General features: G+C 37.6%; 12 protein-coding genes, 1 long non-coding RNA gene and 3 other non-coding genes across 18 annotated transcripts in view; 9 read left to right on the top strand and 7 right to left on the bottom strand.

The window, feature by feature from the left end:
* The first annotated feature begins 8,193 nt into the window (after positions 1 to 8,193).
* LOC105393041 (soluble guanylate cyclase 88E) lies at positions 8,194 to 52,557 on the top strand. Its single transcript, XM_048630630.1, has 17 exons — positions 8,194 to 8,590; positions 40,622 to 40,797; positions 43,064 to 43,345; positions 43,779 to 43,984; positions 44,179 to 44,302; positions 45,293 to 45,434; positions 48,150 to 48,276; positions 48,606 to 48,810; positions 48,918 to 49,064; positions 49,453 to 49,585; positions 49,749 to 49,976; positions 50,066 to 50,347; positions 50,631 to 50,765; positions 50,983 to 51,103; positions 51,395 to 51,476; positions 51,686 to 51,800; positions 52,107 to 52,557. Exons 2-17 carry the CDS (start codon positions 40,630 to 40,632, stop codon positions 52,430 to 52,432), a joined length of 2,823 nt encoding a protein of 940 aa, XP_048486587.1. The 5' UTR covers positions 8,194 to 8,590; positions 40,622 to 40,629; the 3' UTR covers positions 52,433 to 52,557.
* On the top strand, positions 41,093 to 41,166 carry Trnai-aau. The gene has a single exon. It is a non-coding gene; the product is annotated as a tRNA-Ile (tRNA).
* On the bottom strand, positions 41,450 to 41,521 carry Trnaa-cgc. The gene has a single exon. It is a non-coding gene; the product is annotated as a tRNA-Ala (tRNA).
* Trnaa-agc lies at positions 43,401 to 43,473 on the bottom strand. The gene has a single exon. It is a non-coding gene; the product is annotated as a tRNA-Ala (tRNA).
* Positions 52,558 to 53,904: 1,347 nt separating the features above from the next.
* On the bottom strand, positions 53,905 to 63,195 carry LOC105389741 (luciferin sulfotransferase). The gene is made up of 5 exons (XM_038111354.2): positions 62,714 to 63,195; positions 61,608 to 61,684; positions 60,907 to 61,101; positions 55,292 to 55,445; positions 53,905 to 54,403 (listed from the first exon to the last, which is right to left on the bottom strand). The coding sequence occupies exons 1-5, from the start codon at positions 62,919 to 62,921 to the stop codon at positions 54,042 to 54,044; spliced, it is 996 nt and encodes a 331-aa protein (XP_037967282.1). The 5' UTR covers positions 62,922 to 63,195; the 3' UTR covers positions 53,905 to 54,041.
* A 1,623-nt stretch (positions 63,196 to 64,818) lies between these two features.
* LOC105382515 (transmembrane protein 216) lies at positions 64,819 to 65,679 on the top strand. The gene is made up of 2 exons (XM_011552411.3): positions 64,819 to 65,131; positions 65,348 to 65,679. The coding sequence occupies exons 1-2, from the start codon at positions 64,897 to 64,899 to the stop codon at positions 65,539 to 65,541; spliced, it is 429 nt and encodes a 142-aa protein (XP_011550713.1). The 5' UTR covers positions 64,819 to 64,896; the 3' UTR covers positions 65,542 to 65,679.
* A 117-nt stretch (positions 65,680 to 65,796) lies between these two features.
* On the bottom strand, positions 65,797 to 66,756 carry LOC105389744 (28S ribosomal protein S10, mitochondrial). Its single transcript, XM_011560912.3, has 3 exons — positions 66,611 to 66,756; positions 66,273 to 66,526; positions 65,797 to 66,102 (listed from the first exon to the last, which is right to left on the bottom strand). Exons 1-3 carry the CDS (start codon positions 66,623 to 66,625, stop codon positions 65,847 to 65,849), a joined length of 525 nt encoding a protein of 174 aa, XP_011559214.2. The 5' UTR covers positions 66,626 to 66,756; the 3' UTR covers positions 65,797 to 65,846.
* Positions 66,757 to 67,011: 255 nt separating this feature from the next.
* LOC105389745 (gastrula zinc finger protein XlCGF17.1) lies at positions 67,012 to 68,611 on the top strand. The gene is made up of 2 exons (XM_011560913.3): positions 67,012 to 67,127; positions 67,365 to 68,611. Exon 2 carries the CDS (start codon positions 67,381 to 67,383, stop codon positions 68,509 to 68,511), a length of 1,131 nt encoding a protein of 376 aa, XP_011559215.2. The 5' UTR covers positions 67,012 to 67,127; positions 67,365 to 67,380; the 3' UTR covers positions 68,512 to 68,611.
* Positions 68,612 to 68,981: 370 nt separating this feature from the next.
* Positions 68,982 to 70,331, top strand: LOC119690360 (zinc finger protein 728). The gene has a single exon (XM_038111389.2). It carries the CDS (start codon positions 68,982 to 68,984, stop codon positions 70,329 to 70,331), a length of 1,350 nt encoding a protein of 449 aa, XP_037967317.2.
* Positions 70,332 to 70,993: 662 nt separating this feature from the next.
* Positions 70,994 to 72,370, top strand: LOC105389764 (zinc finger protein 37). Its single transcript, XM_011560936.3, has one exon. The coding sequence runs from the start codon at positions 71,076 to 71,078 to the stop codon at positions 72,324 to 72,326; it is 1,251 nt and encodes a 416-aa protein (XP_011559238.3). The 5' UTR covers positions 70,994 to 71,075; the 3' UTR covers positions 72,327 to 72,370.
* On the bottom strand, positions 72,367 to 74,092 carry LOC105389746 (zinc finger protein 26). The gene has a single exon (XM_011560915.3). The coding sequence runs from the start codon at positions 73,880 to 73,882 to the stop codon at positions 72,653 to 72,655; it is 1,230 nt and encodes a 409-aa protein (XP_011559217.1). The 5' UTR covers positions 73,883 to 74,092; the 3' UTR covers positions 72,367 to 72,652.
* Positions 74,093 to 75,140: 1,048 nt separating this feature from the next.
* On the top strand, positions 75,141 to 75,910 carry LOC125490659. Its single transcript, XR_007267811.1, has 3 exons — positions 75,141 to 75,244; positions 75,276 to 75,457; positions 75,509 to 75,910. It is a non-coding gene; the product is annotated as an uncharacterized LOC125490659 (long non-coding RNA).
* A 1,540-nt stretch (positions 75,911 to 77,450) lies between these two features.
* On the top strand, positions 77,451 to 101,974 carry LOC105382545 (equilibrative nucleoside transporter 1). Of its 2 annotated transcripts, XM_048630534.1 has the most exons (11): positions 77,451 to 77,608; positions 78,411 to 78,579; positions 87,392 to 87,502; positions 89,691 to 89,931; positions 90,871 to 91,016; positions 96,110 to 96,342; positions 96,726 to 96,921; positions 97,789 to 97,901; positions 98,259 to 98,321; positions 98,726 to 98,859; positions 99,297 to 101,974. In XM_048630534.1, the coding sequence occupies exons 2-11, from the start codon at positions 78,486 to 78,488 to the stop codon at positions 99,430 to 99,432; spliced, it is 1,467 nt and encodes a 488-aa protein (XP_048486491.1). In that variant the 5' UTR covers positions 77,451 to 77,608; positions 78,411 to 78,485; the 3' UTR covers positions 99,433 to 101,974. The 2 variants fall into 2 exon arrangements, with proteins under 2 accessions (XP_048486491.1, XP_048486492.1); XM_048630535.1 differs by lacking the exons at positions 77,451 to 77,608; positions 78,411 to 78,579 and adding an exon at positions 85,635 to 85,964.
* A 4,175-nt stretch (positions 101,975 to 106,149) lies between these two features.
* LOC105396990 lies at positions 106,150 to 107,750 on the bottom strand. Its single transcript, XM_011568998.3, has 3 exons — positions 107,330 to 107,750; positions 106,851 to 107,042; positions 106,150 to 106,602 (listed from the first exon to the last, which is right to left on the bottom strand). The coding sequence occupies exons 1-3, from the start codon at positions 107,733 to 107,735 to the stop codon at positions 106,316 to 106,318; spliced, it is 885 nt and encodes a 294-aa protein (XP_011567300.2). The 5' UTR covers positions 107,736 to 107,750; the 3' UTR covers positions 106,150 to 106,315.
* A 3,781-nt stretch (positions 107,751 to 111,531) lies between these two features.
* On the bottom strand, positions 111,532 to 112,975 carry LOC105396991. 2 transcript variants are annotated; one of them, XM_011568999.3, is made up of 3 exons: positions 112,695 to 112,975; positions 112,203 to 112,610; positions 111,532 to 111,946 (listed from the first exon to the last, which is right to left on the bottom strand). In XM_011568999.3, the coding sequence occupies exons 1-3, from the start codon at positions 112,908 to 112,910 to the stop codon at positions 111,803 to 111,805; spliced, it is 768 nt and encodes a 255-aa protein (XP_011567301.2). In that variant the 5' UTR covers positions 112,911 to 112,975; the 3' UTR covers positions 111,532 to 111,802. The 2 variants fall into 2 exon arrangements, with proteins under 2 accessions (XP_011567301.2, XP_011567302.2); XM_011569000.3 differs by having other exon boundaries at positions 111,532 to 111,937.
* A 2,397-nt stretch (positions 112,976 to 115,372) lies between these two features.
* LOC125490673 overlaps positions 115,373 to 115,737 on the top strand; it is a 1,087-nt gene continuing 722 nt past the window's right edge. The window contains exon 1 of the mRNA XM_048630606.1: positions 115,373 to 115,737. This exon is cut by the window's right edge and continues 722 nt beyond it. Coding sequence (XP_048486563.1) covers positions 115,617 to 115,737 — 121 coding nt within the window. The 5' untranslated portion in view covers positions 115,373 to 115,616.

Below are 115,737 nucleotides of genomic sequence, written 5' to 3'. Positions count from 1 at the left end.
GGTACTTACATAATATCTGCATACATAGATATACTAGAATATATACTATAGGGTGTTAAAAACTTGATGGTTCAGCTTTATTACATTACATCAAGTATAAAATCTAGAGTTGTGATCATTTTAATTATGGTTAGGTATTTCATAAATAGAGCATATTTATAGTCATCCAGCGTAAACCTTTAATCCTACTAATGGATATCTCATCTCTATAGCTTAGTTTAAACTAGGAATACAGACGGATTCCAAAAATACCTCACATATACCTAGGTAGCCTATAGAAGTCATACAGCTGAATTCACAGTAACAATATAAGGCTTCTTCTCCACTGAAGCGCGGACAAAAGCCGCCAATAGATTTGTCCAAAATCCCTGCTCATGAAATTCTATTGGTGGATTTAGGCATCGCTCGCACTGCAGTCCGCTACTCTTCAGTAGATAGATAGCCTAATCTAGGCTTCACTCTAATCACCTTTGCTCTAATCAGACTCGTACTGTTGTCCTAACGAAGCACGCTCATTTTATACCTAAATATATACCTACTAGAATTGAAACTGTTTCATTTTGGTATTATTTATACCTAAATTATAATATGTTTATGGTCTGATTCAACAGTTCATTCATATTTAAATTTACGAGTCAACATGAGAAAAGCACGCTGCCGCAGGTGGCACCTACATTTGGGTTGGGAGCGCGCTTTTTCAGACGGATAAAATGTAAAATCCTTTACTTGTGCGTACGTACATTCGAAAAAAGAGGTAAGGTCACCCACAGCGCCTAAAAGTTCATATTAAAATCTACTGATGAATAAAATATTGTTTGTAGAGCACATATTTAAAAGGTCTTGTGTATACTGTATCTGACTGAGGTTGTAATGACGTTTCACGAGTGTATCCTATCCTATCACTAGGAAACGGGTGGATCAATTTTCAAAAGAAATGCACCATGCAAGCCCTTCGGTGGTTAAGGACAGAGTTGTTTTATGATGGAATTTTGTTGTGCGGAAGCTCTGTCCTTAACCTCCGAAGGGCATGCAGGAAGCTGACACTATGTATAATCATGTCGATTCTGCGATGGCAAACTCAAAATTTTGAAAATAGAAAATATCATTGAAATCCCACGGCCGAGCTCGCCGCGCCGACAATCCTGCTATACCTACATTGTGTAAAAAAGTGCCTATAGCGGTTCCACATGGCACCTCGAGGCGTGGAGCAGTCGGCATGGGAGTCACGTAGACCACCACTCCGGATCGCGAGATGACGACGTTTAGAGGTCGGGATTTGCATCTACAATCTATGGGGCTTAATTCTACCGGGCACAGTGTGAACTTGAGATCAGAAATGTGTTGGGGCTGATTTAAGTCTGTTTTTTTGTGAGTTCATTGGATTTTGCTTAAACGAAGTTACAGTTATACATACTTGGTTTTCCAGTATGCGTTGAGTGTTTGATTTTATTTATGTAAGCTGTTGACATTTTTCCTTATTAGCTAATTGGCGACCTGCCATTTAGCAAATGGACTAGATAAATTACATTTACCGCGCTTATCATACAAAGCTATTTAATCCGACTGCACCCAAACCAAATCCTACTCTAAGAGCCGAAGAGAATACATCCTGTACTGGACTATTCAGAATCACATACATATTAATTTCCGAGGCTCTTACAGCGCAAGTCCACAGTTTCAGTGGAATCTTTCAGCAGTGTTCAGGCAGTGTATCGGGGACGGGAATAAATTAAATGAAACACAGGCTTTTTGCTCTAAGAGGTTATCGCTGTAAATGTTTCGAGCGAAAAAAAGCTGAACGATGCTACGGGATATTAAATCAGTTGAGGTTTTTTTTGTCGAAACGTGATTTTCTTGCTGCTGTTTCTTGGCTTGTAATTTTTATTTAAATTTATTTGATTTTGAATTTTGAGGATAATTATGATAATTTTAGAGATATTCACAATTTATTATTAGTTATGTATAAGTACAAGTTAAGTAGTTATGGAAGAAGGAAAATGATTTCGGTGTGAATAACACGGAAAAAGAGTAAGTTAAGTAACAACAAATAAGTAATACTTTGAAAGTCGATTATTACTCTCCTAACAGGAGATTGATTCCCTATTCTAAATAGGTAGTAAAAGTACAGTTAAGTATCTAGTATTTTTGCAGATAAGTATACTACACGAATTATTGCAGTTTGAATATGTATGATGTCGAAGATTCTATATTGATTACCTACTAGCTAAGCTGGAGTGAGGCCAAAAGTACAGCCGAAGATAGGCGGAAGTGGCGGACGTTAGTGGAGACCCTCTGCACCTCTGGGGTTCCATAGGACTGCAACAACTAGATAGGTATAATTAAAACTACTTAAGTATTATAGCAAGCTTCCGTAGTTCCTTAGTCGTACACAGAGCTAAATTTGATGAAATGAAAACCATTTTTTGTGTGATTATTTTTCAGCTGCACCCAACCAACCACATAACTACCGACCCTTCTGTGACTGTCTGTACGTAAAATAATAAGTAATATCAGCTCAGCCCCCCAGCAGGTGACCTCAAATGACACAAATTGTACAAAACTGTTTGTACGAGTTTAATTAAGCCAATAGTTATTGTTTTCTATCCAATAATTGTACAACATAACGACTTCCTCAATCAGCCTTTGAGGAGGCATAAAATGGCGGTTTTATAACCGTCTCAGAGGCTATATTGTGACCTACGTACCTCTTCTTGGTGAGTCGGTTACACTCGGTTTTCACTCTGTACTTCATAGAATAAAAATTACGGATTGCAAATGCCCATAAATTAAATTATTTAACATTGCAACAATACCTAGGTATACACCCAAAAGGTATAATAATAGTTTAAAATATCTTATGTAAAAGTCATACCGAAAGACCAAGTATGTACCTATAATTAATTCTAAAAACCACTGCATCGGCTAATCAGCAGCATCGTAAATACGGGTACATAGAACAATTTGTTCTTTGACAGAGAGGGATAAAACAGTTCAATATGGCTCAGTAAGCTTGGAGAGATAGCGCTAGACAGTAACGTCCCCAGGATAATAAGCGTAGACGCAATGGTGATCGAGTATAGGAAAGGCGAAATTGTTGACCAGCTGGGTTGCCTAAAAGCCTCAAAACATCATGAAATAGTGGTATACGAGGACAGAGGCGAAGATCTAAGCTTTCTCAAAGGTCATATACTTGCGAGGGGCATTGACAACTGCCACCAACAAGCCGAATACTTGGTCACCGGATCTGAACGCCTACAGGAGAGGATGACCGCTGGGGCTGTCGCCGCTTCAGAACAACGGAACATGGAAAGGAGGATGCACAATTTAACATCGCAAGGGCGTGTCCAAGGGTTCCTCCAGGCTTTTAAAGCAGCTGCCTCAAGCCTTATAGGAAAACCACAGAGGACACCCGAGAGGCGCCAAATCTCCAGAGAACCTAAAACTGGAAAAAGGCTTGCCCAGAGGAAAATTACTCGAGCGGATATGGGCCAGGTGGTCCCACCGAAGCTGAAAACAGCTACCACCTCAAACGACCATCTAGAGAATGCCGCCATCGAATTTATGGCAATTACAACCGCCACAAAGCAGGTAAATCTCTTGTCCTGCAAAACGATCATGCAGACCTACAGGCAAGAGAACGAAAGCCGGCTAAAAGTTTTACTCGAGGAGGCCGAAGCCTGCATATACGATAACAGTAGTTGCCAAGTCCTCAGAGGCAAAATGACTGGAGCGTATATGGCGGCTTATAGCGAGGAATGCGGATTCGTGCCCTGGGAACGCAACATCCCGAAACTCACTCTCCCACACAACAACCAAATGGTGGTCGTAGCTCAGTGTACCAGGATTATGCTAGAGGACAAAATCCTAGTAAAAGCGGAAACCATTAACGCTACCTGGAATAGCTGGACGATGCCCACCATCGCTTGGGTGAACGGGGTACCTGGATGTGGGAAGACAACCTGGGTGGTAAATAACTTCGATGTGAGCAAAGACACCATTATCACCACGACAACTGAGGCGGCCGTCGATATACGAAACAGGCTAGCGCATAGGATCGGGGACATGGTTAGAACTAGGGTACGTACGATGGCATCAGTCCTAGTAAACGGCTTTAGAGAACATGTCGGATGCCAACGCCTGATAATTGACGAGGCCCTGATGAACCATTTCGGGGCAATCGTAATTGCCGCCCGCCTGTCCCGTGCCAGTGATATTGGTCTAATCGGAGACATCAACCAGCTACCGTACATAGACAGAGAGAACCTATTCGAACTAAGGTACAGTCGCCCAACACTGGTAGCAAACATCACCCAGGAGCTGTTGTGCTCATACAGAAACCCCATGGATGTTGCATACGCCCTAAGAGAAGTATACTCAGGCATATACGCAGCCACAACGCGTATCCAATCCCTGCAGCTGAAAAGGTTTACAGACGCAGCAATTCCAAAATCCCAAACCAACACTCTATTCCTGACGCATACACAGGAAGAAAAAGAGACCCTGACCAGCCAAGGGTTTGGAGAAGGAACGGGATCACGCGTCTTAACCATACACGAAGCACAGGGATTGACGTACGAATCCGTCATTATCATAAAAACAAAAGATAAAATAAAGTTGCACGATAGCATACCTCACGCAGTAGTGGCGCTGTCGAGGCACACCTCCGCCTGCACCTACTATGCGGATGACACCGAGGACGCTATCGGCAACCTCGCTAAAACGGCAATAACAGCACCGAAGAAACGGATCCTCGAGTACAACCTAAAGATGGCAATAAAAAATCGGGACAAAGAGGTCGTTGCCCAGCAATCAAGGCTTTTGGCAACGCAAAATGGAGCGGAATAGGAGAATTTTGATTTTAATTTTATATTGACGGCCAAACCGTATTGCATGTATTTTATAGTTTTGTTATGTATAGTATATAGCATGTATTGTATAGTTTTGATATGTAGGTATTGTATAGTATATCATGAATTAATATTATCTGTATAAGAACTAACCAATAAAATTAAGATAGTTTTAAGAACACCGTCACACATTAACACCAGGCAAAACAACAGCGATGACAAAAGGAGTGTGTGGCCACTGACAGGCGTCTGTTAAGTTCTCTGAAGACAGCTGACACTGGCCCTACCCTTCAAATGTTTGTTGCCATTATAATTGTAAGTGTGACTGTGTGAAACAAAGAAAAAATAAAAAAATAAAAATAAAAATAAAATAAAAAAAACAAGAAATGCACAACTGGGGGTTTTTAGTCGGTTAAAGGCCGACACTACCTGGGTCCCCTTCCCAGGTGTCTGTGTAGATTTTCCTCCAGGAGTGCAAAAAAAAAAAAAAATATTAATAATATATAGGTATATATATATAAAAGATAAAATATATATATTATAAGCTTCCACATTGAGTAGTGAGTAGTTAAAAGATGAAGACAAAAAACAACCAAACTCTCACAATATATTGATCTCTCAAAAAGGCACGGACATAAAGTCTGTGGAGTGATAATAAAATCTTTAAAAAAAAAAAAAAAAAAAAAACAGTTCAATAGCTAAAGCGTCCACTAACTTTTTTATGAATAAGGGGGGTAAATTTTATTTTCGATAAAACGCGGCGTTTCAACCGCCAGTCTGCAGCGCCGCAGTTACCAGCTCGCGTGTCCCGAGTGTCGCATTGTCGAAGTCAATTAGCAATAACACCGGCCGAGGCGCCCAAACTTGGCAACTGTCGTAACGCGGCCTTGACGGGGAAACGATTAATTGTTCTCATATCCAGGGGGGTCACTCTAGTATATGACGGAAAAATAAGTTTCGAGGCGGTGTGGCGCGAGCCACGACTCTATCTCGTTGTGAAGTGTCGCCGCACACGGGCCTCCGGCCACAGCCGCCGCCACGCGAAGCTTTTGTATGGGAACGATTTGAAGCGTGTGGCCGCCACCGGCGTCAACCGTGTGCGGCGAGTCCATATAAAATGTACGAAAATTACAGGAAATATGCCAGTGGCGGCGTTTTGTGGCGGGAGCCCAAACGTGCCCATTGCACGACACTCCTCGATCGTTAGTTTTTCGTCAGTATAGAGTAATCTCCCAGCTATGGTCGCTATAATAGTCTCCGATTATTGATTAGCTTATCTCAGGACCTTATACTGCTTACGTACGTAGGTAATATGGGATAGAGTTGGTTGGCAACGGAAGCAAACAAGATTTGGTTTCGTGTTCTTTATTTATATGTCGTCGTCTTATTATCATAAAAATGTAGTTTCCTTTGTAAGGGTTGTATGGAGTCTTCTTCTTCTAAGCGTTACAAAGAGTTGTGAGATGTTCTCTCATAATTCGGGGAGAAAATTCAGCCACGTACCTACATTACGTCTAGTACAGGTTTGATAGTTCGTCGAAAACTACAAAAGTTTCAGTTTTCTCACATACAAAGTGGCGCTTCTAGCGGAAACTATCATGAAACTTTTGACAGATTATGTATGCAGGTGACAGAAGAAAAGCAAAACTTTTTTCGTTTACATACATTGCAAAACTCGTACTAGAGGCAATGTATGTGGATAAGTACTCGTACCTACAGTTCGGTCCAAAAACACTTGATAGTTCCTGAAGTTGGGTGCGATTGCACTTAATAATTTGTGCTTTGTCAAACTAACCATCACATTGTCGCTTTGTATATCTCTGGCAAAGCTTTAAATTCTGTGACCGCGGTGGTAGGAGGTGTGCGTATACTGGTAAAGAAACGCAATTGATAACCTACACGGAAAAAATACTAGGTTATATTCTGTTGTACCTAGGTAAGTACTTGAAAATACCTAAGTAAGTACATAAGTATGTATGGCGGTAAGTACATTTTTCTAACAGAGATAGAGATTATGTATTTCAAACAAACTGTACGATCTTAAACATGGATTTTATTCGTAAGTACCTAAGTACTTACCTAGTAATTTTATAGTGGCATCCAGTGACTAGCTAATCTAGCCATAACCACTTACAGACATTACAGTGTGGTGGATAGGAAAGAATACGGGCCCTAGAGAGAAACTACCCTTTGTTACCATTTGTTGGCTTTACGTAAATGAGAGCAGAGAGGAATTCCGGGGTAAAAAGTATAGATTTGTTCATGTATAGATTGGGTCACAAGCAATGGAAAAGTTCAAGTGAAAATAACACCAAATTACTTCTAAACGGAAAAGAGTTGCTTAATGAAGCCATCTGAAATATTTAAAAGTACATTTAACACCGCATCGAGTGCACTAACCAAAAACGTAAATATTTTCATTAAATTTTAAATTAAATGTTAAAAAAATTGGGGTCATTTGGTAAGTGGAACGTTTTATTGTTCTTGAGTGTAATAAGAGTACCTTAGATTTAATATTATTACTTAATGTAATAATTTTCATTAGTTTCTGCCCTACAAACTTACCCCCTTATTCATAGAGAAGTTACGTTTTAATTTTAACTAATTAACTGTTTTGTCCCTCTCTGTCAAACAACAAATTGTTCTTTGTCGAAGAGGGACAAAACAGTTTATTAGTTAAAACGTCCTGTAACTTCTCTATGAATATGGGGGTTAGTCTGAAAGAGTACACACATTTTACACAATATAAGTGTGTGATAAACTGAGTCGACATTCTGACTAAATCTTAATGAGAATGCAGAAGGAATGCAGTTAACACGAATTGTGCCGGTAATTTCAATTTAGTTTGCTTTCAGCTCGTTGAACTTAAAGTCACATGAGCAGATGGTATGTTTGAAAGTCAAAGTGAAACGTTTATTCAAATAATCACTTTCGCTTGATATTTACAAACACTTCTTACAATAACAAAAATGTTTGTAATATATCAATATTATTAATTGGAACACGACCAAAAGTAGAGTTAGATGTCCGGCGATTTTCATATGTTTGTAAAAGTTCCGGCAGTAAAAGAGTTTTTACTCGAATATTAAGAGCCAGGTTTATTCGAAACTCGTAAAATCCGCAATATCTTCGAGTCCAGCGACAGTTTGTACTGAGTCGCAAATAAATAAATACCGAGCTGAACAAACAAAACTCTAATATAAAACTTTGGTGAGCCATAAGGTTCATTTTATCTCGGAAAAGCTTCGCGCCTGCGAATCAGTCCTATCCAGTGGGAGAGACCAAAAACAATGCTGTTGCTTCGCGGCGGCGCCACTGTCCACTGTATTTGTTTTCTGTAGAAGAATTCGCAGTATATTTGAAGCAGTTTCCCTTTAAAGCCGTGGTCAATGTCAGCCTGCAGGCGACAGAGCGGACAGTCGAAATGAAACCTCTGTGGAGGAAACTCTTCCACCGATCGCTTCCACTGCCTCAAGAACAGTGCAGCTCGTGCCATTAAAAAAATCGCCGTTACTTTTCCCGCGTTTTGTTTTACTAAACGTCAACAGAGTTTAAAAGTTTATTTTTTTAAGTGATTTTGTTTTTAAATTCTGGATTGTTGTGTGCCAGTGTGTTCAGTACTTATTTGAAATTTATGATTTAATAGTTTTATTAGTTTTTAATTAAAGAAGAGTGACTGCTGTGTGTGTACGAGTGCGGAGTCAGTTTCTTCTACTTATCTATTCACAGCGGAAACATAAAAGGTTAGTACGTTTGTAATAGATTTGTTTATTTATTTTGGGTACGTGCCGTCCGAAGCACGGAAGCGTCCAGAAAAGCACCACTTGAAATTGGTCACCCATCCAGTGGCTGACCGTGTCAGTTGTTGCTTAACCTCAGCGATCAGTTACGATCACTGGGGCCCGCTCGACTACGGACGCTTAAGCCGTGGGTCCCGGTTGCTGCTTCGGCAGCAGTCGTTAAGCCTAGTCAGAGGCCTTCGGGCGGCTTGAAAACATCTGACAGTCGGGTTGCCCACTTACCCGACAACTCTCTTCACAAGCTTGCTTGTGTTGGGGTCCGCCAACCCGCACTTGGCCAGCGTGGTGGACTAGGCCTAAACCCTTCCTTCATTGGAAGGAGACCCGTGCCCCAGCAGTGGGGACGTAATGGGTCGTGATGAGATTTTGGGTACTTTTCTCTAAAAATATAAGTAGGTACTAAGTAATCTAAATAAATGCAGAGAGCTCTATAAAGTAGATACTTTGAAAATATGACACTATTTGGGTATATTATTTAACTCAGGATCTTTTCTAATGTAGCTTAAAAATAATTTGCTATTTAAGTTCAATGTTAGTATTGGTGATTATGGCAACAATACATCTAACATAATCATTATGATTCTTTCAGCCGTTATTATATGTTTTCGCCATATCAGAATATGAAAACTAAAGTAGTAGACATAACTAAGCCCATAGTTTTTAATGTCGTTCCTCAAACTTTGGAAACAACTCAGAAAACATTGTTTAATGGCAATGGGAACGCAAAAGTAACTTCTGGTTTAGTAAAAACTTTTTTATTCACCGAAAGTCCTGAAAGAACATGAAAAACCAATTATGAAGGACGAGAATTAATTTCAACAATTTACAGGTCTCGTTAAGGTAACATTGTTTATCGCGCTTTGCGTTTTTCGTGGATCCACAATTCCATTGCGAGTGATATTTAAAACTGGACTAACCAATTTTAAATTTGGTTCGGCCTTATTTTGGTTTAAACGGGATACGTACTCATAGAAACAGTGATAGTGTTTCTGAAACACTATCACGGCCCTATTTTCTATACTTACCTTGAGAGTTTAGACACAAACTTATTAAGTTATTAGTTATTTTTTATTTGTTTTACAATTAAAGTCATATTTTGTATTAGGCATGTTAAAGTACGTTTTAATACAAATATTTCCTTTAGTATGTATGATCTAGTTACAAGTAAAAACGTTTTCCCTATTTCACTGAGCACCTTATCGAAGATATAATTTAAAAGTTTCTGCAATTTAGTCGTATCACAAGTTTGTTCGTAAATTGAAGCATTCACTCAAGCAGGACCCAGACAGCGATCAGTAATTCGGGAATTTTAGTCAGCCACGAGCCCCACTGCGGAAATCCTGGGAATTTTATTCTTTTGCTTGGTGGATTTTCACGAAACGTAAATGTATTTCGGCTGTCCCATTTCAAAACACAGTAACCGCTAACTTTAAAAAAAAACGGGTTTTTGATTTATACATTATTTTAGGCGATTCCGCACAAAACTGCATTGTCAGAATATCAAAAAACCGCTTAGAAACGAAAATAAAATTTCTAAAAACCTAGTAACTCCACCCTGCGAAATCAAAAATGCCACGAAAACCATTTCAAAACATAGTAAGAGCCACCAACCATTTTAAAACACAGTAAGTGAAAATGACTTACTAGGTTTTAAAATGGTCAATGGCGCTTACTAGGTTTTGAAATGGTCAGCAAAGGACAATTTTCGTCCGTTAATTTTAGTAAGTCACAAATGGCATACATTATTACTAACACTTTTTTCGAACAAAATATCAGACATTTCAGAACCTGTATCTTTGCACCAATGAAACCTAGAGAGTTGAATTAAAAGTAGAACATAAGTAAATTTTGTCTTCTTTATAAAAGCTATAGAGACCTTTCTCGTTAGAACCTTTCTACTAGCCCTATTTTGCATAAACAAAAAAAAAACAAGTTATAAAACTGATTTTTAGATAGAAATTTAGGAAATATTGTCTAATTGAAGGCAGCCATAAATAATTTTCATGTTAGAGCCTTCTGAATATGGCTATTTAATTCATTTACATAAAACAAAAAAACAAACATAAAAATATGCCCGTATTTCAGCTATTACTTATAGTGCCGTCGTGTAAAAGTGCTGCAAAATTGGATTTATAATATGTGAAGGATCCCAAACATATAAAAAATGAAATTATTACGCAATTATTGCAATTTCTGAATAAACATTATAATAAATTATTATCCTTGCCAGAATAATATTTATTTATTATATATTTAATAGTATGTATATATTCAAGTATATAAGTATGTTTTATGTATTTTATATTACCTATTACTAGGTATAGATTAGGTGTTATAATATTATTTTCCTGTAAGTATAAGTTATGTTTGTAATTTTTTTGCACTCTCCCCTTTTTCTTATGTATAATTTCTCTCCTCCGAGGTAGTCTGGAAGAAATTACTCTTAGTAATAAGGCCGCCAATTGTACCATATATGTTGTGTATTTCCTCGTGTAATTTCTGTGTTTGTGTGCAATAAAGAATTATCTATCTATCTATCTATCTATTTCAATATACTTAACTTGTCTTAAATGACACAATAATGGCCCTTACTAGGTTATGAAATGGTCAGTGAGGGCGGTTTTAGGGTGAGAAAACCATATAAAACCTAGTAAGTGTTTCCTTTTGTGCATTACAGCAACAATTTTAGTCATATTTAAATGAAATAGTATTGTATATAAAGCCTAGGTTCTGCCGCTTCTTTTAAGCTTACATTTGTTCAGATATCTATCATAGTTTTACCAGGGCATTGAAATGAAGGTACAAAAAGTTTTTTGGCTCTCCTGAACATTTTGTCTCATGGCTGTTACTGTGTTTTAAAATGGGACAGCCGATTTCAGTCGCCTGTTAAAGGTCCGTCAGTTAGTGCAAAATTAACTTAAAGTAAATAAAAGACTATATATACCAAAATGTTATTTTTTTAAAGTAATTTTAAAAATAATAATTCAGTATGAAACTCTGTCAACCACGTTCGGCTTAAAAAACCCTTTTGAAAACTTTTTGAACTGTCTGTTTTAATTATACAGTTTTGATAAAGTGTTGAATAAGTGGTAAAGATTGCTACACAAATTTTGAGGAATTGTGGCCAAAAAAACACTGAATAGATTATTTAGCTTAATTTATTTAATTTAAATGGAAATTTTCATAGCCAAACAATTAGGTAATTACTTCCTATTTTCTGTACGGAGTTTAGAAATAACTCCGCCCACTTCTAAAACTGGTATACTAATTATTTGAACCCTTAATTTTCTCCTTTGTTATCATATCTTTAAAGTAATTCAAGTAAAAAAAATACTTTAGGAATTGCTGAAAGGGTAAATAAATAAAACTTGCAGCGTCTCTGAATTTCAGCATTCGTTATTTTATTATTCGTTTGACTGAAAAAGCTTTGCGAACGCGTCAAAAAGACGTTATAGTGAGATTGCATTAAAAACGACATATAAACATAAAGGATTTATATTTAATTTACATGCATTGACAATTACCATAGAATAACAAGTACCTACAGTAGTAATAGTAATAGTACTCGTTATTCTATGCTATTACTTAATATTATGTGCATGTGCCTTTTTAGGGTACCGTGCTTCGGAATAACCTTCCATCTGTCTCAAGTTTAGTGCCAATTTCACCATTCTCTGTTAGAGCATAACCAGGGAGTAGTGGTTAACTTTTGACACATCTGTCATGAATTTTATATGGAGATGACGTTTAATTTATAAATCAATCCCTGTCGGTTAGATAACCGAGAATGGTGAAATTGGCACTTAATCTGCTAGGTAGTTGAAACAATTCAAATTGCTGTATAAGTCCCTAATCTATTGCAGCAGTCGGTGACAACGTGGGGAGAACTAATTGAAAGCTGAGACTGATTTACGGCATAATGTACGGCATTACCGAATTTGTGGCTGATCGTGTGATATCAAGCGCGTACGCGTAACCGTATATACTTAATTCAGGAAGCATATTTTGCAAAATATAACATTTGTAAAAAGGTTTTTATACGGAGAAATCTTTAGCGGCGATATGGTTCGCAACCTATCACGTGAGTACAAATGTGCTGCGAAAAGTGGGTGGCTCGCTTGTGAGCCACCTCTGACTATCCCTTCGGGGATTACAGTCGTGAGTGCATATGTATATGTATGTATGTAAATCTTTAGCGAAATTGACCGGGTAACAGCTAGTTTGAAAAAAGTCTTATTTACTCTGCTAGATACTACCTCAAATATTTCAAAATTATTCTTGACTATAAAAAATACGGTGACTTTCACAAAAACAACTGAACAATATTAACGGTTCCTAAATAGTCTAGAACCCTACTCTACAGCTGAAATGAAGATTTCAGGGTCCTAATCACTCTTCCGAAGCCAATTTAAACAAACAAAAAACAGCATAAGTAACAAGCAGTGTAACAAACAATTAATTCTAATAAACACGACACAGGGAATCCCGGGGTTTAGTTATTTAGACTCAGGTCGACGTCTGTTCGTACATTCACTACTACAGGGTGTTGCAAAAAGGGTATACTAAACCGAAACCTACATATGCAACATGGTATATATAAGCCCGAAACTAGCTTATATATACCATGTTGCATATGTAGGTTTCGCCTTAGTATACCCTTTTTGCAACACCCTGTAGAAATCCTATTCTATAGGTGTACTGCGGTGACAATGCGATAGTGAATATTTTATGAAGTAAAGTACACACAAGTACGTACCTACATAATACAATTTTCCCTACACCAGTGGTATTTCGGAATAAGGTACCGAAGCCTTAAATAAATTAATTGGGCTTTAACGAAACAACAATAGTAAAGAAGAGCTTATAACTTTTGCAGTGCTGATCAGAGTACATAAGCATTATAAAATATTGAAGAACAAAACATATTTTTTGGGTATTTACAAACTTAAAACATAGGTAGTACCGGTTTATATCAGTGAGAAATCAGCCACCGTTAGTATTTACTTAAATCATAGGTATTTCATTGAAACTAAATATAAATCGTTTTTAAGTCATCGAATAACGTGTATTGGCAATGTATTAAAGTCTTTAAGCTTCACTATGTCGGGTACGTTGACCCTGTTGAAACCCTCTTGGCTCGGAAGGTCACTCCTGCTTACGGAAAGCTTTCGGAGCAAGACCCTGTGCCGTTGCATTAAACTTACTGAATGAATCTCTCGTTTTTTAATCAACTTCAAAATAGGAGGAGGTTCTTAATGCCTCTGTAGGTATCTTTTTTATGTATGTTCACTGAAACCATTGCCAGTTATGGAATGACTTTAAATAATTATTTTTGGTTCCATTAAAATTTCAAATTACGTTCTACCTACACCAAGGGTACAAAAAGAGGTAATCAATTTGTCAATCTAGAATAACCCTACAGTATATGTGCGTTAACGAAGGTCGATGCGGCGCCAAAATGAGTACAGCAACTTCTTTCTATGTTCAACCCACACGATATCAAAATAAATCTAATAAGCCTTAGTTGAGTTGGGCGTGGGAGGCCCCTTGGGACCCGACAAGAGGCAATCTCAAGTCTTTTGTACTAGGATTCGTTTGTGAGGGCTGACTGAGGGTAAATATAAAGTGTTTGATGAGAAAAGGACAGTCACCACTTAAATATAGTGCTAACCCAGCTACGGGTTATACTGGATGTCCCAGGTTAAAGTGCACACCCAAATATTATATTGAGACGCTACTGACAGTAATTATCAGAATAATTGCCTAGATAACTATGTAGCTATGGTCAGAAGAGACCTCAAATTATATTTATAAACTATATACCTTTATCTTACCTACTCTCTTTTGTTTTCAAAGATATGGATGTAAATGGAATTGAGTACTTATTCAAATATTATCGGAAACCGCTTACCGAAGTGCGGCAAACAGATGGAATCCACTCGAAAGAAAAACAAACATTATATTCATGTCACCAAATAACTAGAACACGAATTCAAACAATCATTATTTTTCGTTCATGTAAAAATTCGCCATAAGTTAGATAGATAGATTTACTCCTGACGAAGTCACTGATAAGAACTCGAATTTTATGCGCGAGGTCGTGGGTTCGAATCCTGCCATGTGACCAATGAATTCTTTAGAATTGTATGTCCAATTTATACCAGGTGCTCGGTGCTCTTACGGTGAAGGAAAACATCGTGAAGAAACCTGCACATCTAGACGTGGACCAACTTAGTGGGAAATGATCCAAGCTGAGGAAAGCAGAAGACCTTACTAGGATAAACACAAAGTACCATTCGATAGAGCCAGGCGCAGATACTAACACACCTACAGAGAATATAATATAATAGACCAAAACCTGCCACTTATCTTAACTAAATAGTTAAATAGTACATATTTAATCTAACATGCGCCCCACTGTGTTAAAATTGGTGGCTTGGTAAAAGCCTTTGTAGAATATATTGTAATGGATATTCCATTACATTAAAAGGTGTACCTACATGTTCAGTAATAAAATAATGTTCATTTACGTCATCTACATTATCTTCACTGTTTCGGAAACGCTGTCCAGCATTTGATGCCATTATAGGGTTTCGTACCTCAAAGGTAAAAACAGATCCCTTATATAAGATCACTTTGTTGTCCATGTGTCTGTGTCTAAACGCGTGCGGGTATTAAGTTAAAAAAACATATATTTAAGCACGGTCCCGTGATATTGTAAAATAAACAAACGTTCTATTGTTAGGAAATATAAATCAATTTATTATTATTTAATGCGTTATTGTACAAAGTAAATTGGTACAAAGGCGACATTAAGTTCGTAGTTTTTGCAACCATTTATGGCGGCAAAAACTACCAGTTTCAATTAATAAGGAACTGACTGGGCCAGTAGGTAGGTGTCATTATCAGTTGTTCCGAGTAATTAACTACGCTGGAGCTTGATAGAACCGGAAATTTGCTGAAACGTATTATGTTTTCTATTAACATTGAACACAGTTTTTTTCTGGGAACTTTGAAACACAGATATTTGTTCTCGGGTCTTGGATGTGCCCGTAAAATGGCAATAGGCCCACCCCCTATTACATGAGGACTAATATAACACTGGCGAAAAGTGGGTGCAGCAATGCACCTCTGCCTACCCCGCAAGGGAGTGCATTAGCACAAGGTGTGAGTGTTTATATTATTTTATTTTTATATATATTTTGATATAAGTTAATTTAATTTTAGGAAAGGAGAATGGCCATTTCTCTATGGCGCCATGACCCAGAGCGGCCATTGATGAAACATACACTGATGTGTAGTCCGTGACTACAGCATATACTGGTATTAATTTTATTATTATGAGACATGGGAGAACGAAGATATAGGTGCTGAAAGATCAAGTCTTTCTATTGTACTAGATGTTACCCTCGAGCTAAAAATTGATTTTAAAAGTGTTTCCGTGGGAATTCCTGGCTAAAAAGTATTTTATGTTACTTCGGGATAACGGGAACTTGAATAGAATGAAATAATTTTTGAAATTGGTCTCTTTATAAAAATAGGTTTCTGAGTGTGAAATGTGCAAAAATAATTATGATATTATTTGCATAAATAAAATCATGTAATACATTTTGTGATGCGCTATGAATTGGGAATCCCTTGATTTAGATTATAAAACTTATTTGTGCGTGTACCATTCAGCAAAATCTTATTTAACGAAAAAAATATATTTAATTAATTTACTTTTGAACCCTAATATCTCAAGAACCCCATGGTTTAGATTTTTTAAAATATTTTTCCCTGATAATAGACATTTTTATCAATAACTTAAAATAGGTTTGGTGAGTGGCTGCTAACTTATGCAAAGCGGGTCAGGTTTCGCCATTCTTCTTTGTGATTTGTAAACCTTCATACTGGAATAAAGTTCCATAAATTTACATGTTGTAGGCTACATGTAATTGCTACGCAGTGCTACGGCGTAGCACAATGCAACCGTGCGAGAGCTACGAGAGCTACGCCACCCGTAGTTCTGACTAATCTAGTTAGCTTTTCCATTCATTAGAGACTCGCATGTCTATAGCTTCTCCACTACACTTCTGTTGTATGCACGTACGTTGGTACATTCACATACATATGCATGAACAATGTACCTACATACAATGGTAATACGTTCGCGAGCAATGAAAAAGTTCTACCTACAAAAAGCCTACACCAAATCTTTTTAATTTAAGAACACAGTATTAACGCTTTTATTTTATAATATTCTGGTGCGCTGTATTTATGTTTCTGCAATATTGCAGACGGCGTTTAAGAGTAATTTGGCGCTATTCCACTGGAACTTTTTCATTGCTTGCGAGTACAAGTACTACCATTGTAGTATGTAGGTATTTGTTTATGCGTTCAAATATATGTGAAATGTGCGAACGTAGGTATTAATTTAAAATATAAGTAATACCTATTAATAAAAAGCTATAATTTACTACCAAATAGACAAAATACTTTCAAAATAAGTAACGTGTTGACACGTAGCAAACGTGATTAAGTATGAATATGTGATTTTTCGCTGGAATCTTTGTGCGAAAATCCTATATGCAAATTGCATTTCAGTCCCGCGAGTGTGTCAGTCTGTCAGACCACATTTTCTCTGTTAGTACTCGTAATACACTGACGGGCAAAGAAATAGTTCCACTTAGAAAATGCAGACACCAAATAGTCGCAATTTTGACATTTGATCGGAAATTGAAACAAATTTGTACGTTTTCCAGTTGCTAATATTCTGATGCACCGTTAAATGTACTTAAATATTGCAAAAGGGGTCATTTAGTTAGTGAATTTCTCAATTGAACTTTTTCATTGCCCGTGAGTGTATTACGTTAGTTTATTGTGGATTTTTAAATTATAATGGTACCTTTCGTGGGATAAGAATATTTGTTATAATATAAATAATGAAGTCATTATTAGGGTTCCGTTGAGGAATGGAATGGAAAAAAGCGGAACCCCTTTCAGCCTGTATGTTACTGTCCATTTTTTCCAAAACTATATCAACTACTCGTAAAAAATAAAATTTCATAAGTATTAACAACCAATTAATAAGTTCCAATGACATAGCATTAAATTACTCCTAAACGGAAAAGGCTAGCCTTATGACCCATTAGCATTCTTGAAGTACATTTAACAACGCATCAGAATATCACCAACTAAAACATAGAAAATGTGTTCAAATTTAAAATTCAGCGAATAAAAAAATGTGGCCATTTGGTGCCGGCATTTAGTGGGTGGCGCTTTTTCATTACTGGTGAGTGTAGCTACTTAAGAAGCTGTACCTTTCATAAAGTTATTACAGTTCTTTCGGTGCACTATCTAGATGTACTATGAGCAGGTAGAGTGGGATCCTTTGACCGCCTCCGTCCAGCTTAACACGTTCACGGACAATCCGTCGAGAGCCGTAATTAAATGTCCTTGGAATATGACTACACGCCTGTGGCCGTCCAACTTCTATTGGTTAAAACGGACGATCCGTTAACAGCCGTTTCATTTCCATAGTCTTAACAGGAAATACATGGTTTAATGTCGTATTGTGCTAATTCATTAGTTTCTAGGTGTCATAACAAACAAGTTGTGGGGGGTTCTTTAGCCCACACATAAGTGAACTTTATAGTGACATACCGCCTGTAGCCGTAACCGTTACAAATACAAATAACCTTCCAAAATTTTGGTGTCACGGCGCGCGCGTCGCGGAATTATTGTGTAAAACGTGTGGTGGGCTGGTAATTTTGTGGCAAATTACGAGGTAAATAAATGATAAATCGATAAAAAAATATACTGATTTGCATATATGATACCTAACTATTCGATTTAAAAACTATAATTACTTAAATAGAGCATAGAAAAGCGAGTATAAAACTGTAATGAGGAACGAGAATAAATGTGTTTTTGTCGATGTACCTCTTTGTATACTCTTAGTACATCACCTTTATTTTGTTTTAAATGGCATGCAAAAATTATAAGCCGAGGTCTGGCAAGCGTTCAAACATTTTTGAAGAGGATTCGGACCTAGAAAATAACTGCCGGCAACGCCTGTAGCCGTAGATGTCACTATACGCATTGTTCGATATGCATGATGTGGCGAACCGCTTATAGACGATACCGTCTATGGCCGTAACTGTCACATTACGTAAATAAAATATAGTGAAATATGACACTACGTTTCAAGGCGTAACGATAAAATGTATGGGATTTTTAGGTGTCATATCAAAATATTTCCCAATCTTCAATTGTCCGTGAACGTGTTAATAACTTTGCAGCCAAGACTACTTAGAGTTGAGTTATAACTTCATTCACATTTTAGAGGAAGATTCAAGTTAATGTTTTAAGTGCTTTATGACATCGTATTCTTATAGCCATACACAAATATTTAACTAAGTACACTTGGTAATTTTGAAAGTTTATTAAGCAAACAATTTTTTTTATTAAAAAAATCAACAAAACACGGAGGCTTTGTATACAGACGTTTGAGTTCTTTATTGGTAAGGGTTTAATCATTATGAAACAACGTCCTTCAGGGTTTCAGCTAAACGTAATCAATCATGCCGACACTGAGACACTCTCTAAATATTACCATGAACCCTTGTCTCAAACAAAAGACGACCGATAACATCGCGTCAATCTCCCCGGTTGAATGTTCACTGCTGCCTTTGTTAGCTTTATCTGTTTCAAGTGTCAAACAAAGCCGGTATTGGAAGACAATGATGATCTTATCAGGTCGTTTTTTTAAACTCATTTTGTGTCGTTTTTTAGAAGTCGTAATTATTCAGTGTCAGTATCGGTGTTTCGCTTCGACAAAGATTGATATGAAGTCGTTTTTTCATGCATTTTTTTCTGCAAATTGCAACAGATTTTATGATGGATTGGGCTTTTCTCTTGGTAAAAGCTGAAACTTCGTATCGATCCTCATCCAATATTGTTAATTTTGAATGTCAGTACTACCTAAGTACTTAGTGCATTGGTATTTATGGAATGCTGAATAAATGAATCTTAACTCATAACTTTACACAGATCGAAATGTTTAAGGTTAATAATTGAATACGATCAATTGTATATTTTCTATCATACTGATCATGGGTAACTTCTAACAGATACTGGGTAAATCTAGGCCACTGGGAAATTTATAGAACTACTACCTCGTCAATGCGAATTGCGAAGCCTGATAAGTCAAGACAATTAACTGAAAATACAGAGGGTGTTGCAAAAATGGTGTAGGAAGCCGAAAGGTGCTATGGTCTCCACGCTTTAGCAGGGTGAATAGAATGGACAGGAGCTCTGTCGCGAAATCAAAACGAAGTAATATATACGAAGTAATTAATGTCACATTCAATTCCATTTGAATCCGAAACTGGTGGTCAAAACAAGTCCGCGATGGCTTTTAAGAGACGTTTTCAAAAATTACGGCTGAAGACACATGTTCTTAAACATACTTTATGCTTCCAAGTGGCAAGAGGCACTTCTCAGTAATGCAAACCTAAATTGAATTACGTGATGGGGGTTACATATATCTGCGGCGCAGACTGTACATTTATACTCGGGATATCTGGCTATTTATAATACGAACCGTCCTTTTTTGACGGGCGTCAAATATAAATAATCTCGGAACTTCGTTTAATTAATATTCTGCTGAAACTCACTTATCAACTTTATTTAATTTGAATTCTGGACGCAGGATTTTCCTGACATTGGCATCCAGAAATTCCTGAATTTAATACAGCGTTCCAGGGGATATGTACTCACTCAATATCATCGTTATACTCACATGACATAGCTATCTCATGAGTTACATATTACAAGTTACATACAGACAGACACAGTTACTTTCGCATTTATAATATTAGTTAGTATGGAATGTAGCGCTCTGTACAGTGCAGGTAGGTACCACGGGCATTTCATCTTGGAATCCTAATTCCCTCGACAGTACTGGAGCCTCAGTTAGAATCTCCGTTAGCATATCGATTTGCTATCATTTTCCGAAGGGCGATGGGGAACGGTCTATGAATATCATGTGTGTAATGGAAACCATCCCAAGGGCGAATTCAATTCGCTAATTTGATTATAGCCTAAAGCTTTTGAGTTTAGTATATAAAATAAACAGGTATAGAGGCAATGTACTGGGCATTCTTCCAGGTATTGGGAATACGCTTGTAACGTAACACACTTACGAGTTTTGATATTATTTTTAATTCTGTAAATTAAAGCTTTGGGTCACCTAAACCAACTTCCGAAATAATTATGGCAAGAAATGGCAACAGGAATACCAGTGTTAATGTATTTCCAGCGTTTAAAAGGCTATAATTTCATTGTGATAACAGATAAATCCCTTACACCAGTCCTTACACACCCCATGCACGACAATGGCGTTTATTTCCTTCACTATAAGAGTTGATCGCCGATTGCGATTGTTTCAACCGCGGGGTCAAGTTATAATGTCTGTAAACATACCGTTCTGGCCTTCGTCAAGATTTGGGTCAGAAATAACTGGGAACCCTTTTCTTGCAGTCGTAATACTTCCGCGTTGTTGAGCAGAATAATAAATTAAATAAGTAATTTCGCGAGCACACACGGTATTCACGGTTCACAATATTGACTTTCTTTCTCGTTGGAATTTCGGTTCGTTTCGTTTGTTTATCTACTTAGTGTATAAGAAAAAAATACGTCAAGTTCGTGAACATTTGAATGTGTAGGGTGCAGTTTTATTAGTGAATTTTGTCCGCAGACAGTTCAATGTACCCGATATACTCTTTTATGGGACCAACTCTGAGAAGGAAAACAGCTGTAACACACATTTAGAATCATTAGGTAATCGGGGTTAAAAAACCTTACACACTACTTACTATTTACCATTTACTACCTTATCATGATTATCTGTGATTTCCTTGGCCAAAACTGACTATACTTATAATATATGAAGACAATATCGACGGTGGAAAGGCAGAATGTTTGAAGCGCCATGACTTAAAATGTTCACCAGAGCGATTTAAAGTTTGAAATTTTCGAAAAAAAATCATATCTCTGTAATTATTCTAGCTATGGCTTTGAAAATTAAAATACGTAAAATTGAAATAGTTTTCTATGTAATTCTGTATATAAAATGAATGTACATATTCTATTTACTGTAATAAGGGACATAAGACATAGGCATCTGAAATCTCAGTCAGGTAAAATTGGCTTAAACGACATTAACATTTTAATAAAATACAAGTAAAAACAATTTAAAGACCAAGGAGATTTAACCATCACACCAGCATAGTGTTTTATAATAATTTATGTTACTTTAAACATTCCGTAAGAATGAATTAACCGCCAAAATAAGGCAATTTATATCTAAGATGAATGACTTAAAGAATAAATGAACTTATAACTAGACCTCAGAACTCGAGAACGGTTGAACCGATTTTGGTCTAGAAACATTTGTGGAAGTCCAGGGAAGGTATAAAAGGTAAGAAGGGTCAGCTAGATTGAAAACAAAAATTTCATAATATCTGGTGGCACGGCAGTGCCACCACTAAGTCGAGCAAAGAAGCGGCACGGCCGTACCAGATTGAGATCCAAGTGATCAGGTTTACTTATTCATCAGTCTCTATGCCACCATTCTGTCACCGCCTTTGTCCACCTTCCGTCCTGCCTTCGAGCCAAGTGTCCTGCTGACTCCCATTTCAGTTCAGTGACTTGCATACCGACGTCGAAGACTTTTGTCTTTTGGCGAATTACCACGCTGGGAATACGGTCTGTAAGCAAAATGCTTTTAACATGGATCGCTCCATAGTTCTCTGTGCAACTCTGATTCGGTGCACAGTTTCCTTGGTCAGCGTCCATGTATCAGCACCTATGTTAGTGTGGGCAAGACACATTAGCAATTATCAATTCATAAGCAGCGTCGCTCGCTTTAAACTATCTGTCAGATTCATACAAGATACGCTAGATTTGATAAGCAAGCGACGATGCTTTAGGATTGTTAATGGCTAATGTTTAGTGGTGGTAACCCCAAAGGACTATCACAATGTGAGTTAGGTCTCACCCGACAGCCGGACCGAGAACTAAATCGACCGACGATTAGTCGAAAATGAAAACTGAAACTTCTGGATGTTAGGAATAAGAGGGTTGCTGATGTCAATAGTGATCACCACTAAGTCGATGGAAAAATCTGCTTGAAGATAGTGGGAGTTTAGGAGCAGGCCACAAGATCTGCCAAAGGTGTCGTATAAATAAGCTGCAGGACCCACAAGTTAGAAGATAACTTAGTATCCAGATCTACAACAAATACCATCTACTAAGTCTGGACGAGGTCTTATTCAAAGATCAAAGGTCGGGCATCAAAGACGTGTTGTTAAAAATTTGCGAAGAAATAATAAGGCACAAGGAACACTTAAAGAATGAATGGTATGTCTAAAGAAACATGGGATATGATCAACTATCAAGGAAGACTTAACGTCGAACTAGACGACCATTCCAAAGAACCACCATTATAAAGAAGCACTTGCGTACGAGTATTTTCTTTGTGAACTTAATATCAAACGTAATTTATAAAAGGACAAACGCTGCTAGGGGTGACTCTATGTCCAGAAATGAGACCACAACCATCGGCTGCCATAGGAAACATGAAGGATCTATACAAAGCATCTTGAAGAACATTGCAACAAAACCCAGGATATCTGCTTGTTACTATGGAAGATTGACTTTCAAGATGGTATGGCCACATTGCCGAAGTTTTTAATGATCCTAACCACCACCTGAGGAGTTGGATGCAGATGCAAATATACCAGGAGCATCTTGTATCTTGATGCATAATCGTAATTATTATGATTAATAAAGTCGGCAGGTTGCTAAGGCTAGTCAGAGGCCTTCGGGCGGCTTGAAAACGTCTGACAGTTGGGTTGCCCACTTACCCGACAACTCTCTCAGCACAAGATTGCTTGTGTTGGGGCCCACCAACCCGCGCTAGGCCAGCGTAGTAGACTAGGCCTAAACCATTCCTTCATTGGAAGGAGACCCGTGCCCCAGCAGTGGGGTCGTGATGATGATTAATGATGACTATATGACTATCCTGCATCTTGACAGAAATTTAAATATCCAACCCTCAAATAAGATGAATTGATACGGACCATACGATCGCTGAAGAGTGGCAAAGTACCAGGGAACGATGGATTTTCTACTGAGGCATAAAAAGCAGGATAGATGCAATATACCAGATATTGCACTCTTCAGCGATGGAGGATGATGAAGTGAAGTTAGAGTAAAAGTTAATTAAATTCATGTCCAACTTTTTCCTATAAGGTTTGCTTTTCGTTAAAATACTTTATTCTGAAAATTATGGGATACAAACAGTAGGTCGTGGTACTCGTGGTCACTCACTTAAAACGTGGTCTTCTATTTCGTATAATTACCTAACAATTATCAAAATCGGTTAAGTTGTTCCAGAGTTTTGCGCTTGGGAACACATTTTCGGTTAGATTTTTATACAGGGTGTTGCAAAATTGGTATACTAAGCCGAAACCTACTACCAATTTTGCAACACCCTGTATAGATAAGAAATCCTGTTTCTGACTAGATTTCGATATAGGTTAATTATTTAAGAATAAGTTTATTTTTGTTATATAATTTTTATTTTGTATAAAAAGTAATGTCATGTTAATACATTAAAAATATTTTACATTAAGAACCATATAGTCATAGAAAAAATATTTTATAAAAAAATAAATGTTTGGTTGGATCCTTTTAGAGAAACGTTAAAATTCCCTACTTACATAGAAAAAGCATTTTAGGAGAAAGGATCCAAGTGCATATGTTTATTAATAACTCAATAAATATTAATTATAGCAACACTATTATTCAGCACCGTAATATAATAGATATTATAATTTAATGTAGTTATCTGGTGATATAATAAAAAATATTTATAGTTTTATACTGGCGAACGAATCTGAGGTTGTACCTACGTAATTACGCTGCGCACGCGGCGCCAACTGTCGCATAGACGCCAGTCCTCTCCGAATGAACGTCCTGGCGGGGTACTGAAGCGACACCTTTCCAACCGGTCCTTATTTATATATTGGCGTTTTCACGCAATATCCTTCTGGATATAATAATAATATAACAGCTTAATCACCATAAACCGCTTCATTGCGATTCTTTTGAATTGTTTTATATCACTTATATCAATTATCTACAAATCGAAAAAAACCGCTTAAGTGCCAATTGTACCATTAAACAGATTTAGGTAAAGTTGTATTAACCGCCAAACGCCGCAAGTAAGACTGACCGGTAAAATGGTTTAAGTGCCAGTGAGGCTTAAATTACAATTACGTAAAATATATTAAGTGCTTTTATGTTATATTTGACAAGAAGGCATTTAGTTTTATATCCATTATGTTTTATTTCGCAATCAGGTAGGTCGCTTAAGTAACTAATGATACAAATTCACATTCATTCAAAATGAATTAAGTCACACTGTTTTACTGTTTTAGTAAGGGTAAAATGTTTCATATAACTTTATTATTGATCATGTATGTTTGAACATACAAATGACTAAAAAAGTGGCTCTTAATACAAGAAGAAAGTATTAAGATTTCCAAAATCACCGATGTCTTAAGCGCCAAAAAAGTGCTCAGATCGAAACGAGACCCGCACCATTCGAAAGAGAAAAATCAGGCGATTCCAACGGTGTATATAACTCATATTCGCCAAAAGTGGCGGATAAAACATTCTGCCTTTCCACCGTCGATATGCACATAGGGGTTGATTTTCAGTCACTATTATATACACATTTAAAAATTCATGGTAACTCGTACTCGACTTAGGTATATGGTATGTGTTTATAATATATATACGACATCGTTATCTCATGAGTTAGGTACATATTATGAGTCGGAGTCGATATTCGGAGATAGTCGGAGGAGATATTCGGAGTCTGTCTGTCTGTTAGTCTTTCACACCAAAAGTACTGAACGGATTTGAATTATGGTATAGACTCTGAGAAAGAACATAGGCTACTTTTTATCGCGGAATTCCCACGGGAAAACTTTTTAAGGCGAAGTGAGGCTCGCGGGAACAGCTAGTACTCAATAAGATTACTTGACTTTAAAAGCTGTGAAAACGCTGACAATAGAAACATTTACCTACTTACATAGTTCTTACTTATTACTTCCATGATTAATAATAATGTTAATCTAAGACTTCCATCTAAACATTACGTGTAGTTTGAAAAAATCATATGATTGTAAAACACCCACACCTACTTACTTAGTTTTTCAAACACTCTATAGGTTATACTTATAAATTTGTGAAAGCAAAGAGCTAAATAAAAATTGCCTTAGTGTCCGTTGAAATGGAAATACTTATGCTAAAGACTAAATTTTATGAAAAGGTATTCAAATTAAAAGGTTTAGAACATTTCAACAAAACTTATAGCTTTGTAGAATATTCATGATTAAACCTTTGAGGGATAAACACAGTTATCGGAAGAATAAGCAACTGTTTAGTTAACCTTCGGATAGTTTCCAGTGAGTGAATTACGTAGGGTGAGACCCCATTGGTGCGTTGCGTCCCATCTTCCCAAAGCGCCAGCTGAAAACCAGCGCTGTGGCCTTATTGTCTATTACTGGTGCCTTTTTGACGCTCTGAAGTACTCTGGACAGAAACCTGTTGTGTTATTGTTTGTTTTTTATAGTATAATTTTCAGTTTTTTTTTGCCGTTGTCAGTGAACTTTATTTATCTTTATCAAACATTATTTATCTTAATCAAACGTCTCAAAAATCTATGACAACGACGACGTTGTGATCACGCAACGCACCAATGGGGCCTCGCGTTTAGTTTTATCATCGATTACGGGATTTATGAGATCAATCCGTCTTTATTGATAGGTACAATCAACAACAAGGTTAAATATAGTAATAATATTAGAATAGGGATGTATGTATTTATTATTGGCACAAGTTCTGAATGTGTTCTTTGACAATGATGTACAAAAGTGTAACCGTAGCGATGACTGTACATTGTACAGTGTAATAGTGTACATTACGACGTAGTACTTATGTACACTATATTGTAATGACACACTCACATAACACACATCACATCTTCTACATATAGGTACAATACACCCTTGTTATGTAAACAGATGTGCAGTTAAAGCCACAGTGCTAAATTGCGAGCGAGCCTTAGGCTGCGTTTCCATTGACGCGGAGCTGGGCGGAGCGGTGCTTAGCGGTGCATGAATTGTCCAATCACTATGCTCGAAATCTCCGCTCTGCTTCAATGGAAACAGCACGAGCGGAGCGGGGCAGAGCTGAACGGATATTCATATAAAATAAGCGGGGTGATGCGGAGCGGAGGACAGCGGGGCGGTGTGGAGCGGAGGACAGGGCGGTGCGTTGCGGAGGGTAGCTAGGTATATTTATATTAGTAATTAGTACTTAGGTCATTATAGTTAATGTGATTACCCTATATGAATTACCCTATATGAAGTTTCGAACATTTATTTTCATCATCACACGTATGGAAATAAGTTGAAAATTCTCCATGCACGGAACGATAATTTATATGTTGTCGAATCCAGAGTCTATGTTTTCACTTCATATCCAAAAAAGTCGCAACAGTCAATGCTACTTCACCTGATTCGTTATCTTCGTCTTCAAGTAAGGAAAGATATAAAAGAATTGCTTTTTTTTTAAAGCGACAACATGACATATGCTCTTTCTGAAAGATGGAGACAAACTGGGCGCAAAATTGCGCAACTCCAAAGTTTGCTCTGCTCCGCTCCGCACCGCTCCGCTCCTCTCCGCTCTGCTTCAGTGGAAACACTCACCACTTTTCACCGCTATTCTCCGCTCATCTCCGCACAGCTCCGCGTCAATGGAAACGCAGCCTTAGGCTCTCATGGCGGCACGGCACCGTTATCGATGTAGCAATAGATAAACGTCACTAGGTATATCGCATATCCCTATACCGGCGTGATAGGTGGAATGCGTACGAGTTGAGGAGTCTATAAAGATGCAGCACTATATTATTTTTACCTCGTCTGGAATAATTTATGAATTATAAAAACATATTAAGGCGCCTTCCTAAACGAAACTTCCATAAACAACCTTAAATTGAGGCAGAACAAACAACAGGAAAGAGCTCCGGAATATCTTAAGATCCTTTTTCATGTTATTGGCTCAATAATCGAATAGCTGCGCGAGTAAATACCCAATGAATTATTAAGAGCGTCTAAAAGGATCTAAATCCTGTAGATACTTTAGCTGCTTATGTAAGAAAATTGTGTTTGATAATGGAAAGTTCACAAAGTCTTTCACTTTGTGAACATTTCATTATTAATAAACAAGTAAACTTTAAACAAAGGTTTTTTCTCACTTTAGATGCAGTTTTTTTTATAAAAGTAAGCAACAGCGGCGAGAGTAAAAATTTAAACTTTGCTACCAACAAAAAGTGATAATGAACGCAGCTTCCAAAACAGGAAAATAATAACACACACAGTATGGCTACTTCACACCGTATCATAAAAACTTATAAACTAACCCCCTTATTCATAAAAAAGTTAGTGGACGCTTTAGTTATTGAACTGTTTTGTCACTCTCTGTCAAAGAACAAATTGTTCTCCGTCAGAGAGTGACAAAACAGTTCAATAACTAAAGCGTCCAGTAACTTTTTTTATGAATAAGGGGGTAAAAGTCCCATGCAGATGTAGCAGAAATATATTTCGACGTCAATTTAATAAATGTGAAAAAATAATAATGAAGGACATCTCTATTGTGTGAAAAATATCCAAACTACAATGCTTTGGGTAAAGTAGCGGTATCTACAACCCTCACAAAAATTATAATTATTTAAATTACTTGTTTTTAACTCAGTTAAATATGAAAATAAAATCATAACCTTCAGCTGTAGGTACAGTGGTGTTGTCGTGCAATTCAGCCAAGAAAACAAAAACAAATTAAAAAAGGCAATGCCACGCGAAATAGAGACAAGAAAATAACAAGCTAACACTTTATGCGGCTCTACTTTATATGACATCAATGGCTTGGGGTAAATTGAATTGGCCTCAGATGGTATCTAAGACGTGGCTCGCACCTCCGCTCGCCATTTTTATTGTTAATCGTGAGTCAAAGCAATTGACAGTTTGAATTCATAACTTTTTCCAACGCAATTAGGAACAGTTTGTTATCTTTGTCTTGTATAATTGGGTTTTTAATTAAAGTTGAGTTTTTATGGCATTACTTATCATTAGTTACGTCTGCTTTTTATTTCGATTGAAGCTTTTAGTTTGTGTTTTTTGGACGTATTTTTTACATAAGTACCTATATAATTACTTAATTAACACTTACGCCTTAAACCTATGTAGGATATGCTATGCTTTATTCTTTACACATGAGTCAACGCGGACTATAATATGTTATCACATCTATTACACATTCTTACAATATAAATTCTATAGCCAAGTATTGTATACCTCCACAAACCAAATAATTTGTGCTCCATTCAAAGCACCAACACGGTCGGTTGCATATCAATAAAGACGACAAAAGAACTCAATTTCTATGGCCGATTTCGAAGAAAAGTAAGTAGTGATGAGCCGTCGCGTCCTTTGGCATCAAAGAGGCGGGACGGTCCACAAATATTGACGATGCCGCGGTATTGAGACGCGATGAGAGATATATGGGCCACGAAATCCATTCAGTGGGAGAACGTGGCTCCAGAATTAGCATGCCACGGAACACCGGCGCCTATTCTGGCCAGCCGGACGGGCGAGCTCTAATCGGTATTAGATTAGTACCATTAGGGTAATAATATTAAATACTACTAGTTGTTTTATTGGGTACCTAAATGAAGCAGCGCAACGCTTCGAAGTTTTAGGAAACTTTGTATTTCTTAGTTTAGGACCTAACCGCAAATCTATCTCGTAGCATTATACGTGTATATTATACGTGTTTAGGTACACATACTTTCATCTCTCATTCATTTGTTTTTCGATAAGTATACCTTTTCCGAGCGATCGCCTTATGTTTAGCAATGGTCTATCCTATTGTTGGCATTTCCCAGTCGCTTTAGAATCGCTTATTTTCAGGAATTTTGAAATTGGATGATAATCCTATGTGGCGAAGATAAAGATAGACGAAGGTGTGTCGAAGGCATATTAGAGTATAGAAATAGAGTAATAATAATTGAGGTTAAAATTATAATTACTATTTTAAAAGGATTAAGACACTGCGCATATTTAGGTACTTAACAACAATATTCATCTAGTGGAGTTATTGTGGCTTATTTACAATATGTAGTATAACACTATCACCCTTAAAGAATTAATAGTATACTCAGACTGCTACAAACACTTGTAATCACATAGCCGTTACTAATGTATTTAATTTAGAAATTTCAAGTTTTCAGTTTTTTACATTGTATTAATGCTAATGACTGGATCCCAGGACTGGAACCCAGCACCCTGTCTATTAAGCTGCTGTTTAACTTTCAGTTTGCAACTCCGAGATCAGCGGCGCTGCTTTGAATAAATGCAAAGTTTTTAAATAAACTCATTTGGAAGCGAAACTTTAAATTGCAAGCGTCTAAGGTTGGTGACAATGATAAAGTGTGGTGGCCATTTAAATTCGCGGCGTCATTCACCGTAACTTACCCTATTAATTCTTTATGACGTTGTTTGTCCAAGGGCTGATTCAATGGTCTGAGGGCCAAAAGTCGGTTTTTCTTAACCGTTGGAGCAGTGAAAATAGACTCTAATTTGTATGTCGCGGAGCTAGTACAGCGCCTGTATTCTTCTTCTTGTCGTGTCGATGGCAACTGTCACACTTCCGCGGCCCAGTGGACCGCCACCAGCGCCTGTATTGTTCGAGGCAACTCTCTCTACTTTAACTAACCACTACTCGAACGGAGCAAAAACTGACACTAGCTCTGCTGATATCACGAGAATTTCTGATGCTGTCTCATACTTATGAATGTTTGTATCAGACAGTGATAGCAACTCTTTTACTTCTCAGACAACAATTATCTGACTAATTTTATGTGTGTACAGTGTGTTGATACTACTTAGTTATTAGGGCTACTTGTACAGTGAACTTTTTAGATGTTTAACGAATAACTTTTATTATGTTACCAACAATTAAAAATTTAAAAGTCATAATTACGAAGATAATTATAACAAGATAATAAAACAATCAAATCAATGTCTGAAGTAGGTATCTGAACGCACAGTAAGTACAGTACCTACCTAGGTATATTTAATTCTGGCGTTGTGCAATACTCATAATACCAACAACGAGCGTATATCTATCGAAGCAAGTAAGTAGCTACAGTGCCTACCGGCAGATAGCAAATAACAAAAGTTCAGTCGTTTGTCAATATCCACGGCTATAACAAAACGACATGTTCCACTGTGCTTTTTAAAAGGTTATTCATTTCGCTTTTCGATTTGACATCCATGTCAATAATATTGCGACTTTATTCCATTCAAAAATTCCTTGATTCCATTATTCATTTTAACTCCAGATGAGGGTACTATACAGGTGGCCCAAAGAGTGAAGTCGAAAGGAAAAATTTTGTATACTTAGGTCAAGAGGTAGCCAAATCACCCCCATGTACTTATGTTCAGCGATTTTTAGTTGTTTAGAAGTTATGCATTGTTTTACAAATTTTCTAAGAAAATTGACCTCAGTGGATTAATTGTTTTGGATAACTTTGACTAGCTCGATCGTAAAATCGATTTACTTACATTACAGCTAGGTAGCTGAAACTTAAGAAGATTTGACATAAGGAATCAAATTTTTACCTTTGGACGTCACTCTTTGGGCCACCCTGTATATTATAATGTTGCATCAACTTTAATATGCGACACCTTAACCCTGCAACCTTTTATGTCGATCTATTTATAAATATAACAAGCCTCCTTACGAAATAAAGAAATCGAACAGTATCTACTTATTAAGTGGTGCTAATTCTATTTTTAAATCAGTTTGTTTGTATATTCAGTGCCTGTCCTCCATATCTCATTCGTATTCAACTCATATCGAAATTAGGGTTCATTTCATTCTAGCTGATCGGTATAGGTATCTACTAAAAGGTTTAATATTAGCTTTAAAATCTTTTAATAATTCTCAGTAAGTAATCATTTTTATGTAACTACTTACCTACATAGATATTTGTAGACAGCGTAACAAATTACTTAATATAAATATGATCTGAAAAATTGATATTCAGTAAGTACCTATTATATTCTGAGAAACGAACCTATAGAACTATCTGAGTCTAATAACAAACATCAAATTAGATATTACTCAATAACTGCTCATCCAGTTAATAAGTAAAATAAAGTAGTTGTACTAGCGTTCCAAAAAGTAATACTTTCCATTCGATATTCTATTCTATTCTATTCTATTCTGGTAGGGGGTGAAGTTCCTGTAAGTGGCTCTCTCGAGTGGAACCTTTGTAAATATCCCTTTGATTTCAGCTCAGCCAGCCTAGCTCCCGAGTAAACTGGAGTAGCAAGCCTGGGTGTTGCCATAGCTGAGGTAGGCGCTCTGTTGGTCCAAGAATAGATAATCTTGTTTCTGTAGTAGGTGGACAAGCTAACAAAATATGTTCAACCGTCTCATCTACTTCCTTACATGTCCTACATAAAGGACTAGTTGAGCTACCTAGGGTATATAAGTGTTTATTCACGCAACAGTGTCCTGTTATGAATCCTACCAATAATGATATATTACTACGGGACAGGTTGAGTAAGTAGCGTGTTCCATTCGATAATATATGCACACAAATTTTAATAAAATTCTTTATCATTTTTAGTAGGTAAGTATATAGTACCTAACGGTGAAAGAAACTATATTTCAGCCATTGAAACTTTTCATGTATCAAAGTCGTATTCAGAAAGAAATTGCCAATCATCGGATGACTGAAATTGACAGTAATCTGACTGGCTACATGTCACTTGTGAGCAATGACAAAAGAATAATGTGAGTGGTTGAATTTTACTGACACAGATCACAGAAATGTACTTACTTTAGAAATACTATAAGTCTGTATTTGTATCCTATTTCGTGGTTGCTAGTGCTAGTGTAACGATGAACATCAAAGTTTACGAACCGGTGGTGTCAGTCAATGAACCGCCCTGGAATATTCCAAAACTAACACTTAGTAGATAGAGTATTCGTTATTAAGTAATCTGTAAGGAAACACAATAATCCTACACTTAGTTTAATACATGTAAGTACCATTAATTCTTGCAACTTGGGAAAGTAATTACTATTAGTGATAATTCCGACGAATAAAAAATATTTACTGAGCTAGGACTTCTGTTTTCAAATCAAGAAAAATAAGAAAATCTAGCTTTAGTAGCAGATAGCCTAATAAATCTTTTATATGAAAATCGTAGGCGTATAATATCCAGAATCCAGAGTGTTCACTCTAGCTTACGAAAAATACATGTAAAAAATGGCAACCATTGGTTAAAAATCAACAAAATACATGTCTGCTTGACAAGTGACTTATGGTTTACGGAACAAAAAACCTGCCCTAAGTTTCAGAGCCCTGCTGCGCTAACCACGACTCTATCTTGTTAAGTGCCAATTTCTCCATAGTCGGTTATCTAACCAACCAGGGATTGGTTCATCAATTAAACGTCATCTCCATATAAAATTCTTTACAGATGTGTAAAAAGTCAACCACTTATACCTGGTTATGCTCTATGTAACCGACTATGGCGAAATTGGAGCTAAAGGTACCTATTGTACACGTACCGATTGTACGACATCGACAGTTCTCTTTCGTTCGTTGTTTTTTCAAACTAGAGTAACCCTCCAGTAACGATGTCCCACGGGGGGGGGGGGGGGGGGGGTGACGATAAATTACTAAACTTCACTTCGATTCCTAAACGATATGCTAAGGCCACCTACTTGTAGAGATTAAACTTTTTAAATGGCATATTAGGCCAAAATATATTTTGACGATCTCATCTGGAAGGAAAATGTACCCAACTTTTGTGAAGATCTAGTTCGCTTATTTAGAAGAAATTAGGTACAAAAGTTAAGTTACAATAAGTTAAGTTACAACACAACCTATGCAATAGCATATTTTTTTCTTCTCATGCCACTCTTATGTAATGGACGGTACTTCACTTTCTGTAATATCATTGTTTTACTCTTATTATCATGACCTCATGTCGGATTTTATTTGCTTTGTGGATTTTATCTAAAGTGCAGAACTGAAATTAGCAGAAAAATCTGACCCCTTTGTACAACACCTAAATGATAGAAAATACGTATACTTTTATACTTACAGCTGATTACGTTTGTATTTTACAGTTCACTATACAGGGTGTTGCAAAAAGGGTATACTAAGACGAAAGGGGGTGACTCAGGGGGTCATTCTGAACAACTTTTGTTCTACGAGTTTTGGATATTCGCAACACCCTCTATTTATTTCGCTGTGTGTAATGAATCATGCGTTACAAAATGTTCTCAAGATTTTATTTCTGGCTTTTTTGGAAACTTATAAATAAAATAGATTTTACAAACTACTAGCTGTTCCCGCGCGCTTCGCTTCGCCTTAAAAAGTTTTCCCGTGGGAATTCCGGGATAAAAGGTAGCCTATGTTCTTTCCCAGGGTCTAGACCGTATGTATACCAAATTTCATTCAAATCCGTTCAGTATTTTTGGCGTGAAAGAGTAACAGACAGACAGACAGACAGACAGACAGACAGACAGACACAGTTACTTTCGCATTTATAATATCAGTTAGGATTAGTTAGGATAGTTAGGATATGAAAGATAAAGTTCCATATTCCTTTATACACATATTTAATACTTACCTTTATCAAAGTCAGTCAATTTCAACATCTTCTGCTTATCTCTTTTTTGTGCGGACTAACAGTAGGCCGATCTTCCCGTCTATAAACTTACTCATGCAGATTGGTAAACGGAGTACTACCTTTGCAGATTTGCCAATTTGCGGTTAGCTACTAGCTAGCTTAGAAATTTGTGCTTAGTAAGATTTGAAGCAAGCGATATGGACAATTTTTTTTCTTGGTGCGCCAAGACGCAAAGATTCGTTCAAGTACAGTAAAACTATAAAGTCCTGAAAACGGTAATGGATTCTAACTAATTGTTACAGACCGTATTTAATCGATGTATTATATTTATTAAAGGATAAATCCCTTAAAAATCCATGTCCAAACGGTATTTTATTTTTAAAATGTAAGTAAATAACTGATAATGATAAAATGTTATATTATAATGTAAACTTTATAGTTGGACTGTAGCGTGGATCGAAGTTCGAACTCTAGTCATTCGTAAATAAAATCATAATGAGATAAAAATAGTTATCCGTCCGAACAATCACAATGAGATGTCGGTACTTATTATCGTTTAATTACACATAAGGAAACGTATAACACAAAACACAATAGACTTAGGTGCTAAAAATAAATACCGATGCCTAAATGGGTTCTGTAGCCATCACTTTTGACTTTCCCAAAATGGATCGAGGACTCTGACGTTCTGAGTCTGACCCTTAGAATAACAATATGCGAATAGGATGGTGTATCACATACAAAAACAAAGAAAAAAAAATGCCCGCATTTTGTTTCCTGTTAAACCGGTTTAAGTTCAACCTAATGACTACCAATCAAAAAGGTCAAAATCCTCTATCCGAACTTATTCAAAATAAGAGCTCAGGTAGAAGTGGGGTGTTATTTATCAAGATGTTTCTTTTGCATTGAAACTTCATCTTGTTCGTATATTGATTAGCTAAGGTCTGACCCGTTGAAGCCGAGTGACTTAGAATGGTTTAGTTACGGTTGTATAATGTTAGCTATTACATGTGATACAATTTATATTATTATAATTACATGGCTATGTTATAGGTTTTTGGGTGTAAGGTGAACATAAGTGGCTAATAATAATAAGTTTATTGTTTGTGGTGGTTTTAAAGTGGGAGCGGAAAATATTAAGTGAGTATTTACTTATAACAAAATTATTAATTTAAAATTACATATTCTCAATATTCATAATTTTAAGGACCATACAAAATCAAGGGATCCGGTGTCCAAGGGTTCTCTCGCCCACTCTCGCAGGCCTTTGTAACCTGAAACTGAAAATTGGTAAACGAGAAAATAAACGTTAGGTAACTACATGTACCTTTTTATTGTAATTTAAGTCCGAGTTTCCATTGTTCATATTAGACATGTTAGAATAGTTTTTATAGAGTCAAGTGTGGCAGGTAAAAATACAAGATTAATTAGAAGAGAATGCTAAGTATTATCATTAAGTTCGCCTGTTTACAAATTTAATTATGTGCAATAAAAAATTTAGGTACAACTCATACACGGTACTTCCAACTGCTATAGTAGTATAATCTTTTTATTTATGTAAAAAAGTAATAAAAGTTTCCTTTTCGGAGATCACAAATGCTGTTCAATTGATTCATCGTTATTATCGTTAATAGGATTAGCAGTTGACGTCAAACCTCCTTATCCAACGCAACGTCGTCGTCGTCGGGAGCCGTGGGCAGGGTGCGAATTGCCTTGTTGCTACAATCTGTTTAATGGACATGGCTTTTTGCACGTAGACCCAGCCATTCAGGCCTTTCGGCAAACTGATGTTAGGGAACCAGTGTACCCATCGCGAACTTGTTTTGACACCCATTTTCGGATTCAAAAGGTATACTTATTGAATTTCACATTCATTTTTAACTAGTTTTGACTTCGTGATAGGAGCCTCTTATCGGATTTAGCTCTAAAAACGTCAGATCCTTAAAAAAATATTATAAGTATATGAAGGTATAATAGTTTTATTTCACTGAAATTAAATTATCTTTGGCTGGCCCCTGCATTCTGTATTCTCGTCAAAATATCCAGGATGATTTATATCGATAACAACAAAACCCTTTATTCCGACAAATTCTCCGAATATTGGCATAAGCACATTAAAATCTGGGCAGCCTTTCCTGGAATTTAACTCGAATCTGAATTATTATTATAGCTGCAAAGGCAGATTCTATTTAGCGTCATTTCAACGAAAATATGCGATAGCAGGTTTATGCGACCCAACATTTTGCCAGTGCGTATTACATCGATAAGACTACACATCGCACAGTACATAAACTGCATTCATTCAAAGGTGAATCTTTGTGTGTTTTTTAATCAAAATATTATTATACAAATAAATTACAGCAAAAATAAATGCTTTCATTGCGAAATTTAAATTTTTTTGCTAGTACCTAAGTAATTCAGTGCTTTGTATGTATTAATAAAAAACCGGCCAAGTGCGAGTCGGGCTCGCGCACAAAGGGTTCCGTAGCAGCAAAATTACAGTTAAATCAACCTATCTCAAAAACTATAAGAGATACTTTGATCAAACCAAAAATCGTTGAAAGAGTTAATTAGCATGCATCACCTCTATTTTTTTTAGAATTTTATACCCCGTAGTTATAAAAATAGAGGGGGGGGGACATACTTTTTACGACTTTGAGAGCTGATATCTCAATCCCGTTCACTTTAAGAAAAATGTTTTTTAGAAAACTTTATATCATTTTAAAAGACCTTTCCATTGATACCACACACGGGTATGTACATCGAAAAAAAAAATTTCATCCCTCAGTTACATGTATGGGGGGCCCCACCCCCAATTCTTTTTTTTACTATTTAGTGTCATATTTTTGTAGCGGTTCATACAACACATATTTCCATCAAATTTCATCACTGTAGTACTTATAGTTTCCGAGTAAATCGGCTGTGACAGACGGACAGACGGACAGACGGACAGACGGACATGACGAAACTATAAGGGTTCCGTTTTTGCCATTTTGGCTACGGAACCCTAAAAAACTAGTTTGTAAATAAATTTAAATAAAAAAGCACCAAGTGCCAAGTACGAAGTACGAATGAATGCAGGCCCCTGGTATCATTTCTCGGTATCGCATCTCAGAAATCGTAGCCTCGGCGCGTATCAGAAAATGAATTCCTTTAAATAAATTGCTCAATGTGGCCTTTTTCGGTAGCCAGTTGACGTTAAAATATACAAAATCTAGGGATGAAAGATATTTTACTCGGAAAGATTTCATTGATTTAGAAATTCGTGGAATCATTGAATTAGTAACATCGGTACTGAAGGTGAATGCCAATCAGTGCGACCTTTCGCTGTCCCGGTTCCGGTAAATAACAAAACGCGCCAATTCAATATTCAGAAAGAAAAACTAAAATTTCATTAAGAAATAATCACAGTAGCTATGATACACGTCAGTAAGATACGTTTTTAAATATAGAGTTATATATACCTCTATCTACCTTGAAATATACCTATCAGCCATTTCATCCTTTTTGTTCGAATATAAATGATCAAATTAACCTCTCAAATAACAAGCATAGAATATAACAAGTACTTACAGTAGTACTCGTTATTCTATGATATACCTATATATATATATATATATATCATATATTCATATATACAAGTATGGTAACAGATTTTATATTTTCAAGATTTCAAAATGGTTAGAACATTCCCGTGGCAACCTGTAAAATAAACTTTGATTAGGTATATAATCAAAGAAAATAAACTGCTGAATTTTCTTTCCTCTATCGCCCTATTTGTTTGGACCATGGCTACAAGGTCTCTCTTTAATATACCTAATATAATAACAGATAAATGGAAGTTTCCTGTCTTTACGTGATATTCCTACAACATTGTATTATGTACTTTGACAATAATATACTTATTTGGAAAATTCCTTCGTGTTAAGTAACAGAATCGATAACTAACTAGGTAGGTATCCATACGAGTAAAGGTAACAGGTTGGAGTCAGTTATTTTATTACAATTATTAGGTTGGCAACATTCCAATTCCTACTCTTTAATCAACTAGAGACAGTATACAATATAATACTGATCACTGATCAGTCGTGTAGTATGTCTTGTGAGTATGTCACTTGGGTTGAGGAGGGAGATACTTAGGTATTTACCTGGACTACCTAGACATTTATTTATTATTTATTTATTTATTAGCACAACAGAAGAAATCTTAAATATATTACACATTTTGACACGAAACCTAAAAGGTTTATTTGTGTCCGTCTGGCGTTTAACATAATGTAGGTAGGGCATGTACCTAATATTTATGATTAATATCGTTTAATACTATGTAGAATGTCCAATTTTACCAGTGTGATTTCCTTTCCCTGGTCAATGTACTTACCAGACATAATATATGATATGATAGGTACTATTATATAGTAGGATAGGACCACTCAAAACACAGTGATTTCATACTAAGGCCTCCTCTGATCCGAACTGTAGTAGGTAAGGCTGAACCTAGGCAGTCTAGGCACTATGCAGCCCTAGTAACATGAACCGGGCCTCTTTAGAAAAACTCCTTTAACATTTTACAAGGTTTCCCTTTTATGCTATAGATCTTTCAAAAAGCTATCGTAGACTTTGGTTACTTTATATTTTCATTCAAAGAGAAACTTTGAAAAGAAATGGTCGTGGTATAAGTACTGTATTGATGGATAGTACCTACCTACTACTGCATCAAGAGGGGGCTGCAATTTCGAAAAATTCAGAAATAACAGCGTTATAGGTAGAGATATACAATGACTTAAAATATAAACAAACATTTTATACTTCACCCTACTTATCAATTTTTCGGTATGTAGGTACCTACCTACTAACCTTCGCAAACTGCCCATACAATACACAGTACTTACTTACGTACTTATAACGTATAATGCCGCACTTCAAATGCATTTTCATTTTAAATGCTACGTAACTTTCATGACGATAAGTGAAAAGTTAGTTACAGATTATCTGCCCCAGCCGGGAATCAAAAGGACCTAAGTCCCACCAGTCAACACAACATTACCCCCTAAAACACTACGCCATCCGATCCAAGAATACCTTCTCAGGTGAAAAGGTCAAGAGAAACAATAAATTATCGCCGCGGGTGTTTCATTAGTTAATTTGGTGCCCATCAAGAAAGTACTTGGAAAAGCTTTTAGCGTATTTAGTGTCAACGTTCGCTACAAGTTACCTAAATACAACTCGACAGCTTAGTGTTAAACTCAAACTTGCTTTTGCCTGCGATAGGATATATATTAAAGGTGGGAAAACCAATAATAAGGGAATCAAATGCAGTGAATGATGGGGTTAAGGCCAGGCCCCATAGATGCGGTGGTTCCATTTATTTTTCAGCACCATGATGTCATAAAAATATATGAAAAACAACTCTCATGAGAATTTTATCAAAGAAATAAGCCTATTAACAACCACCCAGCTAAGCCCTTACGCCGTAAGGCGTGGACCAGTATTGTGAATGTCTACGTTTTACCCATTTTTTTAAAAGTCGATCTTTGCTTTGTTGGCTTTCTTGTGGAAGCGAATGAGCGTGCATAGCTGTGGCAAGATTTGTGTCTCACGATCACGGATGTCTTATGGCAAGGGATTATAATTTTTACTTGAGAGGCCATCGCCACGGCTTCATTTTAAAGCATTACAATTTATGTTATACTAGCTGTTTCCGTGAGCTTTGTTTCGCCTTAAAAAGTTTCTCGTGGGAATACCGCGATAAAATCCGGGGTCCCTCCGGGAAGCCATGAGCAACCTAGGTCGTCTACTGGCTTTCTGGCGTGAGCTTGGGTGGCTTAATAGCATTTCACGCATAATGGCCCACCTTGGAGGCTAAATGCGGAAAATCAGCTCGCCATGATAGATGACCGCGATAAAAAGTAGCCTATGTATTAATCCAGGGTGTCAGCTAAGCCCATACCAAATTTCATTAAAATCGGTTCAGCAGTAACAAACATACACACTTACGAACTTTCGCATTTTAAATATTAGTTGGATTTCTGTAACATTACGGTTGATTGTCCATAAGTAAAAATTATGCCGTCCTGGTGTGCGTAACCATTATGCCGATTGGTACCCACAAAACTGACAGCCCCCTCTTCCACAGGCATCACCATGTACGGCCTGCTCTTGGAGAACATGGCGGAGTACATCCGGCAGACGTACGGCGAGGAGCGCTGGGAGGACATCCGGCGGCAGGCGGGCGTGGAGCAGCCCTCCTTCTCCGTGCACCAGGTCTACCCGGAAAACCTCATCTGTAGATTGGCCAAGAAGGCGCAGGAGGTGAGTGAGAGGTTTGAGGTGGTCATAGATCGGTAGCATTGTGTTAACTAGTCGAAACGTGGTAAATGTGTAAGACACAAATAGGTATTTATATGTTAATAAAAAAATGATTTGAGTACTTACCTACCTACCTACTTATTAGTTTTCACATTAAAATCGTTTAGAAATAAATAAACAAGACACATTTCATGTCCTATCCTAACTCCTAACTAATCATTATTGAATGCTCGCTAGGTCGTTGTTAGATAAGAAATGGTAAAAGTAAATGATTTATAATTTCAACCATGTTCACATCGGCCCATTAGCTCAGTTGGTTAGAGCGTCGTGCTAATAACGCGAAGGTCGCGGGTTCGATCCCCTCATGGGCCACATATCTTTTTGTTTTTTTTTTCGTACTTAGTCGATAAATCATTGAAAAAAGCATACTTTATAATTTTGGATGGGTCGCCTTTTTGTCACTGTTTTGTGTTTAGTTTATAAGTAAAGTTGTTTTTTGTGATTTCCTTATGGAGCAAATAATTTTATTACCACAGATAAATTACCAAAATCAAAAATAACAATTATTTGATTATTATTATTATGTATAAAAATTCAGGATTTAGCATGTAGTAAAAATAGAAAATACAAAAAAAATAAAAACAAAAGAACAATTTGGAGATGCTGGGATTTGAACCCAGGACTTTCAGCATGCGAAGCAGACACTCTACCACTGAGTTACATCCCCGATGAGGATCATAACGAAATAACAGTATAATATATGTTCTCAAACGACCTACAACAATGTTGACCATTCCATTTGGAACGACCGAGGCGACGACGACGACGACGCCGACGCGACGCACAGCACAACCCACCAATGAGGCCACATCCGTAGTCGAATGAAGTTTATTTTTTCCATAGACCTACTACCTCATTTTTTCCGAAACATTCATAAAGCAAGCTTAGTTAGTCCAGTCAAGGAATGAGGTGTAGAGTGCGTGAGCAGGTAACTAAGCGATTCCTTCAGAAACTTGTTCAGGGGGCTTAGGTTGTTAACATACCAAAAGTCCTGACTCCTAGGTGATGAGCGGGGGGAAGGAGGGGGGGATAAAGGTACGAATTTTTGGTTTTTATCTTATATCTCGAAAACGGTGCATCGGAGAGAAATATTTTCAACTAATGAAATGGAGCTCTTAAAATTATCTAAAACTTTTATATCATATATTTTTTTCAAATTCCTAACCGTTTTCGAGCTATTACCCTCGGAAAAAGTTTAAATTTACAAGAAAAATTCATTCATGTCAAAACATTCATAAACATTGCATCATATTGTCTAAACCTATTCATTAACGAATAAAATGAAGAGGAAAGAAGTTGTAGATTTTTTAATTCCCTTTTAGAATATATATGCATATGCTGGTCAATGTCCAACCCGCCTAAAGTTACAGCTATTTTAAACTTGAATTTTGCTAAATTCACTGACATAACTCACCGAGTTAGTAAGCTTAAGTGTAAGTAAAATAGCTGTAACTTTAGGTGGGTTGGACAATCAATGAAGGAATCGCTTAGTTACCTGCTCACGCACTCTACACCTAATTTTGAGTCATTCATTGACTGGACTAAGTGATGAAAATGAAGTGTCGCTAAAGTTCCATGAAATGAAAATTTGTTATACAAATCACATAGTTAACCAACCAAGGTTGTAAAGACTAGTACCTACTTACTTACTAAGGGGCCGTCCATTAATTGGTCCCAAACCTCACCAAATATCACCAGGGGGGAGGGGGGGGTCAAAAAATGAGAAAAACGACCTCACGTGATTAATGGACGGCCCCTAAGTACTAGGTACTAACTACCTGCACCTAGGTACTTACAAACATTAAAAAAGTTGTCCAGTCAGAATGACCATTCCTTTCTCGTACTTACAGTAAGTACCTACCTACTGAATAAAAGAGGAAGGCCCACAACGTGTATCTGTTGGGAAAGATTGTACCTATATAGCAGGGGACCAGTATTGATAGACTGGTGATGATGATTATGATATACTTACGTCTAGATTAATGTTCATATAACTTAGCACATTATTTATTTAATACTTAAGTACTTAAGTACCTAGGTAGGTACCTAATAAATTAATAATACCTTCTATTGCCTATTACCTAAATCTTTCAAAGATTAATTTGCTTCACGGGCCGGACCCATAGTAAATAGTAAATACATACATAGCATAGTAGCATAGAATAACAAACTTGTTACCTTTTTGATTTTCATCTAATTTCTTCCACAGGTCCTAGGAATATCGGAGCGTGAGTTCATGGACCAAATGGGCGTGTACTTCGTCGGCTTCGTCTCTCAGTACGGCTACGATCGCGTCCTGTCAGTCTTGGGCCGTCACATGAGGGACTTCCTCAATGGCTTGGACAACCTCCATGAGTACCTCAAGTTCAGCTACCCGAGGATGAGGGCACCCAGTTTTATATGCGAGAACGAGACACGGCAGGGGTTAACGCTCCATTATAGGTCTAAAAGGCGCGGGTTTGTGTATTATGCTATGGGGCAGATTCGGGAGGTGAGTTTTGTTTATTAGTTGATAAAATAAAAAATGCAAAAAGTGTATTCCGTATTGGAGGCGCCGGGTATCGATCCCGGTACCTCTCGCATGCTAAGCGAGCGCTCTACCATCTGAGCTACGCCCCCGGTGGAAGTGAAGTCGAAATAGTCATTCAGGTTCTACACCTTCATTGGAAATCAAAAGTAATTAAAAAAATTGTTTACATACGCATAAAAATAGTAAAACATGAACACAATTTGTTTATAAAGAACATAAGATTGCCAATTTTAATTATGAATAATTAACAAACACTTTAACATAAATATACAAAAAAAAACTTCACAAAGTGTATGTAAGCGCCATCTAGAATGGAAAACTTGAACTATTTTAGATACATATTATTCATTAAAAATTAAAATATTATAATTAATTATCAAATAATTTGTTTCAGGTAGCGAGACATTTCTATCACAAAGAAATGCGAATAGAGCTTGTACGAGAAGAATTACTTGTGGACACAGTTCATGTGACCTTTCAACTAACTTTTGATAATCGTGCCTTCACTTTGGCATCTTTGGCAATGACACGCGAAGAAAAACATCTGCCAATAAGCGCTTCTGTACTATTCGAGATATTCCCTTTTTGCATCGTTTTTGGGTAAGAATATTTTACTTTATTAACTATCGAGTTCAAAACTTTCAAATTATTCTGTCTACGCCTATTTCCTTTATTGTTATGGCGCCACTGTAGCATACAAAGTAGATCCGCATTTAAACCACGAGATGGCGCCACTTTCGCACCACCAGGCCATTCTTCGCTCTACTAATAGTAAATCCTGCTTATCCCAACAGTTCGGACATGGTGGTACGCAGCATCGGCAACTCTCTGATGGTGATTCTGCCAGACCTGGTGGGGAAGAAGATCACCAACTGGTTCGATCTGGTGCGGCCGCTCATCGCGTTCAAATTCCAGACGGTAAGTTTATATTGTATACCACATATATAATTATACTAGTTTATAAAAACGAAAAAAGATATACTTTTTCTTTTTATGGAGTTTCTGCCGTACATAACATAGGTACCACACTTATTTGAAGTTACCATGTATGTTACGTACAAAGTGGCGCCTCTAGCGGAAAATAACATGAAACATTTGCCAGAAAAGTTGAAAGGTTCGTGACATGAATTGAAATTTATGGCTGCATGAAAATAATAAGTGAAATATAATATATTTATAACATATTATTATCATGCAGCCATAAAAATGCTCACATATCTATTTTATCCCTGCAATAAAACTAAATAACTGATATTTACAATACTATTCAAAGATCTACCTTACTTGTCTTATCCTTCCTTACCCAAATCCATGTGTATACGTCATCGATGGTATTGGAACTAGCGATCTTATTAGAAAATACGAATCCAGTAAATCCTACCAAAACCTTTTCGGTGCTAAATCCATTATCTGATTCACAATAGCGGAAATAACACCTTGTAACATGGGAGACAGGAAAACCATGGAGCGGCCGAGCGGGTTATGTTATGTTGTGTTTATTTATAGGTACTAAATATTTATGACACTGTATATCCAAGTAGGTAGGAAAGAATCGCTATAAATATAAAGGTGGGAGAAGAAAATACATATGCAAATTATTTCCTTCTCATCATCATCGAACCTTTGTAAGTCACGCCCCTTTTTTACTACGTATAGTTCTTTCATTGAAAACTGTAGATAAGTATTTTTTTTTCTTCAGAACGAGAGTGACCCCAGGACGGCTAGCACGGGGCGCAAGACGCGCACATCATGAGGTGACAAAAGTTTTGCATCCCCCAGCCTCTGCTTCCTCATCGCATCGGCGCGGGCGGACGGCGGCATCGTCTTGCGCCCCGTGCTAGGTTACTATACCACTTTTGCAACACCCTGAGTATAATAATTGCAACACCCTGTATATTCTCCTTGTAGATCCTGAACCGCACGAACAACATCTTCGAGCTGGTGACGGTGGAGGCGGTGATGCACGAGAAGCCCTCGGACAAGCGCTCCGAGATCCTCAAACTGAGCGACGAGACCGACGGCACCACCGAGAAGAACCTCAGACTCAAAGGTAGAATAGAATAGAATACTACTTTATTGATTTAACAGAACATTAATAACAATTTATAAAGTGGATATAACTCTGGGCACCCTTTGGGTGGAGGAATGACGTAAAGACTCTTTGAGTCATTATACTAAAGAGTAAATGAGGAAAGTGTACATAATAATATTGTAGTAAAACATTCACAGAGTAATGAGGATAAGGGGTGGTGTGGCTTAAATACAATGCACCGGGGCAAACGACGCGTTGGCAAAAAAATCTATCCTTCTTACTTGCAGCTTCGTCGGCTTGGAATCTTTATCGACGTAGATATCCTTGTTTAATGCGCTTCTGCTGGGTACTGTTATCGATGTAGATAAAGGTCACTATATCGCGATTCACCACAAATACGGCGTCCTGATTGGTGCAACGCGCATTAATCATATGTTTATCGATGTCGAGAACGTACCCGTGTAGCGGTCTCAGTCAACAAATCGCATCACTGTGTTTATGACGTATTGCGGTATACATAAGTACACGGTTATCTACGTCGATAATGATGCCAATGCCATAGGATCAGCTGTTCCATAATAGGAGATAGCTTGGCGAGTAGTTGGCAAGCCAGCAATATACTTACCCCCTTATTCATAGAAAAATTACAATACGTTTTAACTAATAAACTGTTTTGTCCCTCTCTGTCAAAGAACAAATTGTACTTTGTCGGAGAGGGACAAAACAGTTTATTAGTTAAAACGTTCTGTAACTTCTCTATGAATAAGGGGGTTAGTTTTGAGATCGGGCTACGGCATCGGCAGAGTAGTAAAGTATGAAGAATATTTTTCCTTTGTAAGTGCTTACATTGCGCCTACTCAAGGACTTCATGGAAAAATATTGATCAGGTAAGTAAGTAAAGTAAAGTTTGCTTTACAACTTTCAATACCGATACATAAATCTACCTAGCCCAAGTTAAAACATAAACTAACAAACAAATTGATATTTACAACAACATTCTAGGTAGCAGTGAAAAGGTTGAAATATAAGTAGTTACGAGAAATATATTTTCCGTGGAAATACTGAATATTTTATCTAACTCTATTGCTTAGTTACTGCTGAAATATAAACTTTATATCACTATGTATAAAGTCACAGTTTCAGTGAAGACTAGTGAAAGTGCCACTAACGAGTTCTATACCTAATCAGTATTTACTGGTGGGTCTCGTGGTCAAATATAATATTATACTTACAATGTTAGGTACAAAATACGGGATGTTATGTTTAACTTTGGCTAAAATAAGGGCTGATTAGGTATTCAATGGTCAGATAAAAGTTATCTTAGAAATAATGCTCATGCTGTCGCGTCAGAATGTTTGTATTAGACAGTGACAGGAACAATTTTATTCTTCAGATATCATTTATCTGACTATTGAAAAATCAGCCCTAAGTGAAGTAACTAACAAAAAAAAAACAATACAAAGTTATCATAATAATTAGGTTGGGTTGGGTTGTGAATGTTATGATTCCTTTAATTACCTTACTCCAATAAGTACCTATGTGTTTTATTTCATATTTTATTAGGTATCTTTAAGCTGCGGTTAGACGGCGAGAGCTAGCACTAGGTAATGTCACAAAAACAGAATTCAAATGACCCAAACCAAAAACCGCGAAATCTTTGCAAGTCTGTAGGTTCCTTGGTCCTAAAAATCAAAACACCAAATCGGCTATTAATTTCTACTTTTTGCAGAGACCAAACAGAACAAGCCAAAAAGGCGTTATGCGTATGACGGCAGGCGCCTCCCTGACGTCATAAACCTACATTTGAAAGGTAGACTGCTGAAGGGAACCAATGAGATACTTAATTGTATATTTTATCACATCACATAGCAAGTTGTCTCTCACTGTAGAATGTTCTAAGGAAATACACCGTATCAGCTGAAAACCAAAACCGGGCTGTATCATAAGTTATCAATTATTTATTGTAGAATTGTACGTACCTGATTCGTTCACTTGATGTTTTCATGGTGCACTGACTGCACTATTATGTGATTATTTCGTTTTAAATGATGTCATTATACTGTACAGACCTAATACTTCTTTGAGTAGTTGAATATACTTATCTACTTATCTCTATTTCATGCATTTTTATCTCCAAAAGGAAAGCACAACAATCTCCAACTCTCACGATCATCATCACGGTAGAAGGCACAATTTCTTTACAAGAATAAGAAAAACACCATAAAGAACAGCTTAGCACCCCTCCGAGATCTCGACTGTAGTAAACAACGGTCAAACGGCGCCATAAAGGACCTTACAGTAACTTGCAACTACTGGATTTGTAAAATTTTACACGCATAGCGCGTTCTCAACGTAACCGTTTTTCATTTGTTTTATTGGGTGCCAGTGACCTTTCTTTGCCTGATTGCCTTGTGTTTTGTTTTATTTAACTTATTTTGGTAAACAATGGAGGGTGTAAATTACATGCTCCTGAAAAAATCATCCACATTTACTTATTGGTCAAAATCAAACAAACATCGACTAGATTACTTATTTTATGTAGGTATTTCATACAAAATGGCACAATACTTATTTGTTGTTAAACCTCAGTGTGTATCTACTAGTTCTAAATACCTATCATCATCACCAAAACCCACGTAGCTACTGCATACAAAACCCACCATATAACGGGTCTTTACCATGTCTACCTCACAATAACTATCATAATATTAACCTCATGTTGCGCACGTGCAGGTCAGATGATCTACATGGACAACTGGCGCATGATGATGTACCTGGGCACGCCGGTGATGCCCGACCTGTCGGCGCTGGTGTCTACCGGGCTGTATATCAACGATCTGTCTATGCATGACTTTAGCAGGTATAGTAGCAGAAATTATATGATTTAATTAATTAAGACATATACATATCTACGTTCGTACGGATAGAATAGCTGTATTTACACTTAGCCAAACTAAAATAAGTGGAGATACCCCTATAAACGAACCTTAGCATGCATGGCATACTCTCCAGTCGTTATTGGTTCAGAATGTTAATAGATGTAAAATTATTTATAAGCTGTATAACTTAGTAAGTAGGTACCTACATGTACACTGTTACACATATTATGATAAATGTATTGTTTCAACACAAAAACAACATAACTAACTTACATTTACACTCTAAAATTATCCATCTTACACACTCCAGAGACCTGATGCTAGCAGGCACGCAGCAATCGGTGGAGTTGAAACTGGCGCTGGACCAGGAGCAGCAGAAGAGCAAGAAGTTGGAGGAGTCCATGAGGAAACTTGACGAGGAGATGAAAAGAACTGATGAACTGCTGTACCAGATGATACCGAAGCAGGTGGCCGATAGACTGCGCAAGGGAGAAAACCCTATTGATACTTGTGAGGTAAGATAGTAAAGAACAACTTTTAAATAAAATTTTACAGGAGTTAAAAATCATCTGTCATAAAATTACGTAAATCTTATATAATTATGACCTGTTTCTCGTTCTAGATGTTCAACAGCGTCTCGATCCTGTTCTCTGACGTCGTCACGTTCACGGAGATCTGCTCCCGCATCACGCCCATGGAGGTGGTGTCCATGCTCAACGCCATGTACTCCATCTTCGACACCCTCACCGAGAGGAACCGCGTCTATAAGGTACGTAGCTTGTGGTATACGTATGTAATATCAGGCACTAGTCTTGCTCTTGTGTTTGTCACGTAATATAGGCATTGAATCGTGCCGGGCTAATCCATTTGGTCCGACAGTGTTTTCATATTCAATGACGAATTTTGGATCGACAGCGTGCTAAATGGATCGCTCGTGAATGGCTACCTTAAGAATAAGGTATATTTATTTATCTATAGCCAAGCTCATTATAGTCCATGTAAGATTGTAAGCCTTAATTTATAACGCAAAGACTGTAATACTTCATTAATAGAGCTATGACCTCTGTATCAAGTAAGAATCTTCGCTTCGTGTGTGTAATTATAATAAGTGGAACTTGTTTCACTAAAAATGGTGATAGTTTATCAATGGGTTCCAGGTAGAGACGATTGGAGACGCATACATGGTGGTGTCGGGGGCTCCGGAGAAGGAAGACAATCATGCTGAGAAGGTGTGTGACATGGCCCTGGATATGGTCGATGCTATCACAGACTTAAAGGATCCTAGCACAGGTAAATAGTAATTTCTACGAGATTTATAATTTCGTCTTTCAGTTAATGATATCATTTTGTGTATCAGATTTAAGGAACTTACTGCTAACTGTTCAAACGATGAGATAAGACTGATGCTTATAGCTTAAAACTTGTGTACAAATGTATCATTTCTTATTTTCAGGATCCCACTTGTCAATTCGCGTGGGTGTCCACTCAGGGGCTGTAGTCGCTGGTATTGTAGGCCTTAAGATGCCCCGTTACTGCCTCTTCGGAGACTCCGTAAACACTGCCTCAAGGATGGAGTCCACGTCAGAAGCTATGCGGATACACATATCACAGACCACGCATGAACTGCTCTCTCCTGAATATATGGTCACTGAGCGCGGAGAAATACAGGTTAAGGGGAAAGGTATGTCTGTTTATATCCTCATAAAGAAGTCATATATGTCATCTTCTCGCATCATACACATGTCTAATCATCGATGCATTTGTCTAAAGGAGCGATGAAGACCTACTGGCTGGAAGGTCGCGAATCACGATCGGCTCTCAATAAGATGATATCCCCACAACTGCAGCCTGGCACTGAGCCGGAGTGGGAGCGAGCGGCTGACATCCGCGACAGCATCGCAGAGCATTCAGCTCTCGTACTCAAGGAGAGCTCCCCGAATGTTTCCGGAAACTTTCCCAATGACCTCCTCCCGAATTCCGCAGTCAGCTCCGGTGCGAACTCACTGGTTAATGGTGCTGGCAATATTGTCGTCACTTTGAAGACTTCGCAAGGTTTGTAGATTATGTACTTATGTAAACAATAACGATTTCAATAACGGATAATATCAAATTAGTATATTAAACAGTAACAGCATAAAATGTATAAAATACTAAAAAAATAAAATCTCTAAGTTTTATCGAGCCATTGATAAAATGATTACATTACTAACGTCGTCAGTAAGAGCTTCAGTAAACATTGTCATTAACAAAAGATTCACAAATTCATAAAATGATTTATGTCGATGATAGCATAATTCATGATATACCTACCGAACTCTTGTATCCGTAATTGCAGGTCAAATAACCAGCACAGCTGCACCTACAGTGACGTCACCAGTGGAAGAGAGACGGATGTATTCGCCCGTCACCTTCCAAGACGTGGCGAGGCGGAGTATCGCCAACTCACCCAGCAGGCATGAGAAGGGAAGAGGTAAAAACAACCATAGTTAGTAAGTAACGCTTCACAGTTGTTTCCCCTAAACCGTTTTTTTGTATTTTGATATAGTAAATATTTTCTTCTTTAAATTCGTGTTGAATTTAAAGAAGAAAATATTTACTATATCAAGATTAGAGATTAGACCCAAATTAATATGATAAAGTTATTACTTTCCTGTTTATGAAATTAACTGAACGATTTCACTTTTTAGAAACCAGGTCCAATTCGGCAAGTGTCGGTGGAACCTGGACTGATGCAGAGTCCATGGACTTCAGGACGTACGACACTCCACGCAACATCCCCACTTCCGACAGCCTGAATTCTACCTTCTGGTAACTTCTTATACATTTTCGAGTTTTAGTTTACCTCTAACTGCCAGTTTCTATGACTCTATCTATCCATAACTGGTAGTTACTTTCATACGATTTTGACAGATTGTTTCTTTTCATTATATATCAAAATCGTATGAAAGTAACTTGATAGAGTTACTGACAGTAAGTCATTACCCATTTATCTATCTAATTTTGTATAAACCCATTTTCTCCAAAGATCTAGAATCTTACGAGAAGCTGAATTCAATTAGCTATGAACAAACCTTTCTGACTGTAGTGTTCATTTGAAAGTTTCAGTACTACATCACCTTACAGACCTGGCACCGCGCCCGCCACCAAGGACCCTGATAATGACAGCTTCAATGATTTATTGGTGAGTTAAAAAAAATATAATACCTATATCATAATCTTGCAAAGTCCTAAGAATATTACATTGAGTTAAGGGTGAAAACCAATGCAAAATCTTATGTAGATGCAAGTGTTATAGGTAATCTGAAAAATTCTAATATTTTTTGCCACAACAACTGATAGCAATTAATTCTGAATCCAGCCCATCGTGATAAGATTTTCTAAATTTTCTAGAGTAAGCCTCGTATGTCTCCACCCCGCTCCGCTCCAGTACTGACAGAGTCATTCTCTACTCTGAGGCCTGAGACTGCCTGTTCGATGATACCAAGGAACAGTGTTGATGACCTGGGTAGGTAGATGGACTTGTGTGTAGGTCTTATTGTATTGCCTAATTTTCGTTGCTCGTTTGATTTTGCGTGTGGATAACGTTGTTTTCTTCTGTTGGATCTTTTTGGTTTAGTTCTTCAGGCTTCGTCTATCTTCATCTTATTGTTTGGTAGTCTTCTGTGTTGTGTGTGTTTTGAGATTTCATGTTTAGTATGTGTTCTCTTTATTTTGTTGTTGTATAACCTCGAATGTATTTTCTTACTTCATTCTTAGTAGGTATACTTTTTAATAGTTTTTAATGATACGAATAATCTCACCTTACTTTCAGAAACCGACACAGAATACCAAGACGCTCATACTGAAGAGCCAGCCCACGTGTGCACCATATCAGAAAACGTAGAGCAAACAACTCAGCCGAAGCTGGGCAAAGCTGGACGATTCAAGGCCAAAATCGCACCAGGACACCACAAGGGTTGCGTCAACCAAAAAGCAACACTCAAAGATTCGATGAAGGATAAAGGTAGCCAAAGTGGTAACCTGACCGCCCACGGCCATCATCATACCAAGAATGCGAACCATCACCAGTGCTGTGGGGCGTTCGGTAACCCACATGTGCGACATAAATCTAGTAATTCCAGTTGTAGTATAATTTAAGCTGTCGCTCGTTTCTCAGTGTTATGTTAGATGAAATTTTAGATGTTTTGAACGTTGAATGATATAGTGTCTGTACTTCGGACTTAGTCCGAATTTTAGTGATTTATTGAGGTACTTACTTACTTACTTTACAATTTCAAAAAAAAGGTTTTAAAGTTGAATATCGCTTTAAAGAGTTTAAGATTTTAAACACAATTTAATATTAGTAGAATAGGTACTGTAGGTTTAGTTAGATAAATGTTAAAAAGTACAAGTCTCAAAAAGTTTAGTTTATATTTTTTTAAACAAAAAAATCTAACCACCTTGCAATTTTTAATCTAGTCTTATATAAAACAAAAAACAAAGTTTTATTTAGGTAAGTATTCTGTAATACTATGTAGGAAAAATAAAAAAAAAATGTAATTTGAAGACACGTTTTGTAAATGTAGGTACTTATTCAAATTCGAAACATTTTACTTATCATGATCTTACAAAATAAAAAGACACTCAAGAGAGCCATATGTCATACCTAATGTCATATTCAATCAAAGTAGGCAACCAAAGATGAAATTATTACCAAAGCATACCTACTGAAATTTAATAATAATAAAAAAAATATAATATGTATATAGGTAAGAGCTTTACTACATGACAATAGCAAAAATACATAATTATATGACTGTGCAACAGTGAAAGATAATTTTAAAAAAAAATGATTCGAATTTATTGTGTATGAAAAATTTTACTGGAACTTACCAAATTATATTACACTCTTTTGATATGAGTGTAGATCGATATCCGTTTTCTCACTGACTATTTACATAGCTTATTTTTTGCTAAAATATAAAATACATAAATAATGCACTCATGCACATTGCTCGTGAGTGTAGTTACCTACATATAGAATATATATAAATACATAATATATTAAATTTTATGAATGTTGTGAGTCAATTAAAATAAGATTAGATTCATCAGCATCATCAGCCCGTATTCTACACTGCTGGACATAGGCCTAAGATTACTTACAGTAAATTAAAAAATCTAGTCGTTTTGAGATTACAGTGATTTTTAAAGAACTAGAAATTTAATATAGTACTTACCTACTTAAATTTAAGAATATGAATAACACAACCGCACGGGTTTCTGTTAGCGTGTAGGTACCTAATGGGAAATTTAATTAATTATAATCTTAAGTAAGTAACTAGGTAAGTAGTAGTTGAATGTATATTTTTAAATATTGTTTCCCAAAAAACAAGTTACATATGCTTTAGATAAGCACACAGTAGGTCTTACCTACTTAATATATTTTTATGATTCCATGTTGTTACTAGGTACTCGTAAATGACTCGGCTGTAGTCACAACAGTCATATCATTTGTATACTTAATATTTTATTTTAAATTAAGAAATTGAAGAATAAAATTCCACTGAAAAGAAACAACCTCTTATAATTTTACCACAATGAAACACCCATAACGTCAAGCCTTAAAAACAGATTTATTTGTATAAAAACATATAACAAAGCTGATAACATTACAACCGTACTTATCTAAATAAAGTAAGTAATTATTATAACGCAAATCCCATAAACGATACGGCAACCAATCTGCAAATTGTGCAAATACATCTCATTCAAAACTCAACCCGGTTCCCTTGAAGTGATGATCAGCCCACTGATCAAACCGCCTAGAAAGATCTTCTGACATATAGTTCTTCCAATCACCGATCTCTCCTTTCCTGATGAACCTCAACTGAGTGCTCTCCAAGTAGGTCTTACCATAGCTGCGTTCCAAAATCGTTTCCAAGTTGACAGCTTTATTGGTCTTCATGTTGTTGAAGGAGAGATGGTCGCATAGTTTTGCAACGTCGTCGTCAGACAGAGTTTTGTTGAGGAAGGTGGCTGTTCGTCGCACCACGGACGGCAGGTCTCGCTTCATCTCTTCGAACTTGATGAAGAGCAGGTTCGGGTCGTGACGACGGTTCCAGAAGCCTGGGGAAGTAAGATATGAGGGTGTTGTAAATTACAATATAGAGAACCGTCATAAACGCATCGCTAAAGGGCATCACACAACAACTTAAAGAATATTTAAAATATTTATTTACGTAAGTACACTTCATACCATTTCCATTTCCTGCCAATTCCCATAGATTAAATTACCTACACAAGAGGATTCTATAGCCTGTTGCTTATAAGCTAAAACCGATAAGATGTCTAGACGACTAAAACAGGTCTGGCAAAGTAAAAGCTACTTTCGCTTTCTAGTTGCGTGAACTATAGGACTACCGCGTGGAAACGACTAGGAAAATATATGATGCTTATGCCTATGCCATTATGTCTAGCACCTAAAGGGTTTTTCAATTGGAGCGGGTAGATTTTGGCGGCCCGTGGCGGCCATTTTGTTTTGGTGACAATTGTCAAATCTTTTGCTTATTATTCAGTTGCTTATGCCAATTTAGATAAATATATCGACTACAGAACATACCAATACATATTAGACGCTATACCTGTATGATATGGTATAGCGTCGAAATAAGTAAAACGTTTAATAACAGATCATTGTTGCACATTTTTCCTATTCATCTTTATCTTTTAAGACCGTAATAAGTGCCCACTGCTGGATATGCCTAGTGCCTCTACCAAGGAGCCCCATGACACTCTGTCCTTGGCCATCCTCATTAATCAGTTAAAGGCCGTCAATCCAGGGGGCTAGCGGACACCCCACTCTACACTTGCATGTTCGTAGTCAGAGACAGCCGAAAATATGTTTATGCGGACATCATCGGTTCTAAAGTTACGTAAAAGGAACACAAGACCGCCAGAACTACATCCTTACAAACAAAAACACACAAATACATAAACAAAAGAAAGCCGCATTACCCAGTATATGGTTCCAGACGGGCCCGAACGGCGCTCGGTCGCGCATGAACAGGTCACAGAAGTCTTCGAAGGAGCCCTTGAGGCCGTGCACCAGTGTGCAGTAATGGTAGTAGGAGACCACCATGTCTTTAGGGTTGCGGGCTGTGTAGATCACCTGGGGGTACAAATTATCATTCGTTAGTCATTTATAGTATGTAATGGGTGAGATGATCGGAGCACTATGTAAACATTCACGCCCTATTAGATGCCCGCATGCACCTAGTTAGGTAAGTACGTAAGGCACACCAAAATCGAAATTTATATATAATTACTATAATTAATTATTACCAGTTAATTAACATTGGTAACAGATCTATATTGTAATATAAATAAGTACCACAATAATTTTAAAATATATACATATAGCTGCGCTTACGCCGCCGCCGATGCAACGCGTTGATGTCTTTTGTATGGAATTAGAGAAATGAGTCTGACCTTTATAATTTTCAATTCAACCCTGCTTCAAAATTTCCTACCTTAGCTCTAGCGCTGCCGTCCTCGTTCTCTATGATCTCTATATGATATGGTAGCAGGTCACAACCTCTTTCTTATAATTTATAATGCTTCGCATACCTATAGTATATAGAGCGTGGGACACCCTCTTTCTTATATGCTTCGCATACCTATAGTATAGAGCGTGGGACACCCTCTTTCTTATATGCTTCGCATACCTATAGTATAGAGCGTGGGACACCCTCTTTCTTATATGCTTCGCATAACTATTGTATATAGAGCGTGGGACACCCTCTCTACGTTACGTTAAGACTGGTACAGATATTGAATGGGTTTACCTTAGCCCTGGCGCTGCCTGTGTCGTTCTCTATATGAGTGGGCAGCAGGTCCCAGGGCAGGTGGCTGCGGATGTAGCGCGGGCGCGGCAGCCGGCGCCGCACCAGCTCCACCGAGGAGCCCTTCACCGACTCGTCGTGCCACTCCGCGTGCCCGTCCACCATCATGCATATAGTATACAGCGTGGGACACCCGAGCACTTATATGTGAAGCATACCTATAGTATAGAGCGTGGGACACCCTCTTTCTTATATGCTTCGCATACCTATAGTATAGGGCGTGGGACACCCTCTTTACGTTACGTTAAGACTGGTACAGATATTGAATGGGTTTACCTTAGCCCTGGCGCTGCCTGTGTCGTTCTCTATATGAGTGGGCAGCAGGTCCCAGGGCAGGTGGCTGCGGATGTAGCGCGGGCGCGGCAGCCGGCGCCGCACCAGCTCCACCGAGGAGCCCTTCACCGACTCGTCGTGCCACTCCGCGTGCCCGTCCACCATCATGCATATAGTATACAGCGTGGGACACCCGAGCACTTATATGTGAAGCATACCTATAGTATAGAGCGTGGGACACCCTCTTTCTTATATGCTTCGCATACCTATAGTATAGGGCGTGGGACACCCTCTTTACGTTACGTTAAGACTGGTACAGATATTGAATGGGTTTACCTTAGCCCTGGCGCTGCCTGTGTCGTTCTCTATATGAGTGGGCAGCAGGTCCCAGGGCAGGTGGCTGCGGATGTAGCGCGGGCGCGGCAGCCGGCGCCGCACCAGCTCCACCGAGGAGCCCTTCACCGACTCGTCGTGCCACTCCGCGTGCCCGTCCACCATCATGCATATAGTATACAGCGTGGGACACCCGAGCACTTATATGTGAAGCATACCTATAGTATAGAGCGTGGGACACCCTCTTTCTTATATGCTTCGCATACCTATAGTATAGGGCGTGGGACACCCTCTTTACGTTACGTTAAGACTGGTACAGATATTGAATGGGTTTACCTTAGCCCTGGCGCTGCCTGTGTCGTTCTCTATATGAGTGGGCAGCAGGTCCCAGGGCAGGTGGCTGCGGATGTAGCGCGGGCGCGGCAGCCGGCGCCGCACCAGCTCCACCGAGGAGCCCTTCACCGACTCGTCGTGCCACTCCGCGTGCCCGTCCACCATCATGCATATAGTATACAGCGTGGGACACCCGAGCACTTATATGTGAAGCATACCTATAGTATAGAGCGTGGGACACCCTCTTTCTTATATGCTTCGCATACCTATAGTATAGAGCGTGGGACACCCTCTTTCTTATATGCTTCGCATACCTATAGTATAGAGCGTGGGACACCCTCTTTCTTATCTGCTTCGCATACCTATAGTATAGAGCGTGGGACACCCTCTTTCTTACATGCTTCGCATACCTATAGTATATAGAGCGTGGGACACCCTCTTTCTTATATGCTTCGCATACCTATAGTATAGAGCGTGGGACACCCTCTTTCTTACATGCTTCGCATACCTATAGTATATAGAGCGTGGGACACCCTCTTTCTTATATGCTTCGCATACCTATAGTATAGAGCGTGGGACACCCTCTTTCTTATATGCTTCGCATACCTATAGTATAGAGCGTGGGACACCCTCTTTCTTATATGCTTCGCATACCTATAGTATAGAGCGTGGGACACCCTCTTTCTTATATGCTTCGCATACCTATAGTATAGAGCGTGGGACACCCTCTTTCTTATATGCTTCGCATACCTATAGTATAGAGCGTGGGACACCCTCTTTCTTATATGCTTCGCATACCTATAGTATAGAGCGTGGGACACCCTCTTTCTTATATGCTTCGCATACCTATAGTATATAGAGCGTGGGACACCCTCTTTCTTATATGCTTCGCATACCTATAGTATAGAGCGTGGGACACCCTCTTTCTTATATGCTTCGCATACCTATAGTATAGAGCGTGGGACACCCTCTTTCTTATATGCTTCGCATACCTATAGTATAGAGCGTGGGACACCCTCTTTCTTATATGCTTCGCATACCTATAGTATAGAGCGTGGGACACCCTCTTTCTTATATGCTTCGCATACCTATAGTATAGAGCGTGGGACACCCTCTTTCTTAAATGCTTCGCATACCTATAGTATAGAGCGTGGGACACCCTCTTTCTTATATGCTTCGCATACCTATAGTATAGAGCGTGGGACACCCTCTTTCTTATATGCTTCGCATACCTATAGTATAGGGCGTGGGACACCCTCTTTACGTTACGTTAAGACTGGTACAGATATTGAATGGGTTTACCTTAGCCCTGGCGCTGCCTGTGTCGTTCTCTATATGAGTGGGCAGCAGGTCCCAGGGCAGGTGGCTGCGGATGTAGCGCGGGCGCGGCAGCCGGCGCCGCACCAGCTCCACCGAGGAGCCCTTCACCGACTCGTCGTGCCACTCCGCGTGCCCGTCCACCATCATGCATATAGTATACAGCGTGGGACACCCGAGCACTTATATGTGAAGCATACCTATAGTATAGAGCGTGGGACACCCTCTTTCTTATATGCTTCGCATACCTATAGTATAGAGCGTGGGACACCCTCTTTCTTATATGCTTCGCATACCTATAGTATATAGAGCGTGGGACACCCTCTTTCTTATATGCTTCGCATACCTATAGTATAGAGCGTGGGACACCCTCTTTCTTATATGCTTCGCATACCTATAGTATAGAGCGTGGGACACCCTCTTTCTTATATGCTTCGCATACCTATAGTATAGAGCGTGGGACACCCTCTTTCTTAAATGCTTCGCATACCTATAGTATAGAGCGTGGGACACCCTCTTTCTTATATGCTTCGCATACCTATAGTATAGAGCGTGGGACACCCTCTTTCTTATATGCTTCGCATACCTATAGTATAGGGCGTGGGACACCCTCTTTACGTTACGTTAAGACTGGTACAGATATTGAATGGGTTTACCTTAGCCCTGGCGCTGCCTGTGTCGTTCTCTATATGAGTGGGCAGCAGGTCCCAGGGCAGGTGGCTGCGGATGTAGCGCGGGCGCGGCAGCCGGCGCCGCACCAGCTCCACCGAGGAGCCCTTCACCGACTCGTCGTGCCACTCCGCGTGCCCGTCCACCATCATGCATATAGTATACAGCGTGGGACACCCGAGCACTTATATGTGAAGCATACCTATAGTATAGAGCGTGGGACACCCTCTTTCTTATATGCTTCGCATACCTATAGTATAGAGCGTGGGACACCCTCTTTCTTATATGCTTCGCATACCTATAGTATAGGGCGTGGGACACCCTCTTTACGTTACGTTAAGACTGGTACAGATATTGAATGGGTTTACCTTAGCCCTGGCGCTGCCTGTGTCGTTCTCTATATGAGTGGGCAGCAGGTCCCAGGGCAGGTGGCTGCGGATGTAGCGCGGGCGCGGCAGCCGGCGCCGCACCAGCTCCACCGAGGAGCCCTTCACCGACTCGTCGTGCCACTCCGCGTGCCCGTCCACCATCATGCATATAGTATACAGCGTGGGACACCCGAGCACTTATATGTGAAGCATACCTATAGTATAGAGCGTGGGACACCCTCTTTCTTATATGCTTCGCATACCTATAGTATAGAGCGTGGGACACCCTCTTTCTTATATGCTTCGCATACCTATAGTATATAGAGCGTGGGACACCCTCTTTCTTATATGCTTCGCATACCTATAGTATAGAGCGTGGGACACCCTCTTTCTTATATGCTTCGCATACCTATAGTATAGAGCGTGGGACACCCTCTTTCTTATATGCTTCGCATACCTATAGTATAGAGCGTGGGACACCCTCTTTCTTATATGCTTCGCATACCTATAGTATAGAGCGTGGGACACCCTCTTTCTTAAATGCTTCGCATACCTATAGTATAGAGCGTGGGACACCCTCTTTCTTATATGCTTCGCATACCTATAGTATAGAGCGTGGGACACCCTCTTTCTTATATGCTTCGCATACCTATAGTATAGGGCGTGGGACACCCTCTTTACGTTACGTTAAGACTGGTACAGATATTGAATGGGTTTACCTTAGCCCTGGCGCTGCCTGTGTCGTTCTCTATATGAGTGGGCAGCAGGTCCCAGGGCAGGTGGCTGCGGATGTAGCGCGGGCGCGGCAGCCGGCGCCGCACCAGCTCCACCGAGGAGCCCTTCACCGACTCGTCGTGCCACTCCGCGTGCCCGTCCACCATCATGCATATAGTATACAGCGTGGGACACCCGAGCACTTATATGTGAAGCATACCTATAGTATAGAGCGTGGGACACCCTCTTTCTTATATGCTTCGCATACCTATAGTATAGGGCGTGGGACACCCTCTTTACGTTACGTTAAGACTGGTACAGATATTGAATGGGTTTACCTTAGCCCTGGCGCTGCCTGTGTCGTTCTCTATATGAGTGGGCAGCAGGTCCCAGGGCAGGTGGCTGCGGATGTAGCGCGGGCGCGGCAGCCGGCGCCGCACCAGCTCCACCGAGGAGCCCTTCACCGACTCGTCGTGCCACTCCGCGTGCCCGTCCACCATCATGCATATAGTATACAGCGTGGGACACCCGAGCACTTATATGTAAAGCATACCTATAGTATAGAGCGTGGGACACCCTCTTTCTTATATGCTTCGCATACCTATAGTATAGAGCGTGGGACACCCTCTTTCTTATATGCTTCGCATACCTATAGTATATAGAGCGTGGGACACCCTCTTTACGTTACGTTAAGACTGGTACAGATATTGAATGGGTTTACCTTAGCCCTGGCGCTGCCTGTGTCGTTCTCTATATGAGTGGGCAGCAGGTCCCAGGGCAGGTGGCTGCGGATGTAGCGCGGGCGCGGCAGCCGGCGCCGCACCAGCTCCACCGAGGAGCCCTTCACCGACTCGTCGTGCCACTCCGCGTGCCCGTCCACCATGATGCACGACAGCTCCACTAGTGGGCAGCGGATCTGTGGGCGAAATAGATCATTGCAGTTCCGATTGGGTAGAGTTCGGTTCCGGAGGTTCGGAGATAAATCTCATAAAGTTTGTTTGAAATTTCGTCAATTTAGCGTCGAACTCATAGATTTTTTTTTTCGCAAGATCGCCAGTATTGCATATTTTTTTAAAATATTTACTCTAATAAACGTCATCTCGGCCCAATCTCGGCCCTCGAGACTAGATGAGTGGAGCGGATATGTTAATTTCAACCACCAATAAAATTAAATTTTTCGCTCATCTCGTCTCCGCTAAGCTCCAGTGGAAATCGGCAAACGGTGTTATACATTGTTTTAATTGTGTCTGGTTTCAGAGGACTCTACCGGAAGGCCTAGAACGGGGCACGCACTCGTTCTCGAAACCGCGCGATGTGAGTGAGCGCGACGCATAACTTTTGCCGTGCGCGTCTTGCGCCCTGTGCTAGGCCTACCGGTAGAGTCCTCTAAACCCGTTCTTCTAAGCATTCAGTTAAACAAACCTGTTGCAGCGATTTGGCTCCCTCGTAGTCGAGATCGTGTCCGATGAGCCACACCATCTCCTGCGCCCATGTTGAACCTAAAACAATATCATTTCATTAAGTATCTGTTTAACTCTCCTGTAGGTACCTACCTACTTTTCAGTGTGTCATTTTTTTAGTGAGAAATTTACGCCCTGAATAGGTAAGCGTAATCATCATCATCAGCCAATAATCATCCACTGCTGGACATAGGCCTCTCCCAAGGGGCGCCACAACACTCGGTCCTCAGCCTTACTCATCCTACCACTACCGGCTACCCTCCTAAGGTCGTCAGTCCAGCGGGCAGGAGGGTGTCCCACGCTGCGTTTTCAGTTCGTGGTCTCCACTCGAGAACTCGGCTACCGCAAGGGTTATCGGTTCTTCGGCCGATATGACCAGCCCACTGCCTGTTCAACTTTCATATTTTGACAGCTATGTCGGTAACATTAGTCCTTTGACGGATTTAACCTCATTTGTGATACGATCCATTAAAGAAACCCCAAGCATAAATCTCTCCATAGCACGCTGAGCGACTTTAAAAAATGATAAGCGTAAAGATAAATAATAATGAATAATAAATAATAATATAATTATTATGTTTTCTGGATTTGGATACAGAGGGCAGTAATTTAGCAGTGAACATCATCGTAATGTGATTGAAAGAACTATCTAAATTGGAACGTTTCCCTTTATCGAAACATTTTGGTAGAGTTAGGTATAGGTAATTTACGCAATTTATTATGGAACATCAGGCAGGTTATCATCAATTCAATTCGTTCAGGAAGGGCACAGATGATATTCAGAAGCAAATTTATAAAATTACTTACCATTAGTGTGCCATATGAACGTTAAAAGACTCTATCGGCTGCTGTATGTCGTATATTCAAAAGTAGTTCTATAAACTTATGGTTTTAAGATACACAATTATATTAATTTATCACTCAACCTACAGGCAGGGTTGACTGGAAGAAATCGCGTTTAGGCCGCCCTTGTATACCTACATAACTACTTAGTTTATAATTATTTGTGCTTTTGTTTCATGTGTCTATACAATAAACTTAAAGTGTTAAATAAATAAAATGACTTACCAGTTCGCGGGTAGGAGCACATCCACACATCCGAATCAAACACCTCCATGTCAAGTATGTCCTGCCCGATGCTCATGTAGTCCGCCGGCAGGATCACCTTCCCGGGGTTGATCTCCAAAAAACAGTCCTTCTTCTCAAACATCTTGTCCAACATGCCCCCGGTCTCAGGGTCCAGCTTAGAAAACGTCAAGTTTGGTTTCGCCTTCATTTTCGCGGCAACGAATTCCAAATTCCAAATTTGAACGCAGCTTTTTGTGCTTTTTTTTCAGATGCGTTCAGTTTACACCAAAAAGGTTTGTCATTTGATTTTGGATTTTTAAATATATTTTTTTTTCGCGATGTCGAACACGACTGACTGGCCAGCCAGTAGGAAATGGAGTGGTCGCGTGCTAGACAGCACTGATATTTCCTCAACTCTCACTGCCAAGTGAAGTTTTCCGTACTTTCTGTTTCATCGGCATAGTAATGCCAAGTCGGTTTTCCAATCTACTTCTTAGCTGAAAGAAGTAACGCAGGTTTTTAAGTAACACCAGTTATGAGGTCTTGAATTAGGGAGGAGTACCTTTGGTTTATACCATGGGTGGCTTACTTTGTTTAGTTTTAGTTAATGTATAGAACGAACATAAATGCCTACTAGGTACATAGTATGTAAGAAACTAGCATTTATCCGGGCATACTTATTACTCTTACACCAAGAACGTAGTTCAAGTGATTACAGATTAACTCTTATGTTTGCCCTATTCTGAATGTTATAAGTAGGTAACTAGGTACCTACGCCCTAGACGTAAAGTTAGTCATTTTTTGCTTATTAAATAGTTTTTCTCTGGCTAGCGAGGTAAGTAAATTCTTGATTATAATATTTAAGCAGGTAACTTATACAATATAGTTAAAAAAACTAAGTTAAAATACTTATGCCATTTCATAACGAATGCACTTTTAACAAATAGGCAAGTTATCGTGAAAATGCAATTTGTAGACAATTACATGAGCGTAGTGTGCCGCATCGTTACCTACCCACTTCCTGTTCCTCGTGGGGGCAAACACTTTCCTTTTCATATTGGATGTTATGCGCCGGCGCAGGAGGGTCACTCTATATGTATTTTTGTTTTTGTTGCTGTCTACTATGTTTTGTTTATCTTTATACTGAGGAAACGAACGAGAGCTTGCGATTGGCACGTTTAACAACGATATCTAGAGTCGTACTGCGCGTGCAGCGCTACGAAAGTTCATTTTTCTTCATATGGTAGAGTGACCCCGCAGCGCAGACATGGGTAGCTATTCCGTACTGTGAACCAATCGTAAAGCCATCTTGCTAAAGTTCGTGTGAGACTCAGAGAGTAAGAGAATGTCATGGATGTTTTCTTACATAGGGTGCAAAGCACCTAGGTACATAGCGTTAAATAAAAGTAGCTCTACCTGTTGTAAGTGGAAAGGGGATGAATCAGCTCGTCATTCTGAAAAAAAAAATGAAACTAAAATTGTTACATAGGTAAAATTTATGAAATAATAACCACAATGATCTACTGGTCCCAGATTGCATTATTAGCGCAATCAGCGCAGCAGTAACGTTCTATTTGTATGTGTAATCGAGCGGTTATCTCACATTTATGCATATAGATACCAGCTACCTGCACATATATTTTAATACCATATCACACATCACATACCACTACCACGGTTACTTACCTAAGCAACTTTAAGGATATGTAACTATATGTATGTATGTAAAAGTCTTCATTATTATGCTTGATAAGCATTTTACTTAATACTAGGTATTTACTAGGTTACTTGTAGGCTTCTAGTTCCTTGGTAACGTTTACGCGAAATTAAGTTGTATTTTTTTGTAAGTAAGTAGGTAACTACGTACGGGCCGAAAATATTCAACTCAACTTTACTAATAAGGGAAAGGGGGCAACTATGGTAGGTAGGTAAAGAATTTATTCATAAAAAAACAAATCCAACTTGTGTTTCTATTTTCAAATTTCCCACGCAAGTGAAGTTGGCTACGATCGATAGTCGCAGCGTAGCGCGCCAACGCCAACCACCCAACCATATCAAGAGGGTGGGTGTATTGACCTCTCCCCATTCTCCATTTCCGCCCATCTGTCAAAAATATTTGTCATTTCATTTCCGTAGCGCGCCATTAGGCGTCAACAAACAAACTCGATTTGAACAACAAAATAATGTCCAATATGACGAATCTTAATTCCAGCCTTGCGTACGAAATCCTCTTGTACTTGAATCAATTTTATTTGGGCATGTTCTTTGTCTGTGAAGTTGCGATGGGAATCCTGAAAGCGATCAATGTGCCGTATCCTGAAAACACTCTGTTGACTGAAGCTGGAATATTTTTCGCTCTGTGCCTTACGGAAGTTTTACGGATATTTCTAGGCAGACGAGGCAATTTAGCGAGTAGAAGTGAGTACCTTCTTACCTTTATTTATTTACAACCTTAATAACTTATTAATATGGGCTTCTTATTCCGTCAAGTTAAGTCTGCACCTAGTGTAAAAGTGGATTCATAGATTTATAACTTACTTACCTGATAAATAACATAATATTTGCAGCTAAATATTCTGAATAAAATATTCCGAATTTATTATTAAATTAACATGAATGTTGTTTTGCTTTCAGAAATCCCAGTTTTCTTTTCTGTGCTGCTAACAATACCTTCAGCTGTAGGTGTGTGCTATTTCCTTATTTACCAAACCTATATACTAAGACTGGAGTACATATGGTGTGCAGTGATGCTTATATTCCATGGATTAGAGATAATTTTCGCCGTTTTCTTCATGTTAACTGTGTGTAAGAATCACCAGTATAGCTAGGTAAAGTAATTTGTGATATTTAAGTTCTACAAATAAGTGATGTTAATTTGCCTATGTCAATCATTCCATGCCAAATAAGAATACAATTTTTAATGCCTAAACTATACACTAAATATAATATAAACAATTTAACAGTAATATTCTTATTTTCATTTCTCTTTATAATCTATTCCTTATGCTTTGGTAGTGGTAAATATACAGCAGTATCTGCTTCTTGGCTGATGAATATGGATAAATAAACAAACAGGAAAACAGTTTTTTGGTTTAACTAACACTTTATTCTAAAATAACCTACTGACTACAACTTATTCATTGTTGGTTGGTGGAGTAAGGTGTTCAGGCATTTTCTGGACTTCAACCTTTGTTACTTTGAGTGCACAACCCTCGGGCAGGTTCCGCTCAATATATTCCAGGTATGTGTCACATGTGGACTCCGTAAGTCTCTGCAGGTGAACAAATCTGAAGTATGTTCGTATTTCATATTGCACCTTGTGTTTCTTGTAAATGTGAACACATTTTAGCAAAGTATGCCGTTCCTTTTCTGCTTTTCTGAGTGCCCAACTAAAACATATAAAGATTATTAGTATTAAAGATGTTAAATTTACATGCCACAATAAGAAAAATACATTCAACTATACTTTAAAAAAAAAACATGTGAAGCAATAAGGTGTTTAGTATTTATAGTAAGTAAATTCATAAAGAAATTAACAGTTTTGACTTAACAACTTTACCTTTTGGTAACTTCAATGCCCAAGTGCGAGGCGGCTGCGATGCAGAACCACGAGTAACTGAGCAGCACCGCAGGATCCACCCCCTTCATCTCCAATTCAACCCTTTTGAACAACTTATCATACTCCACTGTACTACTTGGGACATTGTCGACTGGCTTAACAATTGGAGATATAGTTGATGTTGCTAATGGGCGTAGGGCAGCCGCGTTGTTTATAATTGCATTGCGAATCAAGGGTGTACTCCTCAATATACCCTGAAAAGACAAAAATTCATTTAAAATGTTTTGTAGATTAGGTTATGTTATGGTAATCAACTATCGATTACATAATCGCTTTACCTTAAGAACGTTCATAACTGCGATATGTAGAAACAAATTCAAGGTAGAATAACAAAAAATGCCTATTTTAATAAATATTATTTCAATTTGTAGGCAAGCATCGAGTCGAATATTAAAATTAGAAACTCAGAACAAAAAAACGTAGACGTCAGTGTCAAAACACACAGATTCAAAATAAATAACGCAGAAACGAGATCTGTTATTATTCTGAGATATACGACGCCTGCGAATAGAGCGGCGCGGCGCGGCGGCACGCACTATTTTTATTGGGTAAATAGATAAATATAAAGTAACTTAACCGTTTATTTACTCTACAGCAGAACAAATAAAACCTCAGAATAATAACTGCGCTACTTCCAGCCAAATGATAAGCACACAGATTAATATTTCATGAAGTGAACGTAACTGTCAATGTGTCAACTTTTGTTAAAAATAAATCTAAAATTTTTCAAAACAAAATTCAATATTAATAATTTCATATTTTATAATTATCTCGTTTATAATAGGATTTCAGCAAGTAACAGCTTCTTGGTTTAATTTAGCGGAAATTAGTATTGTAGTGCAGTCTCTAATTGCAGTAGTTGTATTTTTTATGTTTATTACCGTATCAAGATTAGAATCCAATTGGAGCAAGAATTTTACGAACCTCAAGCAGTTCAGATCTACAGACAAGATACCCAAGGGTATAAATGTAGGCGTTGCCTATTCTTTTAACTGCTCATTCCATTACACTGACTGATACAATGGTTTCCAGGCTCTTGCTGTTGAAAATGTTGCAATGTAGACTTGCGAGGCGGAGTAATAAACAAGATAGCGCTAAATTAGATAACGAGCAAGATCCCGGCGAGGGACCGTCGACAGAGAGCGTGGACATAAAGGTGGAACCTGATGATGACTTCCAGGAGCCTCCAGAAACAACCGTGCCACTTGTTTGTAGAGTTTGTCTTAAAGATGGTCACATTCCCATCTTTGGTGATAGTGATAAACTCACAGAAGATGTATCTGAAGCTTTGAGCACCTTTGCCAACATAGAAATTACAATGGAAGACAATTTTCCTAAATATCTGTGCACAGCTTGCTATTCTCTACTGCAAGGTGCCATCATATTCCGTAAAACAGCACAGCATTCAGATAAAATCTTAAAGAAACCGAAAAAGGAAATAATACAAGAAACACCTTTTGATGATGAGGTTTCCCACTCATTTGATGAAGATAACTCAAATGAGACTCGTGAAAAAACTTATCGTTGTAAAAAATGTGATATAGATTTTAAATGTGCAAAAGACTTGCAGAACCATAGAAAGGTAACTAACCACTGGAAAATGAAGCGTCCATGCCCAATATGTAATAAAGTTTATTCAAATTATTATTTCAAACGGCACATGGAATATCATAAACATTCAACTCCCTATGTCTGTGATGTTTGTGGAAAAGCATTTGTGCTGCAGGGTCATTTTTCTCGTCACAGGATGACCCATGACTTTGAACTGCCCTTTCAGTGCACAATGTGCCCTTATAGAGGCAGGTTTACTGAGTCACTCAAGATGCACATGAGAAGTCATACTGGTGAGAAGCCATATCAATGCCCCGAGTGTCCTGTGCGATGTATTAACATGAGTAATCTGAAGAGGCACAGGAACACTCACAAAAAAGAGCATGACTTTAAGTGTGAAACATGTGGTAAAGGATTTTTTATGAAGAGGGATCTAGATCTGCACTTTAAAGTGGATCATACAGGCATCAAAGACCATGTGTGCAATGTTTGTGGGAAAGCTTTTGGATATAGAAAACAAATGATGAAACATCAATTAAAGGTACATAAAAGAGAGAAACTGAAGAGTGGGCGTATGCCCCTATATTTACAGGTTGAGCGTAAGAAAGAGCTAGGGGAAAGGGTTTAAAAATGCCTACCTGTACCTATATAACTCACATGTATGTTATGTTATTATAATCGTTATGCTTTTTGTCACATTATTACAATAAATACCGAAATATAATTATAGTTTGAATTTTTACTGCTGAGGCCTTTGCCCAGCCCCTGCCCCTGAAATATTTAACCACATATTATTCTACCCATATAGCTCAACGCGCAATAACTTTCCAAAAGAAACTTAAGCAAACAAATATCAGCATATTAATTTACCCAGATTTTCCCTCTCATATATTGAGACTCAGAATAATAACGATAACAAGCTCTTAAATCCTTTTTTATCTGTGGAGTGAGTTTGACATTTTTAGAAACACTACTCTTTCATAGTCTGTATTTTTAAATCAAGATTCAAGACAAGATGTTGATTTCTTGAATAGACAATTTAAATTAATACCGTAAACGTAAATAATGAACTGTTGTCACAGTTAAAACCCAACAATCATGATGAAGAAACTTCGAAAAAACAATTACAACTATTACAAAGACAAATGCAGAGCTTGTCTGAAAAAGGGAGACATGTCTATCATCAACAACAAAGCGTCCAAGGTAATTATAGAAGCAATAAGGACTTTTGCCGACATAGAAATAACAGAACTCGATGGGATGCCTCACCACCTGTGTCGCAAGTGCTACTCCTTGCTGGAGAGCGGCATAAAGTTCCGTAAAATGATACAAAAGTCTGATGAGTTATTGAGAAAGTTAAAATCTGAAGCATCTGAATCAGAGTCGTCTCTCCCGAATGACGGCTACAGCAGTGATCATTATTTTGAGGAGAATTTGCCTGAAGTATTGGAAAATCCAGATATTAAGGCTGAGTTTGTTAGTGAAATCCCATTAGACAATGATGAAGATAGCATCAATATATGCAACAGCACACCCACTAAAAAGACTTCCAAGAAAGTAAACTGTCAGTATTGTGGAAAAGATGTTGGGAAATACTATTACAAAAATCATTTAGCTCTTCACAAGCAGAACATTCCAAAAGACACACCTACTAAGGTAGAAAATGAGGATATTAAACTGTATGATACTAATAAAGTAGAACCTTCTGATGAGCTACAGAGTTCTGTTCAAGCTGAAGATAGTGATAATGCAGAGAAAAAGAACAAAGTCAAATGTGAAGTGTGTGACAAGGATGTCAGCAAAAACTACTACAAGTACCATTTATCTACTCACAAGCAGTCTGGAAGAACTCATGCAGAGTGTAAAATATGCAAGAAAACAATGTTAAAGTATTGCTTGAAAAAGCACTTGAGTGTTTTCCACAGCAAGAAGACAAACTTTGCATGCCATGTTTGCGGGAAAGCTTTTAAATACCATAGCAGTTATTACATGCACTTGAAAACCCATACAGATGATTTTCCTTTTAAGTGTCAGCAGTGTCCTTACAGGGGCAGATGTGGCATGGCTCTACGGACACACATGCAGAACACTCACATAAGAGAATACAAGTACCCGTGCCCCGTTTGTCCTGCCAAGTTCTTGTCCACCGGTAATAGGAACAAGCACATGGTGCGGCACCAAGAAAAGAAGTTTAAATGTGACTCTTGCAGCCAAGCATATTATACCCAGCCTCAGCTAGAGAGGCACCATGAAGTAATTCATATGGGGATCAAGGCTCATGTGTGTGACATCTGTGAACAATCCTTCGGCTACAAGCGCGGGCTTAGGGCCCATAAGCAGAGAGTGCACAATGCTGTAAAAAACAAACCTGGACATATACCTAGTTATTTGGAAGCAGAGAGGAAAAAACAAGAGAGCAGCAGTGAATATTTTAATTGTTATAATTAAATTAGACTAGGCAGTAATTTAGGGTGAACATATTATTAATCTTTTATAGTATTATCGATTGCATTAAGTAAGTTTAACTTTATTTAATGTACTATGTAGATGTAAACATATTGTAATGTACAGTTATAGTCATTTAACAAGCAATAAACATCATAAAAACATTTTCTAATTCACTATCCCTGTACTTATTACCTATTATAAAGGTTTCAAGATTTTGCTTTTGAGTCAACCTACTGATTATTTTACACAAAGGGTTTGTCTGCAAGTATTATACTTTATTTTTTGTTGCCTTTATTTCAAGGTGAGTGTGAAGTGTGATTGTTATACTTTCAGAAGTATAACAATCACACTTCACACTCATATTTAGTATTAGTGTGTGTTACAGCTGGTGTCGTGTAACGCCTAGGTATAATTACTAAGGATTGAGTTCTGGAACCGGTCTCAGCGCTGAATAGCGAAGAGATGGGTTCTAGAATTCAATCCTTACCTTTGGAACCATATGTGGGAACTTGTAATTGGCTAGTAGCTGTTTACCTGATATGTTCATATTGTGTTGTAGCTGTAAGTTCTCCAAATATTATAAAATAAAATAAAATAAAATAACTTCTACTTATTCTAAGCATTATACACTTCAAAAGTATATCTGTGATCAGTTGACAGTTCACACAGAATACAACTGAACCAATCTATTTCGTTCTGTCCCCGATTCCGATTATTTTGTTTATTTATAATTTTTTAAAAGCCATGGCGTATTTTGTTTTGAAAATGTTACAAAAATCCCGCATGCGAAAATCAAGAGAAGAAACCGAATTATTGAAAGAGTTTTCAGTTCCTGAAATTAAGAAGCTGAAGAGCATACGAAGTAGCAATTATTATGTTACGAGATGCAGAGCTTGCTTGAAGAAAGGGAAAATATCTTTACTGAAGAAAAGCTCCTCGAATATTGTAGAGGCTTTGAAAAATATCTGTAAAGTTAACATTGATTGCGATGATTCCAGTAAGACGCCTAAATATATCTGCTCTTCTTGTTACCTTTTGCTCAAAGGATGTCTAAAGTTTTGCGAAATGGTGCAAAAATCTGATAAAATAATTAATGAGTCTATCAAAGAAACAGAAACTCTACCAATATATAATAATGTAAGTGATAATTATCGATTTAGTGAATCTGATGAAGAATACATTAAACCAGAGCCTTGCAATAAGGAAGATAAAGAATCTAAATGTTTTGAGAATGCAGAATCAAAGAATAGTTTTGTAGAAAGTGATGAAGAATATAAAGAACAGACATCTAAGGGTAAAGTCAGGTGTAAAATATGCAACAAAGAAGTTACAAAATATTATATAAAAAATCATTTGACCCTCCATGGAGTTGGCACTAAGAAAGAAAAGGTAAAGGTTGAATGCAAGCTTTGTAAGAAAACCCTTGAAAAAGCATACTACAAGAAGCATTTAGAAGGTGTACATGGTAAACCAGACCACTCAAACTATGTGTGCTATGTTTGTGGGAAAACATTTAAATATCAGAGTGGCTACAAGAGCCATGTTTTGTCCCATGGCAATGAGTTTCCATACAAATGTCAACTGTGTCCTTATCGTGGAAAACATTCAGCTTTATTGAAAGTCCACATGAGAACGCACACTAGAGACTACAGGTTTCAGTGCACAGACTGCCCGGCTAGGTTTCTCACCAGTGGCAACCTTCACAAGCACATGTTGAAACATAAAGAGAAGAAATTTAAATGTGACTCTTGTGCAAAAGCTTTTCATACTAAAGTTGAAGTGGAGAGGCATTTCCAATCAGACCACTTGGGTATAAAGAACCATGTGTGCAATATATGTGAGAAAGCTTTTGGGTACAGAAGTGCCATGATGAAGCATCAGTTACATGTGCACAAGAGACAGAAGATGCTGAACGGCAGAATGCCCTCCTACCTACTTGAAGAGAGAAAAGAACAGGAAGACCCATCACAACCACTGTCTGAATGTTTTGAATAAGGATTATTTATTATGTAAAAATATAAATAAAAATCATAAATATATGCAAGATGATTTTAATTATAATAGCACACCATTTATTTACAGTGAAGGATAGTTAGGAAGGTAGATAATTAACTCTATTACATTATAACATGGAATGTTGTTAACTACATATTATTGAGCTTTAACTTGCAAACATTAAAATAGCAGCATATAAGGTACACTTATACATACATATTATTATTTTCATTACTTATTTGATTTATGATCAGTATAATCACTATAAAAAGTTACTCTATTTGAGACCTTTTCACCTTAGCATTTAGCAATGCTCAATAAAGCATTTATAAAATTCCTTGTTGCTTTTTTCTTTCAACTTCCAAATAAGAGGGCATTCTCCCTTTGCCGTCAATGAATTTCTCCCTCTTATGTACATGTAGCTGATGCTTTTTCATAGCATTTCTGTATCCAAATGCTTTGCCGCACATATTGCAAATGTGCTCCTTTATGCCCAAGTGGTCCACTTTGAAATGCTGCTCCAGTTCATGTTTTGAATAGAATCTCCTTTTACATGTGTCACACTCAAAGTTACGTCCTTTGTGCTTGGACATGTGTCGGTTTAGGTTGCTGCTTGTGAGGAAGCGAGCTGAACAATCTGAGCATTGGTACCGGTAGTCCCCCGTGTGTGTCCTCATGTGGATCTTCAGGAGGCCCGAGTTCCGCCCGCGATATGGACAGTATTGACACTTGTGTGGAAAATCTGTGCTGTGAGTTTGCAAATGACATTTGTAAACATTCCTCCGATGGAACGACCTGCCGCACACTTCACAGATATATGTGGTTTGTTGAGGACCATGAGAAGCCAAGTGCTCTTTGTATTCGCCTTTCCTATACAATTGCTTGCAAATTTTACATTTCACTTTGTAGAGTTTTTCTGACTTGTGCAGGTCTAAATGTTGCTTGAAATAGTACCTCCTCAATGTTTTATTGCAAATGCGACACTGTATGTTCGGGCTCGATTTTTGTTTCTTATGTTCAGCTGAATTTATGTGGTCGTAATATTCATCTAGAAATCTAAAATCAATGTAGCACACTTTACAATGATACTTATTTTTTCTTTTATCCATAAAAAACTTTTTGGTGTTGACATCAATAATGTTTTCAACATCATTCTCGTGTGTCGGGGAAAGGTCAAAATAATCGTCATCAGGTATTTCAGTTTTTATCAAATCTTTCAGTATCTGATCCGATTGCTGTGCAGTTTTACGGAACATAATAGCCCCTTCAAGGAGTTTGTGACAAGTATCACAAATGAACTTCGGGTATTCATCTTCTTGAGTGATATTGATATTAGCGAATGATGCTACCGATTCAGATATATCAGGGGAGTCTTCAGCGCCGTAAATTGGAATGTTACCTTCCTGAAGGCAAATTCGACACTTGGAGCTGTCTTTTGTTTTAATCAAGGCATGGTATTGGTTCTCCTGGGCCTCTAGTCGTCTCTCTTCTACTTCCCTGACGCGTAGGGCCCTAGAACGCTGCACAAACTTGAGAAGTAGATACGAGGATATCATGTCTTGCTTTGTAATGTCTGGAGATTTCTACGAACACCAATCGTAGGGAGATTACAACCAATTTATAATTTGGTATGTGTTTTCGATTCAATCCGTTTGTTTCCTAACAAAACTGCAGCAAAACCTTAGGTATTTTGTTTCAGTAATATGGTACGTTTTTTTGTGTACATGAATGAAGCAAATGAAATGAAGTGGCATTTCTGTTCTCTCTGAATATGACAGTGACAGCTCTCACCACAGACTACTTACAAGAACCAAGAACTAACGTTGGCTCATGCGTTCCCATTATCGTTATTATTCTGAGAGCGAGGGGCGGCAAATTTAAAATAGAGATTTACCGAACTCCGTACAGTAGTGAGTAAAACTATAAAGTCCTGAAAATGGAAGTGGATCCTAACTAATCCTGTTAAAGACCGTATTTAATCAATCTATTATATATATTTAAGGAACAATCCTTTAAAATATTTTATTATGTAAGTATGTAAATAACTGATAATGATAAAAAGTCTTTGAAAAATCGCACTCTTTATTGTCAGGACTTTATACTATACACTCACAGTTCATCAAAAAGCAATGGCATAGTTTTAAATAGTATTTAATTCAGAACTGTAAAACACGCACACAATAATGTAGTGAACACATTAAGAAGGATACAGACAGATTGCAATAAATTTCCATAAATACTTGTAAGTACTATATTATACAAAATAGAGAGCGGGTAAGGAAGTAGGTATAAGTACTATTTGTGTAAATAACACTAAAATTAGTTAAAGGATCTAATGACATTTTTCGAAGTCGAAGGTTGGCTGGAAGAAATTGCTTTTTGGCAATAAGCCCGCCTTTGTATACGTTTGTGTTTTTTGATTTGTAACTGTTCTCTTTTATGTTTGCTTTTGTATGTGTACAATAAAGTGTATACATAAATAAACACTCTTACATATACATATAGGTTGTAGGCGTTGTTGGTATCAAATACTATCTCTTTTGTACCTTCTCAAAATAAATGTTCATACATCATAAATATAATGACAGTTTCGTTTATAAAACATTTACTTAGACAAGGTAAAAAAATGAACTATTGTGTACTGTGTAGGTAGGTACGTACAAGTAGGTACATTATAAGTCGTTACACATAAGCATAACATTTATGTTTTCAAGTAAGTACCTTGAGTAAAAATATAATCTAATTTAATTAGCTTTTGTATAAAAATGAATTAGATTATAAATTAAACTGTCACTATAATTGAGATTGGTAGGTAAGTATTGTACCTTACATGGATTTGCGACTAGAAAAAACATTTAAACATTTAAGGGCTAAATTTTTAACATAATCTTTGGCTGGTAGTTATTATGACTAGGTAGGTACACAAAACAAATTACCTAGGTACTCTAGGTAGGTATTACAATAATATATGTATTACTTATGTAGATTAAGATGTCTGACTAAGCTCTAACAAATAAATAAATAATTTCAGTTTTTCTTAATAAACTAAAACACCTCATATAAGTACCTTGCTCTATTAAACATTATAGGATATAATGTATAAGAAATACCAAACAGAATAATACAACTAAGTATACTGATTACAAATATATGCATCATTTCTTAATTACATTATAGGTAAGTATAAGCTATTGGAAGGATGATTTTTATGACATTCCAAATATTGGTCCTATTTTTTTATAGTAGGTAGGTATATAAAGGCACCTTGAATCACTTGTTTGATGATTGTGATGCTATAAAGATAGTTATTTGTTTTTTAATATACATGTAAGTATGTGAATATATTTAGAGCTTTAAAAGCCAAACCTACCATATAAAACATAAATATATTCATTTAACACTGCCATTTAAAAAGGGTATGTTTAGTAATTATATTAAATATGATTTCAACAATGACCAATTCACAATAACAGGGCAATATAAGGCACCACAATATAGGTATTAGTAGGTATTGCGACACAATTGCTAAATATACTTACTTATGTATAAAATTTGTAAGAAACTAAAAGTGCATCTGAGATAAGTAAGTAGGTACTTTATGAATATTAAAACAAAAACAGTATATCAGATTATTGCTGGAACAAGTTGCAGAGGTATTATCATAGATGCACTTTTAATAAATCTTTACATTGTAAAAAATACAATTTGTGCGACATAATATGTATATTTTATACCTAGTTTAAATGTAAACTTTACAAGAGGCAGGCATACATTTCATTGCTTTTAAAAGTACTTTAGCATCATTATAACTAGATGTTTTTAATCAAAAATATTTAGATACCAAATGCATAAAAAGAATAAAGAGCATTCTAATTTGGGCTCTGCAAGGCTCAGATTTCACTGAAAGTGTTTATTTTTACTTTGATTGCTTTTGTTTTAGTTAGGTATTTACATATGTATGTAGACATAAAATTTAATCATAGGATGGGGCTTTACACATGGTAACAATAAACATGGTAGCAAAAATAAACTCTAATGTTTGGATGGCCAACATCAGGGTGCACCAAATATATTCTATGCGGAGCACCACAACTTGTAGGACTAGTAAATACAGGACTCCGATTATAGAAGGTATAGTTAACAGCACTGAGAACATCACAGGTATATCTGAAAAATGATGAAGCCTTTTTTATTGAATGTTTGAAAAAAAAAATTAAAACTGTAAACTTTATGACTAACTGCGTAAATCTCTTTTTCATTATTTAATAATTAAATTTAGAATTTTGTCAGTGCTGAAATTAAAATACATATATTTCTAAAGAATCACCTTTGTTGTAACTAGTTAGGTATAATTATAAATCTATAAAATGATCGCATGTAGTGAACAAGAGAATCACAACATAATTTCTTAGCTTTTCATACCTACTTACTTAAATGCAAAGCTACTGAGACCATTAAAAAAAGTGTACTCACCTCGCTCACTCAGACTGCCTTTGCGTCCCAAGATAAGTCTTATTGCTTCAATAACCATCAGGCCGAGTAAAACGGCGTAATCCTGACCCAACGTCCAAGGAGTTTCTCGCACATTGTATTTTTCAATAATCAAAACCGACTTCAGAATCAATGTACCCAGCTCACATGTTGCGAAGAGACCAAAATAAAACGAGTTTATGTACAAAAGTATCTCGTACGCTAAGCTTGCGTTAACCATTGTAGTCTTTTACCTTCACTTAATTCAGTAAAAACAAAAGTAATGAATATTAAAAATAGATAAAACAAATGAAAATGAAATCCGGAAACACTCTGGAAAAGTGGGCGGTGTAAAAATAATTTCCCAGCAGTTTTTCCAATTTGACACTTGACAGTCATAGAATAACGGATGTCAAGCTCAGAATAATAACAGCTTCCCACATCGCACCGATTATTGTGAAGGTATGGCTAGGCTATCCCATCCATATTCACATAATCTAAGAAGTTAAGCTAAAGAGAAAAACTATAACTTTAGAGTCTTGCCAGTTGCTATTAATACAAAGCCAAACGGTGAGATGAGATGACAAGGGTTTTTGCTGTATCTAGCTCAAAGTCCTTGATCTAGCTACCTAGGTATCTGTATTCTGTGTGTTACAGAAAAAAAAGTGAGTGCAACGAACGACGCGGGTGGGGGCGGTTGCTTTGCACGTGTGTTCTAAATTTTGTTTCTATTAAAATAAAATAAAACAAAAACTAAGAATTAGAATATAAATAGTTACAGTGTAGGTACGCGTCTAACTTGTAAAAATTTGGTAAGTACATTTATTTAATATAAGAATGAATAGGTGTTAATGAAAATGTGGAGTGCGGCCACGCGATACTTAGTGTATTTTTACAGAAATACCAGCTCAATGAATTGTACGCATCTGATTACAGTAAAACTTATAAATACTTCATTTATTACGTAAAAAAATCGTCAGTAGTAAGATGATACGATTTTAGTTGAGATAGATAGGTATCTAGTTTTGTGGTTATCGTATGAACTGCATTCCTGGCAGTGTCAGTGTACTTGCATGTGTTTTTTTTGTACTATCGCCCGCCACAGACGAAACTGGCTCTATCTCTTATTTCCTTACTGTAGGGCTGATATTTCAGTCTACTGTACCATTTCCAAATTCAAATAGTTATGTTAAATTCGTTCATACCCCTGCATTTAGTTCTACTAATATTACTATGCAGTTATAAGAAAAATATAATTATTGGCACACTCTTTACAAGACATGTTCTCATTTATATTGCAAATATTATGATATCATATAAATAACTGAAAAGACTTCCTGTTTTTTATTGGCTTAGTTAGACCGGCAGTAAGGCTTAAGATCTGCAAAGAAATGTAAATATACACCCATTAAAAGGTATCTTTCTGTTTTTAAATTATTATAATCAACATGTCATACTGCAGTCTACTTATCTTGTTTTAACTATGTACCTATGTGCAATAGTGCATTTCTTTTGATAATATATAGATGATAATTATAATATTAGTAGGTCACTCTTTTTGTTTCCGATTTTCTTCTGTCTTAGAGTAAGTAAGCAAAATGTAAAATGTTGCAGACGTAACGCAACTGACAAGGCTCCATCAAGCAGATGCCAGCTGCGAGGTTATGATAGTGACTGTTGCGTGATACCATGGAGATGAGTCACCGAGGGCCAGAAGGCGAGAGCCTGCTACGTACAGACCCCAGAGCTGTAGTCATGCCACAGAACAGCACCCGGCCCACTGGTAAGTGTTTTAACATATTGAATGCTGACTACTCAATATTGCATAGGTACTTGCCAGGGTACCTTTGAAACTCAAACAGTTAAAATAATTTTTTCAGGTGTGGTCAGCTTCAAAGTAGCTTTACACTTTTGTGTTCATTCATTGTCAATGTTTGAAATAATGAATAGGCAGTTTTTTAGTCCATCTGACCAAAAAACTGCCTATTATAAAAGTGTATGCTATGTCTGAACTGACTGTACTTACTAGATTTTGAGGAGACATACAGTCACCTTATCTGTGATCTACTTACAATAATTAATTTAGTTAAAAAAGATTAATATGAGCATCAATATTATAGAACAAACTTGAACTCAATAGGTATTTACCTCTACCAAGGACCTATCAACAGTAATCTAATCACCAAGTATTCTTATTACAACAATCCTCTTATACAAAGTACCTAAGCACTTTGTAAGCATACAGGGTTATTGGTAAGTAGACCGGATCCTTTCAGGAGGTGATAGAGGAAGGCATTTCCAGTCGATTGAACCCAATAATGCATTATCCTAAACTTAACCATTTCTAAGATATTTAATATTTAAGGTTTTTTTAATTTTTTGCCAAAAATTTTATGCTTAAAACCGAAAATAAAAAAAATTAGCCATATTTCAATATTTTTTTTGGTTGTTATGCATAAGTAACACCTTAATAAAGTAATTAAAATAATCAAATGTGCATTATTTGACATAAATTAGACATAATACCCCAAAATAGTTAAACATTTTGAAAAAATATTCAAAACGCTAAAATAAATTAATTAAATTAAAAAAGATTTTCATATAACATTTTTTTGTGCACTTCAGCTTAAAAACATGGTCAACTAATAAGCTTTCAAACAAGATAATTCAATACCAAATCGATTAAGGTATCACCAAGACATGGCCAAAACAACCAGCACAGACGGACAAAATTCAACAGGAAAACTAACAAAATTAGCCCAATTTAACGGTAAAAAGTGTGATTGTTTTCAGTCCTGTTAACTTTAGTATGGAAACTCCTACTGAGTTTTCTCCGCTTTCTCTGGTTGTTTTGGCCATATCTTGGTGATACCTAAATCGATTTGGTATTAAATTATCTTGTTTGAAAGCTTATTAGTTGACCATGTTTTTAAGCTGAAGTGCACAAAAAAATGTTATATGAAAATCTTTTTTAATTTAATTTATTTGTTTTTGCGTTTTGAATATTTTTTCAAAATGTTTAACTATTTTGAGTTATTATGTCTAATTTAAGTCGAATAATGCACATTTGATTATTTTAATTACTTTATTAAGGTGTTACTTATGCAAAACAACCAAAAAAAATATTAAAATGTGGCTAGTTTTTTTTATTTTCGGTTTCAAGCGTAGAATTTTGGCAAAAAATTAAAAAAAAACCTTAAATATTAAATATCTTAGAAATGGTTAAGTTTAGGATAATGCATTATTGGGTTCAATCGACTGGAAATGCCTTCCTCTATCACTTCCTGAAAGGATCCGGTCTACTTACCAATAACCCTGTATAATAAGTACATTATTTTTCTTTATGCATCTACTATAATATTGTATATCCGTGCAAAATGTTGTATCTGCACATATGCAAAAGATAAATTCAATAGGATGGCAAAATGTTCTGTCCACACTTTTACTTAATACATTTTCTAAAATTGTGCAACAATACAGATTAAACTAATTCATAGTATAAATACAGTATAGTAAAATGCATAGTATATTATATCCTAAACAGCAGCTGCATAATAGCTACTCATCAAAGTATGCTAGCACTTAGGCAAAGTAGAGCATGCCCCAGAAATCTGAACAAAACTTTTGTCTTATGGCTGACAGAGTAAACGGCTATTGTTATCAGCTAGGCGCTGTCTAAAATGAAATCTTAAGTCCTTAATTTTACCTAACATAGAGCAAAAATATATTCTTTATTTACATATTGTATTTTGAACAAGGATAGAACTTCTTATCGAAATTATGGAAGGTAGCTACCTACTTCAAATTCTCTACCTAGTTATCTTGATGTCAGTTTTCATCACAGGAATTTGTGTGTTCAGAAGTTAACACCCACACAGTAGTTCTCGTCAACAGTTTTAGTCAAATAATGGGTTTTATTGTCATTCACTATATTTGTGTTTGGTCTTGCCTACGCATTTCGTTACCAGTTTTGCCTTATCAATCTTATCATGAATTCGTCTCGGAGAAGTTGACCTTATTCAACTTAAGTATTATTATATTTTTTTATTACTACATTTACCTTACACATGAATGTTTTTTCCTAGCCTCAGTAAAGTCGTCTGCACGTTAAATGGTACTGAAAATTTATAATGGTAGTCATTCAAGCAGTTATTATTCTATGGTATAGTAAATACCCTTTAGCCCTCTTTAGCTTGTTTTCAATGCACTATAGTGCTGTGCATCGACTACAGTCAAAGAGATGTGTAGAAGACATATTAGTACATATAATATTTATATAGTATCTTCTTGCATATTTAATGACAAAGTTCGTTGTTGCCGCAATATGATCGTACAAGGTTCAAGTTATAAATTGTAGAATGATTAAAGAACATGTTGTTCCTTAGCTGTATAAGTTTAGAGGCCAAAATTAAAGAAGCGTAATATAATTATGACTCAAAACCTGACTATGGAGAGATGGTAATAATGACAATGACATTTAAAACCTACACGTGAGTTCAAGCAAGTGCACTGTTATGAAAAAAACTGTTTTACCTTTTCTAAAAAGTTATGCCTAACATTTAAATTATTTACCAGAACTATAATGTACTACAGTGTATTAATACATTTTTTCTGATGCGGTGTTGACAACAAAGATTCGTTTCTTATAGAAACAAGGCGCTTATCTTGCGTATCGTGACCCACAATGACTCATAGTAGAAGAATCCGTGGCCACTGCTGTCGTTGAGTGGGTTTGTTCGACCCGAGTCAAGACAGATATTTTAGTAAATTTTCACTTACAAAAGATTTGGGGTCTAAACGGTCTCAACTATCAAAAATATGCATGCAAAGGAGGCTTCCAAACGGCTTATTAAATGTGTTTTAGATCTTAGTCGAGTGTAAATCTAAACCACAGAAGTACATAAAATAACTTAACATAAAATAACATTTTATTTTATAGTGTATTTTTAATTTTATAATTTGACCATTTTATTGTATTTTATCTTATTTGTGAATTTAATGTATTTTTAATTTTAACTATGGGTATACACCTGCAATAAAGAATTATTATTATTATTATTATTATAACAACACTACCTTGAACGTGGTTAATTGTTTTATGCTAATTTAGTTATTGTGTCGGATATGTGTCATTTCTGAAGTCCACTTATACTTGTAGGGCTTAAGATCATCTCAAGTTTTTGACTTGGTCCTGTAACTGTAGGATTACGCCCGTAGTATGTAACTATGTATTTGTATTATGTACAGTCAGCAAAAGAATTACATTGGCCACCCCAGCGGTAGGCAGCGCAAACACTTAAATTTTATGATCCACTGACGGGTGATGGGTACGTGAATTAAAAAATAATATGTAAGTATCGATAAAATGTTATTAAATTTGATGAATCTATCTTCCACCCATCAGACTCGGGATAAAACTGTTTTCGCTGTGGTGGCCAATATATATTTGCTGACTGTACCTATACATACCTACGCTACATAATAGACGCACGAAAACATTGTTCATTGGGCCGGTCGGGTGAACTCGGGTGTTCGCAAACTCAATTATCTCCATCTTTAGGTCACACAATGTGTGGCACGAGATGCTACGTTTCACGATCCTTTTGTTTGGGATTTCGACGATAGTTAGTAGCGTGTTTTGGGCAGAGTTGGTGTGTGTATAGATACATAGTTAATTGAGCTTAAGTTTGATATTGTAGTTCTAATAAGATATTAGTAAATCGTAAACCAGAAGGTCCCAGAAGAGCTCGGCTACCTATCGTATCGACGCGGTGTGTTTTGGAATAGAATAGATACCTACATACTAAGGTGGGTAAAAAGCATATTTTGACATTGTGTTGTGGTATGGTTAAATAATATCCAGTTGGTTGTTGTTGACTGATTCTGATGAATTTAGGATGAAGGGTGAAATAGTAAAGTTTTTGTATCTGCAAGACAATAATCATTTTCTCTGAACCTATAATGTTAAAAATATCGACTCATTATCATTAGATAAACAAACACAACGCTATGGCTGAATATTTTTATTTTAATTTAGGTTAATCCAACCTATAAAATGTTTATTTTAAAACCGCCTTCATGTCACATGACTCGGTGGTTTGGTACTCGATGATCCAATAAATAAGTGGGTCAGTTTCCTATAGGTATAATTATAAATGCTTGGGCACAGTGACCAGCGTGTATAACCTCCATGAATTTTAACTGTTTAATAAAAATGTACCTGCATTTTGGCTTAAATTAATCTGGACTTGCAGGGGGACTTCCTCATGTCAAAAGTTAATTTACTAGCGAGAATATGGTCCAATTTGACACTTGACTAAACCTGCCTAAGTTTCAACTAAAGTCTTGCTCAGTGAAAATTGAGCTAATCATAACGCTGTATGTAAGGTAAGGTGGGGTAAACAGTTGCCGGGGAAGACCATTAATGTGTAAAAATTATTTATAAGCAGCTTATGTTATAGGCAGCATTCTCTAGTTTTCCACGCTGGTAAAGTGGTAACCACCACCAGTGGACCGCTTTACCAGTGTGTCTTTCCCCATCGACTGTCTTACCCCACCTTACTATATTGCATACCTACTAATACTTAGATTGTGCTCTTGGCATTCTCTAACTAACTGAGCATAAGGTAATCCCGCCTTTTGGCCTTTGTTAGACATCATCATTAATACCTACCCTGATTACACCTACTGAGTAGAGTAACGTTCGTTAGAAAAGTTTTGTTTATGGCAGCATAGAATATTTTCTAAGAACCAAGGCAGAAAATTAAGAATGCATTTTTCACACCTCTGCTCATGTGCTTATCTCTGTAGCCTATGAGCTGTATGCCTGTATCATATGATTGTCTCCTATGTCCATCGTATCTATTAAGTAATAGCCCGGCCCTTGTATGCAGATTGGATGATCGATGTGTGGCCGCCAGTGACACGCATGTGAAACATGTTTGGTGTGATGCAAATGATACGTTATTGTTTGTGTAGTACCTACCTACGTAGGTATGGGCTAAGAGGACTAAAACTGCTTCTCCAACGAGGTATGGACCGTCACCAGAGATATGTACCGTCAGTGCCGTCACCTGTAAATTTAACATTTGGCTTTTCATTGTAGGTTGTAGGTAATTGTGATCATGGGATGTGGCTTGTGGCCTCACATAAGCCTATATGAAGCATGGCCACAGAAAGTTCAAAGCTAATAATTGGATGACATTAAGTTGACACTGAAAACACAGAGTACATTATATTATTCTACTGAAAATGTCAGTTAAATTCGTTGGAAAAATACTTAACAATCTTTAAAATTATAGGAAATAATTTCACAGTTACACCTAGCTACAACTAACCCTATATTTATTCACCTGGCTAGTTAGATTTTTCTATTTCACTAACCCTGAGTGGTGGTTCCGAAATACGGCTAGGTACAAGTGTGTAATGTAATGTGTGATAGAATGTATTTAAGTACGTTATGTGTTGAGCTGGTGAGTGTGTTTTAATAGTCCTAACGTATCCTAAGCTTAAGCATGCACATTATAGTATTTTAAAAATATGTACTATTTTTTATAATTTGGACTGCCATAATCGGATCTAATTGTATGGACGGATTAGGTTTTGGTACTTGTAATAACCTAATAACCAATTATTACATAAGTCAATGCTAATATCTGTATCATAAAAATACTACTTTACGTGGCAAACTCCGTCTCCAATTGAATGTAGGGCAGTAGAATTTTATAGCGAGTAAATGAATAGTTTATTTTTAATCGTACTACACGTTTAGCACGCAGTGATTGTTTATTACCGGCTGAATGCAAACCCAAAGTTTCCTTGATTATTTCCCCACGGAAAAAAGTAAATTCTGCGTATAGGTAGTGACTAGTTATTATTCAGTGGTATAGGTGTAAACTAGGTGTCCTATACCCATAATGCCCTTTATCCATCTCGATACTAACTTTTCATTAGTATACGTACAAACCATGCCTGGATCGGTCCATACATTGATACACCCACATTTTATTATTATACAATGAATGTCCGAGCTTGTTGTAGGACTGCATTGGCCGGGAATCAAACCTGAGGCCAACAAATCCAACAATCAAAGTTATAACTAGACTGCAACTAGACCAACCGGTCGGTGTCATAATGCCAATAGTTAGGTATACTGTAGGTACTATTAATAGAACTTCTCTAAAGATAACAGATTCCTCCTGCTACTATGTTAAACACACAAAGATTACGCCTTATCTTGTTAATGAGATAATAGGCATGTGTTATGACAACAATTGCCAACCATCAGTTAATTAGTGCTAATGATAACAGCTCCTATTGTTCACTTGCTAATCTGTGCTGTACTAATGTTTGTTTTTCTTGTTTAACATCTATAGGTCTCGTGAGTCACTATTATAATAGGATATTCATCATCATAATACATTCATTTGGTTCTTGATATTATCTAGTCATTAAAAGGACTTTTCTGTGAACATCATCAGCCCGTAATCGTTCACCGCTGGACTGGACATAAGCCTCTCCCAAGGAGTGTCACGAATCTGTCCTCGGCCGTATTAGCGCGAACTGGCATAGTCTGGAAAAGAAACTTATTTCAAAAGAAGTTTTAATGTATTCATGTGTCCTGAATTATTATCTGTATAAAATGTACCTATACTTATCAGTATCACCTAGAAATATAATCATCTCTCTAGCAACGAGTATGTTGTCATGTTGATATTTTTAGTATGCCTGTGCTTATCTGTACCTTACACCTTGATTTTTCACGAACAGAATCGTAAAAGATATCTTATTCAGAATGGTCGTGGTTAAGAATCCTGTAACGGAGCAATTAATTACAATCCTATCCAATAAAATTTGTATTGTAAATGTAGAAATACCACTAGATACTTACTTATACATATTATTATCAGCCAATCATAAGCCGACTTTAAGATGCTAACAAGCTAAGTCTAACAACAAATGTGTGCTAATAAAATGTACGAGAAGATTACGTATCCATAGACAATATTAGTCGTATCGAGTTGCTAACGAAGCCAATGTCAGGCCATTGCGGCTTCAACTTTGTGCAGGTTCATAGCTCTGTGTTCGCTAATTTAATATTTAATAGTTGTGTTTAATAATAAATCGAAATGAAGAGATATGGAACTTTCTATGGGGAGCCTGAACCAGGTATGTTTATTGAAAAGTAGAGATAAGTCCATATTTTAGGTTTTAAGATCCAATTAGCGCATTTTTGTTGTTGTTTGTGTATATATGTAGAACTTAATGTTTTACATATTCATATTTCGTTTGAGGATACGTACACTGAGAACGCTAGGCATTCATTATAATATTAACAGTGACATAAAAGGCTATTTTTAACCCTATTTTGCTATAATTTGTGTACAAATAACCTAACGCAGCGAGCTTACATTCCGAAATCCGAAATCTTTCGAGAGGCTCTTGCTCTTGCCTCTTACGTAACACATCATGTTGAAAAACTCGTTAGGCGAACGCAAAGCCATTAGCCCACGCATCGGTTTTGGAACTTGGAATAAGACCATAGACTACACTTTGTTATACCAGTATTTATTTACTATCAGAAGAGCTATTTTAAGATGACTTTGTTAGTCCATAATTTCAGAGAAATAATCACTGTTGAAATTCGATTTATTCTATAAGACTTTATTTCTATAACTTTTGTTTAGAGATTATGTGATGTGACCCCTTTTATAAATAATCAAGTTGTTACCATTTATCATTTCACTATCCAATGTAAAGATCACATTTACGATACATAAGACTCCAAAGATGTGTCTCACTTCACAAACAATTTGAAGGGTGCAGTCCTAATTTCCATAGGGCTTCAATGAATCGAATTGGTCCAATTTAGCTGTCGCTGGATTCCTTTTATTATTACAAGAAGATTCTATGGGCGTTCTTTCGTTGATAATGGTTTTAGGTGATGTTTTTTTTTATAAAAAACCTTAACGTAAATTCTATTCTAGTGCCGCCATTAAATACAGGGCCCTGTTTTAAAATGAACTGTTTTGTGTTGAACTTACTTTACAATTTTCTTCAATCCAATTCTAATCAAAACTATAACATACATAAAACTACATAGGTGTAAACGAATTCACCAATTTATTTTGATAAACATTTTTAATCGCTCTATAAAAACCACTTCTAATAGTCTCGGAGAAAAACCGATAATTCCTTTCTTTCAGTCGTTGTTCCAAGCTCTCGCGATCTAAAAGTGTTGTTGAGTTAGCTCGAGCCACATTATTTTTTAATTCCTCTCAGTGCTGAAAGGGTTGTGATTTAATTCCCCAGGCAAGAGTACTTGTCCCTTATCAAATTGTTATGCGAGTGCTCGCAAATTATGCTGTATTGAGTGTTTGTATTAAACTTTAAAACCATTAAATGATTTATGTTTTTAGGGGGTAATATTCTGAGGCATCGTTAAATGTACTTATATAAATATTACAGAAGGCATCATTAACTTAGTTTTTTCCGTTTAGGAGTAATTTGATGATTTTCTCAATGGAACTTTTTCATTGCCCGTGAGTGTAGTTACTACGTGTCATACGCTAGCTAACCACACCTCCTTGTCACAGGCTGGGACGGCACCGACACGGAGAAGGCGCCGTTCCTGCGCAACGAGCCCGTGAAGCTGACGCCGGCGTGGGAGGGCAGCAACCTGCCCAATGACACGCTCAACCTTAAAGGTAATTGTTTGACTGAGTTTACATAAGCTGGCCTGTTCTTCTGGCCCTTAGCTGTTTTCCTACAGCTTCATTAATCGGTATACACACAAAGTTTAAGGCGTACCGGGCACTAGCCTGGATGCAGCAGCTCGTAAAACATGGGAACTCCTGGCTGCCTAGTGCGCGGGCTGCTATACAAAGTCTTATACTTTACTGGCTGCCACCAGCCTAACTGCGCCAGTCAGGTTAATAGTCCTTAATATCAGTACAAATTTTCTAAAAATAAATTGGCTTTTCACAGTGGCCAGTTATAACGAACAATACAGCTTATCTTTATTACGAGTATAAAAAGAAAGATAAGCATAATCTTACTGTTAACTGATTGAATTTTCTCTCTTGTGAATAGTTAGAAAAACCAATAAATTTCCTACGTTCAAGTTACCTACTGCAATCAAATTACATTGGAAGCAGAAAGTATGTGACAGGGTTAAAAGGCAATTAGGTTGGTTCTGCCTTGTACCGGCAACGTTATTAATTACTCAATTGACGAAGTCAACTTTTAATTAGTTCATTCGATTAAAGGTTCAATCGACACAGTCAAGAGCTTCATTGTATTTCCTATATCAATGACATCAGATAAATAAAATATTACTTATAATATACCTACTGGAAATCCGAACAAAATGTAGGTCTTACCAGCATCACGACTGCTATTATAAATGTAAATTTACTCATTCATACATTACACACATGCTCCCAATAAAAAAAGCAATTCAAGCAATAAAGTACCCTTCCTAAGGTCACTGTCAGAATGTGCCTTCATTCATTGTTTGATCAATAAAGCTTCGATGTTCCTATACGATGTTGCTATAGCATAAATTAGGTACTGAAATGTTTAGATGTTCTCTGTCTTTCCGGGTAATAAATACATAAATAAAAGATGGATCAAAGTTGGTTAGAAATAATAATGTATGTGATAAATTATACCTACTATAGTTCAAAATGACTAACTTGAGTGAAAGTCAACTATGTGTATAAGATGGTGTCCCCATTTGCCGGAACTATTGATAATACAAATTACTCCTTAACTGTGTCGTAATAATTTGGATAAGTAGCCAGCGTGTGACAGCTGAGGACCGAATCTTAAGGTAGGTAGGTTGGTAGGAACATTGAAAGAAATTGTGACCAGGAAGAATAGATTCTTGCATTATGTTTTTAATTCATCCCATTACCCAACGCAGTGGCTTAATTTTTATAATTCTGACCACATTTACAAAATGGGTATATGAATGCTCCACTAAAACACACGCAAGTTTTTTTTTCCATAAGCTTGTGTGCACCTAAGTTTAGCTACATGTACGTACATTTTAGTGATTAATTTATTATTGTAATTTTAAACGTATGATTTAGCAAATTTTTATATTTTCAATGTATAAAGGTATTACCAATTTTGAGACTATTAATGGTAATAAGTCATTATGCTAAATGAAGCCAATATCTAAATAATATTATAATAGACCATTACCAGTAAATTTTGGCATGTGCCTTTATCACATTCGTAACTGTATGCATGTAATGTTGTGCATTCGCTAAGGAATAATAGAATCGTTCAATTTAGAAAACTTATTATCACAGCTGCCTCTCTTCTGTAATAGCTATCGAACCACCTAATGTTACTTTAGTGACATTCCAGTTCAAGTAAATAACTATTTACAAAACACTTTAGTCCACAACAAAATATCACTGTGAACACTGGTGCGGTGTAACTTCATCCTAGCTTTGAGTTAGTGCACTGTTGTACATCCTTTGTACTATCACCATAACCAACCCCAAAGCTGTGCTCAAATCTCACATCTTTTAAAATTAGAGGAAAAAATGCATTTTTCAAAATTGTAAAATAATAGTTGACTACATGGAAGTAGACAAAAAGACGGAAGGAATCTCGCAAACTAAAGATTCCTTCCGTCTTTTTTTTTATTTCCATGGTTGACTATGACGATCTGAGTCACTCCCTTTCAGCGTATTATATTCACATTATATTATATCCCATTTGTACTCGTAACACCCCTGTAAACGTCTTTAAGTGATAGCCTGATGAAGCACTGTCTGTGGTCTCTTCTTTGTTTATAAGTTTATGTGTTTTTTTAATTATTACACTTATCACTATTAAGAACTTACGTATTAAATATATTATACTTTTCAATTCCAGGAATAGCCATGGACCTGGTCCCTCCGAAAGACAAGTGGAACCTCATCTATTTCACACTGATGCTGCACGGGCTCGGCACCCTGACCGCCTGGAACATGTTCATCACCGCCAAGTCCTACTTCGAGGACTACAAGCTGGTGAAGGGGTCTGAGCTGTCCAACAACTACTTGGTGTATGTGGGCTCCGCGGCGCAGATACCGAACTTTCTGTTCAGTTGGTTCAATGTGTTCGTTGAGATTGGGTGAGTGGAATTGACTATTTGTAAAGTATGTTTTTCGTAAAGGATTTGTTTGTTGTGCAGTTTGAAATTGATATGATCACGATTACTAGTAAAGTAGTCTAAAATCTACAGTAAAACTGTATACCTAAGTGCCAATTTCGCCATAGTGGGTTAGCGCATAACCAATAATTATTGCTTGACTTTTGTCAAGGATTTATATGGAGATGACGTATAATTGATCAACCTTTCCCTGGTTACGATCTAACCGACTATGGAGAAATTAGTTATTCCAGTAATCATAATTATGTATCATTATGCTATAAGTATAGACATTGATACCTTTCGATTAAGCTTTTAATTTATCCCACTACCCAACGCAGTGGCGTCACAAGTACATTTGTGATGATCACAATATTCTAACAGTGGGTACATTGAAGCTCTACTAAAACACATGCATTGTTTAGTCCATAAACTTGTGTGCACCTAAGTTAAGCTACAAACTTTTTTTATAAATATTAAAAGTGAATGTTATTTTATATGTTAATAAAATCAGTATTAGCTATTGTTAGCAGGTACTTGATATTTACTGTACCTATTTTAATTTAGAAAGTTGTAATTTTTCACACTAGAAATAACTTTTTGTCAACACATAACACACTTGAATATAGTCGCATTTAATCTATTACCTAATGTAAACTTTCCGTGTAACATTGTGTTTAGTAATTGCCAGTTTCAATATCTCTATCTACCGATGACTGGTAGTTACTTTCATAAGATTTTGACAGGTTGTTAAAATGATTAGGGAATGCAAATAAATTGTAACTTTATGTGTCAAAATAGTATGAAAGTAACTACCAGTCACCGGTAGATAGAGTTATTGAAACTGGCAGTAAATAAACAATAATTTATATACCTAACCCTCCACCACACACAATCTCAAAAACCTCTTCTCCATTCCAGCGGCGACCTCACGAACCGCATCGTGTGGTCCCTCAGCATGGAGGTGCTGATCTTCGTGGTGACCATCGTGCTGGCCATGGTGGACTCGCGCGCCTGGACGCCCGCCTTCTTCTGGCTCACCATGGCGTCGGTGCTGCTCATGAACAGTGAGTACACACTTCTTCTTCTTCTTCTTTCGTGTCAGTGAACATGAGGATTAAATTTGTGCAGACCAAAAAGAAGCAATTTTGAGTACACACTGCAATGTAGAGAGTGTACAGTGGCCGCTTTACGGATTTGTTATCATCGTCGATAAACTCGGTTAAAACACGTTCCACCAATGACAGCGTCTTATTTATAGCGAATGATATATAGTGACGTTTATCTACGTCGATAACGAACCAGTGTAGCGGCAGCTGTGTGCTAATCACAAATATTGTCGATTTTAGTCGATAGTAATACAATTTGCCATTGAATTACCTATCCACTAGATTCGACAATGTTCTTCACTGGCGCAGAGGATATTGCAAAGATCGTATAGTGAGTAAAATAGGGTTGATTCCGGGGGTATTTTTTGGAAATTCGCGAAATATATGTTTAACGGTCCTATACCTAGATTATTATTGATGAGTAGTTAATTTCAAAAGTAGCAAAAGTTGTTCAGAATGACGACCTGTATAATCTATTTACTAATGTATTTCTCACATGAACATTTATCTGACCATTGAAAAATCAACCGTAAACCATTTTATTGATTTTTCCATTTGTTGTGTTGTTTAACAAAATGGCCACTAGATGGCGTTAAAATATGTTTATTGAAAAAGATTGAATATCGAACAGAGCTAAAAGAAACTTTTTTTGCATCTAGCCTTTTCTTAAATGAAAAAAATAAATAAATTACGCTTTCAATTTATTGTATTTTATACGGAGGTATAGATTTGTGATTTGGTATAACTCTTCTGATACGTCGGCAGCGTGTTGGTTCAGGCTTCGACTCGTATCACCAAGGTCCAAGGTTCAAATCTTGGTCGTACATTGACTTGGCTTTTTCTGATCGAAAATGATCCCAATAAGCTTTTAATTTATCCCACTACCCAACGCAGTGGCGTCACAAGTACATTTGTGATGATCACAATATTCTAACAGTGGGTACATTGAAGCTCTACTAAAACACATGCATTGTTTAGTCCATAAACTTGTGTGCACCTAAGTTTAGCTACAAACTTTTTTATAAATACTTACATTAGAATAGTGGGTTTTTCATAATAATATGTGATATTCTTAGAACTTTATTTTATAGTATTTACCTAAGTTGATATTTTTCATATCAACGAATAAATTTTTTTCAACATTTCATCACTTGTGTATTGCCTGGCAAATTTATTTATTTTATTTTATTTATTTATTTATTAACAAACACATATTGGTACATATAATTAACAGTATACAACACCACATAAGCCTTCAAAGGTTTGTGTGTGATGCGATTTTATCTACCATACAAGTTATTTTTAAGTAATAATTAACATAGTCATACAATATAAGTAGGTATAAGCCATATAAGCAAAAATATTCTAGCACCTTAACATACGATCACAAAAAAATACAGCGAGCGAGACCGTGCCGGCCGGCAGATAACACTATTCATTTCTTCATAGCTCTTGATAGAATAGTAATAAGAGTGGTTTTTAATTACACTTGCAGGACGGGCGATCACACTAAAGAAACTACCGACATTGTAAAATTTATCACATTGACGACATATACAGGGTGCTAATTATTTTCTAATGATTGTAGGAAAAACTCTTTTAACTTTATTTTTATATTTAAGGGAGTAATTTTTTTCCGGATTTCGTTTGGAATACTATTTATTATGATAGGTACTTGCTGCGCAGTTATGCGTTTTCCATAGTAATTGTTGTGTTTGGGTATTTTGAGAAAGTTATTGGCAATTTTTCGAGTAAAGATTTTGTGGGATATCGGCTTTTGGATTTCCTGGTTAAAAAATTGTTCTTTGAGAAGCACGTATTTAAATTTTAAGTCCACGGGCAGAACACCACAGTGCTTGAATAGGCCGTTGCAGTTTTCTCTGAACTTATTTTTAATTTTAGGGCCAACTATGTTTTTGATGATTCTAGTCTGCAGGTTTAATAGGGGCTCGAGGTATGACTTGAACGTGCGTCCGTAGCTACTAAGTCTTTGCGGCGCAGGGACGAAGCCATGCATGGGATGTCGTGTGTCGTCCATTTTGGCCCTTTCTGCGGAACTTGCCACAGTCCTGCGGACGTCCGGAGGCGCTATGCCAGCCAGTGGATAAAGCATCTGTACCGGAGTCGGTTTTAAACAACCAGTTACCTGAACTGCTTGTGTGAAGCGCCACAAACTATGGTGCACCTCACTTCATGTCCCGCGTGTCCCTACACCTGTACGCGGGAAGAGCTCATGACCGCTACTAGCGGTGCAGTATCAGTGGCCCAGTTCTGGGCATGTATTATTTAGCGACTTTGTTAGTTTGTCGTCGACACGATAAGAAGAAGAAGCTACTAAGTCCATAATCTACCACTGGTTCAACTAATGCCTTGTACAACGTCATCAATGTATGGAAGGTTAACCTATTGCGGATGATGTATATTTTGGCTAGTATTGCCCGTAGTCTGTTATTGACTCCATCAATGTGGGGACCCCAGCTGAAGTGCTCATCAATCACGAGGCCGAGGTATCTCTGGCTCTTGACTAGCTCTATTGACTCACACTTGCAGCTTTGAGTCCTCAAATGTAGGCAGCTGTGACTATGTGCTTTCAGTTCGATGAGTTGGTCGTTTTTAATGTGAGGTGAGTGTATGTGAACCATTTTAGTCTTTTGTGCGTTGAGGACAAGTCCAGAATCGTGAGACCACATACACAGCCTGTCAAAGTCTTTTTGTAATTTTGATATTGCATCCTTGACATTACGATCAGCTGATATGATACATGTGTCATCGGCAAATTGATATACCTGGCAGTGCTTCAGGACATTAACTAGGTCGTTGACATACACGAGGAAGTGAAGGGGTCCGATTACCGAACCCTGTGCTGTACCATGGGTCGCCATGCTTCGTTTACTTAGTGAGTTGCAAATTTTTACATAGCTACACCTATTCGCGACATAACTATCGCACCACTTAAGCAGTGGGCCCCTGATGCCACTAGCGTGGAGCTTTTGTGATAGTTTTTTATGATCTAGGACATCAAACGCCTTTGAATAATCTATGAACAGCGCAAAAACGTGTTTTTATCGTTAAGGTGGGCATTAACGCTATCTGTGAAGTCCGACAGTAGCTGGGTGCAACTTTTGTTAGGTTGGAAGCCGTATTGTAGTTTAGTCAGTACGTCATGCTTACCATAAAACTCTTGCATTTGTTTACAGACTGCCTTTTCCACAATTTTATCTATGCAAGATAAAATGGTAATGGGCCTGTATTTACCTACATCGTCTCGTTTACCTCCTTTATGGATAGGTCGTACGCAACCTTCTTTTAGTTCATCAGGATAATGTCCCTGTCGTATGCTTGTGTTTATTAGTTTGGCTATGGCGATAGATATATTTTGTGCTAAATTTATTACGTCAATGGTTTTAATACCATCAATGCCTGCTGCCTTCTTAGGTTTTAGTGTTTTTATTATTTTATGAACATCCCCTGCAGTAACCTTTTTGAATCGTATGCTGGCGTTAGTGGGCTTTAGATATGATGTTTCATCTAGTATGGGGGATTTGCACTTTGGTATAGTCGTTTGCACGTTAGTATTGAATTCCGTTGAGAACTTATTGGCAATTTCTTCGTCGGTTAGTAGGTAGGAGAAGCTATTTTTTATGGCTTCGTCTAGAGTAAGTTTAATTCTGCCAGTAATCCTATTAAGAAGCTCCCATATTCGACGTGAGTTGCCATGATTAATTTTAAATTCGTTTTTAAAGTAATTATTCTTACATTGATGTAACATCTTATTTGCGCGGTTTCTAATTTTATTGTATTGTAATCTAAGTAGTTTATTGTTACTGTCTTTGCGTAGTTTTTGGTATAACTTATTTTTATGCTCACATAATTTATTGATACTTCTATTTATCCAAGGTTCACCACTCCTATTAGTTTTTTGTGAATTGAACTTATGCGTCGAAGAGGCGTTTTTATATGCATTACTAAAATTGTCTCTAATGAAGTTGTAAATTGTGTTAGGGCAATAATAATCTTTAATTTTATTCCAATCGCAAGTACTAAGATATTCCGACACTTTTTTCTGATCTATTTTTGTAATGGTCAAAGGAGCAGCCTGTACATGAACCTTATTAACGCATACAATCGCAGTCATTCTGTGGTCGGCCAGTACGGTGTCGATAGCTCCGGTGTACGGTTCAAGCGAGTGGAAGCGTCCGAATATGTGGTCCAAGCACGATTTACTTATTATTCCATTTCTTTCCTCAATTCTGGTGTAGTCAGAGATTCCGCTCGCTAGGCCGTGCCCGTGAAGGGTCGATAAGTAACAGTCTGTAACAGAGTTAGATATTTTTAAATCCAAGTTCATGTCGCCGATTAGTATGAGGTTTATACATTGGCTAAGTTTGTTTACAAGCTTATTCAGTTCGTCGATAAAACAGGACTTATTCTTTATAGGAGGTTTGTACAGTGCACACAGTGTTATGGGAATATTGTCCGGTGATACAATAGTGCCGATGAGGTTTTCAAATGAGTATGTTTTAATTATTCGTTGCGTGAATTTAAGTGGATTGAGCGTATATATAATGATGCCTCCGCCTTTTAGTTTTTTTCGTAACTCCGTGTGCATTGTGTAGCCTCTCAATTTAAATAATTCTGAAATACTGTCAGTTATGTTAGCCTCGGTTATAATAATAATATGAATTTTATTAAGGCTAGATGATACTAAACTTTCTAATTTAGGGAAATTTTTAATCATTGATCGGATATTAATATGGATACAGGTAAGGCTTAGGTTTAGATTACAATTCGTTGTATGAGTTTAGAAAACGGAAAATAAAACTCATTAATTACTTTACCCAGGCTTCAATTGATTTATATCTTTTTCTGGAGTAAAAACCTATTACATAAAAATACCTATAAATTATCAATCGGTATACCTTTAACCATCCGCCAGTTTATCATTGAGTTCCTAAACCTTCTTTACTAGGCACTACCGCCTAACTTGTTGAATTTCCACTCCAACACATTTCACATCCCACCTAACCTTCACCACCCTTTCTCCTCCGCAGCATTCAACGCGATCTTCCAGAACTCAGTCTACGGGGTCGCCGCGCGCCTGCCGCCCCAGTACACGGGCGCCGTGGTGCTCGGCTCCAACATCTGTGGGACCCTGGTGACCCTGCTGTCGTGGGCCACTGACGAGTTCAGTGAGAGTGCCAGGACTGCCGCTATATATTACTTTATTGGTGGCATGTTCGTGCTGCTGATCTGTTTTGATACTTACTTCGCGTTGCCGTTGAATGTGAGTTTTTTGTTGATTTTTCAATTTTATTGTAGGTATAGCTTATAGGTAAATGTCATACAAATGGCGACAAACAGTATCAAATTACATGTCGTTATGTATAAAAAAAATCTGGATTTTGGAATGGAACATAAATACTTCTCTAATCTAACGCGAAGCCCAGAAGCCTCTGTAATCTGTGTGACAGTTGGTTCTATGAAAGTAATAAATAGTTTTCACAATAAATACTTTCAGATTACAACATTTTCATATTATCCCAACATACGCTACATAGCACATCTCGGTGAAAAGGCACCCTATTATACTTCTTACCCTACCTACCTTTACTCTCATTCACCCCACATTCAACCCTAACCCTCAACTAATCTAACCCATTGCCACAGAGGTTCTACCGCTACCACGACACACTGCAACAGCGCACCCTCCGAGTCAACCCCGCCCTAGCCGCTACGACCCAGGGCTCCGCAGTGAAGACGCGACCGCCCTACGGAACCATCATCAAGCAGGCGTGGGTGCAGCTCTACAATATATTTATTATATTCTTCGTGACGTTAGCTGTGTTTCCTGCTGTGCAGTCTAGTGAGTATTTTGTTTATTATTGTCTTATTTATTTTTGTTCATAAGTTTCTAAGTATAACTCAGATTTTAATAAAGCTGAATCGCATTTACAACTTTATTATAAAAGATGGCAGATAAGTAGGTATTTTTGCATTTAATTTTATATCAAATTTATATCTTTTGCGTGTATAAAAATTGCAGTGTTGTAAAGTTGTATTCGGGTTTGTTAGGCATTTCATCGTCCGTGAAGCGTCCGTAGTCGAGCGGGCCTCAGTGATCGTAACTGATCGCTGAGGTTAAGCAACAACTGACACGGTCAGCCATTGGATGGGTGACCAATTTCAAGTGGTGCTTTTCTGGACGCTTCCGTGCTTCGGACGGCACGTTAAGCCGTGGGTCCCGGTTGCTGCTTCGGCAGCAGTCGTTAAGCCTAGTCAGAGGCCTTCGGGTGGCTTGAAAACATCTGACAGTTGGGTTGCCCACTTACCCGACAACTCTCTCAGCACAAGCTTGCTTGTGTTGGGTTCCACCAACCCGCACTTGGCCAGCGTGGTGGACTAGGCCTAAACCCTTCCTTCACTGGAAGGAGACCCGTGCCCCAGCAGTGGGGACGTAATGGGTCGTGATGAGGCATTTCATACCAATCTATTTATATCCAAACCGCCTAATGCTCTCGGATCTAGAAATTATAAAAGCTTTGTAAACCTGATATCGTGAGGCCACCTTATAAGGGCCAGCTGAAAACTAGCGCTGTGGCCTTATAGTCCGTATAGTAATAGTATGTGTTATTGTTTGTTTTGTATTGTACTGTTTTCTGTATTTTTTGTTTTCTATTGTCAGTGTGTCAAATAAACGTTTATCTATCCTTATATCATATCTCCCCCACAGACATAGTGTCGACGCAAGGCCTGCTCGGCGCCAACTTCGTGCGAATCACGTGCTTCCTCACGTTCAACGTGATGGCCATGCTGGGCTGCGTCAGCGCCAGCCTGCTGCCCTGGGTAAACAACCATGACATTTTTAAAAATATTTAATTTTAATAATAATATGTGGAACAGAGCGGCACAGGACAAAACACGAGGCATTCCAGGAGGCAGGCCTCCTGTTTTGTCCTGTGCCGCCCAACAGTGAGAGATATAAGGCTGATGATGATGATGAATAATATGTGATGGCTGATATACCACAAACGGACATGCGCCATTTCTAAACAGATACAAAGATAGGTACATTAATTTTTCATATAAATGTTACCATCGAAAACCCTAGTACAAATAATCTGTCTGTAAGCAAATATCGAATCGACCCCGGGACCTGTGTAATCAGGGTCACTACTAACTAACTTATTCTCTGTTTTCCAGCCGCGGCCGCGCTGGCTCTCCGTGCTGACGACGCTACGCATCCTCTTCATCCCGTTCTTTCTGGTAAGATAATAAGAATAAGAAAAGCCAAATAAGAATAAGAATACCTAAATATATTAAAATGTCGAAAATCGTACAGCTTACAAATATGTTTCAAATAATTTCAAATTTTACTTTACTTTATTTATATTTAAAAAAAAAATTGTAATGCGATAAGGGTAATAAGCTGTGCAACTAAGCCTGTAAACCCCTGCACTATTATGTTATGCGGATACCAACGAAGTATTTACTAGAAAAACATATTAGTTTTGCAATGAAACAATTTATTTTAGCTGTTGTTTATTTGTTCAATAATATTTTGATTAAAAAGACACAAAACGATATTAGCTCTTATGTCAAATATGTCAATATGTTAAAAATTTCTATACTGTAATAGATTTTCATAATCGTCTATTCTACTCTACTAGGTGTGCAACTACTCGGTCCCGGGGCGCACGCTGCCGGTGCTAGTGACGAGCGACTGGGCGTACTGGGCGGGCGCCGCGCTGCTGGCCTGGAGCTCCGGCCACTGCAGCTCGCTCGCCATGATGTATGTCAGCGGGTGAGTACCGACTGGTGAAGCGTGGGACGCCGCTGGACCGACGACCTCTTGGGTCGTTGAAGATAAACTATATTTGTCCCTCAGAGGTATACCAAGAAAAGGTTGAATTGAAACTATGTTGAACGGATATAGATTTGTGACGCATTTGACAGCGCTAAGGGCGACTTGCACAAGGATCTTAAATCTAGATTTAGTGTTAAATCTCGATTGATGACATAAATTTATATGAACTGACGTTTCTTAAGTCGAGATTAGACATATATAGATTTTAGATTTTTGTGCAAGTCGCCGTAACAAACACTGAGGTTTTGTGGTATAGCCCTACATGTCTTATAATTAAACTTTTGTATCTTATACTCAGTTTGTTTATAGTTATAATCTCATTTATTTTATAATCAATACATTTATGAATAACAACAACGATTTCCCCATTCCAGCACGGTGGCACCAGAAAACGCGGCTAAAGCCGGCATGATGGGCGGCGCAATGCTGGTCACAGGCATCATGTGCGGCATCTTCTTCTCTAGACTCGGCTCAGTGATCGCGACGTTGCCGCTCTGGGCGGGCTTGTAGCGAGCAGCTCGGGCCGCGGGCACACTGTGGAGCGTACTCGCGAGGACTGTGACGAGTTAAACGTGTTACAGGTATTGAGTGGGAAGGTTTAGCGAGGGTTTTGATGGTTGAATGAGTGTCAGGATCTTAGATAAGTAAACCACTGTCCGGTCAGGGTGGTGTGTAGGAAGGGATGGCATAGACTTAGGCAGACTCAGTACTGGCACAAATTGTTAGCAAAACCGACAGATTTAAATAAAGTTGGAAGTTAGATGTAATAAAATGACAAAGACACGGATTGTCTTTGGACGTTATCTAGCTACACAGAGGAACCTGGTCTCTTTGGCGGTCTTTGCATAGATGCTAATATATCTGGTTCTATGACTGTATTTGTAGTGTCTTAAACATGAGGCGAGTATATGCTAGTATCTCACATAAAATTATGTCTCTCTTGTTTATGCGAATTTTGCCGCGCTTATGCCATCCCAGCATGATATTAGAGTTGGAGCCTTATTGTGAAATTCAGATTTCGGCTAATAGAAAAAAATTGTATGGGATATTTATCAAGTAAATATTATTATTGAGTGTGTTCAGTGATATGTAATACTGAGGAATGACTATTCAGAATCCGAGCTGACCTATCCTCTCAACTTTTTAAAGTGAAAAGACACTTGACAAAGGTCCATAGAATCAGTGAACGTAACTACAAATTATATTGGAACTGACTCAAGTAAATATATGTATTACGATTTATATAATTTTCAAGACGAAGCGACGGATTGTTAAAATTGTACTGTTATTATTGAATTACATTACGAAATAGCTTTTATAGTCTACTCCATACTTGCTGATTTGTTTTAGCGCTGATTTTTCAATAGTCAGATAAAGGTTATCTGACGAATAAAATTCTTGCTGTCACAGTCTAATACGAACATTGAGACGCGACAGCATCAGAATTATTCCTCAGATAACTGTTATCTGGCTATTGAAAAATCAGCCCTTAGTTTTACATATTTGACATATTTGAAAATCGTGATCAAATAGCATGACGTGACGTTAATAGAATGAATTATTGTGGGGTATCATTGCCTACCCAATAGATTGACAGTTATAAAAAGTGCTTACCAGCGTCGAATTCGAAAAGCATTATTTGTTGATGTTGAAATGCTGGGAATCAGTCTAAATACGTATAATAATGTTAAAGTTTAAAGTGCTATCATGTTTATTGACTTAGCTAGTATGTACGTACAGTTGGAATTTCAATAAGTTTGTGTATTGTGAGATAATTAATGGTGATATGAGCTGCATTTTGACATATTGTGAGCAGTGTAGGGAGCACGAATAATTTTACAATTATTATCGATTAGCAGTATGCTACGTTCGATTGAATGAAAATCGATTGTAGCTTTTCTAGCGTTTAGTAGCGAGACAAAAGAACACATGCATTTGACGTTTATTTGATGGATTCAAATCGAACTTTCGAATCGCGTGTGAAATTGTTCGTGTTCCCTGCACGGATTTTAGTGGCCTTGCGTTACGATTGTAGGTAAATTTTAGTTCATAATCAAACAACTACAAATACTACAATGTTTACTATATTGTATGCTACCGTTTCTACGAAAAAGTTATTTTTCTTAGCCAAGTCTCGAAACCTAACACAGAACATTTATTAGAATTATGTTTCAAGTTAGTATACTTTCATTTTATTATAAGAACTATAAGCTATGTATACTCTCTATACTAATCCAAAGTGCTACTTTATTGTTAAGTTACATAATTTTGCTACGGAATGTATGATAAACACATTTGTTATTAAGAGCCGTTCACACTATTCCAGTAGATATTGAATATGAATCAATTTTGTTTGTCCTGAGAGGAACAAAGGCTTATGAAGAAATTGTGTGAATGGTGCATTCGGTAGTGTTATTTCGGTTATAAATAGGTGAACGCAATGAGAGATATGAGAAATATTTAATGGTAATTATCGGAGGCATATGCTAGCCTTGTAAGAATTAATATTATACAAATGGATACGCACACAGATTCATTTAATGATATCAAAATAATCGTAGGTGAATTATTGGAATTGATACTCTGAAATAATTTATATTTGCTTTTATCTCTCACTTCTCATTTATAAACAAATAGTGTAAGTGAGATGAGAGGCAAATATCGGACATTTTGGATTCTCTGTTCCATTCATCCACCCTGTAAATAATTATAATACTTACCTATGCTAGTTTGAAATCATTTTGATATTTTCTTCTTTTCGTTTCTTGATGTTAACACTAACTTTTTTTTGTTTGACAGACTGAAAGTACTAACTATATTGTAAAAGCCTAGATTAAATAATGATAGATTAGTGATATCATTGTAGTCTTCATAGACGGGTGTAGAAATGAGTTCTCATTATAAGTTGTTTATTTTGTGTGTGTCCCAGAATTTAAACCAAATAATTATGATTTTCTGACATTACTGAACAATTTAACTTACCTTTGGTATACATTTCTCCGAATTATCGTAAGGTTTTTATTTATTTTAATAGTAAAATGTTTTTTTAATTTAATTTTTGTTTGTTTTTCTTTATTACCCACAGCTTTTGAGGCGTATTTAAACACATTACCCTGGTGCCTTACTCATCTTCCATTGCATTTCTTAGATAAAGCAGTTAGTATATAATAATTCGTTTAGTCTTTTTGTTTTTTCCGCATAGTCATAATGCGCAATTTCTATACAATTGCTAGTATCAGGCACTTTTTGTTCAATAACTAGAGAAAATGCCGTATAAACGTCTATTACCCAAGTTGCTTGAGAATAGAAACTAAGATTCTGAAAGTTTCCATTTAAAATTGGTTGATAGGTAGTTCAAGTAATCGTTCTTGGCATCCTGATAACACTGAACTTCAAAACGACAATAAATACAGTTTTTGTCCTGAATAGAAATATAAAATATACACCAACTAAAAACCCATTTTTGATGAACTGTTGTTAGCAATGCATATTGAACGAATATCCATATTGAATAAAATATAATGTAATTGTATATAAATATACAAACAGAGTTATGTATTATTAGGATAGCAATTAATTATAAAATCTATATTTCATATCACACTCTTACGCTTGTTACTTCTTGAGCCACTTACATACATAAGACATGCTGCCAATTTCTCCATAGTTGGTTAGAGCATAACCAGGTATTACTGGTTTGACTTTTGACAGATCTGTCAAGAATTTTATATGGACATGACGTATGTTGATGAACCAATCTTTGGTCGGTTAGATAACCGACTATGGAGAAATTGGCACATAACCTACTAACAGGTAGTTGACTAATTAAAATCAACCATACCTGTTACCATATTGTAATCAAAAAGTTATCATAAATATGTATTGTGTAACTATTCTTCCTCCTTTTCAGTTTGGCTTTAGCATAACGTTTAGGTACTTACTTACTCACATAAATTAAGTATATCTATTGAAAATTATAACAGACATGTTATCTTCGCTACACTTCATTATACTAATATCATTTTAGAGTAAAACCTATATTGCACTCCTATAGTGTTGAAGGCTGTGAAATAATAGCTTTAACCTTTCCATGTAGATATCAATTTAATAGCTAGGGCTTTGGGACACATAGACAAGGTGTAATACTATCAGTGACCTCCCCGTTCCTGGTACCTGATATAGTGATGAGTACTTATAAAATTACACCTTGTATAGTGAAACAGTAAAGACCCCTTAACATGAATTTTCATCGTGAACGGGAAGTTGAATTCATCGAGTAATTTTGTATGAAAATATGAACAACGCCCCTGGCGATCGGTAGCAGAACTAAAATTTCCCTACAAAATTCATCGATTAATTTCACGTCACGTTCACGATGAAAATTCATGCTTAGGGGTCAGTAGTACCTAATCACATAACTTGATCAAAATGGCGCTTATAAATTCCATCCGCGCCTCACCCCATTTTCGTAAGGGTTCCTTTTGTTTTTGCGCATTGGTCAAGTTGCGTGGTTCATAATGGGTTAAGGAGGGTTATCGAATAAGAGTACCTATCAATGTACGGTCCGCTTCATAAAGCAGATTTACACTTTTCTACCAAGTCAAACTAACACACCGTAAATGTCAATGTTTTAATATACAAGTGTATGTACCTATTGATGAAGTTGACTATACCTAGTATTATATTACCTCGGTTTTAAAAAGCTAACCATATTGTGGTGTGTCTCAAAGCCGTAATAAACGCATTATCATAATAATCATTCACCTTTGAAGTACAAAATGATTTTATCCTAACTCCTCTAATGTAAAGTCTAAGTACCTTATGTATGAATAGTTTATATATTTCCTAAAGTTTCTATTGTACAGTGATAGCGTAGTATGATTATAAGAATTATGATGTGTTCACTATGAAATAGTATTGCCGAAAACTTTTATAAGTAATAGGAAAAGTTTACATCTTTAAAAACCATACTATCAATATGCATGCAAAACCTAGTAACGGGTATACAGTTTGCCTAATATAAACGTAGGAAGCCTATCAAAATGAGTGGACTATCGAGCAGCATAAGTAAAGTCTTTTTTTTTTAATCTCAGATCTATACTAAACTGTTTGACTGGCAGAAAATTCCGTTAGCATTAAGTTCACCCTTTGTACTTTTATTTGTAATATTTGTACAATAAAGAATTAAATACATAAATAAATAATTTGACAGATTCTGAACGGTTCATCAACTGTCGATTGTCCCGCCAATAGAACGATAGCGACTGTTGTACCTATATAGTATCTGAGATTAAAAAACAGACTTTACATTAATGTAAATCACAGTTTCAGCTTTAGACCGATGTATTTTGTGTTAGTGGGAAATGATATTCGTAGGAATTGTGAGTTGTAATGCGAAAATCAAGTAAGCAAGCTGTTGTGTATATTGTAGAGGTATACCTAAGGACATCGTTTTTATAAGAAATATTTATAACAGTATTGGACTAAGAGCTTTTTAAAGGTTGAATTTACCGTATAGCGAAGATTTTTAGTATAAATCACCCTGTAAGAATATCCCACTGTTGAATGGAAAAATAAACTGCAGAAAGGTATGGAAGTAAAGCTCAGGGCACCCATCCATACATCTATACATACACGCGAGCGAGTGTAGCCTGCGCTTATACAGGGTGCCATGTACAGTAGAACTATAAAGTCCTGACAATAAGAGTGTGATTTTGCTAATACTTTTTATCATTGTCAGTTATTTAATTACTGTTAGGTACATACATTTTAAAAACAAAATACGGATTGCTAATGGCTTTTAACGGATGTGTCCTTTAATATAATAGATCGATTAAATACGGTCTTTAACAATAAGTTACGATCCACTTCCGTTTTCAGGACTTTATAGTTGGACTGTAGGTAAAGAATAATATTATATATGTAATAATATAATGCTGCTTTATTATTAAAGCCATAGTACCTAATTACTTAAATGAATATTTAAAAAGATAAAAGCAATGGATATTTTGCAATACAATATTTCCGTAAACTTTTCTTCCTTGTGAACTAACGAATGGCACACTAGCCTACCTACTAGATCATTTTTGGATATTCTGGTAGGAAGGTATACCTATATACAGTCAGCTGCATAATTAGCTGTACACTTTTGTACCTTGTCAAACTCACAAACTACCTATTCAAACATTGACGGTTCATTATGTAGGTATTTTGACAAGGTATATACTAAAGTGTATAGCTACTTATGCAGCTGCCCGTACCTACCTACATTTCCAGTATGAAGGCATATATTCATTCTTTTTACTTCTAATATGAAGGACAATTCCGTACATGAGAGACAATAACTCGATCGTAGTTACAAATCCAAAATCTATTTCCATATTTTTTCACTTTTCAATACTAACATTTTGTCTACCCTTGCATATTATTATAGTGTCGCAGATATGTTATGTGACCAGTGTGTGATACATACGGCTCGCGAACTATGACGTGAGTACAAATAAACAGCGAAAACGACTTGCTTACCAGTCACCCCTCACTACCCCTTCGGGGATTACAGTCGTAGGCATTATATGTAATCTTTGATTATTAAATGGTCGAAGTATGTAATATAAATATCACTGGTTAGGCAGTATATCTGCGACTCATAACATTGACACATTATTATAAATCATTCTACTAAAGATATCTTCAACTTCACTGTATACTTATATATAACTAAAATGAATGAATAAACGATGGAAATTAAAAACTATATTTTAATTTAACAACCTAACCTTTAACCTGTATAGCTATTAAAATAATAGCTATTTAAGCTGTATACCTATATAACTCTAAGCTGTATAGGTAGATATTTTTTTTTATGTTTTACTTAGGAGTCTATCATTGAGCCTCCCCAAGTGACGGAGGGTAGGTAATGTTTTTGTATACTACGACTAGCGATGCTATGCCTTTTTAGCATACCTAGACCAGCACAAATGTTCGTCACCGACAAGCTTGAGAACGATGTGTGTTGCCGTCATGTAAAAGGAGATCACATTTTCGAAATGGTAGGTTATGAAGGGTCATCATCCTCACCAGCATGCTGCTGCACCATGTAATTATGCAACGCTGGACATGAATCCAGTGCGCCGGAAGGCGGCCCCTGTTCGGGATCTCATTTACTTACCTCAGCTTGTAGATTTTAAGGGGCTACTTATATAACTCTATTAGGTAATAACGCACATGAAAAAACAACAGTTCTTTATTGTGTTCAATAAATAGAAAATAAATATCGTTTCAATAAATAACTAGTTCTAAACCCTAGCCTTTCGTTCGTGCGTGCTTTTATGTACAGTTTGTATTAACGGGAAAACTTCCCTTGCGGTGCTCGTGGTTATTTACATGGAGGTCTTCAGTAAGTGGCCGATGATGATGAGACAGAAGACGAGATGGAAGCCACGCTGGAGTAGCTGGGCGACTGGCTGGAGCCTGAGCTGGAGTCACCAGGGTAGTATGAGCTATAGGCGAGCTGGGAGGGGTCCCAGACTCGGGCGTAAGGGCCGGAGCTGGCTGGCTCCCATTGCGGGCTGTATGAGTCAGCGGGGGCGGCGGGGGTGGAGGGGGCACCGTACTGGGAGGCCGGGGGCCCGTACTGGGACGCGGGGGGCGCGTCAGTTGGCGTCATCATCATCATGCCGGCTGTGGACAGAGGCGCTAATTAGGAAGGTATGAATATTCATTTATGGTTAGGTACTACGCTTTCTCTCTTGGCTGTTGGTGTGGCATATCAATTTTTACTGCGGCCAGGTTTTCTGTTGCCATTTTAGTAGCTACAGGATATGCAAACAGACATTATTTTGGTGTTCAATGGACTCTTAAAATCCGTAAAATTTACGGGGTTTCCCGTAAGGTTTGAACTACCAAGTACATTAGGACTCAAAACTAACCTCCTTTCTTCGCTTGCAGCAGATTGTAGACGAGGAATCCGACGACCAGTCCGATGGCGAGTTTGCTCAGAATCAGCGCCTTGATGGCCTTGATGCCGATCATCGTCACCATTATCGGCATCAGAGCCTTCATCTTCAGCTTCAGGAGGAGAAGAACTGGCAGCAGCAGCTTCTTCTTCAGGATGCCGCGAGCTGAAATGAGAATTCACGTGAGTTGTTTTCTTTTCACTTAGTGGATAGGTGTTTACAGTCGTAAATGTGCAATGGCGAACGCGTTTAGTCGATTGCAAATAAACGTAGCCATCAACAGTAGCAATTTTGTCACTCTTGGAGAGATCTGGCTTGCAGTCCACTATAAATAGTATTAAAAGGAAGGTTAGTGTGAACTGTTTGTAGGTGAGTTGATTAAGAATTGTCCCCAGCCTCTTGCCTTTAAAAATGGGAAAGGAAATTGGACAGTTATGAATTTGGATATTTACCTTCACCGTTGCCGTCAACTTCGCTTTCCTCCGGGAAGTCGACGTCGAGCCCGCGGTCGGCGCGGTACGTGACCTCGGCGCTCTGGAAGATGAACTCCGGGAGCCGCACCCTGAACTCATGGCTGTTCAGGATCCTGCCCACGCGGTCGAATATCACTTTGTCGATGTTGTTTTCCTCGAAAGCGCGCGCCGACTCCGTTGTCATTCCTAGCTTCGTGTCCAAGAATGACAGCACCTTGGTCTTCAGGCAGCCAGTGGAGGACTCCGCCTGGAAACAGTCACTCACTACACTATCGAGCAACTCGTCACTGCTCTGCAGCCGAGGCGTCTCCACCACCTCGTTGTCAGCCACAGAATATCCGTTCACGAGAGCCGCGGCGGCCAGAACTAAACAAAGGCACTTCATTTTGCGTAAATTTTCACTTTGTCATTAGTTAAATTAATTAGTCGTGTGTTCCGTTCGGTTAATGGAGCAACAATGATTTAATTTTTCAATGGGCTTGGTTTTTATATGTGATCCTTTGGGCGGCGAGGCACGCGTCCCCGGCGCGTGAGTTGCATGGCGGATGCGGCGCTGCCAACTTTAGCATTTCGTTTAAGAAAGTCCTGCAGGTGAGAGTGGCCGTCTGTTTTGGCGATCATGCCGTCTCATAACTTCGTCAAAGTATTCTTGAAGCATGCTTAGAAGTGTTATGCTGAAGATGACATCTGGATATAGGTAGGTACAATAGCTGCAGTTAGATGATGCCGAAATTTTGATAAAAGCAATCTCGTAACGCCGACGCAAGCCGTAAACGACAGGAATAGTAATTTTCTTCCGACAGTTACGTTCAAAATCTACGCTACTTCTCGATACTCTTACATAGTTCCTATTTAAATAAGCCTACATTTCTTTGAGTATTTATTTCGTCGGTTCAACAAGTTACTCCTGTATACTCCGCATAGAGCATGTTACACTCAGCTGAGGCAAAAGGCACTAAATCAAAAGCGAATTTAATTGATATTCCTGTCTGTACAGCTCTCACTCACTACGACTCTCATACTAATGTGTATGGTAGTTTACTAATAATAAATACTCCTGAATTACAGTAACATGCATGGCTATCCTGATATCTTGAGTTTTATTAGGTAGTTATATCCTTATCTTTAAGAAATTCAGTTATGAAGTCGTCTTGCATTTTATCATGTAACCGAACTAATATGTGTATATAGGTATGTATGTAACTCCTGCATTATTTACCTATCCACTGTATTCGTAATCCAGTTATGTAAACCAATCACAACGTTTTAACTAGAAAGTGAAAACTTTTCATTTAGCAAAAAGCTCGCGTAAGTCTTTATCTACTTACCCAATCTATGTTACATAATGTTCACTAACGCATGCACTGAATCCGTTACCATTGGCGGTGTCGCTAGTATCAACGTAGTCTTGGTCGATCACTGTATTTGTTTCATTGTCTGAATGAGCTATATGTTTGCTGTTTGGATGTGTTGTGTGGTCAACCTTTACTATACTGTGCCATTACTTGGGTAGGCACAGGTCCTGGTCATTAGCATCAGGACTTATGTCCGTACTGAGAAACTGATGTTTCTCTTCCGGTAACTAAGTAATAAGATTGTATTTAATTATGAAATTAATTGTTTGTTAGTTTTTTTATTATTAACCAGGTTTCAATAGTGGGTCTCTGTTTTGGTTCGCTGAATGCAAAAAGCACTAAACTAGTATTTTTTATGGTGTTCGGTTTTTTTCACTAATTTAGAGAAGTCGTAGACCAAAAGCGGTTCAAAAGAAGCTTCTGAATTACTCCCTTTCGTTTCATCCATAGCTTCACGGATACCTAGTATAAGCTAATGCGGGAGTGGGTATCTTATAAGTATGAATAACCCGTTGGAATAATCTTGTGCCTTGTAGTAATGATCTAGCAAAGTTAACGTCAATCAAAGGAAGTTAGCTTAGTGCATTTACACGATAGAAGAAGAAGAACGTCAATCTATTTACCAAACCATATTAGGTAACTACATCACCGCATAACAGTACAAAGCATCCGTGACATCCATACACAAGTATGCTTTAACCGAACTTCTTTCCTTCCCAATGCTTCGGACTCACCGTTTACGCTTTCAAACCCATAGGCGCTCTAATCATCGTTGAAAATAATCGAGTATGTGTGCTAATGTGTCAGCAGTGGGTCAGGAGGTGATGGAATGTCAGTAAGCGCGCATCCTGAGGTCCACAGTTGAATTACAATAAGGTGTTCCGCAGGGCTCACACCTGGGCCCCTTCGTTTTCAACCTGATACATACAAAAGTACATTAAGGATTTAATGCTATTCGATTATTCAGATTAATCGTGATGAAAACTTCAGATCTTTAACTTAACCGCAGCATTGACTTTGCATTGCAAAATTCAATGTCAAGCAACGCAAAATTATGCACCAGACTAGATATTTGCAAATTAATGTGCAAGTGATGGATTTTTCACTGCATAAATGTTTTATTGGATTAATGTATGTGACGTTTCCGCTGATATAGTGACGTGCCTACAGAATTTGAAGACTTGCTTATCATTAATATTACATAAACTTTAGCTGTATATGTTTCATATAGATATCATGTAATATTTGTACAATAAAGAGTTAAATAAATAAATAAATAAAAAAAAATAGTTAAGTAGATGTATATGTATATGTGCAACTTAAGCTCGTAAAGTTTTTAAATAAGTACAATAGGGACTGCATGTATTTAAATAGGGTAGTTTTTCGCTTCATAACTGTAACTTTAGTGAAAGGTACAATAGGTAGATAGGTAGGTACAATAAGTCCCGATTTCCATCTCATACTATCATGTATCAAGGTACCTACGTTCTAAGTTTCGGAGAGCTGTCACGTAAGTCGCAATTGCGTTTGCACCACGATACCTACCTTTGAAGCAACGGGATATGGTTGCGGTTAGCGCAGTAACTCTATGAAAAGCCGTGTTTATTTTTAAGTAAGAATCCCTCAAGACCCTGATCTAAAATAAGGTTAGCTAACCTAACCTTATTTTAGATCAGGGTCTTGAGGGAGCTTTAGTAGATTTGAAAATTGCTCAATTATAATTTTGTAGTACTTAGGTACTCTTTCTTTTTCTGCTTGGAATATTGGGTATAAGGTTATCGGCCCAATCATTTGGGGGCTTCTCTCTCTTTTAACTGTAGATGGTCTCCCTCCGAGGGATTGACACCCCAACGGCTTTCGGTTCTTCCGCTCATATAGCTTTCTAGGTACCTCTTCTGCTCGCGCATTTTAAGAACTGCGGTAATCCCAATTCTCTGACAGAACTTTCAGATTTATTCGGATCTTTTTTTGAAATATTTAATAAGTGTTACAGTATGACCTCGAGGAACTCACTTATTTATAATTAACAACAACTTATTTATAATTAATGGCCACTCTATGTTCAGATTTATTTTATTAGTACTTAAATTGATTTTTATTACCAATTTTGTTAATCCTGGGTGTAAGGCGTGTAAGCTTCCTACTATTAGTAGCATTCATTAAAATAAAAAAAGGATGTAAGACAGAAGGTAGGACATTAATAAAGGCATCATCGGATTCTATTGACAGCTTTACTTAGTTCCTGCTTTCACTGTCTTATTCGATTTCTCTAGCATCCTTTTAGTATTTTAGTATTCATGTTGAGAACTCTATAGTGCAGCTAGCGAATTTAAATTATTCTACGTATGATCCTACTTTATTTTTATTTAATTTATATACCTACTACTAAGTTTCATGTTGTTTTTGCATTCGGATGTATCAAAACTAGCTATCATGCTGTGCCTTACATTTTCTATTATAAGTACTGAGTAGGTATGAGATGTATCTACAGTTACCAAAAGTCTATCCTTGTTATCCAAAGATCTACCTTTTCACATGTTAATTTACTATGCCTTTCACATTAACTCCTTTTTTGTATAGTTAATTGTGTAATAATATAATCATTTATTACTTAGTATATTTATGAATGATGAACACCAAATGATAATCAATAATGATAGAAAACAATACATTTATTTCAGGTAGTTTGGTATAGGTAAGAGAAGTAAGTACTGTTTTATTTTTAAGTTTTGTTTTTTTTTTTTTGTAATTTTTGTTCTTGGTGCAAATAAAGTGTTTTGTATTGTATTGTATTGTAAGTCTAGGTTTTCAGTACAAAACAACGAATTATATTCATAGCTTTATTAAAAAACACAATTTACTACTATTATCATAAATAAATAAATATCAGTCATACACACATCACAATCACTCGCTCACAACATTAGGTTTAATTAAATAAATTGCATTTCAAATAAGTACATAGTATTTACACGGTCGGTTTCGAGAAACCATTTTACTATTTGGTTGTCGGCCCGTTCGCGGTCAATTTTGAATTAGGAATTGCGCGTTCGGGGGTCGTTGTCTATGAGGTCGGGTCGGTTTGGCTTCGTTCAAATTAGTAGTACGCGTTGTAGGCGAGCTCCTGAGCGTCCTCCTTGGGGTCGGCCTCCCTGCGGTGGCGGGTGGCGGCGTAGGCGGCGTCCCACGGGCCATGGGCCGCGATCTGCGGGTGGGTGTTGTCGGCCGCGATCTGGGTAAACTACAACGTTAGGTCCAAGGGTAATTAACGAGTTTGTTAGATTACAATAGAACGTGACAACTCAATCAAACAGTGCATTGTGCGTCTAATGAGTTGTTACGTTGTAAGAAATTAAAGTTACGGTTGCAAGTGGTATAGAAAAGGGTGCGATTTGAGTGCGATTTTTAAGTTTGTGCAGGATATGTGCCAATAATAGAGAGGGAAGAACACAAAAATAGAGAAAATCAATGACGAAATTATAAAATCAGTAGCTCACCTTCTTGCAAAGCTGGAAGATGGCGAGAGCGACAGAGACGACGAAAGAGAAGAAGGACAGCTGCAGAGCGTTCCAGGCCTTCAATCCGAGGACGCCGATGGCCAGAGGGATGAGGGTCATGGCCTTGAGGAGCACGAACACCAGGATGGGCACGATGATCTTCTTGAGCTTGGCCTTGCGAGCCTCTCCGACGGAGCGCGCGCCCTCGCTTCCAAACTTGATGTTGAGGCTCAGCTCTTCGTTAGCGAGGTTCCTGGGGCTGACGGTGACTTTAGTGTCGGCGATGGGGAGCGCGAAGGTCACATCGTGGGACTGGATGTAGTCTTCCACGTTGTCGAAGAAGTCGCCGGAAGATCTGCCGGTGATGTCGTTGCCGGCGCCGTTCTTAGTCACTTCCACGTCTGACACCTGGATTGATGAAATTGTTATGTAATTAATAAAGATGGAAATTAATGAAGATAACAAGGAGAATTTTTAAGGAATGTGAATTACCTGGAAGCTTTCCTTGTTGAAAATGTTGTCCAACAAAGACATGACTTTGTATTTGATGCAGGCGGTGGGGTCAGCCCCCTCGGTGCAGCCGGACCGCATCTCCTCGACCATGCCGTCCATGGGGGTTCCCTTCCAGAAGCCAGCCTTGGCCGGCTGGGCCACCGCGCACCCAAACATGGCGAGGGCCACCAGACAAAACACTTTGTTGGACGCCATTTTGTTTCTCTGACTCTTGATGTTCACTGGACGGTGGTGAGTGAAGTTGTGATGATTTCGTCAAGGACTCCCTGCTTTTTATACAGCTATTTCAAATTCAGAACGTCAATGGTAGTTCCGGTACGCATTGGTGAAGCCAAAGCGCTTCCATCAGCCGCTCCGAGTGTAAGGGAAAGCTATTTGATATGAATCCTCCTTTCAGGCCGGATTCCAAAAGGTCTCAAGTGCGAAGGATTCCGATACATTGTACGACGTTCTAGAATTAGTAAGTTGGAGGCGCCTTTTCTGTTGTTTGGTGACACCGTACCCTGATTCTTATTGGAATGGTCTATATTGTTCGTCCTGCTCTTATCTAAGCCTGCTAGGTGTTGAGAGAGGAGGACAGCCTCAGTCCGAAGTTAACGTGTTTGTTATGTGCAGGAGCAGTCACATAGTTATGCTCTGTGCATACTAAAGCAGGGATGTGTGTAGGATATCATTGAACTTGTATCTTCAAAGATAAGCCTGGCTGATAAAGTAAAGAGAACATGTGGAATGTTGATCCGGGATTGAAACTACTGAAACCATTTTCAGGTGCAGGTGCTTACACCCCCACAGAGAATAGAGAATAGGGCTCTTCATCTGTGCAAACTTTGTTAGTATATACCCTGTAGGTAAATTTTTATTTGCTATTTATTTATGCATGCATGTTGTAGGATATACCTACGTATAGTTATTCTCTATGGGATTTCCCAAGGCGAATAGGATCATCAGGGGGCTATCGCGTTGCATATTATTATAATATATGATATATTAGTCAATAACGTTTGCCAAAATTTATATTTTAACTATGTAAGTAACAGCGGTATTTTTTATGAATTCAGAGAAAAATATTTATCAGGTACCTAATTAGGTATATAGGTTATCGGGTACCTATAGTAACGTGATTTGGGATATTTCACGTATGCAGTACATGTAAGTATAGGGAAGGAGCCCCTACAAGTAATGTGTAAACTGTGCTAACGTAAAAACTTTCTGCACACAGCGTCCGTAGATTCACCCGAGCTGAAAAACATCTTCTCTTCCCTGCTTTGGACATATCTGCATTGGTGGAGCGGGGGCCTTACACACGTCCAGGAGCTCAAATCCGGATGTTCAGAGATAAATCCAAGGGCGTACCCAGGATTTCAGCTAGGGGGGGGGCAGCTCATACCTGTTCCGAGATGATGGTCGGTCAGGTATATTGAAACATAATAGATAAAAGAATATTAAATCAAAATATCTGACTGAAAAGAAAAGATATTTTGTTTCAAACACTTCATTTTGCGCACAGTAAGTAACACGTTTTTAATTGCTACTTGGCAGGAAAATTTACGTAAATTTTATCTTCTAGGGGGCGGCAGAAGCCCCCCCTGCTCCTACCTGGGTACGCCCTTGGATAAATCGAATATACCGAAATACGATCTCTGTTTAAAATTACCTGTAACATTTCCACTTCAAAACTCCAATCAAAGAGATATTTGATTGGAGTTTCGTTTGACGTTTTACGCGAGATCACATTTTATAACATTTTTGTATTTTCATCCGGGGCCTTACGGCGATATCTGGTCACAGCAGATTCATCCCCCATAGATACCCAGCGTGCCTAGGAAAATCAGCGATTAACAACTTAAGTATATCTGTCTGATAACTTCGGTGACAATGCCTAGGCCAGCTGTATTGTTTAACACTGACACGCTTAAAAAATAAAAACATTTTATTGGCTCTGATTCAGAGATTAGAAGCAGCTATGTATTTGATATCATTCAGTAGTTAAATATAACATTCTGTCACATGGCAGCTAGAGGTTGGTACATAGGTATGGGCTAGTAACGGTGCCTATCCAGCTGATCCGGCGCGTTGTGGACACCTCGCATACCAATAGAGTGACCATTTTAGTGAACCAGAGAAAGTGTTGCTTCTGTTTGAATATAATCGCAGTTTTAATGTCTTTCGTTTGGCTTCACACTCATACTTGGCCCAGTGCGGGTTGGTGGACTCCAACACAAGCAAGCTTGTGCTGAGATAGTTGTCGAGTAAGTGGGCAACCCGACTGTCAGATGTTTTCAAGCTGCCTGAAGGCCTCTACTAGGCTTCACGACTGCTGCTGAAGCAGCAATCGGGACCCACGGCTTAACCTTCCGTCCGAAGCACGGAAGCGTCTAGGAAACAACCACTTGGAATCGGTCAGCTTCAGTTACGATCATGGAAGTTAGCACGACTAAGAACAATTTATAATAAACATCCTTATAGATCTTTAAATTTAAATAACTTTAAATGAAGCATCGACAATCATATCGTTATGCAAACACGAAGCTGCACTTAGCATATTAGCATTAACCTCAGTCATTGAGTACCGTTTAGCAAACATACCAATACAATTATGCCCCTCAATATTAGCTTCTATTCCACAGGACTACGAAATACTTGGTTGTAGTTATTGAATCATAAACTTGGCAGTTATAATAAAATTCATTACGACGCGGCGGAAGCTCAAACGCGCCAAAATAAAGGAGCGAAGCCCACACAAGGCACGCTGAGGCCATCGCTAGTCGATCACTTCATAATAGAGCACCTTTAGTTGCCTTGTCGTCATCGGACAGTGTGGACAGTGCCTTAGTGACAAGTATTTGTGACCTGGTTCCTCCGAAACGCATCCTTAAAGGACCTTCCGTACAAGGAGAGAAAATGTCGAAGCTAGCCGTCACGGATTTCAGCAAACGAACCGGCAGCCCTTTCCAAAGTAAAACTGGAAGGGAAACAGAAAATAGCAGCATCGTACACGAAGAAGTCTTCGAAAAGGTTTACG

The sequence above is a fragment of the Plutella xylostella genome, chromosome 26, assembly GCF_932276165.1.
Source record: "Plutella xylostella chromosome 26, ilPluXylo3.1, whole genome shotgun sequence".
NCBI classification, from domain to species: Eukaryota; Metazoa; Arthropoda; class Insecta; order Lepidoptera; family Plutellidae; genus Plutella; species Plutella xylostella.
This window is presented reverse-complemented; position numbering and strand designations above follow the sequence as displayed.

Bases quoted from the DNA above. Each gene is read 5' to 3' on its own strand.
- LOC105393041 (XM_048630630.1), top strand. From the start codon at position 40,630: ATGTACGGCCTGCTCTTGGAGAACATGGCGGAGTACATCCGGCAGACG. The intron at 43,346-43,778 runs GTGAGTTTTGTT...AATTTGTTTCAG, and splicing joins CTATGGGGCAGATTCGGGAG to GTAGCGAGACATTTCTATCA. The intron at 48,811-48,917 runs GTAAGATAGTAA...TTCTCGTTCTAG, and splicing joins ACCCTATTGATACTTGTGAG to ATGTTCAACAGCGTCTCGAT.
- LOC105389741 (XM_038111354.2), bottom strand. From the start codon at position 62,921: ATGAAGGCGAAACCAAACTTGACGTTTTCTAAGCTGGACCCTGAGACC. The intron at 55,446-60,906 runs GTAAACCCATTC...TTGTACCCCCAG, and splicing joins CAGGCAGCGCCAGGGCTAAG to GTGATCTACACAGCCCGCAA. The intron at 54,404-55,291 runs GTAATGCGGCTT...TTACTTCCCCAG, and splicing joins CGTCTGGAACCATATACTGG to GCTTCTGGAACCGTCGTCAC.
- LOC105382515 (XM_011552411.3), top strand. From the start codon at position 64,897: ATGTCCAATATGACGAATCTTAATTCCAGCCTTGCGTACGAAATCCTC. The intron at 65,132-65,347 runs GTGAGTACCTTC...TTTTGCTTTCAG, and splicing joins AGGCAATTTAGCGAGTAGAA to AAATCCCAGTTTTCTTTTCT.
- LOC105389744 (XM_011560912.3), bottom strand. The intron at 66,103-66,272 runs GTAAAGTTGTTA...TATATGTTTTAG, and splicing joins GGCATTGAAGTTACCAAAAG to TTGGGCACTCAGAAAAGCAG.
- LOC105389745 (XM_011560913.3), top strand. From the start codon at position 67,381: ATGTTGCAATGTAGACTTGCGAGGCGGAGTAATAAACAAGATAGCGCT.
- LOC119690360 (XM_038111389.2), top strand. From the start codon at position 68,982: ATGATGAAGAAACTTCGAAAAAACAATTACAACTATTACAAAGACAAA.
- LOC105389764 (XM_011560936.3), top strand. From the start codon at position 71,076: ATGGCGTATTTTGTTTTGAAAATGTTACAAAAATCCCGCATGCGAAAA.
- LOC105389746 (XM_011560915.3), bottom strand. From the start codon at position 73,882: ATGATATCCTCGTATCTACTTCTCAAGTTTGTGCAGCGTTCTAGGGCC.
- LOC105382545 (XM_048630534.1), top strand. From the start codon at position 78,486: ATGGAGATGAGTCACCGAGGGCCAGAAGGCGAGAGCCTGCTACGTACA. The intron at 96,343-96,725 runs GTGAGTTTTTTG...CCATTGCCACAG, and splicing joins ACTTCGCGTTGCCGTTGAAT to AGGTTCTACCGCTACCACGA. The intron at 97,902-98,258 runs GTAAACAACCAT...TCTGTTTTCCAG, and splicing joins GCGCCAGCCTGCTGCCCTGG to CCGCGGCCGCGCTGGCTCTC.
- LOC105396990 (XM_011568998.3), bottom strand. From the start codon at position 107,735: ATGAAGTGCCTTTGTTTAGTTCTGGCCGCCGCGGCTCTCGTGAACGGA. The intron at 107,043-107,329 runs GTAAATATCCAA...TTCTCATTTCAG, and splicing joins AGTTGACGGCAACGGTGAAG to CTCGCGGCATCCTGAAGAAG. The intron at 106,603-106,850 runs GTTAGTTTTGAG...CTCTGTCCACAG, and splicing joins GCTGCAAGCGAAGAAAGGAG to CCGGCATGATGATGATGACG.
- LOC105396991 (XM_011568999.3), bottom strand. From the start codon at position 112,910: ATGGCGTCCAACAAAGTGTTTTGTCTGGTGGCCCTCGCCATGTTTGGG. The intron at 112,611-112,694 runs GTAATTCACATT...TCATCAATCCAG, and splicing joins TCAACAAGGAAAGCTTCCAG to GTGTCAGACGTGGAAGTGAC. The intron at 111,947-112,202 runs GTGAGCTACTGA...CTAACGTTGTAG, and splicing joins TCTTCCAGCTTTGCAAGAAG to TTTACCCAGATCGCGGCCGA.